General features: G+C 39.0%; 1 protein-coding gene across 4 annotated transcripts; it reads left to right on the forward strand.

The window, feature by feature from the left end:
• The first annotated feature begins 11,153 nt into the window (after positions 1 to 11,153).
• On the forward strand, positions 11,154 to 95,387 carry JPH1 (junctophilin 1). Of its 4 annotated transcripts, none has more exons than XM_055705840.1 (6): positions 11,154 to 11,634; positions 18,123 to 18,879; positions 64,957 to 65,075; positions 83,991 to 84,652; positions 92,755 to 92,850; positions 92,957 to 95,387. In XM_055705840.1, exons 1-5 carry the CDS (start codon positions 11,256 to 11,258, stop codon positions 92,833 to 92,835), a joined length of 1,998 nt encoding a protein of 665 aa, XP_055561815.1. In that variant the 5' UTR covers positions 11,154 to 11,255; the 3' UTR covers positions 92,836 to 92,850; positions 92,957 to 95,387. The 4 variants fall into 4 exon arrangements, with proteins under 4 accessions (XP_055561815.1, XP_055561813.1, XP_055561814.1 ...); XM_055705838.1 differs by having other exon boundaries at positions 93,016 to 95,387; XM_055705839.1 differs by having other exon boundaries at positions 94,702 to 95,387.
• The last annotated feature ends 48,792 nt before the right edge of the window (positions 95,388 to 144,179 follow it).

Genomic DNA, 144,179 nt, shown 5'->3' on the forward strand with positions numbered 1-144,179 from the left:
GCATATTGAATACTTCCATTTTAACAACTGCATCATACACACACACATATGCTTATTTCAATAATTGTGTTAAAAGTTATTTTAGTCTAGGCAGATTAGACACTTAGGTTACCTTTTAAAAAAATCAAACCATAAGAAGATAAACAGAAGTATTACTATATAAAATAATTCAAATTAGTATAGAGGCACAAGCCTATTTGTTCCCATAAATTAAATCTTAACTCATGTTGGTGGCAACACAGTAGCTCCAGCTCTGCACAGCACCTCCAAATGGGGACAGCAGCTGTGTCTCCCAAGAACTGTGAAAACAGTGGAAAAAATACATAATTTGTTGAAGCAACAGTGTATGTAGGATCACCTCTTCAAAACTCAGGCAAGTAGCGTATACAAACTGAAACTCAGTAGCCAGCAGAATGAGCCAGGTACTTCCAGTGACTGATTAAACTAAGCCTAGCACAAGATCTGTACACACTTTGTAATAGAAAGGAGGGGGGGAAATAACCAACAAAATTTTAGATTAAAATTACACACACACGCACACTTTTCGTACTTCAAATGTTATCATTTTGCCAATATTAATACATTTATGCAAAAAATATATCTATAAACATACCATTGACACCATATGGCACAGAAAAGATCACTTTTTTTTTTTGTCTTAGGCCTATAAAAATACATTTTCAGCACTAAAACTGCAGTCACAAAGTTACATAGTGCCCAATTAATTCACTTTCTGGATATTGAAATTTTGGGTAGGAAAATCCTGATATCATGAATTTTCAAAAACGGCTGACATTTTTAAAATATTTCATTGGGCTTAATTTTCCAAAGATGCTGATCAACCAGCTGTTAAAAATAAAATCTCCTTAAAAGTTTTATTAGTTATACAAAAACAGCAGTCTGAAACTTACATAAAACCAAAACCATATCCCTTCATACATGAAAACAAAACTGCAGCCCCCAGCTTCTAACTTTAGCATGCTGTATCACGGACCTGCAGTCCTCCAGCTCTATTACGTTTTTTGTTTTCATGGTAGAACCTCATATAGGCAAAAATACGACATAGTTATCTGTGGGTGAACAAAAAATTTTGCAATGTTGTTATATGAAACAAGTGCATTCAAAATTAATTTTAGTTCTCAAATCAATTGAAATAAACTTTGTATCTAATATACCCAAATATCATGCAGGCTAATGATATTGCTAAATTTTAAAGTTAATAAACTAAAACATGAACTAAGGTGATCTCTACCATGGACTTCATAGCACACCTGGTTTCCAGCATAGCTACAAGTGAAAGATTTAATGATAAATACATGCCTAGCTAAATATAGTTGATTATTCCATAAGTCGATTACATTTATTATGCTTTCAGGCATAATAGAACATCATATAATTGTTTTTCAAACACACTATTATTAGGAAGATATACATTCCAAGATTAGAGCAGAAATCACCAGAGAAGGAATATTTTCATATTCTGTATGAATCTTACATTAAATTTCACTGTTACATGCTGAATACACAGTATAGCTGGGTTACCAAAGCTCAGATAATGACTACTTTTTCAAAGGACCTATTGCAACCAGATCATAAACTTCTACATAAAAGCATTTTGTTCACTATGACAACTGCTGCTACTAAAGGATGATGTTTTGATAAAGAACATTACCAGACCTGTTTAACACTCCACACCTAGCATTAGGTGTTTTCTACTAAAAAAAAAATAATTGCTTTTAAACAAAACTAAGGCTCAAAACCCTCCCAATCATACAGTTGTTTTTTAAAAAAAATAATAATGCAAATATTAATTTGTCTAATGTCCATCTTGTACTTGCCAGAAGCACAGCTATATATAACATATTCACATGCAGAGCTGCAAACATAAATTCATATGATTTCACCAAAAGAAGAGCATAAAAATTGTACTGCACCTGCAGAGTACAGAGTACTGCACCATCCCAAATTCTGCTTTGGTGGTTATGTCTTCCAAAGAGCAGAATCAAATCTTTAAGCTGAAGTTCCAGTGGACAAGTAGAAAACTATTTTGCAGCAATGTAATATTACATTAAGTGTATTTGCTAAGAAAGCCAGTTTTCAAGATGGAAAAGGTGCTAATAGCATAATACACATGGTGAACAGGTTTCTTCATCATACCAAAACTTCATGGCATTATGTTACCAACACTTAAAAAAGCCAACAGAATAGAAGCAAACCTAAGAATAAATGAAATCTCATACCAGCTGGGAGTTTTAATTCTTTGGTTAGGCTGATTATGATGCACCAACCCTTGCTATATATTTTCATCTAAAATTAAATACCAAAATACGTTTAAGTGTTTAACTTGCATGTTAGCTGTGGTGAGTTTTTTTCCTTGGGACAAATACTCCTGGAAAAGCACAAGAAACATTCCAACAGGGTGCATTTATCAACTCAGGCATAACAAGCATCTGCTTGTCTTTTACTGTTTTATCAAAAATCAGTTAGAGTAAGCCGCATTATCCTCACCGAAGTTTAAGCAGATTTAGGGAGTGGCTTTCTATTAAAGGTCTTTTCTGTGCAGCCTGCTTAGCCCCTTGGTAGTGTCCTCTAAAGCTCAATTTCTGTATTGAGGACTTTGTTAAGAGAAACAAAACTCAAAAGAGACCACCTATGCATAAAAATATCCACATTAGAGTCATCGTCAAAGAGCAAAAAGCTCAGCTTTTGCACCTCTGGTAGCATTTCCTTTGTTTTTCCATTATTGTTTAAAACCGAAACAAAACCCACCAAGGTTGTACCTGTGACTCATATTTAGAAAGACAATGATTTTCAATATATTTCACAAATGGATTCACTCAGAAGAACAGATTTTTACATAAAGTTAATCAATTATCCAAGGTGTAAGAAGCACCAGCACCTGTGAAATGCAACAGCTGTTTTGTTCTGCTCCAGCACAGCCTCACCAGAGTGTATGCTAACAGCCGTGCCCATCAACATGTCTCTTAAAATTAGAAGTATCATATCTAATAATTGGAAATATTGTATCTAATTACTATTTTTACATTAGCTTATTACCTTTAAAGGAAAAAAAAAGCATTTCAATTTTTCTAAGAAAAAACAAAGAAATTCACAAGACAGACCCCACGTTAAGACAGACCCCACATTAAGACAGAACTGGGTACGAATGCAAACATATGGCCTCATCCCTATGTCTGATAAAATCTGCCAGATAAAATCAAGGCAGACCACAAGGAACTGCAAGGTCCAGGGAGTAGCTGCAGAGGTGCAATCCCTAGATCAGTTGGAATGGGTGCCTTCTCGAGGTGCACTCATGGTTGCAGAGGTGGTCCGATGTGACCCACAGAGCTGTGGTCTCCTCCACCAGAGCCGTGCTGCAGGAGGTGGAAAAAGCAGAGCTGGGACTGTTTGTTTGATGAAGAAATTATCTTTACCAAAACCTCTGTGAAGGTTTATAATCACTGGTGATGAAATTGCTAACTCATGAAGGAGGGTTTTCAATTAATAGGTGGCCTAAGGCATGGCAAAAGGCTTAGATCTCTGAGAAGATGCATGTGGCTCTCAATAGTTATTCACAAAAATAGCAGCATGGTCAGCAAGCTGAAATTTTTTTACCTACAGTATTAAAGCAACATGTATGAAAATTATTTAACTCATTATCTAATTTACATGAAAATTACCAGAAGAATTAAGATCTCAAAGGTATGACATTGCTACAATTTAAGACAAAGCAAAGCCGTAAGAAACACATCCAGGCAGGAGAGAAATGCTTTGCACATCACTAAAAACCATGAATCAGTCCCAAATCTTACCTGATGTGAGAGCTAATACAGCTAATACAAACAGCCCAAAAAATAAGCAAAGCTTCAATCAGGTCTTGGACCTCCCCAGGCACCTGGAAAATTTGTAGGACATGACAGTACAGGACTTGAGAGCTTTGGGTGCTTCTGCTAATTCTTCAAAGCACAGAACAGGGTGAAGATGAGGGACTTGAACAACTGGGAGTCCTGCTGGGAAGGTACTACAGGGTGATTACAGTACCGTGTTACAGGGGAAAAAAAAAATTATCCAGCAGATAAGTGACTATATAAAATCTGGAATATCTTTTCCTTTTAACCAACGGGGTAAACTGACTGAATATGCAAGAAGGCAGGCAACTTGGGTGAAAGATTATGTGAAAATATTATTTGTAACTCCTAGGAAAAAAAGAGAATAGAATTAAAAACAAAAGAGGTGAACTGTAAAGCTGCCAGCTTTTCTGGATGCTTTCAATTGCATTAGGGCAATTGTTTCTACAGATGCTTTGCAAACCGAGCAAATGATTCAGCTTTAAGAGCAAAATAAAAATAAATCTTTTTGCTGGATTATTTTTAAGCTGGATTGGTTTTCTGATCCAAATCACAGCTCACTGGAGAAACAGTTGTGCTGGCAGCACAGAGGGCTGCGGCATGAGAATATCTCAAGCCAGTGTCGGCCAAGACTGCCTTGTAAAAACCATGAACTTAGATTTGTTCTCTACTATGTTTTATTTTATTGTAAACTCCAAAAAAGCAATCTGTTTTCTTAAAGAAATAATGTGAAGGGCATAAACGGAGACCACCCCAATGTGAAAGGAAAATAAGATGAGTATCACGAGACAAACTTGACTAAATTGAGAGTTCTTCAATGATCTTGAAACACTAGAAGGAAGTATACGCAAGTAGAAAGTAGGTCAAATTACTAAAGGAAGAATATTAGGGAAGAGTGCAAGTATGTAGGGTCAAAATCAGAAAGGCCAAATCACGGAATGAGACCTGGTTAGGAAGGAACAGAAAAGGAAATGAGACAGCCCCATAAGAGGTGGAGGAAGGCGAAGGGCCATGCCACTGCTCAGCGGAGAGGGAAGGTTTTCAGATGCACCACCGAGATAACCCAAAATGTTAAATGCTTTCTTGTATCAGCCTTCACTAAAAGAGATACTATATATTTTGATTTCAGCAGAACTGCTGATGTTTGTTAAAGGTGATCTAGGCAAAGCTGTGGTAAGAGAGTACACATTGTTTCCAGTTCCTAAGTAATGGTTATTAATTATTAAGTCCCAAGCCTGAAGGAGTACCCAATCTAAATCCTTACCAAACCCTTTAACATTCAGTATGTTAATTAATAACTTTGATCTTGGAAGTGTTCAGTTATTGTATGTGCAAACTGTTAGAAACCAGGGAAGAGCTGCAATACAGTATTAAAATTTAAAATCAACATAACACGGGAAGTAACCTTAAGGGGGAAAAATAAGCGTGCTAGTGAAAACCTGGAGTGACTCAACTTCACAAAGTGGTACAGTACTTCAGTACAAAGTGGGAAGCTATTAGTTAAACAATATTCTGTGGAAAAGGATTAGGACAGCAGCAAATCATACACTGAAGATCAGCTGTTACACATTTTCTTGTTGGGGTGGTGCGGGGAGGAGAGGAATAATCACACCACTGATTCGTGGCACCCAGTGTAAAAGAATAGTGTCATTTGGGAGTCACATGCAATTATGCTACTTTAATATGGCACAATATTAGCGAAATGATGTGTTGTGTTTTCAAAATCAGGCTTCTAATAAATAGATAATTGGGGACAGTCTAGACAACAGCAACAGTGATAGTCATGAGGTCTAGGAGGAAATAATGAAAGATATAGCCTGCTTCAGCTAAAAAAAAGGGCTAAAGCAAGACTTGATGTTCTATCTGCAAACACAAATTTGCTGTGAAGAAGAAAGCAATAAACCATTTCCATCTTCCCCTGAGGAAGCAAGACTTGAACTGCAGCAGTTGCAGGATTTGTATCAACATTTAGGAAAACTTGCTAGTGATAAATCTGATTTTGTAGATTTCCCCACCTATATAATTTGGGTGGTAATTTAGGGCAATCATTATGATGTTACACTTCAAATCAAGCATTATAAAATCAAATATGTTTGGAGTTAATATGTTTTTTTAAGTGGATTAAGGTACTCATTTTTGTTCTGCGGACATACAAAAAAAAAGACCAACCCAAACCCAAAGCAATCCACAACAAAAACACTATATGTTGATAAGACCCAGAAACAATATTTCATATTTCTTCCATAATTTCATAGGTACTCATAATCTTAACACTATTGTATACCATCTTTATAAGATAACCTAATATCTTTATACATTTCTAAAAAGTATCATTCCAATACATTGTATCTTACTTGTATAGAGAGTTCTGTTGCTATTAAAATCACTTGAGAAGCAAAGAAGATCAATATAAATGCTGCATTTCTTTAAAACAAAACAAAACAAAATGCATTTTCGTTTAAAATCTAATTCAGTTGCTTAGAACAATGCTGAAAATAGAAGTCCAGGTATGGAATATACTCATCTTGTTTTCAAATTAGAAAAGGATCTGTATTTTTGTTCTTAAAAGCTTTATCAACATTTTTGAAAAAAAAAAAAAAACAACCAAAAAACAACAAACAAAACCCCCTGTATTCGTTGAGTAAACATAGCACCTCTGGAATTAAGTATACTATCTTACTGGCTAGGTCACAGCTTCAAGTGCAAGGTAGAACTGACACTTACCAGTACAGCTAGCAGAGTAGTTTCATAACACAATATTTCTCAAATATTATAGCAATTTTTTTGCAAAAAAAATCCTGTAGAATTAACATTTGAGTATTCACAGTAACTTACGTGAATTTACAGAATAGTAAGAAAAAGTGGTCTCTTCTTGTCCTGAAGTCAGACAACATAATTTGTGTTAAAGTTATACAGAACTATGTTTATAAACGTTAATTTAGACTCCAGACAGAAAAATTGGCACAAAAGTTGTGGCTGTTCATATGGAGCCAGGAAAGATCTACTTTCTTTCGAAATTTCTGCACTGTGGCTTTCGTACTTACCTTGACTTCTGTATTTCTGCCTCCCACACAGCAGTCCTGTGTGTGAGCTGATCCAATACAATGTGTGCGGCTCATGGAGCTCATCAGTTAAGTAAGCATCCTGCCTCCATTCTGCAAAGCACTTGAGAACATTCTTCAGAGCTCTGCTTTATTTGTGCACAGATATCTTGCAGATGTTTAATTTAAAGCTCATGTGTAGCCCCAGTGAAGTAAATGGGATTACTAAAGTACTTAAAGTAATTCCCTGCTGAATCAGGCTTTTAAGGGTAAGAATAAATGTGCCTAATTTTTATTCATGCATCAGATATCTATAGACTAATAGTTTAAACTCAGCAGTTTTGTATCTGGTTAATATTAAACCTCTGGAGTTTAATATCTTTACCTGCTGCATCTACCACCCCTGCACGAGGTACCTTTTAAAATACAACCCTGCAGCACAGGTTTTGCGTACATACCGTGTCATCAGGCACTCATATTTTCCATACATACAGTGTCATCAGACCTAGTGCTGTGGTAACTTACACAGCAACAAAGCTACTCAAGGTAAACTTTTTCTATTCAGCCAATATACAATAAAAATAGCACTATTTTGTAAATTACAGATAAACTGCACCTGGACCTTGTATTTTCTGAACCTTACATGTATCAAAGACTTCAGAAAAGAACGCTAGTAAGGCAGATTAAAAAAAAAAAAAGTGGAAGCAATTACATTTATTTTGGGCAAAACAGGTAAACTCATTCATCTACCTGTAACTGCTTACTTCCTGCATTTATGGAGTTTTAGAATAATTTTTAACTTGATACTGGGCAGAAGTGTCCAAGGAAACAAAATCTGTGGATCTATGTTAACACATACATTCTACAGACTGCATATGATGATTAGCTACACCCTCACCAGAAGCAAACACAAAGTGGCATGAACTAAATTGAGGCTTATCAATGCAAAAATCTGTCAGGAAAAAAAATGTATCTACAACCTCATCAGCAATGAGACACTTGTGACTTCTTACTTCATCAAGACCTGGCTGAGTGATGCTAAGAGTTCTCTGCAAAGCACTTCTATCCTCACATCTATCAAAATCTATCCCCTACTGAAAATATAATGAGAAGGCTGGCAGTGATGAATTCATCTTGCCATCAAGCATCTACTTCATTTAAATTGATTTTTTCATTTAAATGAATACACCGGGAAATATAAGCCGCATGCAAAATTACCATTCATATTAGTGTCATTTGCAGGGCACTAAAAAAAGACCTACTGACACGCTTGTGATAAAGGAAGAAAATTTATATGATTCCTTCCTAAAATTTTCATTGTTCACCTCTGGCCTATCCAATCTTGTTGATTCATCTGATCTGATATTAAAACCTGTAAAAATTAAATCAAGGGGGCAAAACAAAGGACTAACAGGCAGATACTTATTTCATTAATGCAATGGTACAACACTGTATAATGTACAGATGTAAGAACTGAAGGCATCCCCAATTAGTTATAGATATGGGATGTCATAGCAGGCATCAGATCAACAACTTTAGGGAGAGAGATAAATTAAGTAACAGTACTGTAACACATATACATCCGTAGTGCAGTTACACAGGTCATTACAACAGCAGATCCAGTTATTCAGTAGTACAATTATTCAGGTGGAAACACCAGCAAATCTAGTAATTCACCAATATTGAGTAAAATGCAATATCTGGGCAGGCAAGGACTTGCACAACCGTGGTTCCAGCCAGATGATCAGGCTGGAACAGCTGCTTCTTCAGGGGAGCGGCTCAGACCCACGGAGGGGCTGTGTGGAATCCCACACTCCCTCATCAGGCCCACCTCTTCCATTGCTGACTCACAGAAGCACATGCCACCCCACTTCTGCTCCCCTCTGTGCCGGTCCTGTCCCTGGCGTGCATGGGGCACAGAAGTATCGTGCAAGACAATATGAGCCTTATACCCCTGCTGTGCACGGAGCACCCCTGTAACACCATGTAAGGCAATACTAGCCCCACAACAGATAAAATCAGTGCTCAGCAGCTGCAGTTCAACCATGGCAACTCATGTGCTTCATAAATTTTCATAGAACAACATGGGATTATAAACAGGGGACCTCAATTACTAGTTTAATTTTATACCAGTATCCGCTACAGGCATGCTGACTTCAACAGGTAGTTCCCCACACCCGTATAAAGCCATTTTGCTCTTCTGAAATTCTGTTAAAACATGACAGGGCTTTATCTTGTGTCAGAGGGAAAAAAAAACAAACAAACAAACAGAAAAAAAAGTAAGACTGATAAGGTGAAAAAAGTAAACTCCTTGAAGCATGCATGCCATCACGACTATTGTTTCCAGTCTTTTTCTTGACTAGGAAATGCAAGATATGTAGGGCATGAAACCTGATAAGCTGAGGAAATAGAGGATACTGAACCTCATCTTCTTCAGCAATCCCACCTTCTCAGACTTCTCCTCCATTCTTGCTAATGGCCTTCCACAAAAGCTTACATTGCAGCGAAGGTCTCAGTCCTTAACTTCGGAACACTATACAGCCTTATCCAAAGATAATGTGACAGACCATGTCTGTGCTACAGAAAAACCATGCTTGCCTGGTTTTCTATACTCCAAAACTAAGGAACAAAATTCTCAGAGCACAAAGGGGCACTGAAACTTCCCCATCTTCTCACGGACAAGGCACATGTCTTTGATCTCATTTTTTTCCTCTTTGTATGCGTATGTCCAAACATGTGCATAGAGTCTTCTATCTGTGCATATTCAAGCAGAACTAGAAATCCCAAACTCCCTTACCGGAACAGAAACAAGGCTTTATAGCACACACTTCCTCTGATGAGACAGGAGACCACAGGGGCACGTATTAGCTATGGTGCTCAACTCTCTCCTGAAGAGAACAGAGATAATACAGCACTGCACGGTGCAAGCGTGGCATAAAAATCTACACAGAACAGTGTCCTGTGAAGCACAAAGCTTGAAAATTTATCCAAGCTAAGCGGGTATGTTTAATATGTGAAATACTTTAATTTCATTTAGGTTTAAGTCAAAACTGCTTGTAACTGGGATGAATTTGGCAAAGATCTCTGAAGCTTAACTGTTTCAGCTTCTGATGGTTTATGTCCAAATCTTTCACTTGCGATTATGTTTCTGCTTTTAGTCACTGCTGCTAACACAGCCATTGCTATTTCCCCACTTTTCCAAATCATCCGTGTCCAGATAGCACCACTCCCCATGAATAATAAGTACGATTCATGCTTTTCACAAAATCACCACTGAAGAGGAACATTTTCATTCAGATTTTCTCCCAGGGTCTATAACCGCAAAAGAACAAAACCCGAAGAAGCGGGATGACAGCAGCTTTCAATCCCTTCTCCACTATTCTCTCTGCTGGTTCTGCACTTGTGCTCCTCCTGTCGTTTGCCCTTATGTTTTTATCTGATTATCAAATATCTGGCAAAGGAGCACTTGGCAGGATTTAGAGCCATTCAGTCACCCAACGGCCATGGGGCTGAAGGCATAATGAAAGATTCCACACTCAGCTCCCAGCAGGGCTGTCCTTGAAAGGCCTTGGTACCGCTGGCGCCCCGCGCTCCTGCTGGCGTGCTTGGAACTGCCGGTTCGCCCCTTCGGGAAGGTGGGCTCCGTACCTCCTTTGGAAAAGGGGCAAAGCACAACTCGGCTGCGCTCTGCAGCAACAGCGTCAGCCTCAAACTAATCTTAAGGTTCAGAGAAAGCAAGGATAAGAACAAGAAGGCTGGGAATCGCGGGTACCGCTTGTAAGCGCTCCCTTTTTGCCTACTTGTTGCACATGCTAGCAGGTGCAGCCGCAGCCCGCCCGGCAGCACACCGGCCACGCCGGGCCGGGCCGGGCCGGTCAGGAGGCGCAGCCGGAGCACGGAGCCGCCGGCACCACCGGCACCACCGCCCCCCGAGCCCCGCACGCCCCAGCCTTGTCTCGCCCCGAGACACGCGCGTCCCCAGCACGGGGGGGCACCTTTCCCCGGGAGAGGGGGGCACACGGAGGGGCCCCCCGGCCCAGCCACGGCCGGCGGAGCAGCCGCCTCCCCCGCGGCAGCGGGCGCGGCCCCCGGCCAGCCCCAGGGGCGCGCACCTGCCCCGCGGCGGCGGCGGCGGCCGGGGGCGGCGCCGGGCGGGGGGCGGGCGGGCAGGGAGGAGCGGGGGGCGGGCGCCACTCGCCGCCGCGGGGCTGCGGCTGGGCTGGGCGCGGGCGGGCGGCCGGCGGAGCGCTCGCAGTCGCGGGGAGCGCCGGGGCGGTCGGCGGGCGGGCAGGGGAAGGCAGGGCAGGCAGGGCAGGGAAGGAGGGCAGCAGGCGGCGGCGGCGCCGCGCTCGCCCCGCTGCCCTGGATGACGGGCGGCCGGTTCGACTTCGACGATGGCGGCACCTACTGCGGTGGCTGGGAGGACGGGAAAGCCCACGGGCACGGCATCTGCACCGGCCCCAAGGGGCAGGGCGAGTACGCCGGCTCCTGGTCGCACGGCTTCGAGGTGGCGGGCGGCTACACCTGGCCCAGCGGCAACACCTACCTGGGCTACTGGGCGCAGGGCAAGCGCCACGGGCTGGGCGTGGAGACGAAGGGCAGGTGGATGTACCGCGGCGAGTGGTCCCACGGCTTCAAGGGGCGCTACGGGGTGCGGCAGAGCCTCAGCACGCCGGCCCGCTACGAGGGCACCTGGAGCAACGGGCTGCAGGACGGATACGGCGTCGAGACCTACGGGGACGGAGGTGGGCGCCGGCGGGGGGCGCCCCGCACGCGGCAGCGGTGGCGGGGCGGGGGGGGGGGGGCGCGCGCCTGCGTGGGCGCGCGCGGCGCGGGCAGGGCCCCTCCCCCCACCCCCGCGGCCAACCGCCGCCCTCACACCGGTCCCGGGCGCGGCGGCCGTTTGTCCGGCACCGCCCGGCGGCCCCTCGGCGCGGCGGGGCCTCTCCTCTGCCCGCGCCGTGGCCGCTCCCGGCGGGAAGCGCGTTCCTCAGCCGCCGGCACCGCCGCCCCGGAGGCCCCGCTGGCGGCCGGGCAGCGCCACAGGTGCCCGCGCTCGCCCCGCCCCGCTCCGTGAGGAGCCGCCTGGCCTCGGCCGAGCGGGAGCGGCTGCGGCCGGGGCGCGGGCTGTGCTGCCGGGCGCGTCGCTTTCTCCCGGCCAGCTGGTAGAAAGCCGCATTACGGCTGCCTGCAGGCGGCTTTCCTTTCTCTCCGCCGAGGCGGCTGCCGGGCTCCCCGCCCGCGGTGACGGTGGCCGGGCCCGGCAGCGCCTGCTGGGGGAGGAGAGGAGCGGAGGGGGCGCGGGCCGCCTCGCGCCCTGTGCACCGCTTTGGCGGCGAAATGGCAACAGCTTAACAGCCGCGCCCGCCCGGTGCCCGGTCACTTTGCCGTGCCAGGGGTGTATTGACACGTTTGGCACGCCCAGCTTGTAAACAGGGCGCTGGAGGTAAGAAAGCGGGTATGCAACTTGCGTGAAATCAAGGAAACCGGGGTCTGCCCTCATGTAATAACTCACGTTTTATAAAAAGAACGTAGGGTTTTAAACACAGTGCACTTAAGTACAAGCTGCGTTGTGAAATTACACAGGCCTGCCTCTTGAACCCTTCCCCGGGAAAAAGCAAATGTTCCTAGGGCTGAGCTCCCGGAAGGCACGTGGTGAGGTCTGGGCGGCCTGCCCTTCTGGTGAAGTTAGGAGCCGTCAAGAAGTCAGGGTTCAGTAAGGTCACCCAGGACTGGAGCTTATCTGAATGGTCACTTACAGTTATTGCACCGCTGTCATTTCATGCTCTGTGCGATAAATGAGCCTGATACTTTCATTCATCCTTTGCTGCTTTAATGTCATTGGCATAAGTGAAAGTGCCACCTGCAACTTCTGCAGAGTTGCTCTTCAACTTGGTTTGTTCCATTGTAACAGGAAAAGCTGCTCTTGGTTTTAGGGCTGGAGAGTTTTTGGGTTGTTACAGAAATGCTGCTCGCTTCAGCTTTGAGCAGCATGCTTAAGGTAATGTGCGAGAAACAGAATTTACCAAAATCAGAGGCAGTGTTCACATGATCTGACTAAAGGACTAACCCATATGCTGTTGCTGGTTTCCTCAAGGAATTTTGGTAAGAGAATCGTGGTCAAACTTTCAGGATCGTGCCAGAGAATAGATATTTTGTATTAAGCGTTAGAAGACACGTTTACAGTTGGAGTCCTTTTTCTCCTTTCTGAAATACAAAATGTAGCAAGTAGGGTAAGATTAATTTCCTTCAGAAAATGAAATGTACTGTGGCTTTTGTATCTTTAATCCCCTTGTTTATACATATTTGTAGCTGTCTGAAAATTGTTTCCTGGTGTGGAAACTTCTTATGCTCAGTCAGCCAAGATATGTGTTTGGAGATTTTAAAAAAGCACAACAAAGTATGAAGGAGATCAGAATTTTAGTTTCATTTTCACCACACAATAGGCTTCTCAATTTTCATGTTTGTTCTGGCTAGTAATTTAGAAGCCGAAGAATAGCTGAATTTGCGGTAGCCACCCCCCCCCCCCCCCCCCCCCCCGCCTTCTAGAAAAGTAAATTGCCATTCCAGTAAATCTTCTAGTAGTGGTTTTCTCAAACTACAGCTCCTTTTCTCTTTTCCTTTAGCCTTCTTGTGGAATTTTTAAAATCTCAATATGATATTGATAATTGGAGGTAAATTCTGTAAATTTTTAGACTGAGATTCCACAGGAAATCCTTCATCCAAAACAGCATGTGAAGTGTGCAGTTTATACCATGAGAGTTTTAGTCCTGTTAACTGAAATCTGTTACCATGGCCCCAGTCTTTTATGTGTTGCAGTTCATATGAACAGAGGGTGTGAAGTCCCATTGATTTTAATGAAAGTACTCATGAATGAAGCAAAGTAGTGCATCATAGATGTTTGCAGATGCGTTTTTGTTTTTATGCTCTGGAAACAATAGCAGTATTTGTACACCAGAAGAATTCTGAAATGTTTTTACAAGGAAACCACGTTTGTATATGTGTCTTTGACATACTGTGAAATATTTGCAGGAAAGCTCTTCCTGTATTATGACCTGAGAATACCAGCATAGGGAAATAATGGTTGAGACTATGAATTGCCAATTTGTTTTCAAACTCACTAAAATCCAGGTCTCTCTGCTGTTATTTTTTTCTTTTTTCTTTTTTTTCTTTCTTTTCCCAATGTGTTGGTTTAAATTGCATCAGAGGTATTAGGAGATATAGTTGAAGGAGGGAAAAAGAACAAGAGCATTGACAGTGTTCCTCAGTATTTCTGCACACAGCACTTTGCACGACATAAGTAATGTATGTCATGCTGTGTTTCAATGCTTAAAATTGTCACTCAGTCAAATCTCTGAGGAAAACACTGTGAATTATAAACCATGATCCTCCTTTCATTGCATGTGTTTATGCTGGGCCTTAAAGTGGCGTGTCAGATTGTTCCCTATGGTAATATGGACTTTTATGTGTCTTTTAAACTCCCTAGATTTTGTCGAATCTGTGTGAATCTGCAAGCCTATCAGAGCATTTTTTATGGAGAGACTATGGCCTGATTTGAAACTTCAGTATGTGTGAATTAGCAGTTCATGGTCCTGCCAACAATAGCAATAACAGGCATCTTGTTATAAGGTTGTGCATTGCTGTTCCACAGAGGCCAGCAGCTTATCTAACATTTGAGTCTGAAAAGCATGCGAAAATCTTGATGTAACTGAATTTGTGAAACCATGGAAGATGTAAGTAAAGGATAAGAGCAGGCTGAGTAGTTAAATAACTCCTTGGCCTCACAGTTTTTCCACACAGCGTAGTTTTAAATTTTAGCCACAAGTAGGCAACGACATTTATGACTGTAAGATATACCGAGGGTTTTTTGGGGAGGCGTGGCACAATGGCACAACTCTTAAGGAGACAGGTTATGAAATTGTACCTTACAGCAACTTTCCAAGAAAAACAAAAGGAAGAAATATACTTTCTAATAGTTCTCAGGCTCAAAATAAGAAGACCTTTCCCAGGGAACAATAAAATACTAGATGGATGGTCAGTAGAAGTCATGGCTGAATGTTTCTTCAGTTACAGAGGATACCAAGCCTAGCTTTTGGAAAATTAATACCAAACGATGTTATTGGTTTATGGTCAAATACAGTTTTAAATAGCTTGGTCATCACAATGATAAATAAAATTTTAACAGTTGAGCCTTACAGGAACTACTTTTACTGTCAACTGTAGTATAAGGTGTGCTTGTTGATCTATCATTAATATTTATATCTATGTCTAGAAATAGGAAAATATTGCATACGTTTGTATCTTGATAGATGGAAGGAGCTTTTTTATCATGTCTTATGTCATATGATGTAGTATTTAATTATATTGCAATATTAACACACCTTATCTTGCTCATTTAAAGTTTTCTAAAATTTATTTTATTGAAGAAGATGATACAGTTAGAGACTGATATCATCAGTTAAATTAGTGTAAAAATCTCTTGTATCTGTCTTCTGGACACAGCCCTCTGTATGTATTAAAATACTTTTCTTTTAAAATGTAACTTGAAAAATCAAGGAAAATGAGTCAGCTTTCTAGCACTAGTATCCCTTAATGGATTTGTAATGATAGAAGAGATAGTTATTACCTGCAAGACTGCACAAAATTCCGGCTAAATATCATTGGTAATTTTGAAGGACCAGTTCAGTATGAATATTCCATTTCCTCCTTGACTGTTTTCTCTTTAGAAGAAGCTGGTATTGATTTTATTTCCCTTTAGAAAGAAAAATTAGACAAGTAAATAGCAGCACATCAATTGTCCTTGTTTTAATGCCCTTATGGGCAACAGTGACCACTTCTACTTCTTTCTACAGAATGGTGAACAATACAAGTCCTAAATGAATTAAGTGTTTTTGAACTTCCCATGTTTATTAAAAAAACCAAAATATCAGTAAGAAAAAAGACTGACCTTTTGTATCTTTGTAAAATTCCATACTGAAATAAGTTGCTTCTACTTCGAATCTGACACTCAAACAGCAATATCAAGAGCCATGATTATGAGTTACTGCTCTAATGTAATATTGTGGTATAGTCAAAATTAGAATTAGATTTATTATTTCTAAATGAAATTAACTGGTGCAGAATGTTAGACAGATTGTTGTATATAGCAGTGAGTATACGTAGCCAGATTATTAGCTCCAGCATATCATTGTGATACTGAGGGGATCCCAGATACAACTATGGAAAAAATGTAGTCATTTATACTCATAAAATATTAATATAGTTCTGGGAAATGTCTGTTTAATAAGGAAAAAAAATAGTGTGGGTGTATTTTTGCAGTATTTACAGAATACGTCATGCAAGTGCTTTGTGCTCATGTTTCTATTTGTTCTTCTCCATATGTTGCATTTTTTAAAATAATCATGTTTCTAGATTCAGCACCCTTACAACCAGTGCAGCAGTAGGTATCCAGGATACAGAGAGTGAGAAAGAAACTAAGAAAGTTGTTTGTTTGTGTCAGCAGCCATCTGTTAAAACAAAAACCTTCCACTTGGTAGAATTTTCTACCAACACAAAATAGTTATGTTGTGGAACCTATCTAGTATTATATAATAAAGAAAGCAGACTTGGCAAATTTAATTGCATTTTAATATTGAAATATAACTTAGTAGAAGAGGTAATACAGTAAAGCAGTAATTGGTAGATAATTGACACGTACATGACCAAAATAGTATGCTTATACAAAGGAAATTGAATCTCAAAGCAAATGGAGCTTGGTGCTACATCTAAAACTGCAGGTATTTCACAAATATTTTCACAAAAATTTAGTCAATCACTGAATTTGACATTTGATATTTAGTTCCCTGAAGATCAGTTTTCAATAGATACTCCAATTGAAGCCGATTAAAATCAAAGAAAGATATTTTAAAGATTGCTTATTCATTCCCCTGTAAGAATACTCAGGCTCAAAATAGCTTTTTTTTTAAAAAAAAAAAAAAAAAAAAAAGCAGTACTAGGTGGGCGACAGACTTCATTCTGAGGAGCTTAAAGCAGTCTAATGGGAATTAGATGAAATTATCTTAGAAAGCAAATTACCTTGTATTTGCCAGTTGTGGGGTTTCTGGCACCTTCCTCTGGAACCTCTGGTACAAATGCCTTTCAGAGAACAGACACTGGAGTATATATCTTGTCAAAATGAAAATGCCTTTTGAGAATACAATGAACAAATTTTCTGCAGTAGTAATCTGATAATGCTGGGTTTTGGCTCAGATGCAGCTTTGCATGGATATCCATGACTTCTCATATCAAATACCATGTTGCTCTTCCTTATATTGCTGTTTAAAAAAACCTACAAAAGTAGTTATGATTGCAACAATGAAATGTGTTTATGATAGAATGGCGTGCAATGTTCTACTTATTACTACCATGTCTTCTGTGCTGCAGAACAAATGAAAGGCAAAAAAATTGCTAAAAGACTCATGTTTCTGGCCATTTTGTCACAACATAATGCAGAATGTAGTGCCATGTTTATATGATACTGGGGATACCAAAAAGTATTGATATCAAGAGTTCTTAAGAGAGTGAGATATGCCAAGGTTTTGTTCTTCCATTCAAGTACATGCACAAACTTTAAAATATTTAATTTTACAATAGAGGTTTATAACAGTGAATCCAAAGGCCCATCAGAGCACAAAACAATTCAGTGCATTCTCAAATATGTCCTGACAAACAGAGGTCTGTATTCACCTTTAACCCAGGACAACAGGACATCTACTACTTTGACTTGTTCTGTCTGTGAGCAGCTGGAGCAAGAGCCATGAGTGTCCTGCTTCCTTCCTTCCCTTCACCCATCTTCCCCCACAGCTGACTGCATATAATGTGGCTCTGCTTTTGCTAACCACCACCCCATCTGGCCATCTTAAAAAAAGTTGAGGGAGTCCTGCTTTAGAATTCTGGTTTTAGATTTTGTCCCTGGACAGATCCATTCAAAAAATGCTTATGGCTACTGTGTCTTAGTTGCCAAAAGAAGTTACTTCAGCTGGGAAAGTGAAGGATTTGTTAAGCGGAAAAATAATTTCTAAGAAAAACAAGTAACAAAATTAGTTTATCTACCATGCCATGTGTTGTGATTTTTCTGCATTTCTTCTTACCAAAAACAGAGCTGACAACTTGGTATTGTCTGTAGCATACTGGATGTAGAGTGCTAGGTCTTCGACTGCTTTCTAAATTTAATTTCTCCTTATTTATTTAAAAGGTACATACCAGGGGCAATGGACAGGAGGGATGCGACATGGATATGGTGTACGTCAGAGTGTACCCTATGGCATGGCAACAGTGATCCGTTCACCTCTGCGAACATCCCTAGCTTCACTTCGAAGTGAGCAGAGCAATGGCACTGTTCTGCATGACATCACTTCAGACAGCCCGGCTGGAACAAGAGGAGGTTTTGTGCTCAATTTTCACAGTGATCCAGAAGCCATGGGCATTAAGAAAAAAGGAGGCTTATTCAGAAGAGGATCCCTTCTTGGTAGTATAAAACTTAGAAAATCTGAATCTAGGTCATCGATATCTAGCAAACGGAGCTCTGTTAGGAGTGATGCTGCTATGAGCAGAATTAGTTCTAGTGATGCCAACTCTACAATTAGTTTTGGAGACGGTGACTGTGATTATTACCCAATGGAAGACCATGTTGATGCCACCACTACAGAAGCCTATATGGGTGAATGGAAGAATGACAAGCGCAGTGGTTTTGGTATTAGTGAGCGCTCAAATGGTATGAAATATGAAGGAGAATGGCTAAATAACAGGAGGCATGGATATGGATGTACCATGTTTCCAGATGGCACCAAAGAAGAGGGAAAATATAAAAATAATGTTTTGGTCCGTGGGATAAGGAAGCAACTTATACCAATACGAAACACAAAAACTAGAGAAAAGGTGGATAGAGCAATAGAGGGTGCACAAAGAGCAGCTGCCATGGCAAGAACCAAAGTGGAAATTGCAAGTTCAAGGTATGTTATCACAAAATATATTTGTTCATCACTGAATTTTCAGAAAGAAAAATGTGTTACATTATGTGAGCTCTTATTGTTGACAAAAGACTCAATAGTGCAAGGATGTAAATGTTGTCTTCAGCAAGTACTTGCTTACCTTTCTGTTTCACATGTGTAACTCCGTTGACTTTAGTGGCATTATACATAGGAAACTTAGAACTTCAGCTCATTTGAGTAAAGGTCTTTGAAAATGTTCCATAAGTTACTGTGAAGGTAAATTTCCATTCTCCTGCATTTCTGCTTTTACTGAAGAGCTGCTGTATTATGACTTTAAACCTGTTTGGAAAATAAAACTAGTGAGGAAACATTGAGAATTAAATTTTCACCTCACATCCCCCAAATAATATCTTCCCATAAACATGCCCCAGTTATGCATATTGTGTTGATGATTTTTTGGGTAGCATCTGAGACTCACTGAAGTTGCCCATTTGACATTGAGCATCTTAAAATGTATCAGTTTATCTGAGAGACTGTGGTATGAACAGTGTAAGAATAATGGTCGAGGCTCTTGTGCTTAGAGGCTGTTCAGTTGGTTGCCAGGGCACTATCTGCCGAAAGAGTTCTGTATGAGGACTCTTGCTCTGGAGCATGCTTCTCCTGCAATCTGAATTCATCTGTATCTTATGTATCTTCTTCCCACATCACAGCCAAGTGTTTGAGATGGGGGGAGTGTATGGGTATTAGTGGGGAAAAAACATTGTTTTCACTTTGAACTCCTAACCAACAACCAAGCAAAGTTGTCTGAGATGGAATTGTTGCAAATTAAATCAGTATAGACAATTTTAATAGGTTTTATTATTAAGTCTGTGAGCTCTTTAAAAAGCTATTTAATTTTCAATGCCGTCCAGTAAGTTTCTGTGGCAGTTTGTTGTTGGTTTTAATTTGTTTCCTCAGACAGGCTTTTCTTGAAACGTGCTGTGGACCAAAAAAAGAGCCCAGAAACGTGCATGAAAGAAAATCTTCATGCTATTTTAGAAAGAGGATGTCACATTACACTTAGAGCTGAACAACTGATTCCTGATTTAGTGTGGTCGCTAGTGTGTGGTCAGTGACTATCCTTTTTTCTGACAGTCAAAAAGAACACAGAAAAGACTGAAAACTTCACAAGTGGGAAGGCTTGAATGCATGAATGGCTTATAGAGAAAAGTAGTTGAGACACAAACATGAAAAATTTAGCACAGTGTTAAAGAACCTTCCTGAGCACTGGTCACCTAAGTAACTAGAGAATAGTGTATACTCGGTTACTTTAATGAATATATGTAAGGTGTTTGTTATATGACAGTATACCGTATTAGCAAAGCAGATCAGTAATAACTAACTTCAAGAATTACTGGATCCCTTTCATGTTCTTTCAGAACATATTAAGCCCTAGTTCTGAAAAACTTGAGGTGATGGGATGTGTGGACAGCAGGAGTCACCACTTTGAGTCCATATAAAGGTATTAAAAAGCTGTAGTCTGAAACCCATTAGGTTACAAGGCACAGTGTATGCACTTCCTCTTTAACATGGGCTATGTCTCTGAAGTGTTTTGTTTGCTGTTCTTTCCCTTCAATTTTAGGTGAAGGACAGAGTTCAAACTGCTTTTGCAACAGTCCAAGAAAACAATGTTTATTTCTTGAAAAGATGTTTTTGAAAGTGCAGTAACAGAAGGCATCAGTTGTAGTGCAGCTGTGACCAGTTTCATGACTACCAGTATGAACAGCAAGATTACAGATTTAGGTTTCCTCTCTTTTAGTAGCCTTTGCACATAGTGTCAAAAGCAAAGAAACCTGACACCTAGTCAGGCAACATCAGGCATAAAGATTACATTAACTTTGCTTGATAGTGCATGTTGGACTCACACAGAAAGTATGATGTGACCCTTCCCATCTCTCGAGTTTTCATAATTGCCTTTAGTATCAACCAGTGGGAGTAAGGCCATGGCATTATGTGAACTAAGAGACTGTCATACCGGCAGAGTCAGTCATGCTGACTGTCTAAAAGACAGATCATCTGGAAGACATTCTAGAAGAGCATCGAGGAAGAAACTTCCACTTTGAACAGTTGCTAAATTCTAGGATGACTGGACTGGTACGGTTTCAGGATGAAAGAACTTGCTTCTGTTGCACTGAAACTTGAGGACCAGTATTGGTTCGTGACTGCTTTTTTACCAAACTGATACATGAATAGTATATTAATCCTTCAAACAGTAGCCGTGTCTTAGATGAATGTGAGGATAGTGCTCTTGTCTGTTTCCTAATGATCATTGCTACACCAAAAAAAAAATCAGATGGAGCCCCTTTTTTCATTTCTCTAATGTGTAATACAAAAGTGGTTCTGCCCATGTGGCATAACCTCACCGCACACTGGCCTGGCAGTTTCAAACCTGGCAGATGTCACCAGCAATGTGTGCTAACTGTAGATTTCCATTCCATTAGTGAAAGAACTCTAGGTAGACTTTTTCTCGCCCCAAAACCATCAGATGTCCAGGTTTCCATTCCAAAGGGCTAGAAACCCAGACTCTGAGCCAGAAACCTTCCTTTTCAACACAGCCTTGAGTTGTATGCTGTTCTTCCTGTATTGTTTATTCCCAAAATGTTTGCTCAGCCAAATGAAACCAGAACATACTTGTCTTCATAGCTCTCTGCTGGTCATGACAGGTTTGGCTGGTGGTTTGACCTGTGACAGATGTCCACACAGTCGTCAACAAGACCAACCACTGTTTTGCTTTATATTCCTGATGTCTTTTTGTGTCTAAAAGTCCTTCTTAATAATCTGTGTAGTCTTTATTTATCTAAAATGGCAGTTTCATGTACAAAGAAAAATCTAACAGTTGGGGTAAACAGTGCTTCTCTGAACCTGAATTTGCACTGGCTTCCCTCACTCGGCCTTTGAGTTTTTGAGGCATTTGTACTGAGGTGTTCTAGATATAATAGCAACATTTCTCAAAAGCTACCAGATCACAAAATCACGTGATTTGTGGAAAGCTGCTGTATCAGGGAAATAGTTACCAGCTTCTGCTACACAGGTCTGTATCTAAAACAGATTATAAATTAGCAGTGGATAAAAATGCTTTTAAAATGATAGCTCAGCTTAACAATCTTGATTGTGTATCATAGTTTTACTAGCTATATTTAAAACAAAATATTAAGGCATAAATGTAAAAATCCCAGAATTTGAGGAATTTCAGAAGTATGTTCAGTATTTTCCCCTTTTAATATATGAAAAGGCTTTTTTTCTTTTTTAATAATTATTATAGGCAGTAATTAGTTCAAATTCATCTTTAACCCATTTGTTCTAAAAACAGTCAGGTTTACCCTATATGCCTTTTTGGGGGTCTTGGTGCCTAAAAGGAAAAGCTGCCTTCCAGAATTTTTAAATATATTATTTTCTTTGTTATTTCAAGCACATATGAAATGCTTCAAATGCTGGAAGATGTACGTTTGGAAGAGCCCTTTAGAAGATGCTAAAAAGCCCCAAATGTCCACTCAACCAAGAGTCAAATAGAAACTTGTTTTGAGGATATAAAAAAAAAAAAATCTCACTGGAGGGATTTTGAACTTCCTTTTCATTGCTGTCACGTGTCTTATTCAAAGGGGATACCCCTCTGCAGTTCAGTATGAACTGGAATTATATTAGAGCATTTCTTTCTTATTATGAAAACTACTTAATCTCTCATGAGAGGAGCTATTTAGTGTCCTGTATTATATTGACTTTGGCTTTATCAATACTGATGATGGTATAAACTGTAACATTTTTGGAATTAACTTTCTGAGTTTGAACATAAACTTACCTTCTGATTCACAGTATCACTGACTGGTTTTAAATGTATCAGTTCTGTAAGGAAACATGTAGCACTGGAAGCAGAAGGAATGATATTTGGTAACATACAACCCTTTATGTAGGGCATTCTTCCTGAAAAGTCAGTATTATGGTTTCAGAATTGAGCCAGGCTTTTGTTTTGTTTTGTTGTTCTCCCTTCAGATTTTTTTTCTAGCTAATGTTCAATGAGAAATTCTTCTTTAAGTGTTGACTCTTCAAAGAAAAAAAAATTTGCAGAGACACACCAGGACAAGATAAAAATACAGTAAGTGTAATAAATATGAATCAGAAGATAGTGTGTGGAAGAAAAGCGAGCAAGAAATCAAAAGAAAAAATGTTTCCTTATTGATCTTTTTGTTCTACTCCACTGATCTTTCAGGTCATAAAACAAGCAGGTTAAAGAATTGTATCTTTTTTTATTCTCTATTCCAGAAGCTAAATACTTTCAATTACTCTGAAGTTGTGAGTGACTTTTAAGTAAGGTGTACTGTCATAATATGCTGTGAGAACTTTTGACCACCTTAAAAGCAATGTTGTAATAGGCTTTCATTACACGAGCACCTGAGGTTTGGTGAAGGATAATGGTGCCTTTGTGTTAGGCACTGCACAAATAAACTACCCTGTCTAGAGACCTTGTGGTCTGGGAAAATTGCAGTACCCAACAAATGGAAAGAAACTGGCAAAAGACTGTGGAAGGAACTAAGATCAAGATAACAGTAAAATTAATATCTTGCAACTAATAATATAGAACAGTTTCTCCTTGTTAATTAGCTCAGATAGCAGTGACTAGCAAGCCTCTAGTCAGGAAGACCTTTTAAAGGGAGCACTGAAGGGGGATTAACCGGTATCTTTTCTGCAGCAATTTCTTTGTCAGAGTAGCTTTTTGAGACAGCTCAGTTTTATTTTTAACATGTCTTTGTACGAGTCCGCAAATGCTGTGGCTTAGTTTCAGCCTTATTTTTAAGCAGAAACTACCAAAACTCTGATTGTGATCCTGCGTCATGAGCAGCCTGCTCTGTTCTGCGTGGCTGCAAAGGATCCTTGAGTTGTGGAGGGGCCACAGGAGAAAAGTGCAGGAGAATTGACTTGGTAGTGGAAACACAGTATAACAATTCTAATTCGATTTGAGAGTGAGCCCGCTGCCACAGACTGGACTTTCTCAGATCCTTGCTCTCCCTGGCTGTCACAGTGGCCTCCTGAGGCCAGTGGCTGGCTTGTGTAATGTTTGATACTGGGGATGATTTAGAGAGCTCTGATTTACCCTAAGCCCTGGCCTGGCGCTGCCCCAGCCTGGGCCTAGACACTTAGCATTGGCTTCAAGTCACTGGGCAGCACCTGCTTCTGAATGGCACAGCTCACCCCAGCACACTAGTGTTGACGGTACAGCTGTTATGAAAAAGATAAGCACTGGTTTCTTATATAACCTTAAGTTTCAGTATCCCGTGCTGCATGTGAGAGGTTTATGCGATGTGTGGGACTGTCAGGAAGGAGCGCTAAATGGTTTAGTAGGCAGTTCCTTCACTGCGTTCATTGCCTTGTGTGACTAGTGCTCTCAGCTTGACCTGAACAAACTGTGATTTCTAGGGAGAGCTGGAATTATATGCATGTGGTAGTATAGTTTGTGTCCACACTAGATGGCAGCTGCCAATCATTCCAAACAGCACTGAATTATGTGCACCACACACAGCTTTCCATGATAGATTTAGCTGACTACCAATCTCACTTTACTCAAGAAACTAAACTGGACACCTGCAAGACTAGTGCCTCGCACGTCTTTGAGATGCTTTACTTATTATAGCTGAAATATGAACATTGTGTTTAGGAATAGGATCCAACAAATACCAAAGGTATTTATATAAGGTTGCTTGCTTCAGTACAAAGAGCCGTCTTAGATTCAAAACAAAATAAGTTTTAATCATTTTACTATATATCTTATTTGAATATAACAAATGAAATGCTGTGGTAAAACTTAAAATAAGTCTCGAGCTACTATGGATAGTAATGTTAATGTTAATTCTGCATTCTTTAGAGGAAAACCATATGTTCCTTGAATCCTGTGGGAGTTATACCACTAACTTCAGTGGGACACATTTTCACTCAGATTTCACAAACAACTCATTGGTAAAAGAATATAGTCTTGGACTGTTCCTCTGTTATTTGCTGGGGAATTAATACCACATCTCTTTGAAATATACAAGTTGTATAAACATCACTACACAGATTTGATTTCTTTTCTTAGTATTTAATGCAGTAAGATTACATGGCTGAAAATATGCAAAATTACTCCTGTACTGTCCCTCAACTGGAAATTTAAGAAAGCCTCATGTATTTAATTTTTTGATCAAATTACCTATATCCAAACACACCTACCTACAGCTGAAGTCTGAATAGGGACATAATTAAAGAAAAAAAGGCAGTTCTGGAATACAGCCAATCTTACTTTGTGCTTGTATTAGGCATAGAATTGTTACCCTAGAGTTGCTTTTCTAACTTCTTTAAAATCAGGAGATTGCTAATGTAAGATTGCAAATATTATGTTTTTCAAAACATAAACTGCACCACTGCTTTTAAATAACCATCTAAGAAAGCCTTTTTTAATATACAAGCCTTTTTGAAACGTTTCTTTATTCAGATGGGTAAGGATTTTTTGCCCAGTTTCCAGAATACTTAATTTAGGAGCTGAAAGAATTTTTACAGTGGCAGCCTAGCAGATGCATGTGAAAACACTAATGCTACTGAGATATGCTAGCAAAAGACTAATATTTTTTTTATTATTTGTTTTTTTAGCCAAAGATGAGCTGTTATGCAGATTCTTGCCTTAGTTTTTACACAGCATCTCAGTTTTTATCTGTATTACAACAATTGTTCAAAAGCTAAGCCTCAAACACCATCTCTCTGTACTGACTTTCAGGAGCATTTCTGTGATGGAAATAAATCTTCACTTAAAAACCAAAATCAGGATCATTTGTACTGGTTAGTCACATATGAACCCTAGTGTAAAGCCATTAGAATTACATTATTGATTGTTATAAAAATATGCTCAAAACCTAAAAGATATTTTATGTTTCTAATGTATTTGGTACAACCATATTCGTATGGCTAGTAGTACTAGTCAGAGTTTGAGTAATTTACTGAGTGTTCTGCTTAGAGAATAAATCAATTAATACTGAATGTTACCAGCTTCTTTCTTCAAACAAATAAGAAAATGTGTTATCATCTAACTGTAAAATTGTTGATCATTATTCTACAAAATAGGAAGCTTTTCAGTGAACAACTATAGCAGAAAAATATTAATTTCAGTGATTTTGTTAATGTTCCCTACATTGATCTAATTTTATATTTCCTAAATAGTAATTGATTATTTTTCTGAAAACCGCTGTAGTTCAATGAGCAATGGTGTTTGTTTGAATACTAATTGATCAGTGATACACGTTATGACTTCTGTTAATTTCTTTGGTGATTAATACATTTTTCTATTTTATACATCTAATAGACATTGCTGCATATTTTCATACACTGACTTGCTTTTCCTACCTCATTATGGTTTTCTTCCTTTATTACTGCTGTATTTGTACATTTTTTATGTTTTCTGCTTCTTCATTCTGCTATAGTTACCTGTTTTCATGTGGGGAGGTAGAGGCACAGCCTCTTTGTGTCTAGCTAGCGTCCAAGAGTAAATTTCTCCTTGTGAGCTTGTCTCCCCTCAAGCCCATGTAAATGTTTGACATCTGAAACAGCCTACTGATTATTATTCTTGTCCTCTTGATATGTTTTCCCAGTTCTGCTGTACAGGTGTAGTCTCCCAAGAGCTCATTCCTGAGGTCACCTCAAAGCCACTTTATTCTGCCTTGCACATCACTCTTACACTTAAGTTGAACTTCATTTGCCATTTAAGAGTGATCAGTGAGTTTCATGCAGCCTGTCTTTACAGTTGTCCCTCAGAGTTCTCTTCTGTAATACTGACATTCACAAGTTCTGCCATGTAGCTTTTCACCTTTTCTCCAACGTTTATGAACGTCATTCATTCTCAGTCCTGATCCCTGTGGATATCCAGTGGTGAACCTTCTTGACTGGGAAACAGTCATTTAATCTACTCCATTATATTCTGTTTCTGAACTAATTCTTTATTCAGTTAAGCATTTTTTCTCTTTTTTTAATCTTAATTTCCTCCACTTAGTTTCTGAAGAGTTTCTGGTGAGGAATGCTGTGCTTTGGTCCTACTATATTAAAAGCAGGGTTTGTTGGGAAAAGATGTTTTGTACTTGAAAAACAGAAATTTCCATATTAGTGTCTGGCTAACATGAAATCAGTTAAATGTGAGTTTTCAGCTCTTGTTTCAGGAGTTTAAGAAAAAAGGCATATATTTCACTTTTTACCACTCTGAATCTGGTAGGCTGCTGTTAAGGCTTGTATTATGTTAAGGCTTCTATTACTTACTGCTATAATGCAGCACCTCCACTTTGTGCTTACCTCAGTTTAATGGCATACGTAAGATGAGGGAGAGGGTTTTTTGCTGCTACTTTTACTTTCCTTTGTGGTTTTGAGGTGAGTCATTTCAAAGATCATCTTTCTCTGAGTATTTAGACCATTTCATAAATAAATGTGTTGGATTATGTCAGTCTTGCAGCTATGCAAAAGGACTTAAAATCCAAACATGGAAACTGTTTCTGGAAGTTACAGATTAGTAACAAAGGTGGGGATAGCATTTATCAGTTCTATAAATATCAACAGAATAGATAAGCTGGTGACCTTTTCCAATATTCAAAAATGTTTGATTAGTACAGATCTGTTGAAGTGAGAGTTGATATTTTCTGGTGAAGAGGCTTTCCCTTTCTTGTGGTAGCTAGATTCCTTGTGCAAAACTAGTTCATGTATGGAAGTCTAATGTTGCCTGACATTCAGAGGTTCTTAACGGTGCAGTGTACAAATAGGAAAGTTGACTCTTTTATATTCTCAGTTGATAATGAACTATCAGAAAAAAATCATACTGGATGTTTTACAATGCTAAGCAATTTTTGTTAGGGTATGCTATATCAGCGAAGGGTCCTTTTTTTTTTTTTTTTCCCTAATGCAGAGTCTATACCAGTTTCAGAAATAGGTTTTGTTTAAAAACCTGGGACAAATAAAAATTAGTGTATATTTTGTGTGCTCAAAATTTAGATCACCTGCAAAAGATCTAGCCATATTACTTGTTCATAACTAAACTTCATAAAAAATATAATTTGCTATACTACCACTGGTTATGATTCTTAAATGCAACTGAGCATTTTCATGTCCCAGTCTGTGTCTGTGATATGCACAGACTTGATGCATTTCTGATGGAAAAACTGCTTAGTGGAGCTCCTGGGATGAACCTTTGTTAGTAAAAGGATTAGAAAAATAGATAGCTTTTAGATTTGCTGGGTCTGTGGCAATGAATGCAGAGAGCAATTAGTCAAATTATGGTTCTGAATAAGTTCACCAAGGAGTGTTTGCTAAATTTGATCTCATGTTTTCTTCAAATTTTAGTTGGCCAGAATATGCTCTAAATGGCTTTTAACAGTTCACTCGTAAGTTCCGACTTTGAGATGTAATGAGTATTTGATTTGAATTCATCTGCTCCTTGCACTTATAATGATTAAAAGGCTGTAAAAGTGGTCTTGAGGTCTGTATAATAGTTAAGTTGTGAGTTAACGGCTGACAGATATTGTCCCTGCATAACATGATGAACTTTGGCCATGGACCTTAGCAGTGAGTGGACAGTATGAAAGAGCTGATGTCTCTTTCGGGAAGCTCAGAATGCAGTACAGATAGGTAAGCTATCAGAAATCTCTGACACTTTGTTGTACACCTAGATTTTTGCTATGTGCAGCAAGGATGAAGCCAGACTGGAATCCTTTCAATATAGAACACTTAGTCCTCAGAAATGTTGAATTGTGTCCTGGTGTTTGAATAGGTGTTGTACAAGTGTTGGTCTGGTGAAACCTGTGAGCTTGCTTCTTCACAGCAAAAGTCCTTCCATTTATTTGCTATTTCACAACATATTTGATCAGCTGTCTGTAATAATGCAGGCATTTTTGGTTGACGGTTCAAAGAACATCCTGACTGAGTCTTCATAAGCCAGTCTGAGAAAAGTCAGCTTAAACTGTCTTCAGAAATCTTGCTTGCTTGTTCAAGGTCCTTGACAATTTAAGGAATTCCATTCAGCTTTCAATGTATCTAACCTGATACTTAAAAAGATGCTTTTCTCTGAAAAAGGGAATGAATTTGCCTTGAGTTTGCTGGTATGTGAAAATGCATATTTGTGTGGATGTATAACATAGCACTGCTTAATTCATTCAAGAAAATAGTTCTGGTTTTGCATAGAAATTTACTTTGCAGAATTACAGTGACAGTTTCCTCTTGGATTATCTACTTTTATACATTCGCTGTTAAACTTAAAACCATTTGATATCATCTGTCTGACTCTGAAACCATTTATTGTCTTTTCCTTAGTGAAAATAACTCACATCTTCCAGAAGCTGTGATCTTTTCCTTTCTTCTTTGATACTTGTCTCATTTGCAAGTAAAAGTTTCAAGGGCGATGGAAATTGAACTTGCTTAGGTGCAAGTCAGCTGAGGAAACATGCATTTCATATGCAACTGACATTTCCATCTATTAAGAAATGAAACTTTGAAGTAGATTAAATAAGGCCTTTGAACAGTTAAATCCACTGTAGTTTGTTTCCAATTATGGTAAGTAGTGTTTTAACTCAAGTTATTTTTTTCAAGAATATTTACTGTTTAGAAAAATATTTTTGTGTGCTTTGCCTCTCCTATTCCCATCCTTTCAGTTTAAATGTTTTGTTCCTTCCAAGTTGAATATGAAGTAGAATATAAGGGGACATGAAGAGCAAGATTCTGTTAATATCCCTAGTAGTAAGCACTGTAAACCCACCTTTTCTTAGTTTTCATAGTCATGTTTTTCTGTGAAAGATTTTAAATATGACATCAAGAACTTATTATCTAATCTAATAAGCATCTAACATTAATGCAGCAACAATTTAGTAAAAAGGAGCTCAGAGGAAATACTAGAAGTCTTAAATATTAGAGCTATTATATAATTATATTAGTATCTATGGTTGCTTTACTGTCCATTCTCCAAAAAGTACTGGGGTTTTTTTCAGTAGGAGTTGTTTCAGGATTCCCATGTAGCATAAACTTCATATGCCACTCAGAAATTGCCTAGACACTTAATTTTCTGTTTGCTTGATTATCTTGAGGTGTCATCAGCTAGTTTTGCATTTTGAGATTGCTGTTTGAAGTGTTTTTGTGAATGATTTCTGTCTTTGTTTTAGCTCTTCTGTTCAATTATTTATGTATGTGTCACCCATTCACAATCATTGATAAGCTATTAAGCATAATTTCAGGTACTTTTTATTTTCTAGAAAACTAAAAATCATTGTCAATATCCCCATGTTTTGACCCTGTTATTGCTATCAGTGTAATGCATTTTCTTCTCTTGGAAAGAAATGCATTAGATGGATTAGCAAAGCACTAAAAATATCTTCGCTTAACCACCAAATTATATAACCATCCGATTTCTGTTGGCTGCTGATCTCATGCTGTGTTGCAGTTTAGAAATCTGCATTTTACAGCACATCAAGTGAAAAAAGTTTTTGGTGTAGATCAGATCTTCTTTCAGAGTTTCAAATACGTATTTTTTTAAATACTATTTTTTTCATTCAAAAGGTTAGAAGTAGGATTTACTGAAAGCTTCTGATAGCTATTGTCAATTCAAAATTTGAAAATGCTGCTGCTTTTATATGATACATTCCCTCTGGGTTTTTTTGGTCAATCTGGGGCAGTGTGTTTTCTTTGAGTTTGTTGTTTGTTTTGGCAGAATAGTAATTTAATCAGATCCACTGCTGAGCGTCATGGTATTCTGAAATAAGATGAGTCATTTTTCTAGAGAGCTCTTTACGTATGCAAGAGAAGATTTAGGCACAATGACCAGCTGTGGAGCGAAGCATCACCTTTTTTCTCCATTTTCCGTATCATTTGAAATAAAGGATTTTTTTTTTTAGAGTTAATCTATTCCAGACACCTCTGTAAGGAAGAAACAAGAGGAAGATCATTAAACTTTCTTTAGATTAATAAAATCTTTGTCATTTCAAGATTTTTCTCTACATTTATCTAAAAGAGCTAAAGTAATCTCAGTATGCTATTCTATTACTTGACTGTATAAACAGGACTAGTAGTAAGTTGATGCTATAACTGAAATTTTCTGTGCACTGGTGAATGAATAAAAAAGAGGCTCAGTTTAAATGTGTAGATAATTGACTAAATGCTTGTCAGAAATGTTTGTGATAAGGTAACTTGGTAAACTGCTGGCTCTTTTTATTTCTGTATGGCAAAAAGCTTATGTTGTATTGCAGCAGAACTGTTGCCTGTGGTCAGATTCTCTGCAATAGGGCTGCAAGATTTTGGTTTTTTGTGAATGTGACAAGACAAGTCTGCTTGTATCTTAAGGTCAACCAAGTGTCACCTTAGTCTGCAGTTGCATCCTTTCCTGCTGTTTGTTTTTCTATTGTGTAGCTGTAATGAAAAAGAAAAAAACTGAGTGCATGAAAAAAGGAAATGATGCCGTCAGAGCAGTCCCTTTGCATGTGAGGGAAAAGACTCTACATGTAATCATCTGGCTAAAGGGCATGAGAACATCCTGAAAGGTAATTGGGCACCTTTTGTTGAAATACTCTGATGTATCCCATTAACTTGGTCAGTGTTGCTCAGAACAGTGCCTACAGACAGAGACACAATACGAGGCCTTTCCCCCTTTGTTCAGTGCCAAAAAATGCAGTTATCATAGTATACAGCAGCATCTTAAAGCTGGTATTATTTATGTCCTGCTTCTGGAGGAGTATGTACACAAAGGGTTCAAACTTTCCTCAGCAATTTTTTGTGTGCTTTCTGTTCTTTACAAGTGAATGGGAGAAGCCTGTGCTTTTTCAGACCCTTCTCAGAGTCCATCTCTGCAGTCATGTGTCTTGTAGAGTACAAGTAGAGAGCTGAAGTTGCTACTGTTTGTTTCTGACTGAACAACTTGCTGTTCTGTTTACCGTCACTCCATTCTTTCTGGAATATTTGTCTCTATGTTCTGTCTCACCTTTTAAGTTGTATGGACTCAGGGGCGGGTTCACCATACGTGTTTTAAATGACTGAAATTGTGGAACTTAGTCTACTTATCATGCAAGTGTTAGTGAAATATATGTGCTAAGGAGCAATGAGCAGGTGATTTCCTATGGTGTGGGGGTATTTTTGGTTTTGCGTTGTTTTTTTTTAAGTCAAATAGTATCATCTTCAAAAGCACTTTGATGGTAAGAATAAACAAGGGGTTTTTTTTCTCTGTCTCTTTTCCTTGTGAGTTACCAGGAAAGAAATTACAGAATTCTAGTCTTCAAGTCTCTAGTTTCTTCTCAAAAGGGATTTGCCCATGGATTTTTGGTTGTATGCAATTGCCGCTAGCTGTTAGAGACAGTGGAATCAAGCCATTATGGCTGTCTCTTCTGCCTTTCTACTGCTGAAATGTGGCTTAATAATTATGCCAAAGAAAATAGTCACAGATTTTTATAATTAAAAAACCCCTTAGATAAGAGCATTATGCTGAACCTAGTGAATAAGCAGTGAGCTCAAGCATGAGCATTTTAAAGTAGAAGACCTACATTCTTCAATAGCAAGAACAAAGAAAGATTGGCATGATTCAGGTTATGGTATTTCTAACAGGAAGCAGGAGAAATTCAACAGGGGGGATTCTTGTTATGTTATATGTTATATGAGAGTATTGTTATTAATACAAGAAAATCATTTTCTTATTAAATTGATTTAAAAATTGCAATCAGAATAGAGAGAATTCTGTGGAGTTTTTATGTGAAAAGAATCAAATATTCCTGTATTATCATTTGAAATAACTTACCCTTTCTTTCATGACCCTGAAGGACACCTTGAAGTGTACTTTATTAATCCTAGAGGTCAATTATGCAAAAAATGATAATGAGACTATGGTGGTAATGTAAAGTGTTTGTTTTGCTGCTTTTTATTGTACCTTTCATTTTGAAGGAATGAGCTGACAGTACGTACTCTGATCAGCAACTCACCATTGCTGTTACTTGGCTAATTCTGAGGTGAAGAGAAAAGCTGGAAAGGAGCACACAGTTTGCTGCCTAGCAGATGAAGGGGAAAACAAATGGTGAAGAGATTTTAAAAAATTCACCTTACTACTATAATACTTCCTGTGATGTTATTTTCTTCAGGAGCAGATAAAACTTTCTAAATCACTTTCTAAAGTTTTAATTGAAGAACAGGTAAATGGCTTACAGTCCTTTTATCCTGTCACTTTGGAGGATAAAAGTGTGAGCTGTACCTGGCAGGTTTTTAATTTATTCTTTGCATAATCCATTGGTGAAATATTAAATGTTGGCCGTGGTGACATCAACAGTAAAACTCCCACACGTTCCAGGGGTAGCAGGACACCACTGATGGAACAATGTTTTTTGTGAGTTGCATGTTTTGTGGGAATCACAGGCAGTTAAAAGATCGAAGCCAAGATACTAGAAGTTCCCAGCTGGACCGTAAGGGTTAATCAAGTACAGAGGCAGCTCAGTTACCATTGAAGGAAACCTTTAGGCTCTCAGTATGCTGCCTTAGGTGTCCACTCTTCATAATTCCCAGAAAAACTAAAATTCTTTTGTGAATTGTAAATAGAACTTTCTGAGGTTGAGTTCTTTCCCTTTGCAAACAATGACGCTTCTGTAATGAACCCCTATGGCACATTCTGTTGGCTGTTACTCATGCTAAACGCTATGCTCTTCTGCATGTGGTCCTAAAAACCTGAGATTTGAGCATGTTACAGCTCAGTATGAGTAAGGATGGCAGACAGAATTCTAGAAAGATAGGTCAGCTCTGTTGTTGAGGATATCCGTATTTCTGGAAATCAGGGCAGGGGGCTGCTTTGAAAAGCTTAACTGAGGGTATATTTTTGTGTTTTACTGCTCTACTAGAGAATCTGGTTACTGGATTTACATATATGTGAGAAAAAATATTAACAGATTACATGGGTTTGCAATGAAAATAGCTGATTACACAGGTTGCTGCTTGTTGCTTCTTTTTGCAGTGCAGCTTCTTTTGTATTGTGAAGAGCCTCAGTGTACTAGTTAACCAGATAAAAGCATCTTATCAAGTATGATTTGATTTCCTCAGCTTTGCTTGTTCGGCTCATGTTTCCAGAAGGTCATCTAGATAAGTAGTGCCAAACTTCCCTGGCTTAGGTGCATGTACCACTTACCTAGTGGCGGGGAATGCTAGGTGGCTTATTGCATGTGTAATGCAACAGAGACTTCCACAGAAAAGAGGGTGCTGGAGCCATACAGACAGCTGGCTCGCGGCTGTGCTTTCTCCCAAAGGATCTTTAGGAGCGGGTGTGGAATGTGCTGTGAAATTCTGGCAGCAGCCAGCCAGCCAGCCTTGTGGTAGAGGCAGCAGCTCTGGGAAAAATGATCAGGAATGGACTGCTATGGTATACATCTGCAGCATTGAAGGCTCTACTAAAAAAAAAATGAACTGAGTGCTTTAGCTAACATGATTAATGGCATTGTGCAATACAGAGTGAGTTTTCGTAGACACTATTATCGTGGTTCAAAGGGAAGCTAAATATGTGACATTCAGTGTATCTCCTGTATTCAAGTGCTGACCTTTTGGCAGTAGCTGTGAAATAATATACAGCAGAATCTTGTTAATTCATGCTAATGACTTAAGAGAGCCATCACGGATTACTTGATTTTTACAACTTAGCAAGTAAGTGAAACATGATGACAAAACTCCAGAGATGCACATTTTAACAGTATGTTCTCTGCGTATTTGTCCTGATAGTAGCAGTTTAGATGTAAATACATTTGTAATATACAAGTTAACGGACAGTAGTATTATTAATGAAAGCAATGATGATTTCCTGAAATGGCACTTCAGTACAGCAGCAAATTATCAACAACCTTCAGGGAAGCAGGACGAATCTACTAGTTGTGTGTGAGAGACCATTGAAAAGGTTCTGAAGGTAATAGATGTTGGGTTTTGGCATTAGTAAAAACGTTCTCTTCTCATATGTGTCATACCATAGAATAAATGTATCTAGAAGTACTTGGGAGAAGAGTTACCCTGACTAGCATAGTAGCAGTATGCAGGTGTGTACGTAGGTAAAAAGTGAACGAAAAGTTTTATTTTCAGGTTGACTTCTAGAGAGCTAAACTGCTAATTTATGCTCATTCTTAAAATAGTAATTCCCAAACTACAGGCTCATTGAACATCTTGTCCTATGTTCCAGCAAATTCCTTAGTCTTCAAAATACAGAGAAAATATCTCCATTATGAAAATGTCTTGAATTTTTTTATGACCAGGTTTTTTTCAGTCTACATTGTGTTTCCACAGTAAGTATTATTAAGAATGCAGTTTCATTACGGGCAGTGTGTTCTTAAAAGAGCAAATAAGACTTTTTCAGTATGCCTTAGAAAATGACACTGAACCATTTAATATTTGTTATGCTTTTAGTGAAAGAAGGAGCTGAAGCCTCTGTGTACTGGAAACATCGTACGCACTTGTTACTGTGCATTGGTGTGTCAGGAGGGAAGTCTGACTAAATAAGGCAATGCATGAGTAGAGCTTATCAGCGTTTGACAGGAATATAGTCCACTAACAGCTGATACAGTAGCCCATCTTTTCTGTGCTATCATCGGCTCTCTACACTGCACACAGATGCATGTTTATCATCCAGTTGCTGATTGTACTTAAAACTTAGCCCTCCACCTTTTATTTTCAGTTAGTTTATGCCAGATGTCATACAAATGAGCTGAAACCCTTAGAAAGCCAAATTTATTTATATGTGTATAAAAATGTTTGTGCAGTCATCAGCTTTCAAAGTTTAGGGTTGAAGCATACTGCCCCTTCTGTTTCTTCTCCCATAAAGTAGTCTAGAGTAGGTGAATGTTATTGGATAATATAAAAAAATAGGAAACTTCGTGCATATGGGTGCCATTATGGTACTACTGTGCACTAAACAATACTTGTAAAAAGTACCCATAATTTCATGAAAGCAAGTCCTGACTGATGTTGCTTTCCTTGCTCTGAGACACAGCTCAAACGAATGGCTAAGCTCCCAGTGACCTTTCCATGAATTGTATTACACCTTGCATGTTTGTAGATGCTTTTAAAAAAATCCAGAGTAAAATAGTATTAGTTTTCCTGTTAAACTGAGTTTGCTTGTCAGGCTTTGTCCCTGTGTTGTGCAAGAGTTTGGGATTTGGAGATTTTATTAATAAAGTTATTAGGCCAATAAATAGTCTCTACGATCTGATGGTACCTGGCCTGCTACAGAATGTCCCAAAACAGTCAAACTGGTGACATGCAAATATTTTTTGATACTGGGAATGAATGTAAATGTCTGTGCACATGTGGCCTTTCTTAAGGGATTTCTGAAAAATATCAGAAATTAAATTCTTATAATTCCTTACTATGAAGACAAATCCCTCCTTTTCTTGCAAGTTCAAGTTACTAACCTGCAAGGCCAAGGATGTTGAATTATTGGCAAAAGTTCCTGTTATCCAAGATGATAAATGCCTTTCACACCGAGTGGGAATTTAAGACAATAGTGAAAAATGCCCTTCACTTCTCTATAGCATACTTTTAATTTCTTGTTCCTCCTGACTGTCTTTCTCTACTGTCTCCTCAAGTCAAGGAGGGAAGGAGGAAGGAGGGGACCAATAGATGGATGAATGATTTACCCTTTCCCTTATTTTTATTTGTTGCACTGACTTTAGTCTTTTGATATTAATCCTTTTACATCTATCCTGATCTCAGATGTGTACCCTGAATTTTTACACATGCAGCTAAAAATAGTCTTGATAAATGTACAGTTATTCTAATTTTACTGTAAATACAAAGCAGACCTTAAAAACTTCTCCGCATAAAATCATATGCGGTGTACCTCTGCCTTTTTACCATTGTACATATTTTTTACCACTCAATACCCTACTTTGGCAAGTCAATATCTTGCTTATTTGTTCTCCCATATACCATCATTACTCTCTTCCTGTTCTCACACAGCATTGTCAGTGTTCACCCCTGAATTGTCCTCCTCTGTACAGGAAGCTGGCTGAGGAATGAGGAGTGCTTGGCATCCTTCTGAGCACATTCAGAAAGTTCAAAGATTGTTATGTGGAAACCTCGCATTTTGTAAAAGTTGTTAATCATACTGTATGCAAAATTATACAGAGAAAGACTAAACCTCCTATAGCAGTTTAGGGAACAGTCTTGTGATAACTTTGGATCAGTCATAGTCCTAGGAAAGCAGAACAGATAAATCTGAAAAGAAACACAGTGAGGCTTTTGGTTTGGTTTGGTTCTTTCCTTTTTCTTCCTGTTATCTCTTCCCTAAACTTGCAATGAAGAGTCAGGTTTCTTTCCTTCAAAAATGCCTTTCCTATCAGGACAAAGGGACTTGCATCTCTGTGTGGGAAGAATGCTTACCTGTGTACAGTCTAGCAGGGTATTTGCTCGAGGTGTTAGTTTCTTGTGTACCACTTAGTGTTACAAAAGAATAAGGTACACCATTTCTGGAATGGAAGCGATGCATGTAATGCTATTGGCCTTGCAAGCACTATTTACATTTTCCAAAGTTGGTTGTTTTCGAAGTGCCTTTTCATCATACCCAATGCAGTGCTTAAAAAAAAAAAAAAATGAAACCCAGCAATTTTAGTTAAGAGATCCATCTTCTTCAATTCAGTAGCCTGGTGTAAATGCCTTAATGTGAATTCACAGCTCAGTAGTGTTGTTGTATGCGATATATGTAACAGAGATGTCTTTCTGTCCTCCAAATCCATCTCTGATAATGGTAGTGAAAGAATAAGCAGTTGATTGGGATGCTTGCCATTAGAGCACATGTGAAGCATTTGCAGTAGATGCACAGTGTAATAATGGACTGTTTGCCATGTGTATAATAGCTCTTGCACATGGCTTTATATCTTACTCCCCTCCAAAATAAGAGCACTTTTACAGTGCAAATGGGGACATTTCCAGGCTGCTTTTGACACTTTCCTGCTGTGCCCAAAATACTCTGTTAGTTTTCTAGAATATGTATGTATGCAAACCTCCAGTATTGAGCTGGAGGCAATATCCTTCACCTGCGTGATCTGCATGGAAAGTGATATGATGTGTCCATAGAGATACAGAAGCTGTATTTCCCTGAATTTGAGCGGAGTGACTATTCAGGAAAGCATGGTAAAGCCATTAAAATTTTTCATCCATTCAGGGATGCTTTATTTCAAGGAATTTTATTAATTAATTTTCTCTTTTTAATTTCTGAAAATACATTTGAAAATAATTTAATTGTTGTAACCATATTAATTATGCAGACTTGTAATTTCACATTTTCTGGGTATTTTAAAGATATTGTGCCCTTTATGAATATTTTATCATGTTTTCACACCACAAATTTACTGGCTCTGTAATCTCTACAAAATATGCTTTGTAGCACCTGAATATATAACAGCAAAAGTTTGGCAAGCTATATCATTATATTATACATTATCATGGAAATTAAACCTTAATCAATAGTACTTGAACTTTAAAAAATAACCCAATCAATACTGCCTTTTTAATTGTAAATGAGACATGATTAGCTTTTTTAGACGTTTGGTTTATCATGTCTATACTGAAGTTTAAGAGGAGGATTGTCTTGGGTTAGGGGTTGTACTTAGTTATAAATTTTTATCATGTGTCAAATTTCAATGCGTTTTGTGGCAAATATGTTTGGCATACATCAAGGATTGATAAAGACCTTAACTTTAGTGTGTTTTAGAAATGTATTCATTCTAGTTTTGTGTTGAACAGTGACTAAAAAAAGGTATGCTTCTGAGAAGTTTAGTCATCTGAGATGATCTACGTGACCCCACCCACGCTATCATATTTTCTTTTTAATAATCACTTCAGAATTAAATATAAATATTTTTACTAAAAAGCCAAACAAGTATATTTGAAAATATACAGGAATGATTAAGTCTTAAAAAAAAAAAAAAAAACAACAACCCACAAACAAAAACCCCACAAATCTCAGTCTCTCTGCTGGGAAGATTAGAATTTGGAAGTTATTGGCTGAGTATGATGCCCATAATAATGATAATCATAAATTACAGTTGTTAATTGTGGGAAGACGTTTTTATGCTGAGATGAAACACCTAACTTTGCTACAATAAGGCTATATTTTCAGCATCTTATTAAAGTTTATTCTGTACTTTTATACAGTTCATGCTTCTTATGAGTTCTAAATTCAGACTTGGGTGATTTTAATTTTACTGTTTATTAACCGTGATTTGTCTTTTGATCATATTATGTGTTAACAAACTGAAGTCCTACATGTGCAGTAGTTCATTCACAATTTGTTTCATCAGGTTGCAATGTTTACTGCTCATCCTGCAACTCCAGATGCAGAGTCTGTGATGTGCAGATGTGACTTCATAGTCTTAAAATAAACATTTTGAATGCTTTTATATTGAAATTATTTTTAAAATTATTTATATTTTGAAAACTGTAGTTCATATCCCCTTATCCTTTTGCGTAGAACAAATAAAAGAAATTTGATGGAAAAAAATCTCTTTCAATACATTTTAACACCTGCTTAGGCACATTATTGTCCCTGCTGAAACTTTTAAGCTTTTGGTAGATGCAGTTTTCAGGTTGTAAACACAAATTCTGATTCGGGGCACCAAAGCATTTCTTGTAGGTGTTAGAAGCCCTACTTTGTGTAACTGGGCCTGAGACCTGGAAGTGGAATATCCTGCTGCATATATTTCAAACTATGTCTTGTGGTATGTGAGAGGGCTATGTCCTTGAGTGTGTAGCCTGTGTAATAAAAAGGCTGAGGTCTGTTTTCTTTGTGTATATCTGTATTTTTCTGAAGATATTATTCCAGATGTATGATGACGTGTCCTCGTTTTCTCATGTAAACTGACCTAATTTGACATGTTTTGTCTGTTTCTGCTAATGCTGAAATTGCCAGAAGAAAGTCCATTACTTTTGTGATAAAAAGCTCAAACTTATATAAATAATTGGCTTCCTTGGAATAGTTTATGTTGTGGGGTGAATCTGCTGTTATTTTCTCCAAGAGCTGTGAGGGAAGAGTAAGAAGCTTAGGTAGTTCTTTTAAATGCATGTGGGAGAGGTATTCTCTATAAAGAGCCTATTTCTCCTAAAAGAAAGATAAATATTCTTCTCTGCTTTGAAAAGTATGTGAGGTTTTTAAGGGGTTTCTGTAGTGTGCTAATATGGAGGGATACTTTTTCTCACCTATACTCGAGTTACAGTATACTAAGCAAATACTTATGAACAGACCTTCCAGAGGCAGTGCAATGTCAGCAGCTGCACTTGACACATCCTGGGTAACTAGGAAGCTTAGCTGCTTCCCACCCCTCTTGCAAATTCCACCTTAGTTGCCTCATTGTATACAAACACAGTACATTACCTCCTTGCTTCCATCCCCAATATGCCACAATTAAAGATACTGATGTTTCTGCTGAGTAGAAGCATTAGGTTCATAATTCGCTCCTCTGCTCTGATTCTTTCCCTGTGTCTCTGAGGAGTTTTTTAACCACTTAAAACAAACAGCTGCAGTACCATCTAGTAATTATGCTTGTGGCTGTGCTAGTTGCTGCTGGGCTTTGCTAAGTGTGTGACAAATTATTGTAGGGGTTTTTGCTGCTCTCTCCTGGTATTTCACACAAATGCAACAATTCCCAATTATTTCCTCTTCATGTTTAATCCAGTGCTTTTTCTATAAGATAATATATATGAGGGTGACATTTCCTTTATAAAGAGCCTTACTTCCTTACCTGTCTGTTGTAGTCCCTTCCAGCCTTGGTGGATAGGAGCTGGTTGTTTTGCAAGTTCTATCCATTGTAGAGGTTTTAAATAACGAAGAGAAAAGGAGATGCTTGCTTATGCTGTCCTGAATTTTTTTCTTTTGGGAAGATTCGTTGCATTGTCATTCTATGTTTCTCTCACTATTTCTGTTAGCGTATTTGTAGACCCTGGTAAGACTGGTACTGCAATGTACACCTGTTCCTCTAAATCTTTCTCCTCTTTTTCATCTTGTCCTTTCATGAAAATGCAGGGTTAGAAGGGGTGAGGGAAAGATGATCTGCCACAGGAATTTCTCTTTTGGAGTTGTATTTCATTTGCAAGTTTTTACCTTTGTCACTGTAAGATCATGTGCCGAAGTCTTGGCGATGCAAAAGCTAGAAGTTGTTAAGAATATACTCAGGAGTGGGGGTGACCATTCAGCCTGTCTGCAGCTGGCTCCTCAGTGTCCTTGAACAAGAGGGCTTGGGAGTAGGCTGGATGGATTGTCTTGCTGACAGCAGCCCACTCCTGACTCCCAAGGGTGCTCAAACACAGCTGAGAGTGGGTAGGGGTTTACTGGGTGGAAATAATGCAGACGGGAAACATCAGACTGGGTGAGCATGTGCATCGCACCCTGACTACCTCTGCTTATCTGGAGTGGTGGAGTGAGGGGCCACAACTGCCAAGTGCCTTGGTGACATGGCTGCACTGCTGTGGTGGGTCATTTAGAAACCATTACTCTATGGCAGAGACAGTCACTTAGCAGCAGTGGGAGAGCAGGAGAAGCATTTTTCTCCACCTTTCCATTCTCTGTTGTCTCGAGTATGGAGTGATATGCAGCAGGTTGTTGCCAGGCAGGAAGGAACCTAGTCTGCATATGTAAGATGAAGCCCTGCCGTGTCCCCCGCCAGGTGCAGTGCCAGGCCTCTCCTGTGCTTGTGTTGATCTGTGTAAGAAGGAAAATGGGCTTCAAGCACAGTTAATGTGGCTGTGTGTGTTCTGGAAGATCTCAGCTGCTGTGCTGCAGCCATATCTATATCTATAGTGCTCTGGATGTCTGAGTGCCGTGACAGATAATGACTTACTTGCATGCATTTTTTGTGTGACAGCATGAGCACCGTTGATCCCTTTCCCCCAGGGTGCTTTCATGCAGCCCTGCTACTGACACTCATGAGTGCTTTATGTTGTCTCTTTTCTGTAGAGTTTTTTGTAGTGTTTTGTTTAGCTTTTGAAAGTGATTAAACCCTTTGTCCACAAAAATCCTCTTTATGTTTCAGTCATAGTACTGCTAGCTAGCTTTTTTTAATCTTTCTTAAGGCACTTTGATCAGCAGCACTAGTCTGGCGCTTCCTTCTTGTAGGAAGATTGCTTTAAGAACTCCTTTACCATTTTTTCTGTACTTGGGTGCATCATTCCTGACTCTTTTGAGCTTTTTCCAGAGTAATTAACGAGCTCTGCACAGATTTGCACTCTTTTGTAAATTAATTTTGAGTTGTACTCCCTGTGTATCATAGGTAATGTTAAAAGACTTTTTTTGCTGGTTACGGATCATTTTTAGGTATAACAGCCATGGGTAACCTTCTGTCAAAAGCTCTGCTGTTCTGCACACTTACTCTGAAATCTCTCTTATTCTGGCAATTTACTTAGTCATTCATTCTATTGCACCACCATATTTTAAGCACAGTGTTGGGAGTGTTTCTTGAGCTGCTCTTAGTTTAGTCACGTCTTAGATATAGACTGTGGTGCAGTAAAATTTTGCTTGGGAAAAAAAGCTTAAGTGATCTCATATAGTTGCTAACGCCCCTCAATGTTGCTTTGTGTAGATTCTGCATATTTCTGTTGCAGTGCTGTTTTGTTTGTTTGTTTTTCACCCAAGTTAGCTACATCGATATAAATTCAAGTCACATTCCCCTCTTTCTTCCTTTCCTTTTGGACCAACTGTTTTTGTAATCCTGGCAGCAGAGTGGCCCACCTTCAACCAAAAAGGTGGTATCTGATCTCCATAAAAGAACTCTTCAGTTCGGTGGCTTAAGTCATTTTCCTGATACATACATACTACACATTCAAACTAGGAGCAGGCATCCACAATTCAGGTTTCAGGCTTCCCAATTCAGTGTCCTAATTACCAACAGAGATACAAAGGATCTGCAAATTCTGCCTTTGGCACTGTTTTCTGAATACTGACCATAAGCCACTCATTCATATTTAAATGCATAAATTTAGAACTTAAATTCTTGAAAATTTAAGTCCAGATGAGAGAGTGTATTTTGATTATGTCTCTGAGCATTTCCTTTAAGCAAGTTTAAGCTTCCTGGTGTTTAATGTGCTGCCCAGTACCTAATCTGTATGTCAGACTCTCTCCTAGTCACTATGAGAGGATCTAAACATCTTTATAAAGTATTAGGACTATTATTCCTCATATCTAAATGCAGCATTGCCGAGCTTCATAATGCTTTGTTCCCGATCCCTGTGTCATGTAGTATGTGAGCAGTTTAAATTTCCCTATTTTACTAAGACACTTTGAGGATAAAGTGTACGTGCTGCAGAGACTGGGTAGAATTGCCCAGGTAAAATAATGAATGGGTGGATGAGCTTAACGCTTGTCTTAAAGGCTGAGTACACAAAACAGTTAATGAAGACTCCAGTGTCCTTCAGTTTGCTTCAGTGGCTGTGGAAGATAGTTCCTCACTGTGTTCTTTTCATCTTAATGTATCTAAACAGTATGGAAAATACTGAAGATGATTGAAGTAAACTTCAGCGTGATGCAAGTTACAGATGTTGAGGTGTTCTTGTGTGCATGGGGAGGAGGCAGAGAGCAGACACAGGAAAACCAAGTCAAGTATATTTTAATTATACATCCTTCCTATGACATGCAACAAATAACTCCAAAGAAGATTAGGAAAGCACACTTAAATCGCATTTTTAAATTAGCCAGAGCAGTAATAGATAATGTTGTGTTGTTACATGTGTAATCTTTATTTCTTTCAACCAAAAGATTTATTTTAAAATAAATTGATTATATCATTTAGGTTTTCTTTTAATACATGAATTACGTTGCTGAAAAAAAGCAATTTATTTTTTTAATTCATTACCACTTCATTGGGTTATTTTATTTCCCAGCAAGACAAGCTTTTTCATGATGGCTTATGCTGACAAGGAGGATTTTTAATTAAAAATCATAATCATTATTTTCTTTTACTGGTACAGAATTTCTTATCATTGACAACAGGACTAACATAATGCTGAATGTAATGCTGTAGCACTAATACAATTTTTTCACTGCATATATTGCTGAAAGAACAAAATACATAGCTGGACTTGAGAATTTTGAACTCGTACTGTTTACATGTGCAAGTAGGAGAAGATACACCCTTCCCCCTTCATTGTTAAGTGGTAAATTGTTGCTATGGTGATCGTTCTTTCCATCTCATCAGCTATAACCTGGTTTTCCACATCAAGTAAATAGCTGCAAGCAAAGCATGATCTTTATTAATTTTTATAATATCAGTTAATATTATTTTGCTATGTACTTATTGTCTTGGGACTTAATGTCAGCATCAAGATGCAGTGAATGTAAGCAAAATAGTTCTAATTTTGTATTACATAAATCTGTGCACTCATTTAAACAATCTTCATGTAGCTACAAAGAACTTTTAAGTGGATTTTTTAAAGGAAACTTATTTTTGGTGTGTACAGCTGATTTTGGTTTTTTCATTATTTGAAAGACTAAGTTCTTATAGTAAATAGTGAAAAACTTGGTAAATCTCTGAATAAAGTCTCAGTTAAGCAATTTGTTGTTAGCTGAGGTGATGAAAACAGCATAGCTGTAGTAAAATTTCACAGGACAGCTTTATTTTCTTGCAATGGAAAACAGTATGCATGGTTTAAGTGCAGAGAGATGCCTGCATTATGGTGCAAGTTAGCTGCGTGACATGTTGTAGAGTCACCAAAAGGCAAAACAGATGATTGTGGTCTGGCTGTGGTCCTATGCATATACACAACAGATTTCTGTCAAAAAAAAAAAAAGGGCAGAATGAGCGTTTGGGCTATCAAAATGTTGCCCTGAAGGCAGAGATAGCCCCTCTCCGCACCACCAAGAGATTTTTTAAGGAAATGGGCCAGACGTTTTGACAAGCCTTGGAGCCATAGGTAAGACACTACAGTATAGCATGACAAACAGTAATTTTTAAATAACATCTTTGAATTTAAATTGATGCTTTTAAAATACAGTGTCTATACTCACCTATGTATTGTTCATTACAGTCACTTTCCTTTTCATGTAAGATTGGAAGCACTTTAAAATGTAACCATATTGTGTCCTGCATTGCCGGACAGCATATGAGCAACTGTTTCTGATTTTACTCACATTTAAGTATATTTTTAAGTTTGGGGTTTTTTTGGTGGGGAACTTTTCCCCCTACATTTTATCTGCTTTACTCATGCATGTTCTAAATTGTGTGTCATGATCAATAAAGGAGAAGATCCCATCTGTCTCAAATGAAGTATTCTATTACCTGTTTTATGGTCCACAAGAGGACCTCCACAATAAAGAAGTGTTCTTAAAGACTTTACTCCAGTCTATCATTTCAAGTAAAAGCATCCTGATTATCATATATCAAAATGTAAATAGGAATCTTGGTTTCTTTGTTAGTAGTCTTTTTGGTTTCTGTATATGAAACAGTACTTTTTCATGTCTCAAAATATTGTGCTGCCATAGGCAGACTTCCCATTGGATGTTCCTGGTCTATATTTGCAGTGAGGGATGTTCTCCTAAAGAATGGCAAAGATCACCTCTCAGCAGAGCAATCTCTTAAAGGATGTGGTGAGAGTTACCATACCAACATGAGTATGTTACCTATGGAGGTAAACTCGGAATTGGACTGATATTTCAAGTAAGAAGGATATCATTGCACAATTTAAGTCTAGAGGAAAGTATCTTGAATTACTGAATTGCTTAGATTTTTTGGAATTACTTACTGCATGACTACCACAGGATTATGATTTTGGCCAAAACACAATTCACTAAGTAGCCTGACAGAAAGTACTCCATGAAAGTGAGGAATGACGTATTTCCTTCTTGCTACAGAGGATGAGAAGTTACTGAGAAAGTACATTGTAAAGTTGTCAAGAGCCAAAGCAGCCATTACAGTGTTCCTGTAGTGTCTGTTTGCTTTGCCTAACTTTATCAGGTATGGTATTTTAGTTTGTGAATCTGCTCATCTTAGTTTCATGGGCTATCTCATTGCTTAATTTCCCCTCACCAAAACTCTGTGATAGTACAAACTGAGCACCTGCAAAAGAATATACCAAATTATATGAGGCATGAAGTCCTTGCGCATATTTCACAATCACACAAATAGACCACAGAAAGACTTTGTTATCATGCACTGATCCTTTTTTTGTTGTGGGAGGGATAGAAGCAATTCCAGCATTTGGAGCAAAAACTGTTTGTGAAAGAGAAGCAGCTGCTCCATGTTTTGTTGTTGCATTTTCCTGAGTAATGTTTCCTACAAAACCAGAAATAATTCGTCACTGAACAAGAACAGAGTGACCCAAGGCTCACTAGCCCCCAGCGCCAAAAAAAAGTTGAGTAGTCTTTATACCAAGCTCTGTATTTACTCAGCCTTCTTACTTCCTTATTTCTTTCCTGAAGTCTGTAGTTGCAAATGTGTTTAGTGAACCAGTACCAGGAATCAGCTGTGAACATGAGACAAGGACTAATCTGAGTGCAGGAATGATTGGCTGAGGCTGACGGAAGAGAAGATGGTTCCTCTCAGCTGTGCTCTTCCTCAGATTTAAACACACGTGAAACTCATGAAGCCTTGCTTTACCAGGATTTTTTGTCCTACATAGTCCCTTAAAGGGATCTAATGTGTTCCTTTGTTGTGTGAGTGTAAACAGGAATTTGATGACCTGGAAAAAATGTATTCAGGCAAAATGCCAGCCAGAGAAGAATCCTCTGAACAGTAGGACCGTGCACATGGGATCTAGTATTTCTTTTGGTATTATTTCCTTTTATAGTAATTGGGGTTTTTTTAATACTTCAGTTGCTATTGTTTCTGAAACTGTGTACATATTTATATAGTATAAAAATGATGCAATAGAAGACAAGTATAAAAGCAAAACAAAACCACATTTGCCACATAAAAGGCCATAAGATAACTGTTCTTCATTCCCCTTGAATGTGTGAAACTGTGCAAAGGTCACCCAGTTTAATCTTGCTAAATTCTACCTGTTTTCTGTAGCTAGTATTCCATTTATTTTTCCATCCATTAATTCAAATAGCTAGTTCTAAATTCTCATGCATGTAGTGGTAAACAGATTTTGTGGCTATGATATGTAAAACATAATAACTCCAACCTAATTTTTAGTGGTGTTGAAACAGATTAGAGAATACATCTAAAATGATAAACAAGTTCCATGTTTGAATTTATTATTTCTGCAAAAAAGTACAAATTTTAAAAAAAAAATTACAGTTTTGAACATCTCACATGTGCATATGCTGACAAGGAGACAGTGTTGCCTCATTGCCACTCATATAAAGAAAAATAAACAAAGCAACTATTGAGGCCTGCCAGAGAGTATCTGTTGCTGTAGATTGAAACATATAGCGTCAAAATAATTTTAAGCTAGAAATTATAAATAGTGCTTTAAAAAAACCCCAACAAACCACAATTTAAAAAAAATGCCTAAACTCCTCTTTTCCTCTGGACCTGGTCAAGAATTGCAATTCTGTCTTCTACCCTAAGTGTCAAGGATTCAGTGTTTTGTCTGACTGAATGTAGTTCCATCCCTGATTTCAGAGACTATCCTTAATGCTTTTCTTGCCTTCATAACTCACAATAAAAAAGACAAAAATTGCCCATTTAAAATCATACAGGTACCAAGGAATTTCCTGTGCTCTATTGTTTATTGATTTGAAGATACATTTTTTTCTTACTTGTAATTTTTATTTTCTTTATCTTGACTCGGCTGCTGCTTCTGTCTTTCCACTGTGTAGTAGCTAGCTGCTTTCACAGCTTAATTGCTACTGAGCAAATTTTGTTTCCTTACTAACCTGTTTTGCTTCTTGTCTTTTAACATTTCTGTTCTCTGACATAAGCCTGACACTGTTAAGGGGCAACACCATTGTTCAGGGGAGTTGCTTAAACAACATGTGCTTTGTTCCTCTTAAGCGCTTTGAAAAAATGTCATCTGAAGGATAACAGAGAGAAAAACTGTCAGACCTTTCATAAATATTTTGATCTGAGATTAGTGACACTGCTGCTGTCCTACAGCTTTTCATCCCAGCAAATTGTGAGAGAAACATGATTTGATCCATCCAAAAAGCATTAAAATAAGGGAAATTTAAAAAAATAATAATTTAAAAAGAATAAATCTGATTCATAGTAAGTAAATCAACAGACAATATCAACATAGAGATTGTTCTCCTTAGCTTAATTACTTTTTAGTATGTAAAATTTTCTATATATAAAATATTCTGGATTAATTATTCAGAATTCTTTTGTGCACTTTCAGGATAACAGTCCCTTTTCCTAGTGGGGTTTGAAAGTGCTTGATGCAGAAGGCAGTTGGCTTCATGGATTTACTCCAAACTAACTGTTTATATTTTATAGGTAAAACAAATCTTTTTCTGGAATAATTTTCATGTGTAAGAAAAGAGACCACTGACAGTATAGATGGATAGCATTAGTACTGTAGTTACCATGAAGAGCATTGGATTGTAGAAGGGTTTAAAGATAATATGTTGACTTACTTGAGAAGACATTAAGAGAAAGTAGGTATAACCTGCAAGTAATTTTAGTTGTGACATTGCCAGTACTAAGAGAAAAGCAGTTGTTTGCATTGGTTATTAGTTGTTATACCCTATTAACTGACCTAAACAACAGATCTTTATTCTTTAGTTTACTTCAAGGAGAGATGGATACCAAACGTCTCTTTTTTAAAAAAAAATATTCTAAAGTTTTTGAATTCCAAACTTCACGTTGTCAAAGTTTTTGAAGCTTGTATTAGATGTAATTCATATGCTTTACTACAGAGATATTGTAGGAGGAAAAGTAATCAGCTGGAGGTGGACGACTCTTTGCTTAATTATCCCATCTCCAACAGGGCTAAATTGAGCTCTGACATAACACTGGCAAAAATCTTATTCACACAGAAGCAGCATTCAGTTGCAGCACTGCAGTACATCATGCTCCAGTCTCACCAGATGGCATTCCTTCTTCAGGTGTGTGTCACTCTAGGTGTGTATACACTTCAGGCAGGTTAGACTAGAGGGCTGTTATGTTTCTTTTTAATAGCAGCATACTTTCTGGACCTATACTGGCTTAGATTTTTCACACTTTCGTGTAGGATAGCATAGTATAAGATGTATAAAACTTCCATGTAGAAGAATAGCATAGAAGGGGCTTCCTTATTTCCCTCTCACTGTCAGTGAGAGAATGCGGTGGGTATGGAAAACACTTGTTCTCAATTCAAACATTTCCAAAACCTTCCAGAATATCCAGAATTCTGCCTCTGTCCTGATCTAGTATTTTCTGTTTCAGATGCCCCTGCCCAGAGGTTTCTAAACTGAGCAGATAAGAATCTGCATCCTTTGAATTCAGTCCATCTTGCAACTAACATACTCTTTCCTGGACAAGATAAAAAAGTTGATGATTTTGCTACAGAAACTGCATGTTCAAACATTTCATATGCCTGCCCTTATCTGTGGGAATGGACAATATGTGAGATTCATGACTAAAACTCTATCTTCTGTAGCAACTCATGGCCTCATCAAACCTTAAAGTAAGCTCCAGCATTTCTATTGTAAGCAATTAGCGTCCATGAAGTACACCACTGAGCAGACTAATGCCCAACTGCCATAGCAAAATGTCACAGAATAATAAAGAGTTAGCAACATAGCTCTTACACCCTGCTGGGATAACTGTTTCAGAATGACAGCACCACTGATGCTCCCAACATGGACATCAGTAGCCATAATTACTCCAGTATAGGTCTCAATATTGATCCCAGTTACAGATAATGAGATAGAGCCACTTAATCTGGTCCATCACTGGTTTTGAGATAGCAGCCCACGTACAAATTGTAGTACCAAGTGCACTTTATATCTGTACAATGTTCCTGGAAGAGGTTTCTCTTGTCTCTGCCCTCCTCACTGAACAAGGGGCTGTTCCCCCACGCTCAGTGTTCTACCCAACACCAGCCTGGTTGGCATCTTATAGGAGTATCTTGTAAGTAATGCTCAGGATTGGCTGAGAGCAGGCAATTCAACAGTCTTCCAGTTCAACTGTCTTCCCATCTCACTTTTTTCAGGCACTGTCTTTTAGATACTAGTTTGCACCGAGAGATGAGTCTTCTTCCTGTCATAATCTGAGGCTTTACCACTGAGGAGTCTGTATGTGGAAGAAGTGGGTCTCATGGCACATCATTAATGTGTCTGGAGATTCAAAAGATCGAGGCATATGTGGATGGTTAACATCTGGGAAGTCATGTCATGTCAGCATCTTATTGATGCAGGGTCATCTTCACATTAATGAGTGACTGCTAAATTCAATGAAAACACTGTAGTGGACACCAGCCAAAGACAGACATGACTAATTTGTAGAGAGAGGCAAGAAAAAGAGCTTAAATATCTTTACGCTGGCTCCAGTTGAGCCCCCTAAGTGGTATTAGTTGTACAGAAGGATTCTGTCAAGGAGAAGCATGCCTAAGGACAAAGACCCCAAATGACATGACCTTTCTGTGAAGAAACTATACCTCAGCTTTTCTATAGCCATAGCTTGTTCTCATAACAAAGAGCTCAATTTTTGTGAAACAAAAGGGTCCACTGTTAGCCAGGAAGTTTTTACAGGAAGAAATGGACACACTGGATATCCTGGCCATTTATGGCCTGGAGTGTGTAGCTGTGTAGATTCAGGTGTTCTGGAGGAAGTGGGACCTTTTTAGAGCTCATGGTTCTTCAGTGTGTAGATTTGGTGGCATATACTCACCAAAAAAACCTGGGACCTCTTACTCTGTCTGATGGGCGACTGACACATCTGCTCTCTAACACAGGCTGCACAATTGCCAAAAGAATTGTCCCAGCACTGCAGACAGAGTCTTATGCCAAATGTTTCTGAGATGCTGCCTTCCTTTTTCTTTGACAATATTCTTGCTTCTGAGACAACTGATAGATTTAACAAGAAAGCAGAGATCTCCTTTTAACCCACGCTAGAAAATATGACCCTTCAGACTCTTATCTTGCCCTGTTGCCTCAAGACTAATTGTTAGGACCTCAGATGGCTGAGCCCTTAAATATAATTTTTCCTGACCAACCCATTCAGGTTTGGTCTTCCATGCTAGACAGCTTTTGTTTCCTCTCCTTCTCCAAAGACTGTTTTCCCTGTGAAGCCTTTTTCAAGGAAAATTGACCTTCTTACTTCATGTAAGTTCTATAGATGAGGTTCCTGCTTTCTTGGCACTGTGTGTTTTCTCAAGGTAGATAAGAAAGGCCATTTCTTTCCCATATTAAAAAAAATCAAAAGTTGTCTCTGTGTCTCACTTGTAGGCTTGTACAACTTGCACATTTAAAGTGTAAGAATGATCCGTTGTTTGTGGCATTTCTACAGAGACAATGCATGATGTACCTGAAATTATAAAAAAAGGTGCTGCATCTTGAACTTTTCCATGATGCTGTCACTCTTTATAAAATACATGATGTGTTTAAAATAATGAACTCACTTTCATTTTTACTTAGACAACTAGGTGATGAGAGAACTATAGTGCAGTGATTCATGTTGTGACCAGTATGCTCTCTGTCCAGACATGATGGAATTAAACAGCCCTGCAGTTTCAATTCTATTCAGACCCATTAAACATGGGAAAAGGGTATCATTCTTCTCCCCAGTGATGGCTCTTTTAACAAACCTACAGAAAAGTTTAATTTATGCATATGTGAACTCTGATTAAAGTGTGTGAAAATGGTAGACCGAAGAACTCCTAAAAGCTTTCTTTATATTTCTGCCTGTTTCTGTGGAATTCCAGCTTGACTGTCAGGTAGAAATCTAGTTTCCGTCTTGGCCCTTCAAAAAGAGGTCATTTTGTATCCTATTTTCTCAGCAACAATTTGAATACTCAAAAAAGTACTTTGCTACTAGACAGGTTAGCCATTCAATAAAAAGAGTAAAATGCAAGATTTTATGGCTGGACTGACTTGCACAAGAGTTAGAAACTGTCAAAAGCACATTTCAACTTATGTTGGAGGAGCTCCACAGAATTCCTTACAAACTAACCTATTACAGTACTTTATCAAGTCTTTTCAGTGCTGTACTTTGTAGAAAAAAAAATCTTTATCTCAGCAGGCCTTTCACTGAACATCTGTCTCACAGACAGTGAAAATGTTATTTATTTAGTAGGATTGCAGGGTAAGTCTCTACTTGTTATCGAGTGACTTCTACTTTCCAATGAGAAATCATATTCCATACACATCCACTTGCTGCCAGAGCATGCTCATGCTGGAGCAGCGAGGCTGCTGTATGGAACAGACCCTCACATTTTATTAAATATTCAGCTAAGCATTATGTGAGGTTAGATTTCATGCTTAGTAGTCATACACTTCATTGATGGATTTAGCTGAAATTCTGACTATCGTTTGTTGGAGAGATTTTTATTCTTGTTACTATTTTGCTAGTTATGTAAAATGAGATAATCTTTGAATTACCTTGCACTGGTCATCTTGAGTTATCAAATTTTTCAAGGAAGCATATGTTTACTTTCCCTGCTCTTCCATCTAAGAATATCCTCCATTCCTCCTTTAAGCACCCAGAGGCTAGGCTGAGGCCTTCCCTGTTGCTGACTTTCATGTTTCTCCATGAGATTAATGAAATATGGTACACATTCAGGTGAAGGTGGATTTGTGTGGACTCTAGGAAGGATTATCTTATCTTGGTGTACAACCTGACAAAATAAGTTGTTGTTGTTAGGGCTGTTTATCCCAGAGAAGGAGAAGCTCCAGGGATACCTTATAGCAACCTTCCAGTACTTAAAAGGGGCCTACATGAAAGGTGGGGAGGGACTCTTTATCGGGGAGTATAGTGATAGGATAAGGGGTAATATTTTTTAAATAAAACATGGTAGATGTAAATTTAGATTACCTATTAGGAAGAAATTCTTTACTGTGAGGTCGGTGAGACACTGGAACGGGTTGCCCAGAGAGGCTGTGGATGCCCCATCCCTGGAGGTGTTCAAGGCCAGGCTGGATGGGGCTTTGAGCCACCTGGTCTGGTGGAAGGTGTCCCTGCCCACGGCAGGGGGGGTGGAAGTAGATGGTCTTTACAGTCCCCCAAACCATTCTATGATTCTGTGATTCCAAGATCATTCATCCAGCCCACAGGCTTGTTCCAGGACAATGCCTTTCCCAGGATTTATCAGATTTCCCTGCCATGCTGCATGCCTTTGATATGGTGAGGCTCCTTTAATGTCCTCAAGAAAAATAGCAGGCATTTTCCTGTCACCCACTGGTGTTCAGACCCATGCAGTTACCACTGGCTGCCAGCCACATGAATTTCTGTGTTAGTAGCAGTTACTTTTGTAGTGTTATTTATTGAAGACATGAAAAGTGCAGAACTTAGTCGGGTATGTATGTAGAAATGCCCAGCACTTCTGGAAAACACTTTGGTGTGTGTGCAGCACTGTCGTTTAGTGCAGGCAGAGCAGATCTGGTGCTTCTGGCAAGCTATGGTAGCACTGCTCTGCATAAGGGAGAGGATTCAGCATGTGGCCCCTCTCCAGTACTCATAAAAGCTCAGAGATCTGCAATTTAGGAAGGTAACTTAATGAGGATTCTTTACTAGGAGAATAATTTTTGAGGCTCAGGAATTGCATGCCTATCAGGGCACCAGATCTCAAGACTGGGCCTTAGTAGGAACAGCTTTTTGGTGGGAGGGGGAGCAAACAATATTGCCTAGTAGGAGATGCTTGTCTTACACCTGCTCTAGTGTCACAGTTATCAAGGTCAGTAAAATCCATCAACCTTTAGATAGATCTGGAAAGTCTGATAAATCTGTATTTGTGTGAAGAGACGATAACAAGACATTAGGATTTAATATTTTGGGACTTAATTCTTCCTTTGTGACACACTGTAGTATTTCCACTAAAATTCTGCTATTAGTGACTCAGAAAAGAAAATACTTGCTTTCTAAAAGAGGCTGGGGGAGAATATCAGGGCTCCAGACAAGGGCTGCAGTAAGGAAGAAAAAGTAGCAAATAGACCATGACTAGCTCTGTTTGGAGGGTCTCAAAACAGTAGACTTGATGCGTCTGCAGTAAGTTGTTACTCTCAGAAGTGGTTACCGCTAAATATATAAGAATACAACAATGAATCCTCAGCCTTACTGTGCAGATCTGCATGACTTCAGCTGAACAAAGCAGTCAAGGACCACTCAAAGCAGGAATAAATAGGCTGCTGTGAACTCTCTTTCAGCAGTCTATGGATGCCACAAAAGCCTTGTGGGCATCTAGGCAAGATCATCAACCTTATGGGAACCAACATAAAGCAACATTCCTGTTTTTTCAGTTTTTCCGGTAGCTCATACGACATGCAGGTTGTTTATTCAAATTGTGTGTTACTGGCAACTTTGTAGGTAGCTACGGAGGGTGAATATATACATATATGTTTATTTGGGTGGGGGTATATATATGAAAGAAAGTTATTTTAAAGCTGTTAATTGCATTCATCATAAACCCACGTTTTGTATTTCCTTCATGCTGGAGAGAACAAAACCTGTGAAATAGCTGTCACCTGCTCTGTCTGAAATGATCTGACATTATTGTCAATCTGCAGCACTCTTCAGTTAAGAGTTATTACATGTTTACAGATGGAAGGATCATCAAAGTCTTTCCTTTGTTTATATCGTTCAGTCTCTTGGTGTTTAATGTATAATATGAGCAACTTGATTCATATCTGCCAGCCTGGAGAAAAGTCAAATCACATACAGCCATCCCTCCTCTTGAGCACTTGTTTTTCACAGAGAGCTTAGGCCTTTGGCTAATTAAGCTGTTCAGATACAACGTATCACTGTTTGCTGTTATTCAAGTATTTCTGTGAATTTTTTTAACAGTTATCTTTAAACATGTCAGAATTTGTAACAACTGAAAATGGAAGAACTAATCCCAGAATGGTTTGCTAGACATTTTTCTATTAATACTATTTTTCTAGGCATCTGGCATCTGATTGGGGAACAGAAATGAACCATGCAAAGAAAGATAAGCCAAATTCAGTTTTGGCTGTCAGACTGCTAAGGACACAAAGATTAAATTTAAACACATACAGTTAATGCCTTTAAAAGGATGAAAATACTGTGGTTTTGTTTCCCCACTGGATTTTAATGCCCAAAGTTAAAAAAAAAACCAACATTGCCACAGATTATTTGAATTCATGTCAATGTTTGTTATTTAAAGAGCTTAATTACACCATATTCTTTTTTTAGTTATAAATGCATAAATTGCACTATTATAACTCATAAAGAATTATTTTCTTTGCCAGTATGTTCTAGATATTTTTTCAAGCCTTCCCAAAACTATTTTAGATTTAAACTTTATTCCATGGTCAATGTATCCTTTCTGTTTGCCTTTGTTATGAAGATTTCAATTCCATACTATTATTATTATTTTTGAGAAAATGGCAGAAATAAATGTGTGCGCTACAGCTTTTGGAAGAGAGAAAAACAAATAAGCACCAAGCCACTAAGCCTTCAGTTGTGACTTTTTTCTTATTTTCCTCTATCAAGCACAGTAATGAAGTCTTTGGATTCAGATACTAGAACTATAATAAGTTATAGACTGCCAAAGTTACTTAGGAAGAGCATAAAGAATACTCCTAGAAGTATTTATGACTGGGGAGTTTATCTTACATTTTTTAAAGCCAGCAAAACCCACAGAATTTTAAATAAATTATCACATTTTTCCTGTAATTTCCTGTAATGTATTTTTCATGCAACCAGTGTGTTGCGAGTTATATGTACTACGATGTGAAGAGAGATAAGATACTGGTTTTGTATTATGTATTTTGCTCTACAATACCTTTGGTATTCTTTGCTAAAATATCTGTAATGCTGTGGACTTTTTTGCTCTAAAATTTTACAAAAACTTACCCTTAAAAAACCACATCAGCTCTGCATAGAGGAGAGATTAAGCAATAGACGTTGTCAAGGATGATGTTTGACACAGTTTTCCTGGATAAGTTTACTGATTAATAGAGCTTCTGTAAGTTTTCTAACTAGAATTATTATAAGAAAAAATATTTTAAAATACATTGTTTCCTAAAATTGCACATTTGATTTCATATTTTCTGGTGGGTTTTTTTATTTATTTTATTTTTGCAAGTAACCAAAAGTGGTAAAAATCATTAGAACACTGAAAAATATTAAGATAATGTCTTAAATTGAAAAACCAGCCCAGTTTGATACAAAATAATTCATAGTCTCTTCGTGTCAGATGTTCTCATTTTTCATATAACTATATCCCTGGGATGATGATTTGTTGTTGCTTTCTTACATGCAGTCTAGAATAGCCACCAGACATTGGTGATGATAGCAGTTGTCATACCTACTATTTTATTTCATTTGTCCCAGGTAGAGAACAGTTAAAAAAAAAATGTGTGGCTGGGGAAAGTGCAGTGCACTAAATGTACCTTAGAAATTCTCTACGCAAATGATCACAACAGTCCATGTGTTACCATCTCCTTGAGCAGGCTCGCTTTCTGTGTGCAGAATCCTTATTACATGGGGTTCTTTTTCCTTGAAGCTCCTATTTTATGATGAAGGGAAGAGAAACATGTTTACCTCCTTTTTTTTTCTTCACTAAATTATGTTGTCAAGAGCAGCTGAAGCTCAAGTGTGCATTTATTTTTTTATGCTTCCAGCTAGATTCAGAGCTCTTTTCAGTCAACCAATATAATTGGCTTTGGTGATTGGAAACAACAAATTGTTCGCAGATATTCCTTTACCCCTTTCCGAAAAAAACTTCTGTCTGCAAGAATTAACATTATGGTGCCAGGGAACTGGAAGAAAATATTGTGCATAAGGAGACTTGGTAATAAAATAAGATAGGGTATGGTCTTTCCTATAAAGTAGCATAGACAAGTGCACATCAAGAGTTATACTTTTCTCTAGATCTACTTGGTACTTAGTGACATGAAAAGATACTATCAGTGAAACACCATTGGCAAAAAAGGGGGGAAAATGCTTATGTGCATAGTATACAGAAGTGTATTTTGCCCGAAGTGTACATTTCCCTACAGGAAAACTTGCTTTCTGCTTGAAATGATGTTGTTCATCTTGCTGAAACTGATGACTGTGCCATCTTCAAGATTTCTGCACCAGTGCTAGGGTCAAGTGCAATCAATATGAAAGCAAAACTTCATTCATTCAAGCTCCTGACAGAATGATGGATAAAATTGGATACATCACATGAAGAGCCAGCTCCATTATCCAGGGGCAGATTAGCTGACTTGCACGTAAATAATGCAAGGCTAGTGGGACACCTAAGGTTAGGAAGAGTCCCATGTAAATGCAACTTCTCTAGTGGTTCTTAACAGCAATTTAAAGCCACTTCTTAAATTCATACATCTGCATGTGAGTCTTTTTCCAAACAGGTGGGCAAGAATGAGAGCCTGAAAGACAGACTAGGAAAAATGAACTAATACATGTCAATTGTTAAAAGAGAATTAAAAGAAGTACCTTCTTTTTATGGAATCCTGTACTTCATTCACTTAACATCTTTCTGAACTGCTGAGTACACATGTGACGTAAGTTACAGAAACATGTACCTTAGCACCCCCGAGCTGCTGAGCGGTTCTGGTTTTATTGGCATGGACCAGAGAGATCTAAACGAGAATGCAAACAGGTTCTGAATCTTGGCATAAGAAGGCGACTGATTTCTCAACAAATGCATATATTTGTGTTTGCCATAAGACTATTTGTATATTCATAGGCATAGCAGAGTATGTTCATACAGACCATTACAGGAGTCTGACATCCACAGAGTTCAGAAGACCAAACTGTAAATAGTTCAAATTTCTTATTTTTAATGGAGTAAGAGAAGTGCCTCCAATGATATGATCAGAGCACTTATGTAAGATGCCTGAAATACCTAATGTAAACAGTCCCTAAATCATGTAATCTCACTTCCTGTAAACAAAAGACCATGTCATATTTTTCTCAGAAAATGGATTAAAGAGGACTTCTGGTATGCTGCCTAATAGAATGTTAAAGACTTAGAAAGATCCATCTGTAAAATATACCCAAAAGATTTCAAGGCTGACTATGCCCAAATTCAGCTTGTAATTGTTGGACCAATTTTGTCTTTATCTGAAACACTTGTCTTCCCCATTTCTTCTTCCCCATTTTCTACTGTCAGACACCCATGTGTATACCACGATAAGTGGCTTTTCGGTCTTTAAGAATGAGTAGATATGAGGCTCAAGAAGTTTTAGTTTAAAAGCTTGTCTTTTTAGAACCTCAACTGTTCTGTGGTCCTGACGTTTCTTTTTCATTCTTGACATGTAGATGGGCTGGGCATTGTTCCACTAGTGGGTTTATGGATTTTGGATTAGTAGTACAGAAAGAACAAATTCCTGTTTATACATGATTTCCATCTCTACATGTATGAAGACCACATTAACTCTTCCTTTTGCTGCAGTGTGTCAGGCTAGCCAGTGTGATCTTACACTCCTTCTGTGCTTTCCATGACAGTTTCCCAAACTGACTAGATTTTTAGTTCCCAGTGTTCTGTTTCAGTACAGTTAAATTCAATGGGGTTTGGAGTTATCATTGAACTTCAGGTTACAGTAAACTTTAGGTTGAAGTAATGTTACATTGCAGTAGGGTACAGTAAATTGTCCTCTTGGGATTTTTTGGAATCCAGAAGTTATGTAATCTACTCTACCATAGTATGTTTTAGCTTGTATTGAGACATTATAAAAGTTAAATATTAAACAGCTCTAGAGCAAAACTCAATTCCTACGGTAAAATGCACATATCAACCCTTTGCTTTGATGTCTTTTGCATTAAGCTTTCAGATGTGTCAGAGGGTGAGCTTTTAATCCATTTTGATGTGCCTTATTAAGTCCGTGTAATTTATGCTGTTGTTTAATTATGTTGCCATAGGGTACAAAATCAGAAACCTTGAAAACAATCCAAGTATGTTAAATCAAGGCAATCTAGATAAGGTATAGGACCCATAATATTTACATGTGTATGAAGTGTTTGGCAAAATACTCTTTGTTAAAGCACAATGTCCAGCACAATATACTATTAGTCTGTAAATTGTTGTGGTTGTAGACCCAGTTTATTTATGCTGTTACTTATGCCCAAGGCTGACATCTGGCTAACCAGTCATTACCCCCAGGTTATTTTTTCAAGTACTGAAATCAGGTTGGCTGTTTGCCAATTGTAAGGAATTTCCTCCATTTTTCAGTTGTTGTTAAACTGAAGGTTAGAATTTTTTCAGTTCTTCTAATATGAGTTAGGCCTGAAAAAAACTGAGAAATGGATTTAGTTGGGAAGGAGGAGTTTTCAGAAGCAAAATCCATTAGGTAAAATGATACAGATCAATGTGCCAGCAGTGTGTACATAATAAATGTGCTTATCCCTACATGAGACTTGACCAGTAGTACCAAGGTAGTCCAGTTCCTGAGTGAAGTCAGTTCATGAAGAAGGAGCCTCCTGGCTGAAACTACAATCTAGCAAAGCACAAACAAGATTGATCAACTAAAGCACTTTGGAGAGTTTTTAAGTTCCGACTTCTTGATTGAGAACATGTAGCTCATTTGTTCAATTCAGTTTGCAGTTTAGGAGCACTTTAAGTTTCTCACTGACATGAAGCTCTTTTATTGCAGTACCTGTAAGTCTTTCTCTGTAACTCTCTGTGACTCTCATTTCTAGCTGGTATTCAGTGACCTGCCCTAATTTCTGAGGTATGTTACAGCAATGAGTTGCTGAGAGTGGTGAAGCCAAGAGTTCTTGGGTAGCTCTAGTTGTACATGCATGTGTTTTTGATCCTACCATAGCAGAATATTGTTTTTCACCCAGTATTATCACTGAGAGAAACTGAGGAGGATGACTAGCATGCCAGTCTCTCACTTGCAGCGTTAAAAAATGCATAGCTGCTAGCATTCGTTACTGATCTATAATATCAGAAGAATATGGAAATAAAATGGGGATAAGGAGAAAATTAAGCTACCAAAGAATCATTCCTTAATGTTTTCCCCTTCTTCTTCAACTCCTCTTTTCCTGGAAATACTGTTGATCTCTAGAAGTTTTATCAGAGCTTGGCTTTGCAGAATTGAGCCTCCAATAGATAGAAATATAAAAATGTTAGAAAGTCTCATACTTGGAAAAAAACAACAAAATGTTTTTCTCTGTCTAGAAAAATCACTGAATTTTAGAATTAAGGGAGATGGGATTGTTTTTTAGAGAAGTCCAGTTTCAAAAAGGATTATATAAGTAGTAACCCACAATATGTAATGTTACTCAGACAAACCTGATAGCTGTCGTAAATTAAATGTATCTTTGAGAACTTCGTGGGGGTTTAGCCTGTAGTGCTTTTTTTTGTTTGGTTTTTGGTTTGGTTTGTTGTTTTTTTGTTGTTTGTTTGTTTTTTCCCGATACAGATATCTGTTAATAAGTAACTTTAAGATTATTACTTTAGGATAATTTAATAGGAACGTAATTGTGTTTCATATATTTGGCAAATAGATAATATTATGTGTATCATTTTAAGAAATAGAAAGCAAGCTCCTGGAAAGCTTATGCTGGAATCACTGTGTTTAATAAAAGCTGAAAAATGAAACAAAGTAAACATATATTGCTTACATTTTTAGTTGACTCTGAATGAGGCAGCATTACAAGTGCATTGAAGGATACCATGGAAATACAAAATAATCTGGAGGGAAATGGACAGTTCTAAAAGGGTTTTAAATTTAGATAAACATTACATAATGCATTCCAGACACATGGCATTATAAATAAACATTGTTGCTGCAGAATGCTAGATAATGTTTAAGCTCTTCAGCCCTCAGTACTCCTCCTTCAAGTCACTTTTCAGACATAAGTAGATAGAAATCTGATTGTAGTATTGCTGGAAACTGCTTGTAAGAAGCCCCTGACTGTGCTCATAATCTGATATGTTTACCTACCCAACCAAACACAGAATGGAAAAGTATCAGTAGTGATATCAGTTCTCCCACAGTCTGGAAAGCTCAGGCTTCTTTCAAAATCAGACCCTAATATGAGTCTAAATAAAATGTTGAACAACGAAGTTACAGTTAGCCGCTGGTCCTCCACATTGGTGCCTCCTCACCCACTGGCAACAGAGACTCGTAGATACAGGGACTCCGCATGCTGGCACCAGCACTCTGCGTGAGCTATAGCTGTGGCTTCCTTTTTAATGTAAGTACAGTTTGATTCCTACCACAGATGCAACTTAATTTTGTCCCTGTCTTGATTGTATTCACCATTCCATGAGTCCACCATGTGGACTCATTAGTTAACAGGTAGATTGTCCCTCTAAATAGGAATTGTTTTCTTTTAAATACTTTAATTTTGTAATGGTTTGAAAGCTTTCAAGCATGTGTAGGAGACATGACATGGAATATTAATGGTAGTATGATGCTTTCAAGTAGATAACACACATAAAAACACATGGCACTTTAAAAGTTAATAATGTGTATTAAGCGTTACAGTTGCTGAGAATTAATTTTTACAACGGACTGCCTGTTCACCTGAAAGAAAAATCATTAAAGGTCCTTTGCTGTGGGTTAGAACCTGAATGCAGCATTGCAAAGCAAGTCAGTATTTTCCCATGCTGTTTTGCAGCCAGTTGATTGCTGCTTACTTCCCTGCATAGTTTCTATTTTGCTGCTGAAACTTCAGATTGACTGTTCCTGGAGGATGTGTGGAACAGCATGCAAAGCCTGCTGCAGTCTTTTCCTTAGCTAGGGGAGAGGAAAGGAGACATTTTTTTGAGTTTTCTCTTTCAGAAGTTCTCATAAAAATCTGTTGTTGTGGCAAAAGATGTAGAGCTCTCTGGGAAAGTAAGAAATTCCCAGGTAGATGTTGTCATTGAAACGTGGGTCATTTCAACTTGGTTTATCATAGACTCACATTTGCATTAATAATTACTGATAATAAGCAAAACTTTGAGACTTTACAGTGACAAAATTACTCCAGGAATAAAAGGTAAAGGTGGCTTTCCCAAACTGTGTGAAGCATAAATAGAGCAAATGGATTTTATTCCAGTGGGGCTACCCTGTTTTGGTAGCTGTCCCTTATAAACATTGTCATTCAAAACTAACATATTTCTCCATAGTCATTGATAATAGCACTCTGATAGTGTGGAGGTCAATGCAAGGCAGAATAAAACAAGTACAAACAAAATGTAGTGTCAACCAGCAGTAACTAAGCAGGTAATTTGGAAAATATACAGACAAATTAAGTGTGGAAGTCAGAATAAAAACACCAGGAAATTAAATAGCAACAGAAAAATTATTTGAGACCCACACTTATAAGTGTTCCAAAAGTGAAAGAAATGTCTGAATATGCAGTTGGAAATTGAGACAATGAAGTACACGTTGCTGAAGTTAGCCAGGAAAGCATCCAAATGGCAAGGTGATAAATAGCAGATAATGCAAGTAATGAAGGGCCTGTGTTCACAGGCAAAGCTCTGCTGGTTTCTCCTGTTCTTTTCACATTCACTGTATGTCATCATCAATGATGCTGGCTGAAGAGACCGTCAGGGAAGTGTCTGAGCACAGCCACGTGCACACGTTTCTGTTTGACTGGTGGAAGGCCTGCTCAGGAGCATAAATGCTGTTCTTGTGCCTTACGCCGCTGTGCCTGTTTAGTTCCTCTTGCTGCATTGTCTCTCAGCGAATGTACAGCCCTGAGGCTCTGTGCAAGTGTGTCACAGAGACATGCCTTGGCAGCGTTCATCTCTGAACAGTCAGTCACTCCTGTTCTGGTCTGCTGGAGCTCCTGACTGTGAGTACAAAGGGGCAGAGTAGCAGGAAGTGCAAGTTGAAAAAAAAAAAAAAAAAGGTGTGAGATAGGGCAGCGGGGGAAAGCAGTGCTCATTTACCTTCTGTTCCATTGGCTTCTTCCTGCTGTGACTTGCTTTGCTCAGCTTCATGTGACAAAGTTTCACTAGCTTATTACTCATGTCACCATTTAATTCCTTAACTAATTGATACTATATGTTTGGCCAGAATGTGTGATTTGCTTCTTGGATATAATAACAGAGAAAATTCACAGACATCAATAAGTAACTATTATCCTGGCAGTATGTTTTCCTGATGCTGGTCATTTACTATATTAGCTTTTTAAATGTCTATTCTAGCAGTGGCAATAGCATAAGGCTATTTTTTTATGGGAATAGTCTGGTTGTTCTATCATCACAAAAGGATGATCAGTGTCTAGTTTATCTATGTGCAGACTACATTATTGTCTCACAAAACAATGTCCCAGTGCTGGGGTTGCTTCATTAAGTTTATGCTACATAGACACAATTATGCAGGAGCTAAGAATAGCTCATCTAATTGGAAATAGTGATTATAGAGAAAGAACGGGTTTGATTACTGTTACTAAGCAAGCACATACCATACAACCATTCATGAACTGCATGGAACACATGTGGGATTTTACGGTGTATTTGTTTTGATTAACAGTTTCTTTTCCCCCATCCTGAGTACAAGTCAAAGGTGTTACTGCTTATTTGCTCATTATCTTTTTTCTCAGAGACCTAGAGGGACCTGCAAGAAGGCAGCACGAGCTGATGATATTTATCCGTAAATTATGACAAGCAAAGCTTTGAAAATAACATTCAACATTTATCTCCACACACATTTTAGGGAGGATGTAACTTAAATAAATCTTCTCCAGGCACCACAGATGAAACTGTCTATGTGGGTTTTCTATGTCTGTGTTTATACTAGTACCCTACAGGATTAAACATCCTTTTAGAAATGCAAAGTCTGCCATACTGTTAATCTCTTGGTGTTCAGTCTGGTTAATGCTAACGTTTAATTCTTGCTTCATCTAAACTACATAGAATTCTTCTTTATTCCTTGAAACCTGAATTTTTACAGCAAAGTTGTTGAAAGTTTTCATTTATTTGATTGTTGTTGGTATCACCAGGCACATGGGATAAAAGTTGCTGCTGCCATTGTCCTCAACTAATTTTTCCCTTACTTAAGTATCAGTTTTCTACTAGAATGTTATGAGAAAATTCCTGATATCATAAGATTTAATATTTCTGGTTTAGAAATTTTATTAATATCTCTAGAGGCTCAATAAACTTTGCCATGTTTAGCTTCCTGTCCATTCTAATGAGCCATTTCATAGCTCTGGGCGATGTGCTAATGCTGTAAAGGCACAGAGAGATCACTGCCATCAGGAATTTTTAAATAGATGACTGTTTTAAAAATGAAGTGGGGAGGGAAGATGGGACAAACAGTGGTGCAATCCTGCAGTAACACAACTATCAGTTTGCACAGTCTGGAATCAGAGGCACTTGCACAAGCTGCTGTTGAGGCTTTTTAAGAAACAGCAAAGGAAAAAGTGGAAGCAGAGGGCAAATTGCTTTACAAACTTCCAAACTGTTGTCTTGACTTCAGAAAAGTTGCCTTTTCAGATTGTTTTAGATTGAAATTCAGTGAGTTACAGGAATTTGTAACTTGATCTGTAAAGTCCCCATTTATACAAGTGCCTTTTGAAGCATCACACACATTTTCTATCCCATTCCTTTCCAACGTGGTCTGATTGTGGAAGACATTTCTCATTTTTTTGGGCCAACATACCTCAGTTTTGCCCTCCAAAAAATTTTACATGGCACCCAACACTGAGCATTAACTTTGAAATGTTTTAAAGGTAGTAACATTCCACAGTCCCCGTGAACATTATGTATCTTGGTTTTGCAGACCCCTGTTTAGGAGACAGTGTGGTGGCCCAGTCTGACTTTCTGTACACTTTTGTATACATTCTGGTAACATGTATTAAAATAATAATCCCAGGGTTTGGTCAGATACTATTTTTTTCTGTTTACAAATTATAATTATAATCTTGGGCTGTAAATTGTATACCTACAAGTAAATGTAATACAACTATGGGCAGGACAGAGGAACTGAGGGGAATAATGCATTGATTCTGAAATACTTTGATTTGTAGTTACTCACAGCAAGTGGGCATAAGAGTGCCCCATACAGACAGTGTTTGGTAGTTGAGGAGATTAGTCCTTTGCTCTTACATTATTGATGCAACTTGTAAAATACTCCTCCACATATAAACTGTTTTCTACTCCGTACAGAACTGCACATGCAAGAGCTAAAGCTGATGCTGCAGATCAGGCTGCTCAGGCTGCTCGCCAGGAATGTGATATTGCAAGAGCAGTTGCCAGAGAACTTTCACCAAATTTCTACCAACCAGGTAATTGTGAACTGGTTTTTTTTGTGGCTAGGTTTCTTTAATTGCAGTGAAAAGGTTTTGTGTGAAGGGAAAAAGTTGATTTCATTTTGAATGTTGTCCTTTATACAGAAACAATAATCATCTGTAAGTCATGAAGAGTGTACATTGCCCAAGGAGGCTTTGTTTTCATTTTTTAATCATTTGATGACTATTGCTTTGTATAAAAACAGTTGAGTGTTGAAAAGTCAGTATCAAGCATACAACTTTGCCGCAATACCTTCTTTGGGACAGTGTCAAAGAGATTTCAGAGAACATAAGTTAACAGAAATTTGAGTTATCTCTATAATGTGTTTTTTAGGGGAAAGATCCTTAGCTTTCTTTACTGTCCAAGGGAATTTTTGACAGTCTTGGTTAGCTAAGGCCTGAATCCTAGAGAATGCTTTACCATTATGCATACATATACATAACCTGTGAGGGAATCTTCCTTTGTTATGCCTGTGGTGTTCTGTGGAATGTTAGTCCCATACTCAATATATCACATTATTAAGTCTGTGTCACCTGTATCAACATTGCAACCCATTTTCACCTGTCATGTGGTTTGGAAAGTTGTAGAAAGAAGCATAGAGGGTTTTGCTTTGTTTTTCTGGTATCTTTCCATGAAGTTAATACTTTTGTGTACTGCTCTTTAGCTTAAGATTAGATAGATAAAATGGGACCCTATTTGCCAATTTAATGTATTTTCGTAAGCTGGTCCTTTCTTTCACCTGTCAAATGAGTTGTCGTATCTTGTTACTTTTCAAGGATTTGCCTGCACTTGTATGCTAATATACGTTATCACTCTGAGATTCATTTTCACTTATTGTCATCTTCTGCACATACTTGTTTCAGACACAAACCCCTTTATTCTTAAATGTACCCATATGATGGATGCAGGCTAATATGACCCACAAAATCAAAGAACAGGAACATTCTTCAACATTTTCTAACAATCCATCTACTTCTTTCAATTTTTAGTATAAATGACCACTGTATATAACTTGTTACTAAATCATTACTGTCAGCTAGGTTAAAGAATACTTGTTTTTTCTTTATTCCAAGTATTTGGTTGTAGAGAGCAACCTGTGTGGTTAGGTTGCTCTTTTTTATTTAATTAATGCATAAGTCAAGGGCTGGTCACCTCATGCAGGTTAGAATCTCCATTCCCCTTATCAGTCTTGCAAACTTTCTTTGTACACGTCATGGTGTAAATTCATCTTTCTTGAACATAGCTGTCCAGAACTGTAGGCAAACCTCAACAGAACTATTTCCAGTAGTAAGACTTTACTAGCTTTTAAGTGGTATCAATATGTACCTTTCACTGTTTGAAATTACCCCAATACAAACTCTACTGTAGACTTGTATTAGAGGCCCAATTACTCCTATGAGATACCCAAGTCGTCTTCTTTTTTCATTACTTTATTCATCCATCTACTCCCAATTTATAGCAGCAGTTCATCAGTCATAAGATAAGAAGTCATACACTTAGCTATGCAAAGCACTACTAGTAACAGGGATCCTTTTGAAGGAAAGCTTGATAGACAATAGAAGTAAGAGGGAATTAAAGCACTTGGAATGAAAGTATTTCAAAGCTGCCAAACCCTTGAAATAAAGAAATGGCTAGAGTACTTGAGAGAAAACACAAACATCTGATGGTGTGAAATTTAACACCAAGAAATCCCCCAGATCAAGAATTTGTTAGGTTTCTTTTTTTGCTTCCTGCCACAGGATATAAAGTAGCATTGCTGACAAATTGGCGGAGATCTGGGGAGACAAGGTGTGGGATTCTTACTTTCCTTTCATTTAAAACTTTTATTCCAATTACAGAAGTAAAGAGTTTGTATCCCTTCCCCAAATGCAGCTGTATATGTTTACAATGATGTAACAAAACTTTTCTCAAAGTATATGTACTGTATTCTTTGTGTGGAAATGTCTTATCAGTTAGCTAGCTACCTATCAAAAGATAAATACTTCTTTTGGAGTCTATATTTTAAATTTCCTCTTTAATTCCAACATCGCCAAATACAGCATATTTATACACTTTTTTTAAAAAAAAATTGCTATTCCCATTGCTTAAGATGGCAAGATGTTAACTAAATTTCAGTTATCCCAAATAAGCTGCAGCAAAACACCAGATGCATACATCATTGTGATCCTTTCAAATGCTGTCATGTCAAAAATACATTCCATCCTCAGTGTTCTTGATTCCTTTTTCAGATACATTCTTTCTGAGTGGTAACACTTAACCCTGAGACACACCTGTATGCATATTTGCTTATTTAAGTATTTCCCAAGTCTCATGCTTTGAGTGACAGGACGATGTTATCATTAGTTTTTTTCATTTATGGTAATAAAATAGAGAAATATCTTTAAGTATTTACGTTCACTCACACAAACAGCAGTAAATATTTGCTTTTAAAACAGCATTTTGGTATGTTTGAATGAAAACAAGATAACCATTATTGCTTCCTAATAGCAACTTCTCAGTTTTCTTCTGTTGCTTGAGCTTTTTATTTTTACAGTATCTTTATATGTGTCTGTTAATGCTACTAAAAGGTAATGATAAGTATTGTATCTCAGTCTCTGAAACTATAGTTAAAAGAAAGCTTTCCATTGTGCAAAATTGTCTTGAAAATAAATTGTTGTGGGCAGAGTGTCATTTTCCTCTCATTGCTTGAACTGCTTAGTACAGTAGGCAAGCATGCTGCCAGCAGCAAATAAATGTAATATATCAAAGTCTTTTGAAAGTTCAAGAGACAAAAAAAAGTGAAATACAAATACCTCTCTGTAAATAAGTTAAGCATTTTTTTCCATCTTAATGAGTGATCTCTGCATTACCTGCAGCTTAAGTCCATTTAAATATTTGAACATCTTTTGATAAAGCTTTTAAATTTCACATTGTTAAAAAGCAACCTTCTGGGCCGTATAGCCTAGTATTACACACAATTTGTAATTACAGTAGATATTCATCACTCATTGTACCGTGACAGTTCTTACTTCCCAATTATTTTCTCTCACATTTCAGTTTTATGTTCATTAAGATACTCATCAGAAGCTGCTAAGAGGTTCTAGCTTTGTAATGTAGTTTAAAAGGAGATTGAAAGGAGAACAAAATGGTAGGAAGCAAAGTAGCATCCAGCAGGTAGGAATAATAATGTCAGTCTGAATCGTGAATATTGAGGTACCGTAGATATCTTGAGATTTAGCTTTCCAAGTAACTGATTACCTTAATATTTGCATAGAAAGAAAGCAATTATGGTTGAAAAGGTCACTGCCATGGTGTGAGGACTTAAAAGATTACAGTGAGCTGTTTTCCCTAAGCTTGTTCACACTAGTCTCAGGCAAGACCCTGCTTCTACTTTTGCTGTTAGCAGAGATTTGGCTAGTTGATTAATATCTATGAGGATGATGTGTCTTTGCAAAGCCCTACCCACAAGGCGATACGTTTTGTAGATTTAACAGAAATTGCAGTCTTTATAGAAGCCATAGTTTACAGGCCTTTTATCACCAAATAAAACACATTTTGAGAAATCCCAGCTGTGACCTGTTTGTTTCCTCTGGGCATCACTAAACTTGTAGATGTGTCAAAAAAGAGCATACCAGGACAGGAAACAAATGAAACCTGAGTCATATCCTCATTCAAAGGAGTCATCCAGGGACAGTTTGAGATTGTCTTTGCTTAGAGATAAACAATAACTGCTGGTTTGTGTCTCTTGTTAAAACCTAGATAATGGCAAATGACTAAATGGGAGTTCTGTATCAAAGGTGTAACAGAGAAGAACGGCTTTTGACACCCAGTAAAAAGGGGGAATATTGTTCTAGTCTTGCACAAGGTTAATGGAGGCTTTGACTTACCCATTCATTCTAGATTCCACAGGCCATCTTTAGGATGTAGTCTTGTAAACACACTATGAGGAGGTAAGCTAAAGTATGAACTTGCACAGACTGGACAGCTAAGCCATAATTGTCTGTGTGCTTATATATCCTGCAGCAAATGGATACTGCTCTTTCATTCAGTTTGAATGAATAACATTTGATTAAATGAAAGAGGGGTAAAACTGCTTTGCTGCAGGGTAAGAGCAATCTGGGCACTTTACCATGGAGCAATTAAGGTCTGGAAATTCAGATGTGAATTGTTTTATGGCAGATTATTTGTCAGGCCAGCCAGCTGCCAGATGAACGTGCATGGCTCACCAGAACAATTTATCCAGCCTTTGACCTCCTAAACAAGGCATGAGAGAAATCAAGGAGCAGTTTATCAATTAATGCTCTCTAAAGGGATGGACAGAATCACTTTAGGTGAAATATATGAGCTGAGAACAAAGATTTTCTAATGAAAAAAGTAAAAATTTGTTGGATTTTACCAGTACTTTTTCCTGTAATGTTTGGTTACTATTACAGTATCAGTATTAACATGCTGAACATCACTAGTTTCAGAAATAAATATTTTAACCTTGTAAGTCAATTTCTAATGGCCTCTAATGGCTTAAAGAGCAACTGTGCTTTACATTCTCTTTTGACCAGTGGTGCATGCCTGTACCCTAGGAATAAAACACACCCTCCTCATCTTCCTCCTCTCTGCCATCTCTACCTCCTCCAGTTCACAAAATGCAAGCTCCATATGGACAGGAAAGTGAGATTTCTGCCTGATCCTAATTAACTGGAATGTACTGGCTAAATGCGTGTGGACCAGGCCAGATATTTTTATTTAAAAAGCAAAATACAATGAGCATTTTGCCTGATTAGAGTTACCAGCCATGCCATCGGTTTGTGCCTTAAAGCATACGGAAGCTCACTAGTTATTCTTAGTCATACAAGTGCCTCTTCGTTTTCTGAAATTATTCAACATACGGCTTCATCATCCTCACACAACTGTTGTTGAGATTCTTGCTATGGCATCTTTTCTCTACAATTTATTACTTCTGTCCTCTTTCTACACAACTCTGGAGAAGCCAGAGCCTATAGAACTATCCTAAGGCATTTCTGTTGTATCTAATAATCAAAGAAAGAAGGTGTGTTAAAAGATATCAGTTTCAAGCTTTATTCTTGTTCTCCCCTTTTATAACTCTTGTCATACCAGTCTTCACAACTCTACTTCCAAATTTATCAAGTCTCACCAAGCCCTAGGTACAGAATCCCCCACCCTTCCACATCTTTCCTCTTGCCCAGTGTGAGGTCCATCCAACTTGCTGGCAGTCTGCACCCATCCTGCCCCACTGCCATACAGGCATTCTGGCTCAACCCACTCTGCAGCTTTCCTGCAGGCATCTGAGACAAGAGAGACGTGCGTGGGAGAAGGAAGAGGAATGAGAGGTTGCAAAGGAGTAGCCTTGATTCTTTAGGATGCTTTCTCAAGCTCTCCAGGATACTTTTGAGTCACATATTCAAATGATTTGCTAAGAAAAAAACGTGCATAATTAGTTTTGAGCAAACTTTAATTTTTAAAACTAATAGCAGAGAACCACTTTCCTGCAGAGAGATAAAGCTGTTACAATCACTGTAATTTTCACAGGACTGCACTAAGTACTGGGCTAGCTAATTTGCATCTAGATACAACCTGTGGTTGTAAAAGCTACAGGGTCTGACTACGAAGCTAGCTGGATAGTCAGGTGACTAGCCCGGACTAGCTTCAGTGATGTCTCAGCTATGTTGCTATCTTGTATTTTCTTGACTTCTACCCTAGTTATAACTACCTGAGCTGCCACCAAAAGAGTGTTAATTACAGCTATAATCTGAGAGAAAGAGATTAGTGCTACCTCAGAGTTTTAATTGCCTCCTTTCTCCTGTTTAAAATTATTCATTTGCTCCCAAAAAGAACCATTCTTTCCAGGACATGGAACCTGCCCACTGTCAGCCTACTCCAGTAAATTTCTATATTGGTCTGTAGCAATGTCCATCAGCCAAGGACAAGATGAAGCAGGGCCTATCACATGGGAGTATTATCACTGTGTCAACATTTCCATTATAAACCCTATTTATAACTGCGTCATAAATATTTGTTCCATGTTGAAATTCAGCTAGCAAGGTCTGTAGTGTGAGAACTTCCCTTACTGTGCGAATTTTCAGTGGCGTATGGTGATTTGTTTCGAAGGAATTTTATTATATTATTTAAGGCTTAAATTATTCTGAAAAAAAGGTTAGATTTCTCGTGTTACGTTTTTAACGTGATATGGGTTACATTAGCACATCTTTACAGCTGTGCTGGTTACAGCGCCTTGCTACTTGACCACAAGCAGTTAATGCTTGCTGTGGGCATTTTTGCTGTTGTTTTTATAGGAAATGGGGACCAAGGGATGTATTCCAGAGGAAAGGGTAGATCATTAGAGGAAAATCATCTTTGCAGCTACATTCTAAGTTTTTCAAGGCCAGAGAAATAGATGGCTAATATACATGGCATTTTATTCCAAGAAAGTCTGCAAAACTAAGACTTCCTTAGACGTAGAGAGAGTATAGAGAAAGATCTGAAAAAGGTAGATGTTATTCAGGTTATAGCCCTGAGTAATGTATTGTAATGTATTCTTGTATGGTCCAGTGTGATGCAGACATTCACACGGAGAATTTGGAGATGAAGTTTTCTACCTATTAGTCCTGTAACAGTTATTCACATAGATCGTAATCTGAACCAGGAGTCAAACCTGAAACTGAAACACAGCTGGCATGGAATTGGTAATTGACTCTTTTTGTAAGGTGAGATTAAACAAGGTGAAGTTTATGAAAAGAGAAGGCAGAGGGACCAAGAACAGAGTAATCGGAGATTACCTTGTGAAGGTATAGTTAAAAAAGTTAAGGAAAAATGAGGTAAATAAAAGGATGGATCACAGACATTAACAAAGGAGAATTGCTCTGGAAGAGGAGGATGGCCGGCTGTGTCAAAGAAGAATGAGGCTAGAGTAATGATACTGAGATATGACTAAGAAAGCAGCAAAGGCTTCTCAAAAAGTATCAGATGAAGAGCAGAAGGTATTTTGTCAGCGAAAATTGACAAACCGTGAAGAGCATGGGATAGATATGGAGAAGAGAAGCAACAAATTAATATTGCAAATTTAGAATTTAGAAATGAAAACTTAGAGCACGGAGGTGAAGGGAAGAAATGACACCGTGTGAGGTCAGAATGGTAAGTGGCATGATGGCTGGGATTTCTTTTAAAATACAAAAGATCAAGAATATGTTGGGAAGGAAGCCAGAATAAGATGGAAGACTAAGCATATCACATGCCCTAGTTTTACCAGAATTAAATTGATGTATTTCTGTAGTTCTGTTATTTGCAGTGCAAAAGTCAGTTCTGTTAGCCCACTTCAGATTCTTAAGATTCTTGAGTCCATTGCTAGATAAATTAATTTTGGTGGAAGTGCAGTACAGCTTAATGAATACTGTTTCTGAATATTGAAAAATACTGGATTAACCCTCTGCCCTCCAAGAAAATTCATAAAACCATGTATTTTAAAAGCAGTAAATTCGGGGTCTCTTCATTTTATTCCTGCTTTTGCATCTTTCAAGTTCATAATTTCAAGTGTATTTTCTATAAACACAGGGGGATAAAGGAAACTTCTAAAAAAAATGAAATCTAATGTTATTATATAATGATGAATCCCTTTGAAATATGTAGAGTTTAAGTAAAGGCTGTAATGCATATCTAAATTTGTGACTAGAATCAGTGGAGTCTAAAACTGTTTAGTTATTTCCATGTTACTTTTCCTATCTAAATCATTCAAATGTAATTCCAGTTGTCTGGCGACATGCATGTATTTCATGTCTTCCTGGTATTGAGCCTTATTGGCACATATTCCACAGGCATAAGGAGTGCTGACATCTAGGATCCAAGCCCTGGGCGTATATGCTAGGCTCTGCTTTTTTCTTTAGTGGAAGTGTGGAAGGATATTCAGAGAAAAATGGTGCAGGCACTGTTTCTTTGTCAAATAAGGATTTTAAAAGAGCCAAAGTTATAAGAGCTTCAGCAAAAATTTCACCTGGTTATTAAATTTACTGAAGAGCAATACCATTGTATCAAAAAGCATCTGACAGCTATGAATTATATTTTTCTCCTCCTAAAATCTCTGAATCATATTATTTTGTGGTTATTTCAAGTTGCTTTTAATCTGAAGCTGACTGATCCATATCAGCAGAACAACTACTATGATTTCAGTGATTTCTAATATATATGTTAACCTACATATGGACAGATGGACCAGGAGCTTGAGGGTTGGTTTGTGAAAGAACATTTGTTTAAAATTGTTCTCAATATATGATATCAAATTCTACAAAGACAATCAAATGCAAGGAAGAAAATCCTGCTACTTCCTCCATGTTTTTGGCCCAAGAGGCAATGTATCTGATACAACTTTTACAGTCTATTAATGGAGTCTCACTGGGAACTGTTAAAACTTCTGAAGTGGAATAAAAAGGCAAACCTAAGACTGCTTTGCAAAAGAAGAGTATATACTAAGAGAACAGTAAGTATTGAGCCATAAGTATTTTAACGTACAGCATGGCTGTGAAATTAGTTTCAGTTTTGATCCTGATATTCATCAAATATATTGTATTTTCCTGTTTAGCTAAAAGACAAAACACGAGGGTTACTAATCTGTAAAGTTTTCAGGAGACTCAAATGTGTTTAGATATGTTTCCTGTCTGATTGCAACAGGAATACTGGAGGTTGTTGATGGGAAAAAAAATAATAAATTAAGTGCAAAATGGCAGGGAGAGAGAAGCCTGATAAAGTTACAAGGAAATTAGTAATCAGTTCATTGGAGTCTTCGCTAATGATTGTCCAAATACCATGGGTGATACTGGTAGTCATGGTGCATAGTTGTATAATAAGGTGAACAGCATATTATTTAAATCAGCAGGTAATAGTGAAGTGGTATGTTGCAAACAGAAGCTGGAACAGAGAAAAACTGTAAGGAATGATAGGACATGGCCTCAAGTTGCACCAGGGGAGGTTTATATTGGAGATTAGGAAAGATTTGTTCACTAAAGGGGCTGTCAAGCACTGGAACAAGCTGCCCAGGGAAGTGGTTGAGTCACCATCCTTGGATGTGGCACTTAGGGACATAGTTTAGTGGTGGACTTGGCAATGCTGGGTTAGTGGTTGGGCTTGATGATCTTGAGGGTCTTTTCCAACCTAAATGATTCTATGATTCTATGAAAAACTAAGTTCTCAGTTAACATTCCACATACAGCTGAAAGTAGGTGCTACCATTTACAGCAGTGATCACTCACCAAATGCAAGCCAGTTCACAGAACTGTCAGACCTAGTATTTAAACTGAAGATAGTGACTTGCTCCTCAAAGTGCCTTAAGAAGTCCTTAAGGACTGACAGCCAGCCAGTTGGAGATGAGATGTGAGCCCGCTCCTGTTGAGGTCAGCTGCCAGTCTCCCATGGAGCAGGGTGAGAGCCATGCACTTGAAATGTGATATGTCAGGAGAAGCAGCTAATACTCTTCCAGGCTGTATATACAGAAGCACGTCATGGAGAAGAAGGGTAATGGTCCCTTCTCTGCATGATTTCAGTGACACTGAATCTGAAATATTGTGTATTACTTTGGGCATCGTCATATTAAAAAGATATGGACATACTGGGAGAAATGTAAAGAAGTGTGGATGCTACTGAGTAAAGGCAGCTACTATACGACATTAAAAGTCTCTTTATATATATAAAAAATGCATCTTTTCAGACAGTATTCAGTTTTGATGAGAACAGAGTTATAGCCTTTCACTTCTGCCCATCATTTATGATAGATATAAAGGAGCTTAAAGAACGCTACTGCTGCAGTTAACATTTGCTAAATGTTCCAGTGGATTTTTTTCTAGTTTTCAGAAAAATGTTCCCTTGATCAGATGTTCATGTACCGTTCTTGATAACAGCAGTAAAACATACACTGACACCAGGTTCAGTCTTCCTCATGCCCTGGTGCAGCTCAGCTGAAGCAATGTAGGCTCTAGATTTTCTGTGAAAAAGCTAAAAACTTACCTTCTCAGTTATCTCATATTAAGCAGTATGCAGGCTCAGAAGCATTCAGGTAGATTATTGTACGTGTGTTATTTAGCTGGGAACATTCACATGAAATACAATGTGTGTATATTATCTAGCCTGGAAAAATTAAGCCTGTCCTAAATATAGAAGCCATATGCAACACCATATAATCTTGTCAAATAATTTTTGAAGATCTGTCAGTATTCATCAACAGAGTTAGGGTAAGTAAAGCAAGCTATAATTAAGATTCCTGGTCATGAGCAATTTCTGTGTCCATAAGCTGATGTCCCATGTAAATGAGGTGTTAGAGCTGCCCAGCACTCATAGTGCTGTCAGGTAGGATAAATCCGTTATATTTGTATGATGGGTACTGAATCCAAAAGTATAAAGGCCTACGCACTGTAATATGCTATGTAGATACAATTATGAATTGTGCCCTGTTTTGCAAATGTTCACAGTTACTTCAGTTACCTACTAAAGCAATCACAGAAATGGAGCAGATTGGATTTACAGTCAGAATAAATACATTGTTCTTACTTGGTGCTGACTGCAGGCAGTTTTTGAATTCATTAGTCTATTCTTTCCTGCCTTCAGATCTTTCAGTGTGTGTATTTCTATTCTATAATGATGCATTTAGAAACCTTTGAGGAAGAAAAATCTTACTTATAGGGATTCTTTTATCCTTAATTATGTTTCAATTATTCATTGGAGGATACAGAAATGCAAAATACAACAATACTGTTTATGTCTTATATTCAGGTATGTTAATGGTGGGATGACTGAAATTAATTTCAGATTTGGAGGAACTGACAGGAAGGGAAAGAAGAGATAGTCTAGGTTTTGTACAGATAGGAATTGCATTAACATCTATGTTTTGTCATCCTACTGCTAGACTCATGAGTTTGTGGTGTTGCATATGATTTGAATTGTTTGGTGGAAGTCCATTTTGTTTGTTTTTTACCATTGCTGTTGCTAGCAACTCAAGTCAGTGTGCTGGAGCAGATGTTTTGATATTTTCAAGAAACATTGTGAGATAACAGTGCCATATACTTTTAAACAAGTACCTGTGTGAAATGCAGAGACACTGGCAGTAGTCAGTTCACAGGCCACACTAATAGTTCTCTTGTGCTGTGTAAACATTACAGCAGAGTGGACACAGAGACATAACAACTAGCCTTGGGTTTGGCAAAGTGTATGCGTGTCTCTATGTGTAGCTAGTAAATAAGTAAATTGGCACTCTTGATCTTTGTCTAGTCCATGACAGGAAGAATTTAATGGTTTTGAGAAGGCCCGATCATTTTCATTGATGTCAAAACCAGGAAAATAAAGCACTGACAGATATTTTAAACATGGTAGATAGGTATTCTAAGAATATGTATGTTTGGTTTTGGAGTTCTTCTGCACGAGACACGTAATAAGCAATTCCTACCACTGATTTCTTATTGTAGGTGCTTATCTTTACTTAGCCAGAAGGGAAGGTTGCATTTAAGGCTGCATTAAAGCCTGCTTGTATTCAGTGATGCTACCTTTTAAAGGTAGAGTATTTGTGTATTCTAACTTTTACATTGCTGAATGATGATGTGGCATTGTCAGGTTGTGGCAATAGTATAGTATCACATTATGTGCTTGCTATCTTTGTGTTATATTTTTAGGTCATGTCAGTAGTACATGGTTTGAAGGACAGCAGGCTGCCAGATCAAATCACAACAGTTCATAAAATAAATACATGTAGACATCACTCTCCATGACGTTCATGTATCTAGTAAGTAACTGTTGGCACATGCTAGTTTCAGTGTTGCCTTCAGTGCAGTAGGAGAAAGGATACTAGGAGTACTGCTTAAGGAAGCAGCAATGCTAACAACAGAGTGAGAAGCCCTAGAAGTGTAAGCTGGAGAAAATTTCAGCAAACGGAAGGTATTTTCATGGCTGGAGGAGGAGGAAATGAGGAGCTGGGACTAAGAGTGAATTAAGAAAGATTATAAAGCATTCCAAACAGTAAACACTGTATTTTAGAGTATTTTCAGATCACGCAAAACATGCGCTCTTGTGCATGGTTTCATTGTAGTTTGCTTTCCTAGGCAGCCGTGGTTCTTCCATGCTGGTGGTATTAAGTCCAGGGGAAAAAAGAAAGTATTGTAGAGCAGCCAAATGGAATTTAAAAATTAATCCAGGCAGGTTTGGGGCGGGGGTGGTGGGTGGGGTGGTGGTGGGGGGGTGGCGTTATTTGCCCCTTGCTAGGGAAGCTGCTTACTGGCATTTAAAATGTTGATCATACCGCATCAAAATGCAGGTGCTATCAGAGGCTAAAAGTTAAAGCAGGCATCCAGACTTAGATTTCTTTTACATCTCACCAGATAGTGTCAACAATCCCTTCCATTTCAGTTCTTCATTCTCTTTTGTGACATGCTTTATTTTTAAACTTTAGCACATGTGTGATTTTATTCTCTAAAGCATTCTTAAGTACAGTTAAGGAGAGCCATTATTCCAGCTGGCATAACCAACTTTAGATGCAGCCAAAACAGGGCAACAGGGCCTACATATGTCATTTTGAATTAAGGAATTATTAAATAACATATGTATGCATCACTAGGAGTAAGGCATTTCTTTCTAGGGAAATCCCACCTCCAATTTGGCAATCAAGTCAGGTGCCCTTTTACTGTCTGGGGGCCAGAAATCTTACATACCTTGCTGCACGTTGACCCAACCATGAAGCAGCTAGACTGTTCCATGTTCTAGTGCTGGGGCACTGTATCCAGCAGAAGAGTGCTGCAGATATCTGGGGTGATAAGCTCCTAAACTACCACCAGGAAGCTTTTCTTTACCAAGAGGGTGTTCAAACACTGGAACAGGCTTCCTAGGGAGGTGGTCGATGCCCCAAGCCTGTCGGTGTTTAAAAGGCATTTGGACAATGCCCTTAATAACATGGTTTAACTTTTGCTCAGCCCTGAAGTGGTCAGGCAGTTGGACTACATGATCATTATATGTCCTTTCCGACTGAAATATTCTGTTTGATTCAATTCAATTTGATTTGATTTGATTCAGTTCATATCTCAGTTAAGCAGAAGTGATATCTCAGAGCCCCGTGCCTCTTTATGCACCTTTCCTTTTATCCATCAAATTCTCTATGGCTGTAATCCTTATCCCTTAATTTCCAGCCCTATTCAGTCCCAGTTCAGTCTGCCAAGATGGCAGACAGGGCTGCCAAGCATTACTAAAACCATAACCTTATCTCTGCTCCACTGAGTTCATCAGCACATTCTGCACATGGCATTGCACAGCACTCCATCCTTTTGGCCTGAATTCAAGCCAGCAGCCTAGCAGTTAAAAGCCTTTTTTTTCCCTGTTATCAGTATAACCTTCAGACAAATAAGAATAAGACAGAGGATGTACTAATGACATTAATTATGGTTCTCACACACACATCTCCATAATGAAGTCATAATAATAAACCCTATCTTTCTAAAATTTTGTGAATATAGTTATTTGCACTTTTGTAATGACTCATCAAATCACTTCTTTTAGCAGACTGATAAATGATTATTTTTATTTTCTTCACCTACAGTTACCATCCTGAATGCTGAAGGATTAATATAAAATAGATGTCCTATCCTGAAAAATCCTAATATAAAAGCATTTCAGATGCTTGCAGGAAAAAAAAAAAACCCTGTATTAATTGATCCTCTAATAGGTCACCAGGCTTTCCAAGTTTTATTAATGTTCATCAGAGTAGCAAATAAATCTTATTATAAGAGCGTATATATTGTTGCCAACAGTGATACATTAGAAAACCATCAATCGCATCAGAAAATAACAAACCAGTTGGTTTTCACCACCTTATTTCTCAAACAGTATATAGCAACCTGTAGTACCAACAGCAATCTATATATTTTCCTTTTAAGAGGAAGGAGAATCCTCACCTCTTGTGCAGCCGCCAAGCAGTTTACAACTGGGAGTACTGATCCACCATGGGGACCAGAGACACCCAGGTGACAAGGCTGCTAGTCCTGTAGGCTGTACTTACCTATAGGGTCTTACAGGACCTTACATACTTCATTCACATATGAGTCCGGGGCTGCAGGGACAGGCATCTTCTGTCATGATATGGTCAGAGGCTCTCATCTGTATTGCACAGTGTCTTGAGCTTGGCTCAGAGAAACCTGCTCTCCCAAAACTTTTTTTCTTTTCCTAGCGAGTGGAGTTTCTAGTGGAATTTCTACAATATGCCCTCTAAGAAGGAATGCATCTTGCACTGTGAAAATGTTTCCTGTGGAAATTGTTTGTTGATATCAATGGAATTCTCTGTCTTAAACAATTTCGGTTCAGGGAAAAGCTTTTAAACCTGAGTGCCCACTGCATACTTTCTTTTTGCATGTGGATTGAATAAGATGTTACAACATGTCCAAGGTCATACAGGAGTACATGGAAATTTGCAAAACAATAGAATGCAGTGGATTAACTTAAAGAAAACAGTGCTATACAGAACTAAAATGTACTAGAATATAGTATATTTCAGTTTACATAGTACTGTTTTTAATTCAAAATTCTAATATATTTTATTTTTATAAATTACTTACTACTCTGTTACTTAATAATATTAGAAAACTACAGAAAGTTCTTGTATTACTTGAAAATGCATTGTCCTGCAGTCCTGCTACAGAACATCAGAATGTTTTATTTGGTTTATGTGTTACTACAGAATTCCTTTTGCCAGTTAAAAGAAGTATTAACTTATTAGGTTTGACAATATAGAAATCGTTATACTAAAATGAGGCAGAAGCTCATTTCGTTATGGAAATAAGATTTACGGCAGGTTACTCAGTTACACGTATTGACTATGGAATTCAGAATCACTTCTTGAAGGATCACCAGCCCTACTTTAAGGAATCTTAGAGCCTTTGGTACTTTGAGCTCATCATCATTCATTTGCACCCTTTTCCCATATCCTCATCTTTTCTCTTTTGCAAAGGGGCTGGAATACATGAAATTGGCTGGGTTGAATAGGCAGGGCTATGACCTGAAGCTCACATATATATAAATATATATATATATGCCTTTTTCCTCACTATCCTAGGTGCGTTCTGCAATCCCTATGAAGCTTTAGATTTCATCCTGAGCTGATAATGCACAAGGTCTCTGCTTATCCTTCTTGGGAAACACTGGCTGCATTTACAGTGTCCTGCAAAATGACATTTTCAGATGCTGCTTGAGCCACAATCATGAAACAGCCCTGTGCTGCCAATACATATACCTCACCAGGCCATGGGGGAAAGCATGCGGCTGTCACCTCTCTAAAAATGCTGTGGCAGAACCAGGGCACCCTTCTCTTCTCATTTACAGGGCTGGCCATGCTGTCACATCACTTACTGGAGCCCTTCCAGGAGGAAAGACATATTACACAAGAAATCCACAAGAAATTCTAGATTTAGAACAACTGTGAGTGTGTCTGCAACCAAACGAGAGCTTCCCTGACCCCACAGCCATCAATGAAGTGCTGTTCAAGCAGACCAGCAGGCAGTATGAGACTATGTGCATACATTGCACACATCCACACAGTCCTTTGGCTTTCAGAAGCTATTCCCTCCAAATACTGGCTAACACACTTCAGTGATATCATCCAGCTGCTGGCATCACAACAGCTGTGTGAGCCAAAACCACCCCATGGCTGACCTTCAGCCAGAAAAGATGCATCAGTTTTGAACCAACAGTAACAGCATGTCACTGTAAGAAAACACCCAGGTTCATCCACCAAGAAAGCTTATATTTACTTAGTTAGAAAACATTTCTTGGTTCTGCTTTCCAGACCAGGTTCGCCTTAGGAATTAAGAAATATCATGTCTAGGAATATATCTTTTGGTTGCTTGAACTGCAAACTGAAGAACAGAACTCTGTGTTTATGTCTTAGGCAGATAATCCCACCTTACATTCTTCCCACCCTCAAATCCTGTTCTCTTCCTCGTTAAGATCAGGCAGCTGAGAAGGCTTGTAGGTTTGCATGTTAGTGACTCTCTCTCTTTCCCAATTCCCTTGGCCCTGGTCCTTTAAACTCGTGCTGTAGAGTGCTCTTATACTGAAGAAAAAGGACTCTCTTGACTATGTCTGTAGTGTTAGATAATGCCTTTAATGAAGGGGACAAGGTAAGTCTTGTCAAGTATTCTTAGTCCTCAAAAGGGAGCAGGAACTCTGTTACTGCTGCTTGGAGTCAGTGCTTCAGGCAGGTGCATCATGTGATTGTACTGAATACAGCGAACAGACGTAAAAGAAGTCCTTGGACAATCTCCAAAGCTAACTTCAGCATACAGCCAAGAATTTCAGTGTTGGAAAAACCTGCCTGGCAAGATAGGAGGCAAGGGATGTATCTCTAACAGTCATATGTGATGTACTGGGGGGCAGGAAGGAGGGCTGCTGTGTTATGTTAAGGCAATTGCTGAATGTCTGGTCAGACACCCTCAGGTGCTACTTGGATGCAGATGGCTACAGCTTTCTCCAGTGTGGCTGCGTTTCACTTAGCATCAGATATTGCCAAATATCCAGTAGGAAGACATCACTGCTGGCCTATTGGCACAACTTCTTTGCGAAACTCCAGTTAAAGATGCTATTCTTGTTTTGGTTTAGGTTTTTTTTGTTTTCACTCTATCAGTCTCTTGTGGACACCTGGGCAGCTGAGACCTGGCTCCCTTCTTGTTTCAGAAATTCCAGCACAGTTTGGAGGTCTCAGGAGGAGAGAGAGTCCCTCTGGCCAGCCTTGGGAGGCTTTTAGTTGATCATAGGAAACAGTGGAGAGGGGTGACATTACTGAGACCCAGATGTGTTCTTCATGGAAGTGCCTTCAGTCTATCAAATGCTGTCAGATATTAGTAAAAGTAAATATCTTTACATATATTGGGTAGTGGAAAGCTGTCACAGGAGATGAATTTTCTAGATAGGTTAGGAACAGATCAGGTGCCATTTGAGCAGCATTTTAAGGCTGAAGAGATGGTATTCCAACTGGGATACTTTCACCACAGCAGTCATTAGGAGCAAACTAATGTGAACATAGATGTGTCCATAACAAAGAGTCATTGCAATTTGACAGCTCCATGGCTTGGGCATAAAGGTTAGGCAGAGATTTTTTAGCTATCCTTTTCTCTCTACACCCCTAATTATATCCCACGTGAAAAGAGAAAACCAAAGTTTATTCATGTTAAAACCCTCGGTATTACTTTATACATCTCAGCAAAGACGGAAGGAAATCACCTTCATGATGAATTTTGTGAATGGTGATCGTAACTGTAACTTTATATATGACAACTTTTAATTTATGTTGTACTGCCTTTCCCTATTACCAAGAGGATTATAAAAAGCTGTAAGGACCAAGCATCCAGTCCTCTCCCTCTGTGCAGGCTTAACTCCTCAAAGCTTCCTCCTCAAATGTTATTTGAGAACACATCCTGGCTTGTCTACATCTAGCCTTCTTTCTCAACAGCTCCCTGTTTCCACCCCTGGTTCTCAGAGATGCCAAAACCATTGTGATTTTCCTGCTCAAAAGACATTGCATACAGAGTAATTCTTCTTCTCAGCAATGTTTACTTACCAGATGACTCAGTGACTTCCAAAAACTTCATGCTGCTCTTCCTCTCATCTTAGTCCTGTCTAGTGATGCATACACTTCTGGCATCTGTAAAAACACTGTATCAGCCTAGCACAGCTAGAGCCTCCTTTAAACTCAAAAGCAGAAAAATGTGTGCAGACGTTCTTCTCTGGGCACAGAATTTTTAAATGACATAAAACGCAGATAAGCCTCACTTAGAGAAGGCAAAAAAGTCAAAGGAAAGTAGTGGTGCTAGCAAAGATAGAAGTGGAAAAACAGTTGCAATGTATTTGGCAGAAGCCGTTGCTGAACATGCAGCAAGGTCCTTGCAGTTCTTTGTTCACAGAGCTTCCCAGCTTCTGACATCTTAGGGGACCGGATCCTGGAATCTGGAATATGGCCTCTAGGGAGAAAAACAGCAAACACTACCCACAATACAGAGATTCACAGCAATTTTGTTTCTTCAATGGACTGTTTACTCAAGTCTTAGCATTGAACTATTAAATCAGACAACCAAAACCTGGAGCAAAGCATCTCAGCCAGCTTGTCTTTATGTAAACACGTAGAAATGCACCTTGATAAGTGAGTCCTAGTAGTGAATGTGCTCATGGGTGTTTAGCTAGGAAGTGGGGGGAGAATATTCTTCATACTGGCTGCTCTCTAAGTATTTCTCTAGTGAATGTGAGAGAATTTGTCTTCCTAACTTCTAAGCAGGAATGATGTTAATGACTAGAGTGGTTAACCTCCATCTTCATATGGTAAGTGATTAGATGAGGAAGGCAAAACCAGTGTCTGAGAGTTCAAGGCGCGCACACACACACACACACACACACATATATATATGTATGTATATAAGACAAACTAACATGCACATAAAGGGGAAAAAAAATGTTTCAAGCCCTATTTCCTGTAGGTTATAAAGACAGAAGAGACATTTCATTGTGATGGTTAATTACTTTCATGTCAAACAGATCCCATGATCATGAGGGTAGCAGTTAGATAGATTAGGGTAATTAAGCAAGACATACCTCAAAAAGTGCCTCTCAGAAAAAGAAAGCATGCTAGATATGTGTCAGTCTTCAGTCCCTCAGACTTCACTCAGAGACAATTTATATCCTGTGACCCTTTGCAAAGTGACTGAACCACATTAGTAAGTAGTCCCAACAATTACCAAAAAGTACAGTAACTTCGACTGTGGAGTAATTTAGAGTAAAACATTACAGATGTCAGTGAATTTTTGGTAACACCCACCCCTGCCAGTGTTTTAGCAAGGCAGTGCTGTCTGACATCCCAATGCCAGTTTTACTGTGAAGTCTTATTTTTGTTTTAATCGTAATATTTCTATTACACTATTTTCCAGGCCCTGATTATATCAAACAAAAGTTTCAAGAAGGAGTGGAGGTGAAAGAAAAATCTGAAGAAAAAGTTCAGGAAAACCCAGCTACCCCAAAAGAGTCACCACACTTTTATCGAAAAGGTACTACACCCCCTCGAACCCCAGAAGCAAGTCCAAGGCATAGCCCTCCTCTTTCTTCTGAACCTTCTCCTTCAAAACAACTGAAAAAGCAAAGCTCCGCTTCTGGGGCAAGACTCAATCAAGACAAAAAGCTTTTAGCCACTGAGAATATAACACCCACAATTAACAAGCCTTTATATTCAAAAGCACCAATGAAAGAGGAAGTAGCTGTGAAAAACCAGCCAAAGTTTTCAGCCCATCACAATCCCATCAGCACAGAAAATGGGGAGCTACATGGTCACTACCATGGCTATTATGTAAAAATGAATCCAACAGTGCTTCCACAGGAGCTCAGGGAAGAAGATGAGTATGTCAACCCATCACCGTCGACACTTGCACGGATACCACCCTCACAGAAGCCAAGTCCTGCTAGATCTGGGGGTAAGCCAGATGCCAAAGAAAACAAACCTGACACAAAAATTAAGAAACCAGAATTTGCTGCACCAAAGAACCCTGCTAATAACGAGTCACATTCAACATTGGAAAAAGAAGTAGAAAACAGCTCGGTGAGTAGCAAGAAAACTTTTCATTATCCCTGCCCTTTTGCCTCCAAGTGCTGAGCTATGCAACCTAAAGACAGAAAAAGCTCACTTCTGTCAAATCTTCATCTGGATACAGTCTGCTAGCTAAAACCCAATACAGCAGACTGGAGGGAGAAACAAATATTCCAGTCCTTTATATTATCCTTTATGAAAACTGGGAAGGGATAGTTGATAGCCAGATACTGATGGACTTTTGAAACATTAATCCTTATTGCATCCATAAACACAAAAATGTGTTAGTGTGCGTATTAGTGTGTGTGTATGTATATATATATATATATAAAAATATATATGTATATGAGCATTTTGTGTGTATGTAGACATATACTTGCAGATATGCATATATACAGATCTATTTCCCGCCCTGCCCCTCCCTCCATCCTCAAAACAATGTTTGTTGTACTTTAGTGGATAATTGGGCAGTACTAGTTACACTCATGCTCTTCCCCAAAGGTCTACTCTTGAATACTGTTGGAGGTAGGATGCTGGCCTGTGGTCTAACCCAGTCCAGACAATCTCCCATTTTCATTTTCTTCTCTATGTTGATTGTAGGCTCTAAAACCAGGCAATTTGCATCAAAATATAAACTGTTTTAAAATACATACCTCTAACAATACTTGTGTTTTACAGTGTGGTGAAAAATTTTACTTTCTTTTTCATCAAGAAATGGAGGAGTTTTAAAACTATACATTCAAATCAGTATGAATTGAATCTCATTATTATTTAGAAATAATAGAACTATCAATGGTTATGCAGTAAAGGAGAGATGACTACTAGCATTTCTATATCAAGTTATGAGAAAAAGCCAGGTTATTGAATTCAGAATCCCTGATGATGGCAAAACTATTTCTAGGCCAAGAGAAATTCAGGAAAATAATAGGTTTAGATCCTAAAGTTAAGCTTTAGCAAATTAAGAGGTCCAGATAATTGTCATAATGTTTCTTTTTTATAAGCATTGTTTCTTGAATCATTTTCGGTACTCCAGTAGAAAAAAAACAGTGTGTCATTATTGATGGGATAAACATAATGATCCATTTAATGAGCTCCAGACAGCCTAGCACTGATCTCAGGCAAAGCAGTTGAATAATTGACACATAACTTCATTAATAAAGAATTTAAAAATAAAAAGTTGTAAGAATTTCCAACCAATGTGCAGTGTAAAAGATCTTGTCAAACAAGTTTGACATCTTCAGGTGTGACAGAGGAATCATATCCTCAATCAAGAAGGTCACTTGATTTGCTGTGATACAATTATGTATTCTGACAAGAAAGCCAGAGTAATGCTAAGACTAAATGTCACATTTAAATATTTTTTTAAAAATTACTTTACAGTTCTGAAAAAGTAATTAGAAAAACATCGGTAATTTGGTATTACCCTGGTGAGGTCATTCTTGGATTAATTCCGCTGCTCTATTTTATTAACATTTTTATTAATGACATTGAAGAGGACATGAAAGTATTACCCGTGAAGTTTACAGAAGACACAGAGACCAGGAAAGTGATAAATAACAAAGACAGTTGTTCACCAATACAAGCCGATCCAAATCACCTGCTAAGAAAGATGCAAGTAGTTATACATGTGCAGCACAGCAAAATGTCAGATTATATATTGAAAGACAGTTAATAGAGCCTGGCCATGCAGGTTCGGAACTGGAAAAGGTTGGTGGATCAGGAACAAGAGATGCAGCTGAGCATAAGCATCTAGTCTGCTGCTGCTGTTCAGAGATGTTAATATAATCCTTAGATTTATCAACAGGAAAGATTAAGCAAGAGTACATGGGAGTCTGTTTTATCTGTTTTTGGCACTGGTGCAACCACTTCTGGAATAAAATACAGTGTCCATAAATCAGGGATTTAAAATGAGAAAAAACTTAACAGAAAGCCCCACAAAGTGCTGCAAGAATGATTAAAACATACCTTACAATGAAAGAGTCAAGGCAAAAAAAATCTGACATGTTAAATCACTTTCTGTAAATACACATCATAAAATAATTTCCCAAGCTAACAAGCAAATGTGTAAGAAGATCCAACAACTGGACAGATTTAGATAAAAGTCTATAGTTTAATTTGCTTTTAATGATGTTAACTAAATGTAACATCAGTTTTCAAATGTTGAGTTTTTGTAGCCATCATTGAATAACTGAATAATGAGCATTCTGCCAAGATGATATCCTCTGGTTCAGCAGGAAGCTTATATTCTGTTCTCTGCAGATCAAAGTAGATGTTCACAGTGGTTTTGTAATCTGCAAATCTGTATTACAGCTGCTATTAGCCCTTTAACCTTTCAAACCTCACAGATACGACTCCTATGTAGGGTAACACAAAGCTGTCAGGCTTGTGAAGGTTGAGTGAGCATGCACAGAATTTTAGCCTGAATTGAAATGTTTTGTTCAGCTCTGGTGAAATTAAGTGGCTAGAAATAGTCCTTATTTTTCCTACATTCCATCCAGACCAAATAGTGGAGCTGAGGGCATCTTCACCGTAAGAAACCAAGTAGGGCACCTAAACAGCAGTTTATTGACCTTCTAGAATAATCAGGGTAAGGACCATGAACCTATAGCCTGTTATCAGGAAAGGTGGAAAAGTGATAAGCTATTATCACTTTGTTAGTAAATTAGCTACTGTTTGTTTACTGATATTACAGGTTATGTGGGAACTGTCCCTCTGCTTCAATTGGATCACCATAATTGCATTATTCTTATTATCAGCATTTCAATAAGGAAGGAGGGTAGAGTTTAGAATCTCATTTTTAATATAACAACATTTTAAGATACACGTAGATATATGTGTTTTATTCAAAGATGTCTTCCAAATGTGTCTATAAATTTGCCCTTATAGAATAAATTTCCTACATGCTTATTTCTTTAAAATGCTGAAATGAGTGAAAATCCTAAAACAATTAAAGCAGGAAGAAGCCTACTGGCCTAGCAGACTGAGGGAGATAGTACACAATGACTGTTAACATTGCCCGGAGGCTTTTCTTTTTCATTGTTAGTATGACCTTTCAACTTCAGAAAAACAGTAGTCTGTTCTGCAGTGTTCCTGGACTGAGCTGGGCTGGAGTTACGCAGTGCATAGTTACTGAGTGTACTTCTCTTCATCCCAAACACTTCTGAATGTTGAGAGACTTCCGAATTCTAGGGCTGCATTGGAGAATTATTTTGCTTTAGTCAGTAACTGCAATTGCTTCACAGTCATCCTGACAAACGATTTTGTGGTTTGAAAGTAAAACTGCCTTAGATCCTCCATAAAAGTTTAAAAATATATTTTTTAAGGAATATAAAGAGAAAACAACTCTCATTTTCATGAAAAGAGAAATAAGAAAACATGGATTTAGAATGCAAAAATGAATCTATTACATTTATTGAGCACTTTCACTAGATTATCTGAAAGTGCTGTATAAAATTGTGCTGTGCTTTTTTCAAGTTTCCATTTATAATGCATTAAGAACATAGATACAGAATGTAAGATTTGCAATTCTTCCTTCCATGTGTCTAAATCAAAGCCATTTCTCACATCTGAATGAAACGTAAAATTTAATTTGCACTTTAAACAACTTTATTTACAGAAAATTCTGCAGCATCTGTTTTAGTAATCAAATTCACGTTTCTTATTTTCTGTGAATCTATTATATTCTTAAGAATGTCATTGACTATCACCTGTGTAATAAGTTAGTTATAGGAACAGTAACGATTCTCAAGGTGGCCCCATTTCTGGCATGATACTTGAAAAATATCAGCGCATACTTCTTATGCCACACTTCTCATGTAACTATTGCCTGATGTTCAAAAATCAAAGTTTAAAATCATTTCAGAGCTCATAAGAAAGTCATAGTTTTATCAAGGTGAAAACATGCATAAAGCACAATGACAGCCCCTGTTCATCAGCTGCTCCAAAACAGCTGTTTGCAGGCATTTACCCTAATGAATGAGAAGTAAATCATCCTTTTTTCACTGATAATTTGGCACCTTGAAATTACCTTATTTTTACCACAGTGCGAAGTGTGCACAGACACTTGGCCACAAATGAGGACTAACTGTTGGTTCTAACTGCTCTTGCAGCCTGTAGCCCCAGTATCAGCTTGCACACTGCTATTCCACCTTGAATATGAGCTGATTTGAGATTGTTTTGGATTTGGGTAAAAAGTAGGACGGAGTTGCAAAAAATACCGTTGTGGTGTACATTCACAAATACACATTTTGTTTGCCTGGTATGTATCCATGTGTTGCCCGAGGTCAGGTACAAGCCCAGGCACAAGCGCTCTACTATATTGTCATTTTTTTCATTTTGTAGGTGAAGATTTTTAAGGCACACAGAGTGTTTATCCTGCTTTTTACCTGTAGTTAAAATCATGACATTTTGCTGAACGTTGCCCAGTGTGCTTCTACTCTGATCTCTTTGTCCACTTAACATCCAGTTAGTAAAGGATATAACTACCATAATGTTAGAAAAATAAATCAGTATTTGCCTGATCCTAAAAAAACCCTCTGAGCAAGAACTTTATGCTAAATTTAACAGGCATTCCTAATGCAGTGGGATTACAAGACTAGTCTTAGTATTTCCTGGCACTACATTTTAGGAAAATAGCCTTCTTCCTTACCAGATGAAAAATAATCATACGGTTATATTTTTAACTGTGTAAGTGTCTGACTTACTAGAAGCTGAAAGGGCAGTTTTTAAGCAGGACTGGAGTTTTTCTACCACAGCTTCTTTAGTGCACCTGTTCTAGTCACTCTTGGACTGTTCAGACTAATTTTGTCTTTTGCTATTTTAAGCCCTTGCAGGACACTAAAGTCTTAATTATGGTAGTTGTCTTAAAGCATTAAATGCTCATTTCATAGGTGTCTACAAATACAGGTAGTAGTTTATTCATAGTAACCATAAGCTCCACAAATATTGTTGGATCATTTTTAGTATATTAGGAAATTCTTCTTTGAGCTGAAAGTTGTAATTACCAGAAGAGAAAACAAAATGCACATAGCAGGCCAAAGGAGATGAGATTTACTTCTTTGTATAAGGCATAGACTCATTATCATAAACAGATAACACATTTTTCTTTGATCTTCATATAAAACCAACAACCCAGTTCTTAAGACGTCACTTTCTTCTGTCTTTGTAGATGAGATTTCTTGATGCACACCATAGCCCCTAGTTTTTTTTAGCCTAATCATGTTACTGTGGTGACATTGTTGTACCTAACCTGACTGCATGAATAGAGAAGTCCCTTCCCCCTCCATGAAGCTTAATTCCGTAAAACCATGCACTAATGATACCGAGTTGCCGTTTGAACTGCAGTCTCAACTTGCCATTCAGCCAAAAGCTCTCTTGCAGCTATCAGGATGCTGTTTCAGGATATATTTTAGGTAATGAATAGTTCCTGGCTCCTGTGAGGTCCCCATAGGTCCAAATTTTTCCTCAATAGTAGTAAATCAACTTGATTTCCATGGATTTTATTTACAAATACACAAAGCATTAGATGGCCAAATCCCAGTGAGTTTTAATGGTGTTAGGCAATGATCTCCTTCACAGTTCCTTGCAGCTCCTGGTGCACTATAACTGTAAAATCTCTGGGTGGCATCCCAAACTATAAGGGAACTATTGATCTGATTTTGATAATACAGGGAGTCCCTGTTAGAATTATAGAATCATAGAATGGGTTTGAAGGGATATTTAAAGATCATCTAGTCCACCCCCCTGCCATGGGCAGGGACATCTTTCACTAGATCAGGTTGCTCAAAGCCCCGTCCAACCTGACTTTGAACATTTCCAACGATGGGACATCCACACCTTCTCTGGGAAACCTGTTTCAGTGTCTCAGCACCGAAGAGAAAGATGTTGAATCCAAATCTTAGTGTAATCACAGTTCCTGTAGAGAGGTAATGTAACATAATCATGTATGTACTATTCTTGTCTGTCATGAGATTCATTAAATGGAAGGTTCATTCTAAGGGTGTTGACACTGACATTCCAAGACGGCAAAACTGAGAGATTCTCAAAGTAGATGTTGTGTCATGTCACGTAAAACATGTTCTATTGTTCAGAGTCTTCCAGTATAGCTTTCATGCATAAATCTCACAATTGCCAAATGCATTTGGTGGGAATCCTGATGGAAATTTTGATTTCCCTCACAGTAGAATAGTGTAGAAGTACCCAAGCTAGCACAGTTGTGACTGTGCCAGAAAGAGGAAGAGGAAATGAACCTTGAGTTATGCACTATACAGCAATGCTGCTTACAGTGCTGTGATCAGAAATGTCACCATATCTGGAGCCATGCTTTCCTTTTATGCCTCTTGTCTGTCACCAAGTGTCTCATATTCTTTGGCGCATTGTGAGTCATTTCAGTAAGAAGGAAGGAACAGGGTTCCACTTCTGTGATCCAATGGTTAAAACATACCACTGGTGAGTGGGAACTTGTTATTCAAAATCTTTTTTACTAAGGTGACCTTAAACCTAGTCTTCAATTTTCTAATGAATATTTTAGACATTCTGCCATGAAGCAAAATGTGAGTCTTGCTGACAATATCATTACCCCATGGCAACCTTTAACTAGCCTCCTAATAGTTTCAATCGTAGTTTGAACTTGAACATCTAGTTCCTCAGCATGTGAACAGATACCTCTGAAGAGGTGCAAAGGGAACTTTATGGCCTTTATGGATAGAGGTGCCGATTGCGTTTAGACTCCCCAGAGATTTAAGGAGTACTTGACATAACATATTTTGTGACTTATTTAAGAACTTGGCATTTCACATCTCGCCTGCCATCTTAACTACTATGTAAAGATGTGTTGTGGCAGAAAGTGTTTAATGAGACTGTTTCAGGATGAGAGCATGTGATATAATAATCACACAGGTACTATTGAATATCTTCCCAGTGACACTGCTGCAGCAAATTAATAATAGTAAGTTCTTACACCTTACCATTCCAGAAATTACATAGCTAATGTTAGCATTTTCATTAAGCATAATGAACTTCTGTAAGGCATGCCTCATGTGGAAAATGAAAAACTTTATATGTCATTTATAATGAAATATGTAAGTTCTTATGCAAGCCAGTGGTCCAGAGGACAGTTTTCTGCAGAGACTTTTTGGTGGGCTTTTTTGTGACTTACAGAAGTATTGTCTGAGTGAAGAGTTTTTCTGTTTCTACTTACAGTAAATGTGCAGTCTTAAAATCTAGGTGTATACAAATCTCTGTGAAATTATGTTGTAGTAAACCAAATACATTTAGAGAACAGAAGAACTGAGAATATCCAGCTGTTCAGGACGTTATTTCAAGTTGCTTTTTAGAAAGCATCCATGTTTAAAGAACTATCCAAAATTGCTGAAAATAATTAAAAACTTTGTTCTCTGGCTTCACAGAATACACTAAAATTGTGTAATGGTTAAGTTTCCTAACCAAGTTTAGGTCTAGCTAAAAAAGTAAAAAGTATTTAGACTTTTCGTTTCTTCAGTATATAGGTCTGTAAGATAAAGGGTCAGAATAAATAAAAAAAAAAGTTTAATTTTGCAAGTAAAATTATTTTAAAATCTGTAATAGAGGCATTTATAGGTATGTTAGTGCAACAGTAAGTAACTTTTTATTTCCTTTGATTATCAGAAAAAGGGTATTTTTTTGTAAAAAGCTTTGTCATGTCTGTTTTGAAATGGGTTGGAATTAGGGAAGGAATCTGCTGTAAGGATGAAGAGCAGTGGTCCAGCTTTCCTGAAGTAGTTCAAGTTCTTTGTTTTGCTTTATCTTAAGGTGATATTGTTTTTGTGTTGATGGGTTTGTTTTCATTTGTTTATGCAGTCATATTTGTGAGATGGTTTAATCTCAGTGTAATTAAGAACAGTGTAATAATATACACTCACCTGTATTTATCTAGCTTATTTTCACACAGATAATATTTAGTTCACCTGAATACCAAGGGTAATGGCTATGTTTCAGGAGCAGAGTCTGTATGTTTAATATTTAGGTAATCCTTCAGAGCAAAGTCAAAACCGGTAAAAATTCCAGACTCAGGACATGTTCGTTGCTGTACACTGTGGAAGTTTGCATTAATTCTGATATCTTCATTTTATTTTCAGGGCCCTAACTCAGTCATGATCGCCCTCGTAATGCTGTTGAATATTGGTTTAGCCATTCTTTTTGTCCATTTTCTAACTTGATTGGAATTAGGAAAGGTAAGAAAGGTCTTGTTTTCATATAAAATCACCATATCCACCCCACCTCAAATGATAAAGATTTAATTTCTTTGCATACTTTTAATGTTCCCTACTTCAATTTTAGCTATGCCTGAATGTGATTCAACATAGTTATTTAATAATGTAACTGTTTTGACCCTTCAGTGAAGTCATGACAACTAGTGGTGTTAGCCCACAGTTCTCTGCAGTTGTGTCATCAGCCTTTTAAATGGCACCTGTCAGACACAGGGAAGGAGGCTTGGAATTAGGATGGGACGCAAGAGAGATGAAACTTGGAAAATTCAGCCAGGGCCCCAGATCAGTTTCTCTGCTGATGGCTCGTGGCTTTGGGGTCCTCTGAAAGCTGAAGCAAGCAGCCATGTTGGAAAACAAACAAAATAATCTGCTGAAGCAGCCCTGCCAGTGAAGTGAGTTGGCTTCTCCATCTGTTCCAGCAGAGTGTGACTAAACTGGAAATGTACGGAGCTGCACTTTTTGTTGATGGAAGCTAACAGCTGCCTTACTATTTTACCGTCTGATGTTTTTAGTGGGGAGATGGGAAAACGACTGCCAGAGGAATGTGGTCAGAGGATTCTGTTGCTGTGGAAGTGATTCCAGCGTTCACTCCTATCTCGTTAGAAGAAATAGTTAGCAGCATCAGTCACCAGTCTTATTCCATTACCTGCTGCTTTTAACATCTCCTGCAGTGCTCTGGGAGATTGAATTTCATTTGCCTGTGCATGATTCTGTTCATTCGTTGTTTATGAAATTTGATGTATAGCCATAACATAGTGTCTAGTCCAACCTGGAGAAAGCTACCAGTTCTGCCAAGCAGCAGAAGCAAAAAATGAAATCTCTTTTTCTAATCCAGAGATAAAAATCTTAAATCAATTTTTCTAAACCTGAAGAGCCCTTTTGCTCTAAGGTTTAGTAAGAAATATACCCTGACTGCAAAATTTAAAGACGTTAGTATCTTCCTAAAAGTGTTCAAATGCTTACGCCAATAGCAAGCAAAATTTTTCATAATAAAAGAATAAGAATCTTAAGTTGATATCAGCGTATTCTAAGCAGGATCTGAAATATCAGAATAAGCCAAGAAAGGCAAGATACAGGTTTTGCATGTTGACTTTTTTTTTTTTTTTTAATTTGGTGCTGTGGTAATTGGTGATTTGAATTATTATGTTTCAACACTGAGGTATTTTGCCAGCAGTTAAAATAAAGTTTTGTCTGAGTGCACATTGATGCCAATGACAGTTAAGCTAGCTAATGCTCATAATAAATTATTGTAATTTTAAAATACTAGCTTTGTGTTGAATACATTCAGGTAAAGCGTTTAGAAACGTTAAGTGATTGTTTATCAATTTGATGCCTTCAGTGTCTTTAAAGTCCATTTATAATTTTACCTCAGCATTAAAAAAGCCTCAACATTTTTCATTTGGAAAGTTTGTCTTAAGTAGTTCCACAGCCCTTTGTTCAAATGATGTGATCATGTTTCTTTTTATGTGCCATTATACTGGAATTACTGTACCCTATATTAATCAAAAGCATGCTTGTTTACTGAAAATATGTGGTGTGGTCATTTGGCAAGTAAATATTTTAATTTAAAGCTACAAAAAGCAAAGGGCTTGTATTATGGTTTATTTTATCTTTATTAGAAAATCTTTCATACAATATAGTTTTTGAACCTGTTTGTAAACTTTCTAAGTGTTTGCATGGTTTAATGGGCAACATTCTTGCAAAGTACATTAGCTATTTTTTGATGCAGCATATTAAAGTAACGTAAGTATGGACTGAATATTGTGCAGCGAAGTAACTCCGAGCAGGGCAGTAACACCATGGTGTTTTTTACAGAAGTATGTTGAGAATCCTGTGTTTTGACCAGTGTGGATAAAGAAGAAAGCAGAAAGAGAGCAAATGAAAATAAAAATGTATATTTATTTTTTAAAAAAAGTTAAAATTGTGTTTTAAATTTAGGAAAGTAATTTCTAAATAAGAACAAAATTCTAAAAGTTATTGTGTAAGCCTTGACATAATGGACAAAATGTTCCATCCAACAGTGAAATCACCCCCTGTCTCCTTACATGGAGAGGTAATTTTGTAACTGAAGTATTTAATTCCTCTTAAATGTTTATTTAAAATACTTTATGCTCTGGAAATAATGGGTAACAAAGCTTATGAAAATGTTTATAAATTTAAGTAAGCATGTTAGTGCCATTTATAAATATGTACAATTTATAAGCTTTTTTAAAACAAAGCTCAGACAAATTGTTGGTATTTTTCTAAAATGTGCACAGCTGTATTTTACATGAAAAGCTATTTATAATTGGTTGTTATACTGTACACTACATTTTGGACAGCACAATGAAGCCTGCCAATGTACTTAATAATGTCATTTTGTCTATTTGAAGTTTCTTGCTGTCAAAGAATGAACTCTTTATCTATGAGTTTCTCTATTTATAATTCTTGACCCAAAATGTACAATGTACAGTTTTCACAACTGTATTTGCTCTAATAAAAATAAGTTGGTTATTAATGGAGTTTCAGGCTAGTTTTTTCTGTTTATGAATTACTTTGTTCACTCTCTGGAAACAATTTTTCTAAGAAATTCAATAAACGAGAAGTGAAGCAGGAAAATGGGTGAAGTCCTGCCCCTTTGAAACCATTGGAAGTTACTGTTTTCAACAAAATAATTCTGGGAAACAATTAAAAGTAAAAAAAAAAAAAAGTCAAGTTTCCTTACATGCCTTCTTTTATCTTCTGATACAGAATGTTTGTATCTTTATAAATTTAGTATCTTAAATTATATTTGCAGTACAGGGATAGTTCAATCACTCTTGTTTTAATCAGTGAATGACTGGTCCATCAACAGCTGTTCTTGTAAGTGAATCAACAACTTTTTTAGACTTCCCTCCTTCTCAAGGTCTCCATGGGTTCAAAATTAACATAAAGTTTGTGAGCCAATATTCTACACAGAGAAAATTCAGCATTACAACTGTGTTAAAGCCACCCCATTTGCTGAACTAATAAATCAGCTAAGAATTTTATTTTCTGTGATTCCAGTTTGGCTTATTAGCCAACTGTACTGAAATCCTAATGTTTAGTTGAAAAGGAGAGCAAATTTTCTTAGTAGTTCCTTTTTAACGGAAATATATCTTTAGGAATTAATTGTTACTCTCTTATTCTTTAAAATAATTCTACCAACATGAAGCTTAACTTTAAGAATTCCTATTTTCTGTGCAATAACCCACTCCCTAAAGAAAAATTTTGGCTCTTCGAGTAGAGAAAAATACATTCTCAAGAAAAATAAATAGCTGTAATGCAAGAAAATTTTAAAGTCAGTTTCACTGAGACAGCTCTTTGTCATTTTGTGATCGACATTGTATAACATGTTCAATAATAAAAGTAAAGTTGACATTAAATATTTTTTAAGTCCGATGAATGTGATAATAGTCTCAGGCATATATAAATCATAACAGCAACAAGCAAAGGATCTGCCCAGAAATGGAAGGGAAAAATGTTCTTAATCAGCTGAGAAATATGACAGCTTCCCCTGCCATGAGGGTTTGTAATTTTAAAAAAATCAACATGTGCATAGAAATACAATTTTTCTATGGTGTCTGAAAGCAGAGGGACATTCTTCCTCTGAGATGTTTTTACCAGTGGTTTATATCTGTTGTAAACTTGCTAATGGGGTTACATGGGAATGCATCTGCTATGCCTAAGGGGAAGAAAAAAACTAGAGACAGACAGTGCAACTTAGTGCTCCAAGATTTGCTCTACTGTAGCACGGAAAACTTTACCCCACTTCAATGCAAGGAAATTTTTCCCAGGCAAAGTAGCTTCTCCTGCCACAGTTGTGTGATTTCCCACAGAAGCTGTGAGCTCTCATCTTTGAATTTGAGGTCTGGTTTCTTGGGCAACTTCATTTACCTGATTAAACAATATATATAGTAGATGCAGAAGAACAGCGAGTAATGTTGCAGTGCCAAAGGCTGATGAGAACAAATCATCTTTCATCATTGCTTTTTAGCATAACCAGTCCTTTCCTCACTTAGTATGTATAGTCCTTACGTTTCCTTCCATCAGAAAAGCAATAAGGAATGCAGAGTTTTTATTTACTTTCTAAAAGGAGGGATTCGCTTTCAAAGCAGAAATTTCGTCACATATGACTACAACTTGCCTTTCAAATACAGATGTTAAAAAAATCATTAATACAACTGCTGACTTTAGAAGGAGTAAATGCCTCTTTATGAGTGATTAAAAGTTGTGAAGTAGTTATTTACATAACTTCTAATGATGTCATTACATATCTATTAAAAGCTCTGTTCAGGTACAATATTAAAAGATTCTGACAATAATGGGGATGCAATGATAAAAGTCTGCAGAAATTCACTACATATTGAGCTACAGTAACATTCCTAGTTAGTTGTTATTAATGAAACATGGTTGTGAGTTATATCTAAATGGTTTTACTCATAGTTCGTTTGAACCACTTAGGGCAGACAGTTCTACATACCATTCTTCTATGGAAATGTGATTCAGTAAACAAAGCAAATGAAGAGAAGGGAAATTAAATAAGCCTTTCAAATGAAGTAGTCTTCTCATTCTCGCGTTTAATATTCTCAGCAACAGGAAAAAATAGAAATTATGTTAAGTCTGAGCAAGAAGCTGTGTATACCAACATGCTGTAGCTGAGGCATCTACAGTATCCATCTCTTTTATTATTTTTTTTTCCTACTGGATGCAGAAACTGCAAAATAAGAGACATTGCACCTCCTACCAATGTGGGAGGTAAATATAATTTCCATACATAACATCTTTAAGAAAAAATGTCTATAACGTTACTGGTTTTTAGACTAGGTGGAAAAAATTAAAACTACATCTATCTGAAGTTTATGTTGTGACCATCACTGTAACAGCTGAACAAATCCCTCACCCCCGTAAAACCAACAGCAAAAATGAAGCTGGTAACAGAATTTGTGAATCTTTCACGTTTCTTCCTTTTGTTTGTTAGACACTAAAAAAAAAAAAAAAAAAAAAGGCAGGGAACTGACAGCTTTTCTTAACCTGATAATCTACATTTCATCATGTAAATATGTGTTTGTTTCAGCTAAAATTTTTCACAATCACTTTGGACTGCTTACCTAGGAGAGTTTAGGTGCATACTGGGGGAATACTGAGTGCCATTTCTCCAAGAAGGAAGGTTTTGATTTTTTTTCAATGATGGAAAAGAACAGGATTTTCCTTATCATCACCCTTGAAAAGGTTTTGGTTTTATTTTTTCAGTGCTTCCACAATTTTATAGATTATCTTTTATCCTTCACTGCCCATCCCACCACACGCCCCCCCCCCCCCCCCCAACTCTTCTAAGCAAATTCAACTTGCTCTCCTTTTCCCCACACATAGCCATTTGCCCCCACACTTCAGTAACTCACACTTTATCTATTGGGCACGCTTGTTTAAGCAGCAGCTACTTTAGCTCTCTATGGCTATGGAACCCATCTCTCTTGCAGTTTGTCCTACACTGAATTGCATGACTCATCACAATTTTCATTTTGTCCATTTTTTTGCATACTATTGATGCTGGTTTATGCAACTGTATTCTAGTTTCAAATCTATACTCACCGTCTCCACTGTAAGGACAGTGATTTAAACACAGTATGTGAAGAGAAGAAAATTACTGAAAACACTATACACAGAGATTTCTAATGGCTCTTAGTAATTCATAGAAACCAACGTAATGCTGTCACCATTGAGAAAAAAATATGGTATCAACTGGGTTATGAACTCCACTACAGATATCCCCAGTAAGACTGTGAAAAAGACTGGCCATACACGTGAAACTAATTCTCAACTCAGAAGACCAAGGAGTCCTACTGAGGGTTGTGATTTACTGGGACAGTGTGGTATGATGATTTCTGGACTTGATATACAAACATGTGGATTGTTAGACAGAATAAAATATATTGTCTGTTGGAAATGTCATTTTGCTCACTTGCCTGAGCTTTCATGTCTTCCTCCATGTCTTACAGTGATTAATCAGATGGCTCTGTGGAAATTGGGGCACATACATTTAGACAAGGACTACTTTTTAATTTCACAACTGCTTTCAGTGTTAATTAACTAAAGAGCAATAAATGACAGAGAGGTGAAGTATAGGCTTTAAGCCATAGGTTTTGAGCTCTGGGGGGTTTTATGCTGATTTATCCAAATTGGAAGAAAACAGAGTATAGTCAAAGAATAGAATTCCAGTTATCATTCATTGTAACAATGTGTATGTCGTACGTTGTATGACAGTGCCTGAATTCCTTTGGGATCAATACATGAATGTGAGAAAGGAGATGGCTCTTTCTCAAGTTTCCAAATTGTTGTTCACTGAATAGCAGCTTGGCAGAGACACTTTATGAGACCACAAAAGACAGATCTTGACCAACAGGTTTGAGAATGACTGCCTATATTTAAAGTTCTTAAGCTATACTTAATGAGCTAAGTTTAAAAATTTTCCAGCTCCTGAACACCTCACAGTTACTATTCAAAGACATTTGCGGGAGGGGAGGGGGAGAAGCAGGAGGAAATCAGAAACTAAGCTGAAAACTGCAGGCTATGAAAATGTTGAATCTGGCCTACAAATATGCGAAAGGTTGACAGCATTCTAGATCTGGATTTCAGATCAGCCATTGGAGCTACAGGCTTTAATTTGGGGATTTCAGTCAGAATCCAAATCTGGGTCTGATTCCAAAGGCACACAACTGGAATGCTTGGACTGGGAGTGCTTTCAAGGAAGGGGCAGGGGGGAAGTTAGTTAAAATCAGGCTGCAGTAACTCTGGCTTAATTAAACCATTATGTTCTGTACTTCTGGAACAGTGTCATTAACTGTATTTAACATTGCAATTTTACTATATTCAGGACATGTTCCACAGAATACCTCTGAATGTATCATAATTTAAGATAATAGTGCTTAATTACTTACCCATTTTTAGCTGCAAAGTACTTTTATCATGTATTACCACCCAGTTTTCAAAAATATTGTAAAACCATCTTCCATTTTAATTATAACAGTGCTAGATTTTGTTTAGGCCACTGATGAGAAAGTCATGAAAGGATGGGATCGGCTACCATGGAAACGATGAAGGCAGAAGAGCACCAGCAGCATTTCACAGGGGCTGGGACTAAAAAAGACATTTTGCAAAGAGGAGGTAATTGAAAGACATTTACATCACAGCGGATGGCTTCCATGCATTCCTGCCATACCAAGGCAACACATTCCTGGCGTAGATTGCAACAAGCCTCCACAGGCACCCATGATACATACAGCTGAACACACATTGTCAGAAGGATTGGAAACAGGTATTTAGGAACAGGGCGGGATAGACATGTTGAAATCGAAAACAGAAGAGAGTAGAAAGTATGCGGAAAGGTAAGAAAGTGAGTGGAAAGGAGAAACCATGGGGGACCTATATATGTTAGAGAGAAAAGGGCTGTTTATGGAGAGGAAAATTATGAAGAAAATGGATGATATCAGACACAGAAGAAAGTGAAATTTGTTAGACAGGAATATGAAGAAGGTAGAAGACTGTAGAAGAAGTAACCATCCTAAGTACACCAACAGCTACTCTAGAAAGCTGATTTCCGAGCCCACAGGGATTAAGACAAAAACAGATGGACTTAAATTGCATGAAAATTGAGATCCATAGGCATAAAGAAAATTATTTAATCGTAAGAATAATGTCTTTGGATTAGATTACTACAGAAATGGTAGGATTTCATATTTTTACTCTGGACAGTATTACAGATGGAAAGATTGCTGGGTGTTCCTTAGTGCCTATTTTCTGTGATTCTATGCTAATTGATTCCATAAAGGAACCTGGGCATTAGACAGAGGTGTGACGGGAAGGAGCTGGGGGACTGGGAATGAGCCCTTCTTTACAGGAACACATATATTACATGGGGAATAGAAACTTAAAGGAGAGTGTACTGCAGAAATAAGGTAGGAGGATGTTAGGAGAAGACAGATGGTAGGAAGAAGAAAACGTGAGCAGCAGGGAGTCAAGAAAAATGTGAGGATTTTAGCAGAAGGCACACATGAGTGGAAGGGATAATTGGCCAAAACCCACAAATGCTAAACTGAGGAAGATGTGTAAGTGCAGGAGGGAGTACAAGCAAGAAGTGGGCTGGGAAGCCTCAGGCAGTCCTGCAGGAACACCGTGCTGAAGCGCAGCAAAGATAGCTTAGGAGCCCAAAGAAGACCCAAGAAGCAACAACAAGGCAGCAACAGGTCTTCAACGGCAGCACAGGTGTCCCATCTCCTTCAGCTGAAGATACTCAATGGACTTTCACACAATGTTTATATTGTGGCAATAATTGAAGTTATTAGGAGGCATCCTTTTATTAAATGTTCAGGAAAACATCTGTGTCCAAAACCTGCAGAAAACAACAGCTTGCTGTTGCAGCAGGCTGGCCTGAATTCCACTGGAAGAAGTCAATAATGCAGACATGGTAGAAGTACATTTTATTGACTGTGTAAAATTGCTCTAAGAAAAATACTTTATATGATAGGATTTCCCTGCTAGTAATAAAGATGTGATAAAACAAGAAAAAAATTGAACTACTGTATAATCATACAAGCTCCTTATTTGAAAGAATATTAATGCAGATTTGCAGGTTTACTCCTCTGTGAGCATCTTCTAAGACTGGGACCTGTCTAAGACTAAAGATCAACGAAAACTGCTGGTATTTACACCGATTTGCTGCTGTACCAGATGTTGCATATGCTCTATAGACTGTATTGTTGTGAGTCACGCAAGAAATTACATAACAGTTGGAATTACATTCAGTCAGCTGCTTGCTACAGAAATATTGCTAGCAGATTCTTCACTCTCTTTTGTCTCCACAGTCTTTATCACCCTTGTTAACTGTTATTTTCATGCAACTTCCTCAGGGGGAGATGACTTAACCAGAGAGTAAGCTGTAGTGCTCCATTGACACCAGCGGCCATATGTGCTGGTAATCCGGTACTGCCATCCCCTCATCCTTGACAAAGCTGTCTACTGCACAGGGGTTTCATTGCATCCAGACTATTACTCCGTACTACATACTAGTGCAAACGTTAACATGAACAGAGTGAATGGCTACAGAACCTGATCGGTAAAAAGCACGATCATAAATACAGCCCTCCTTCCAAGCAAATGTCAGTCCTCCAAAGCATCAGCACTTCCTCTCTGACCATGCAGAGAGGAAAGATGAGCTTTTCCCTAAAGGTGAACAAATACAGGATCGAGGACAGCTTTTAGCCAGCAACTCCTTCCAGATTTCACTCAATGTGGATTTACCTGAGTGCTAATTAGTTTCTGCCAGGTCCCCAAAAGGCTATGTAGGCACACACACACCTTTGAGGATTTAGGGCTTCAGCCAAGACCCACTTCTTCATGGAAGGTGAAAGGGGAGGTGGTGTGGTTTGGTGGCTTTTTTTTACACACACACACACACACATGCAAAATGTTATCCAGTGTCCTTTCTTCTCAGACAGCAAGAAACAGCAGTTTTACTGTTTCCTGCCAGTAACTGGCCATTTCTCTCAGTCAAGCAGCCTGAAGGCACCAAAGACATTTCAGAGTCTCAGTGTGGACATGTGAGCTTCATCCTTTACCCAGGAGACTGCGCACTTCCATAGTCCACTGCTGCCAGGTATGTAAAAATACTGGATGCATAGAGCTTATAGCTAGCTGTAAGTCTATTTATTATTAATGCTTCTGGCCACTTTTACAAACTTTTTTTTTTTTCTTTTAAGCATCAGAGGTTTTTTTAGTAATTGTTTAATTTGGAAGTCTGTAGTGATTGACACAAAAAATACAAAGTGTGGCTTCAGCTGCCAGAGATACAGACTGCTAAGTGTTCGGATATGTAAGATGCTATCTTATAAACAAAAAAAAAAAGGGAGAACATTTTCCATTCACCTTATGACTACTAGCTAATTGGCTGACATTTCAAGACCCTGCGTTCACCTGTCTCACATTCTTTACACTAAAACGAGAGCTAATCAAAACACTGAAGAACAAGTATTTTCAGTCATAGGAAGAAACATAATTTGAATTCGTTTTGGATGGAAATGACAAGCGGTTTTAGGCTATATTTATGAGTCAGAGAACCTCAAGGACTATTGGTATACAGTCGTATTATGTCCAGTGAAGCCAAACCTGCATCTCGAAGGCTGGCTGGACAGGCTGCTGAGGACATCCTCTGTGCAGTGACAAGGTTTCTTTCAGTTCAATATTCGGATGATGCTACAGCTGCCAGCCAACTGTAAGTACAAGTTATAGGGTAAAGGACTTGTGATGTGACCTACAGCTGGAAAGCAGGAGGTGGTGAAGCAGTGCCCCAGGCTCAGTCACTGGCAGGCAGAGGCCTCCTGACACCTCCGTTCCCCCCACCAAGGCTGGGTCTGGAGCACCGATTCCTGGCAGGGGCGGTGGTGAATAACGGCACATGCAGCAGCTCTGGGCATGTGCCCGACTCCCACAGCTGTGCTGGCCCCTGAAAGCTAGGTGCTTACGGCATGCCACGAACATTTTGCTTATTACAGCAGAAACCAGTTGTTGCATCTAGGCACCTGTGGAGCATTTTCAGTATTCCAAATATGCATCTATGGAAGCTCTGTTGAAATACCGTGAAATACTGATGTCAGAGTAAAATAAACAGAAAGAGTAGCAGAAAAAGTTGCCATCTGCAAGACAAAACCAGAAACAAGAGGCGCTTCCATCCTTACAGTTTGTGCACGTGACTCGGGAACAAGGCCAGCAGCCAAAAGCCTCTCGATTGCACCTATCGAGTGTCCCTGTGTTGGGAGGGAATGTCCTGAGGAGCTGGCTGGCCACTGACATTTGGAAAATGAATGAATTGTGCTTGCCAGGTGCTTGAGAACAACATTTGGCATGAAATAGCTGGCATGACATGAGTTTGCAGGCTGTGTTATTATTTCCTATTCTTCTAGACCTCCTCATTGTATCAGGGGACTAAACACAAGCCTGTTCCAGAACACAGCAAATAGTCCAAGGGGGATAGTTACAGATGTATTAACGGTGCATTAATTTGATTAACATATTTAACTAGAGTAGAATTGCCTATGGGGTATTATCTCGAATAGCAGTACTGGAGACCTGAAATGCATCTGGAGTACATCTGTGGAGACACTAGGAAAAGCTGAGAAAAGGTAAGAAAATGTGAAAAGTGGCATTCTGTTGTCTATAGCGGCTGTATGATTGCACCCTCCTGCATTTCACTTACTGCCCAGTGCCTAACAAAGTGCATTAATCACTTTTCTTAACAGGAATCCTTGAACCTGTTTGATATAACTCTGTTACTTCCAGAATTTATGAAACAGATGAATGAATTTTGCAAACCTGAGCTACCACTGCTGTTTAGAGACCTGCTTTAACTAGGAACGGGATAAGGCCTTCTCCCCTCCACCCTTAACAGTTCCTTTTTGGTTTTTTACAGTGCCACTCCAATATTTCTAACCTTAATACTCACCATGGCAGAAGTAATCGAAGTCAAGCATAAAATCAGATCTAATACAGCAGTCTGGCACACATCACTCCAGAACGACCTTTCAATCTTTAGCAATCTGCATCCCTTAAAGAAGACACTGGGTCTTTCCTGAAGAAGAGGCTTTGTTCCTGGAAGCCACAGGTGCTGTTTGTGGCACATCTACGTCAGAGAGCCCTTTTTTACCTACCTTTGTTGCATTACTCAAATCATATAAGATAGAAAGTTAATACTCTAATTCAGTGGTAACGGTGGTCAACCAATACCTATTATAAACTGTAGAAAACGCAATTGCAGTAAAAACAACTACTCTATAGCTGGATAGGAGCTCTTGCAAGCTAATTTGCTTTCTACACAGAAAAATTACTTGGTTTTGAAAGAATGTTGACTAGTGACTTGGGATGAATGACATGAGTAAAAAAGCCAGACCAGAAACGGAAGCTACCTGTTTCCTCCTTATTGTTGAGGTCTACCTGTCTCACCAGAGTTTCATGAGTTTTTCCATATTCTTCAGAGAATCACACAATTTGGCCTTTTGGTCTTTAACATAAAGGTGAATCAACAATGCAAAATGTAACATTTTATTACCGAATATGCAAGAGGTTCCACTCTACACTGATTTTCCTTTTAACTACTAAGAGACAAATGTCATTCAGGACATGGGTGCAAAATGTGCTGTGCTGACACAGCTCCAAAGAGAAGCAGCAGTTGATAGTAAACATTCGCACCATTCAACCTGGGAGACTTCAAAGGGCTAAATTTTGATCCTGCCTATTAGTGCTTTGAAAGTTACAAATGGTAGTCTTAACCTTAGCCTTTCCTTCATCTCCCTCTGGCTCACCAATAAATCTCTGATATTTACTGAAATGTACAGCTTGTTTAAGGACACGGAGATGCTAGACGTTGTTTCTCCTTGACTTCACAGACACTATTCTTGTCAGGATCATATGACTTCAAAATGAATACCCATCCACTTGAAAAGTTCATGTAGACCAACACATTAATTGACTTACTTTCTCCCATGGACAAATTTACAGTTTTCACCAGGAAGAGTAGGAAATTGATGCTTTTGTACCCAGGTAAACAAAATCAGAGTACGATGAGGACATAAATAATTACTTGAAATCTAACAAAAAGATAGGTGATCATTTATTACATTAATCCAATTCCATTAAAGATGTAATTAACATCTACTTATTCATAGCATTACCATAACAAATGAATATGCAAACATTCATCCAAATGCAGGAATACTCTCTTTTGGGGAGGAAGGGGTGTATATGGGACATTTTCAGCTTGTTTGCTTAAATTAGATCTCAATCAAGATTAAACAATGAAATTAAATTAAATCTCTCCAATTTTGCTATTTCACTACCTTTGGAAAACTAATCCTTAATAAATTTGCTCCTAAGTATTCAGCAGAATTCAAGTAGGGCTTTGCAGAATCCACAACTCTGGGCAGATGCCATGTTAAATGTTAGGATGCTCATCCTTGAAGTAGAAACTAAAGCCTTTCTGCTAACAAATTTGGGATAGCATTTGCAAAGGGACATATAATTCACTGAAATAAGAGGGATGTGAGCTTTTGCATGTTCGTGTCCTTTAAAAATATGTAATACCGCTGAGATTTCAGTTCTTGAGTAGGCACTTTGTAGATTTTACACCTTTTCATAGTAACAGGATAGATGCTAATGTCAGTGTAGTCACACACAAAACTTCAAAGCAGTATCCTGATTTTCTAACACTACACTGGCTACTGCTTCTGCCTGGGATCCTTTATCATCCTGCATTATAACAAAGCACCTATGGAAATGGTCCTACCCAATGGCACTCCATGTACCACTTCCACTCAAAACTTGCAACATACCTTTTAAAGAAAGAGCAATCCGACAAAATGAGTGTGTTCACCAATTAAACCTTATATGAAATAGCTACAAAAGCAAGCAGGGAATGTTATTGCAGGGCCCCGTATCAGAGGTAGCAAACAAAACCCTGAAGCAAGAAAGTAAAAATTTCTTCCTAATCTTGTGATCAGTTATTTATGTTTAATGGCAGGAGAGTTATGATCCCTCTTACCAGCTGAGTAAGCCTGTGAATATTCTCACTGATCACAACCTTGCTGTAGTGGGAGTTTGGGTGACCCCAAGTCCCATGTGTCCCCTACCTACCTATCTGTGTGCCAGAGAGCTCAGGCTAATCCTCCCAGCAAGAGTCAGTCCTCTTTCCCCACAGCCCATGATGTGGTGAGCACTCCAGCCATTTGCCCATCCAAATCTAATGACTGGCTTCACACACCTACTCAAAGGAGTGGAGTTGCCTAATGTCTCAGAATTTATGTGTCAGAAATGACACTGATTCATGAGCAGAATATAAAGTCAATAGATCTCAGTCCTCAAATCACTATCTTGCAATGGCCACTTCCCCTTCACCTGCACAACACTACCAATGGACAAAAATGCTCAAGAGTAGCAACTAATCAAAGAAACTAGGATAACAAACCCAAATATCAAACCAGAATATAGCTACAGGTGTGCTTATGAGGTTTAAATGCATTGATGGATGTGGGTCTAATTTATAAGCCATCGTATAGACTTTGATGCTCTCTAACATCTAATTGTGTTTAAAACTATCAGTACCTTAGGCATCAGATGTGTCTGCTTGCTTTTCTATTAAGTGAAAGAGTAGAGGAATAATTGACTTTAAATAACTGTGTACATTTCTGTCTTACTCTTTGGCTTGTTGTGTGTGTCGAATTGTCTTATTGCTTAAGTTTGATATTCATATGATGTTCCATACCTCCAAGTCTTCCCATCCATCCTCAGCTCCCTTGCTTGTACAGTATCCCTGTTTTTCCTTCTTATTATCACTGCTGATCGGGTTGTATTAAACACCGGTATGTTCAAGACTATTCTCTATCCCTTTGCTGTTGTGATACAGCATTCTCATTTGTGACCTGAGTTACATTTCCCAGGGATCTGACTTATTCTAATGTCACACTCTGCACTAGCTTTCCTTTCTCAGCAGAAACACGCCCTTCACACATGCTGCTCACTACACAGCTTGCCTAGCTCCCTGTGCCTCCAAAGCCTCCTCCAGTTACATCACGTTAAATGCATCCTCTGACTCCTGTCTTTCCCCTGTTTAGCTGTGAATTGACATAATTCTGTGCCAATTAAACCATTTTAGGTCAATTAAACCATTCTGAGCCACAGGATATCACGTGTCACAGATATCTTCAAACCTCTGCGAGACCAGAGTCCAGTTACACGTCCTGATCTTGCTCTTTGGCTGGTCTTCCAAGAAGAGGTGTTCATCAAAAGTCTGTGAAAGAAATAAGTACAATAATGCTCTCTCTCAATTATCTTTACATCTGTATATAGGCAGCACTAATACATATGAATAATTACAAACCGTAAGGAAAGAATATGTGACAAAGTTCACAAAAAACCTCATTTTTTTTGTGAAGGAAAGGATGAGAAGCTGAGATTTGGCCAAGGTGGATGCCCTGTTGCAAATCATCAGCCAGGTCCACGTGCTGCTCAGGAACTGGTTTGTGGAAGTCAAGCCTTGGGCCTGCCTAGTCCCCCCCTCCTGCCAGAAACAAAAATAGTTTTATGGTGGCAGCTGGAGGGGGAGGTGTCATTGCACATTACAATGAGGTGAAAGAGCAACCAGGGGGTTTCTTGTGTGACACAGGGAACGGTGCTCGTCCTCGGGGCTCCAGAAAGTTGGGACTTGCATGCCTGCGTTTTGGAAGCGCAAGCCACACAAGTCAGCAGGCACATGAGCACAGGCTGGTGAGACCTAGGCAGGGCCTGCAGTAACCTGCGGCTGAGGCGCGATGCTGCTGCAACACCTCAAAGCGCTGGGTTCTGCCTGGCTTCCCCCCACAGCCAGCAGCACTCTCTCTCTGCTTGCAGCTTTGATACCCGGCACTTTAAATCACTTTGTGGGCCCTGGCACCTTTCCTGCAGCTGACCTCGGACGCGCTGCCAGCACCCAGGGCACACTAATGGGACAAGCCCACCTGTGCAATGGAACTGGTGGACGGGTTCACAGCCTCCATGAGGGAGGGGGCCACGATGGGCAGCTCCGGCGAGCCACGTCACAGCCTAGCTGAGATTAACAGGTGTGACAGCAACCAAAATTGCACAACACGCCTGCTGAAAAGGTCTTGTACAACGCAGCTACGCATCTCTGTCTCCATCCTACGAGGGGCTGTCCGTACTGTCCATGGGAGTGGGGGGAGACGCCATCCCACACACACTGTGCTTCAGCCTTGAAATGCAGACTTCACACTGAGACTCCCTCCAGCTAAGACAAGCTAAAGCTGTTAAAAACCAACCTCAGACACCTGACTTTAGTCAGATGTAGGATATGCTGGCCAATGCCCTCACGGCAGGAGGGTGCTGGGCATGTCTGCTCCATGTTTACTCTCACAGATAGCTGCGCTCTTCACGTGCTCGTGTTGCTGAGACCTACAAATTTATTTCACACAGCTAGCACTCATCTGTTTTCCATAGTATTTTGAAACTGTCTGGCATTGAAATTCTTACTATTTATAGTTTTATGTGCAACTTAATATTTATTCCAACCTCCAATAGGGATGCTCATTGTAAATGTCAGCGGATTATTTACTATGGCAAATTAATTAGTGACATAATGATTCTCTTTTTAGGGAGGAGAGACTGCTAATACTTGCTGGATTACTCGAACATTATGATCCTTTGAAGTTCTTCAACATTTTTGGATATTTAGTCCAGGATCATGCAACTTTAAAGCGACCAGTGCAAATAATATCCCAGAGCTCAGGCATAAAGAGAATTATGTTAATTCAGGTATTAACAGTACTTTGGCTCAACTGAATGTGTCAGTTGTGCTAAATTACAATGAAATTCCAGCTAAAGCATATAAGATGGGAACATTTCATGAATTTATCTTGATGAATGTTATTACAATGACTATCTGCTATATTAGTACTGATCAGAAAACTAAAGTATCACTAGCTGTTACTAACCAGCTAAACAACAATACATTTTTCCCCTTGTGCCCTAAAATAAATTTTAAAAAGAGAAAGATGAATACTAAAAAGATAGAAATTCACATTGTTTTGTACTTTAACTCCCTTTGATGTTTTCTGATTGTAGTCACTTCCATTTTATTTGCACAAGATGAATGCATATGCAAACAAATGATTGTATAGCAAATGTGTCACTTGATATAAAAAGGTCCAGTTCCCTGTGAAATATGACAGACTACACACTCACACCTAGCACCACAATTAAAAAAATAATAATTAAAAACTGGCAACAAAATCCAGCTGCTTGCTAAAGTATCAAAGTGCAGACACAGCATGGGTTGTCAGGTGCAAAGTGCTGGGGTTTTTATATATGACAATGGGGAGGCTGTACTGACAAATTTATCCTTACTGGAGGCCCAGCTTAGCAGCCAGATATGCAGAGCGGTAGCAGAGGCAACTTCTCTGGGATGGGACTAGATTTGACTGACTTCATAATTTTATTTTGTACAACATATACTTCACTTGTAAAGCTCACAAGTAAATAATATTTACTTCTTTGTTGTCAGCATTTAGCATCTATTTGGAGATGCATTTTTTTCTTTCCAGTGTAATTTTATTTTATTCCTTCCCAAATGAGAAACGAAAGAAAAAAAAGAGGAAAAAAAAAGTTTTTGTTAGCAGATGTCAGTCCACCCTGCCTTTAGAAACCTCTCAAGAGCAAGAAGGATGGGAAGCTGTCAGGAAATGGCTCCAAAAACTGCACTACTGCAAAGCGAGGCCAGGCTGGAGAAAATACATCTGAAGGACCTCTCCCCAGTGGGGATGGTTGGGGCAGGTCTAATGGTCAGCCCAGCAAAGCACGCAAGCAGGAAATCAGGGAAACAGATGGAGCTGTGAGACAGTGAGAGGGGAGTGTACAAAGCTGGTGAGCTAAGCAAACGGGCACCATTGTTTCCAAACCCAAGAAGCTCTTCTACCGGAAAGACGACAGATTGCAATTAGCATCTGAGCTCTTTGGTGTCCCGAAATTTCTGCACTCAGGGGTCCCATTGAGTTGAGGCACAACTTCCCATCTTAGAAATAATGGAGTAAGTAGGAGACTTTTGCTGTAAGATTTATCTGTCTGGAAAGATGTACGTAGCATATCCAAAACACCCTGCCTGTCCCCAGCAGGTGGCCTGTCCACAGTTTCCCTGATGCACTCATGAGGTGCTATGCAGTGAGCATCCAGCTCAGAAACACACTCTTGTTCCATTTGAGGACCTGTTTGAATTGAATTCCGTTCTTGTGCAGGCATGGTGGGAACATGAAAAGTATCTTCCAACTGAGTCCCTACATGATGACAGCATATCCATACCAGAGTTGTATTTTCACTGCCTCTGTGTTCTGACCGTTGTTTCTGCTTGTTCAGAGTCATCGTTGCTCAGAGTTACATTAGCATCAATACAGATATAGTAGAAAGGAAAAAAATAATTGGCATTGTCTGATTACATTCTGGTTTACATATATTCAGCAAAATATTTATCTAGTAATGAGAATAATTAGTGAATTTAAATCACTATTACAATTATCATTATTTTATTGATACTGCTTGTTAACTTCAAGCCATCCTGAGAGTCCAGCATAGCGCAGCACTGTTCAGGAAAACAAATTACAGACAGCTCTGTTAAGCCAATTTTTCATCTCAAGGCTATTAAGGACTTCAGAGAAGTTGCATCTCCATTACTGAGATGAGAAATTGGATCATCAGCTGATCTGGCTGATGTGATTGGACACGGTCTCTTCTTTTCATAACAAGTCTCCATCTAGCTGCGAAAAGAGAATCCTAAGGGATCTGAAAAGGCTTACTTGCAAATTAACAATAAAAGCTTTTGAGCCCATAAGATACTGTAAGTACTTGGACTAAGTTTATCATGCAAAAAAACAAGGACCAAGTTTATCATTCTAAGACCAAATTATATATTCTACATTATGGATTTTTAAATGCAGGTCTGAGTAGTCCTGCCCATGACTACAAAAGTGTTTAAAGTACAAGCAATTTTCTGGTGTCTCTGTGTTACATGTTTCCAACATATCAGCACAATTTAAAATTAAATATGCATAAACCATGTCACATATGTATTCAGCAGGAAAGAAGAAGGTTATCTCAGCTCATACTGCTAGCAGAAGAGAGAAAGGATATCAGCCCATTTTAAAAAGAATATTTATCAAGTTCTCCCATGAAAGCAAAATTTGCAAAGAATCACTCTGTAACAGCCATGTAAATTTTCAGTTCCTTCAAGACTTAATAAACTTTCCTGTTGACTGTATTGACAATAATCTGCAACCTAAGACCAGAAGAATATAAAAATGCATATAATTTTTACAGTGGCCATTTCATCAAACATACAATTACATTCAAGTTAATACCTATTTGACTTCCTCCTAAAAGAGAGTCAGATAATCAATCTGAACATGATTTAGCAGGTTCTTCAATGTCAGCTCAAAAATTACAATCTCTCTATACATTAATTATTTAAGAAGGTGTGTATGGACTTGCAGTAAATAAAAGTACTACTATACGAATAAAATAGCAAATTTTAATTCTAACTACAGAAATAATCCGGTACTAGATAAACTCTTCCTGATTATATGGGTCACTCATGGCAGATGGTATTGTCACAAAGAATTATGAGTTTTGGAGTTTGAACTCTCCTGCAAATCAGTCTAGGATGGAAGATAATTGGACTTCCAGCCAGCACAGGCGCCTTTACCCTCAGCTCCCACTTACAGACATGGAGATTTCTGCCAGGAACCCAGGATGGGTTCAGCCGAAAGTTACTGTCGTTTATCTCATCAAAGTGATGCCATCAGGGTGCCTCACAGAAATCCAGTTTGCAAACGACCTACAGGGGTAAGCTCAAGAGGTTCATGGCCCTTTCTCACAGCTACCGCGCACCAGCAGCACCTATGCTGCTCTCAGGGTGTCTGCTCAGCCTGGTCCCAAACCTCTCTAGGGAGGCAAATTCCCCTACCTCATTAAGCAGTGTGCTCAGAAATTCCTGTGTGGAAAAAAACCTGTTTGTAATGTCTAAATGCATGAATATTCATGTTTCAGATGAGATTACTTCAAATTCACTGGAGTGAACACTCAAGCAGAGTAAGTTTCAGAAAATCCATGATCAGTCCAAGATGAAAGATGGTTTAGATACATTCTCCTAAGCAGGTCTGTGCTAAAGACAGGTAAAAAAAAAGGCCTATCTGAGGAAAACGGTTTTCCAGCAGGTTGCATGGTACAGTGAACAGGAGGTTCTCGTTGAAGAGTCACATGTTATCTCTTCTGTACCTTGTGACAGAGGCCCTGATAAAGAAATTTGACAAAACATTGATCCAGATTTATTCTGGACTTGCCCTTTGAGAAATTTGCTTTCCCCTAAGGGGTTCAACTTCATAACATTTTCTTTCTATATAACGCAAAAAGTGAGCTGCTTAATAAAGTATTTCAGATCTTATTTTAAATTTCATGTCTTATTTTAAATGAAAATACTGCATAGGAAGAAAGAACAGATGCTGAAGATAAATCTCAATCACACCTAGCTGAAGTCTGACAGTTGTCATCGATATAAATCTCATGACGCTTCTCCCAACATGGAAGGTAAACACGTTAGCCGAAATTTTTCTGTATGTAACATTAGTGATATTCCTGCAGCAGTTTCAACTTAATGTGATATTTGGTACTTTCTGACAGAGACTGTTACGTAGGATGCTGCGAGCTTTCAATCTGTTGATGCATTTCTTTCCAGAAGTGGGTGTGTTTAAGTGATAAAATAGACAAATAAAGGCAGAAGTCTGAATAAATCTCATAACTAGGCAGTGCTGCACGCCCAGTGTAAAGTCTTTTTGTACACCCAAATCATAAGCATGGTCTTCCTACAAAGCATGGCACATTGTTACTGTTTACAACTGACCTAGACAAGAACGTGTGGTTCTTGTTCAGCAGCACAGCTAGGGGCACAAGCAGCTGATCACCGAACCAAGAGGAATCAAAATCCTGGCACTGCCAGGCTGGTGCTTTCACGTTCAAAATAGCACCAGGGGAATGAAGTCAACATCAGCATTGCTAACTGGCATCAGCAAACTAGCCACTTTGGCAGATTTATGCCAAGTAATTACACTGAACCTTTTTCTAGGCCTGTCTTTGGTAGTACAGTTTATATAGTAAGATACAGCGCGTCCTCAAAACTATATATTTTTAGTATTCTTCACAAATAAAAAATAGAAATTTGCCTCTGTTTATACCTTCTACCAAAACCACATCTACTAGGCAGGCATCCTAGCAAAAGCACAGATGCACCCCGAGCACATGAGTGTTAACGCAGCCATTTTACCACAGACCTTTCCATAGCCTCTTTGAAAGTTGCACTGCTGATCAAAATTAACAATCTGAGTGGGTCAGCATATAAGCATATTCTCACTTTATAGTACTGTGATCAGACTTGCAGGTCACTTCAGTGCTCTGGGATGTGATCATGGTCTGATATGTGGGGTGTGGCAGGAACATATAATGGGATTTTCAAAACTCTCTTAAAACAACCCAAAGATAATGCCCGCCAAGCAAAACAAGAATAGAGGGAGTGCGTTGTTTGGCAAAGTAAATCAATGTCAGATTGTTTTCTGGGTGCACATTGCCAGGTTTCTACGAAAGTGTGTTTATCACTGACTTTCTGGAAACTAATAGGAACAATTCAGCAGAAACGGGAGCTTTTTCTCAAGCTACTTCCAAAAGCCGCAATCTCCCAGTGATAGCATTATGCGGTCATCTTTGAACACCAAAAGCTAGAGAAGAACAGGACCAGCTTTAGTTTAGGCTCAGGGAAAAGTAGGAGAATTGAGGTGGGGAAGCAGTTCCTCCCCTCTAGAGGCCCAGTCACCTGTCTGCAGCACCATGGCCAAGCAGCCACAGCCAAGTGAGGGGTCAGTGGTCTTGCCATGGTCACTTGAGTAATTCAGAACACCTTTCTCAGGATGGGGTGAAACACTCTCTGGTTGTGTCTCTCCCATAAGTTTGTGGTTAAAAATAGTTGATGCCTCTGGAAGTGTCCATCCACAGCAAAATGTAAACTATGGGTTTATCCTGACTGCAGATGCTGAAAAAAGCCCAGTATTTAGGATACAAATCCTCATCCTTGATTACTATTGTAGGCAAAATTTTCTGGAGTTAAATATGAACTTTTAGGAGAAGCTTGTAGGAGAATGGCTAGGCAATGTGCTGGGGTCATGGCCACTAATGGAGCACACAACATCATGTCTTTGGGAGCTTGGTACCCTTTGTCTTGCCTGGACGTGGCTGGAGAAGTCCAGACATCAAACTCCATGTTAACTCCACAGGCACAGCCCTGAGCATAAGGCTCTCCAATCTTCTTTTTACACTACCTATACATCAGCCATCCAGCTGTCAGCTTGCATTTTCCTATTGCAAGTCTTGAGATGTTTCATATTCACAGCTATTTCATTCATATCTGCTAGGACTAGACACTAGACAGTGAGATTCCAAATCCTGAAGCTGCTCAATTGCATTAAAAAACGTTCTTTGTCTCTTGTGGTTACAAAGACAAGACAGAAAACATGGCATTTTCAAGCTCAAAATCCAGCAAGCAAAAAAGTCCAGGATTTTAGTGTATTTTGAAACATCATTATTTTAACGCTCTGATTCATGCATTTTGAATGTCTAGGGATGGCATTTCTATAATGTAAATACAGACTTTTAGCTCACAGGCTGTACCTCTGAAAGGAAACAAATTTAATCAGCTAAAAAGAACACTTAAGATTTTTCTTAAAAAAAAAAAATATGTGGAAACAGTGCCTCAGTTCATACTTTGCTGTCAGCTCAGTGCAACTTTCACGTAAACGAGTACACCCTGAATTCAGCTTTCACCTCTTAATGCATTATGTTCTTCTCTCACAACTTCATACCCATAATTAAAATGCCAAATACTGTATTTATTTCTTAATCCCACTCTCTTATTGTTCTAAAGGCTGAAGTAGAACTCTCACAGATATCAGCAAGACCAGCAAAAATCAAAGTGATTTCACGATGGGGCTCAAATGTTTATATGTGTCCGTTTCTGTTTTCTTTTAAAGAGGACTGTAGTCTTTCTTGAGAAAGATTATGATTCACATCAAATTCTAAAAGCCCTTACCTCTTTATTCCAAAAAGAGACCTTTTTTCCTGTATTTCAATTTCCCAAAACATTGAAATAAATTGATATTTAATCTGGAGATTTCAGAGTCAATATGTGAACAAAATCCGATTTCTAATCACATTTCAAAGGACGAACACAATACTGCTTTACTTTGGTCTTCTCATTTCAGAAACCTGTGGATTGGAAGAAAATTTCTCATTTTGTTTAAGACTCTGCTCTGGGGTTATGCTGCTTGAACTATCGAAAGCACTAGGGACAAGGAAAACATGGGAGTGATGGAGCTTTGCAGTAACTTGCGGAAGATCAGAGAGTCGGTAGCAGACCCGAGAGCAGACATCACACTTCCAGTCTGCCCCTCAGTACTTTCCCAGCCCTTCATTTCCTGGTTTTCTCTGCAAGGTTTGGCAGCCTTGTTTTTTAGGACAGCACACAGGAACCCAGAAGGCATCACTCTTGTAACAACCCGTTGCTGGGATTCAACTGTTGCCTGCTAGCTCTGCTGGGGACTCACCTGGCCTGTTCAGCAGCAACCTGCCTATCAGCCACAGAGAAAACCAAGCAAAGAAGAAAAATAACTGCAAGGAGGAAAGGGAGATCGGAGGGAAAGGCTTAAATATTTTTTGTCTGGTGTAAGGCAGCTATTCTTTTGAAACTGTTCTTTATAACCTTTGAAAAATATAAAGTGACACGTAAGATGCAAACGATTTCTAAAGCTACATTGTGAGAAAGTACAATTAATTTACGCCGTGTCAATTGGAATTGGAGTCTAGTCCTTCACTTGAGCTGTGAAAGCTAGAAAACCCAACCCCTAATTACTACATGCTGTGTCTGCTGCAAGAAATACCGTGTATTTTTTAAAAAATAATTGATAGTTTTGTCATTCGTGTAATTTAAGACTTCATCCAGTCGATGAACCAATTGTTCAATTAAGTTGTCTCTTGACTTCCCAACCTTGTCAGCTGAGCAAAAACATGCTTAGCTTCTTCCCCATTCACAATGGGGGCTTACACTTACCTTTGTTTCAGTATCAGTACATTTCTAATGCCTGGAGATACATGTTGTAGGAAGGCGGCTACGCTTTGCAGTTCACTTACTCCAGCAGATTTTGATTCCATCATATGAATCAGAGAACCGGAAATCATTGATGAACTGAGTGTATTAAATTAGCATTCTAACAAGCACGTTTCTGTGCGAAAAAATAAGCCAGTGCTCTCTACTTAAGCTTAAGCTATAGGAGAAAATATCCTCCTGAGAATTTAACACTGTAAATTCGAGAAAAACAAACTAGATTTAGCCAGAGTTACACTGAGTCTTTAGAACAAAAAAAAAATTGTCTTTTCAGTCATTCCTGAACATTACCGCTATTTTCTAAAGTAAACTCTATAATTTAGCTGTTATTAGATGACATGGCTCATGTACCACTGATCACAGCAGTCCAACTGTAAGCCAGACCTGTGCACCACACACCACAAGCACAGAGTAGGGGAGAAAAGCTGAGACCTGGTAACAAGAGGCCAGAGCTGGGTTTGGGCACTGCTGTGTGCATCAGTCCTACCCCTGCCCTCCAACCCTGGCAGGACCAGCGCCCAGCACATGTGTCCACCAAGCTGTTGGCTTGACCTCCTTGCCAGAGCTGGATGACCAGTGGGGATCCCTGTGACACCACAGAATTTCATGCTCCTCGTTCACATGGGCTGACACCTGGATGAGCAGGTGTGCAGAGGACACCTCAGGGGTGTCCTTCTCTCCTTCACTCCACACACAACCTCTGCTGATTCTCTCATGGCAGAGGTGAGAATGAGCCAACTGTTTTGCATTTGTGGTGGGACATTTCCGTAAGTAGAACTAATTGCTGAGGACAAGAAGGAAGTGCTCAGCTTATAATGTGTTGACTAATACCAGCCAGGATCTGGCTTGGAACATCTTTTATAGCATTTTTTTATTAGTCAGGAAAGAAGGAGCTTTTTGTACACATCACCTCATAGCACCAGGAGAACCGACGTTATTTAAACCAGCACTGGTGAGCTGCTAGGAGCTGGAAATGCCAATAGCAGGAGGAGCACTTCTTTTAGCGGTACAGCTCAAAAAAAGCCCTGCTTGCGCTTACTGCCAGGGTGACAGAGATTGTTTTGTGGAATTTCTTTTCTGTCCTGTGTTGAAGGAACAGGAGGGACAGTGACCTGGCACTAAAATGTAGTCTCTATCATGTCGGAAGGCAACAGCATTGACAGTTTGCAAACAAATGAAATGTGGAGGGAGATCTTTAATAATTTCACAATGGTAACAGAAGCCAGTGTCTTTTATAGAACAAACAAAAGCACTGCCCAGCTTCTGTCCTCCCTCTGCATGCATGGACCATGCTTCATGCAAATGAGGACTAAAGGGAGAACAAAGAATTCATTCAAATTCAGGTTTTGTGCATCAAAGTGACTCTATTCTAAGTTTTTCCCAAATATCAAAAGACAGCCATATGGCACAAAAACAACCTAAAAATGGTACAGAAAAATGAGAATCATATTCACTGCAGTAGAATAATGGTAACAGTTCAGAAACTAACAGATGTCTATGGCTCAGTATTTCAAAATTTGTTATTCTGTCACAGTGACATTTACAGTATGGTGACAATAATTCTATAATTTGATCAACTTGAATTACTTTTATTTTTAACATTTGCAATGTGTACGGTTTACCAAAACACTTTTGATAAATAACTGGTAAGTACTCCTTTACCAAAATACTGAATTATATATCTTTAAAAAAAATCGCAAAAAATCAGTATATGTGACTGAAAAATAAGTGGCAAAAATCTTCTTGCAAGGAAATACAGGAAACTAGTGATTCATCACAGAGGTGATGGGTCTGCCATGACAGTAGTATCATAGCAGGATTGCCAGATCATCACTTTATCTGAAGCTCTAAGTTTTAGGTTCTCTCTCTTTTTTTTTTCTTTTTGCCTAAGATACTAACTTTTCCACTGACAATTTCAGGTACACATTTCTGAAAAGCACTGCTTCTCTCTGCATTCATTTACCAAAGAAAGATTTCAAAGACGCTTATATAAAATAGGTGTCACTATTCCTGTTTTAAACACTGAACCAATCAGTTACATACCTTTCTCTAGCCCAAATCCTTTAATCAACAACCTTTTTACCAGCCATTTATAAAGTCATGCTTTCAAACAATATAGTCACTAATTTAGTAAACTAATTTAAAACAAAGCCAAGCATTAGCTAGCCCTGCCCAGTAACTGTAGATGATTAATTATCTAAGATGTCTAAAGAAGTAATCTTCTTCCACGTGCAAATCATTCAACAGTTTATTCCATTTATCTCCTAGACTAGTTATTCCCTGACCACATATTACTATTACATTATTCTATCATTTCAGGCTTTCCAAATCAATTCAGCTTCTCCTGCAGCAATGAAGGCCCGTGGGGTTGCTTGCTTCAAGCAAAACAACAGAGACTTCTGAACACCAAAGGTAGTCAGGAAAGCAACAAAGGACATAAATCATCAGTATTCACTGAACTTATTGTTGCATCCATACAGATCTATTTCCAAAAACATCGAGTGCCTCCCTCTTCCACTGATTTTACCAACATTTGCAAGAAAACTTTTTTAAAAACTACACTATATTTTGAAGGAATTAAGGATATGAAAATATGAAGGTTTAATTTATTGGAGAGTTAATATATTATTTCATATAAAATTTTCCTAACAGCCACCATTTTGGCTGCAGATTTAATTTATATCAGCTTCTTATTTGCATTTAATTAAATACATTTGGATGACTAAATTTAAACTCCTCCATTTAAGAAGCATTTCAGCATGGCCCAAACTTGCAGACTGCTTCATTCACAGGTGCTTGCATTCTTGAACAGAAATAGCAGTAGCAAGTGCAAAGTGGCAGCAACACAAGTCCCCTTGCGGAACGAGGAAGCAGCACGAGGACACCGGGTGTCAGCTCTACCACTCCTCTGATGCCCCTTCTCACAGGCTTCTCCCAGTTGTCGCCAAGCCCTGAGCAGTGCCAGCCACCCCAGCTGCCATTTTCCACCTGGCCACCAGGTCTGGCCTGGCAGTAACCTGCCATACCCACTCACCTTTCCTCACCCTGCCGCTCTGCTTCACAACGGGCAAAGCGTTTGAACCATGTTTCCCCTTTTTGTTCAAGGACTCGATGTCCATCACGCTGAGACTTTAATTGGAGGTGGGTTTCCTATTATGGCTTCATAAAAGTTTTCTCTCTGTATCCGCATGTTTAATGCCAATTTGTTATAGAAACACAGCAGAAATATTTCAGTACCCTACAGTTTCCCCACTCTGCTGAAAACCCATGCTGTGTACCGTGGTTTTATTAACTGTTCTTATTCATAATTGTTCCTGCAAAGCCTCATTAAAAGGAGATGAAAACATTCTCTGCAGCTTCCTCCCCTCCCTCCTCAACCTCATACATCCGCCTTTTCTCTACACTGTGCCAGCAGGCTCACGAAGAGCCGGCTTTGCATCGCCATCAAAGCGCCTCGCGGCAGAAGGGTGCCTGAGGTCACCCCAGCCCTCGAGGAATGCCGCCAGCTTCTGGGCTGCTCACAGCAGGAACAGCATCACCCACAGTGACGTGTTATTATTATTATCATCCTCTTACCATCATCATTTGCAGTTTCAACTGTGAGTCTGGCCAGGGCTCCGGGCATGTAAAACCAGGCTAGATTATCTCTCGTGCCCAAGCCGGGCTGATCCTGCTTCTCACCACCCCCACATGACCGCCAATTACATGGTTCCTTGTGGTGCCAGAGCAAGGATCTCTCTTCCTTAGGACAGCATAATCACATCTGACATTTGACAACTGGAGAAGGAGGAGTGGGCTGGGGAGAAAGCAAAGGAAAAGCTCCATCTTCTCTTCCCAGCTGTGAATTTCAGAGTGGCCTTCAAAGCAAAGCAGGACAAAGGGCCCAAAAACTGTGGGCAGCATCTGATGAAGAGATTGTTAATTCAGAAGATGGTAATACATTTGGTAATGGTTTATTTTTGACATTAAAAGTTTCTTTTTGAGAAACAATATAAAGAAGGGGGGGAAGCATCAGAAGGGACATCAAGGGCCAGTCACATGAAAAGATAGGGAAATAAGGGAGATGCTGATAAAGACATAACCACCTTAAAAAATACAACACATGCACCAAAAGGTCAGTTTCCCCTCCTTCAGCCCCCTCTAGCAAGCAGTGTCCCTGAAAGTCCCCTGTACATCCTAATACAAAAGCTTTTATGTCTGCATATTTATCATTAGCTGCCTTAAATTCAAAAAGAAAAGAAAAAAAGCAAAGGTTACTTTCAACCCTGATCTACGCCTTTGAAATACACAGGGGCACTATCACAGAATTTTTCCACACTCATTAACGCCAGCACACATTTTCTCTTCCAGAGAGGGATTATTAACAGCTCCTCCTGACCCAGGCTGCTTTCCACAGGCTCCCTTGAAACAACAGGAGGCAAAAAGCCCCTGGGTGCTGCCGTCCCCTTGCAAAGCCTATCAGTTTGCATTAGTCACAACAAACCTCCTCCCATCACCCAGCTTTTGCAGGGTCCTTTCCTTGGGAACAGTTGCTGGGCTGAGGCTGCTCTGCTCTTATCTCTCTAGGTTGCCAACAAAAGAAATTACAGGTGACTGACAGGCAGGACCACACTCAGTAGAGTTTGGGGGTTTTCTTGTAAAAGACTTTGTTTGTCCCCTGGAACAGCAGCCATCAAGCTTTAGTCCACAAATCCCAGACACATGGAGGGACAGTTTCTAAATCTGAAAGGCAAGCATAAAAGCTTGATTAAGAGAAGTGGAGATTTTTTTTACTAATTTTATGACCTTGAAAGCTATTTTTTAGGAGACTGTAGGGAGTACAGCTTAAAACTTCATGCCTCATACTTTAAAACTGACATTTTAAGAAATGCTGGGTTTTTTGGTTTTTGTTTTTGTGTTTGTTTTGGGGTTTTTTTTTTGCCAAAGAGCAGAAGGGAAGAAAGTAGCGAGGACAAGCTCTGTATATATTTTCTAATAGGTGCCTTTTCCAAAAGTAAATTTCCCAGCTTTCATGTTTAAAAGCACTCAGCTGGACCATTTTAAAAGCTTCCCAGAGCACAGAGCTTCTAAAGCTGGTTCCCGAGCTCATTGCCTTTTCCCACCTTGCTCAGGCCTGTGCTTCTTGTTTAGTTTTCATTTCAAAGCCTGCTGTTTCCAAGAGCACAAACTTTTCACTGGGGTGGATGTGGTCACACTGAGAAGGCTGGTCATGCTTTAGCAGGTGTTAACGCCTGTTACTGTAACTTCTGACTTAGACCAGACATTAACAATTGGTTTTAATTGCATTTAAATTTTAGAAAAGGAAAACTGTGCTATATTTTAAAGCAGGATTGATCTTAGTACTTGTCCTAACCAGTGAAATTAAAATACATTCCTAACAGTGGTTTCAAAGCAAGTGCAGAATGACAACAAATACAAAATGTAAGGTTTGTTTCCAGCGGGATTTTTTTGGTTTTCAACCAAGTAATGAGACCTAGAAAGATAACATATCCTTTTCCAAGCCAGTAGCTGTGTCTCAATCTATTCTGTGAGAGGATCACCTTGTCGACTCCAAAGTGTATATATTTGTGTATATGTGTCAAAGGAAATATCTTAAAATCCATACATACAGTATTCTGAGATTAATTCAAAGCACTTAAATTTTGACAGGTTTACATCCTGCCATGGATTTGGAGAAGGCATGGACAATTAAGGTAACAACAGCCAGTAAAACACAAGCAACAGCAGCAGAGAGCCCACAAAGAACACTGGGCAAGGAGGAGGGGAAAAAGAGAGGGGTAGAACCCCCCAATTATATAGTGATTTCTGTTGTATAGAATCATAGAATGGTTTGGATTGGAAAAAACCTTAAAGACCATCTAGTTCCAACCCCCCTGCCGTGGGCAGGGACACCTTCCACCAGACCAGGTGGCTCAAAGCCCCATCCAGCCTGGCCTTGAACACTTCCAGGGACGGGGCATCCACAGCCTCTCTGGGCAACCCGTTCCAGTGTCTCACCGACCTCACAGTAAAGAATTTCTTCCTAATATCTAATCTAGTTCTACCTCTCTCAACTTAAACCAGTTACCCCTCGTCCTATCACTATGCTCCCTGATAAAGTTCCTCCCCATCTTTTCTGTAGGCCCCCTTTAAGTACTGGAGGGCTGCTATAAAATTCCCTGGAATATGTATTTATAAAGTATGTATTTATATATACTTTAAAAAGTATATATTTAATAATGTAATTAACTTCACATAGCTATCCACATCAGGAAAAGACACCGAGCAAATTGCAGAGAAAAGGGAGGAGGAAGAACATTAAAAAAGGTCTGCAGGCCTAGGCTCCATTTCAAGACATCTGCAGCTCCAAGCAAGTGAGGCTGATGTACATACAGTGCATGACGGCAAAATCTGAGAAGCACAGCCTTGGCTGCATCAAAACACTGCTGGCATCTATGCTTAATGCTCATTCTTGTACCTACCTGAGTGGTTATTTAGACTTGCAGCAGCAATGCTTAAGCTGTTTTGATTTGCAAGATGCTAATATGTACCCAGTGATTTGGTTATGGTTCCCAGTCTCACAGATCTAAACCTACCACAGTAGCCCCACTTCTGACTGTTGCCTCTGTCTGACCTTTTGAAGGAGGACCAGCCATGGACCACAGGCTGAGGCTGCCTGCTGTAGTGTAAGCCTCTAGACACAGAGAAGAGTAGGATGAGACATCCATTAAGGAATAGCAAAACCACATTAATTCACACATAATGATGCTATATCGCTCATCACTACCATGCAAATGCTTAGGCATATTTTCTGCATTGATTTTAGTGGAAGAAGGAGGCAACTTCTATAGCACTAACATTTCTAGATAACTGTCATTTTTAGCAAGTAATCTTATATATTACCAAAACTGCTTGTCCAAACAAAGGGACTGCCAGGACAGGAACGTTGTCTCTCCAGGCCACAGCCCCTCACACAATTGGTGAACCATTACTGTCCATCTGATTCATGGCACAGAAGGATCATATAAGCTGAGATTAATATGACCCATTTTGCTCTATTTCTTACTTCTGTGATCTTACATTACCCTGCTATATTACCTCTATTTACATTTTAATGATGATAAATAAAATCAATCAGGGCACTACACTGACACCTCCTGTGGAAACACAAGCTGTTTTTATGTGAGTGGATGCTTGAGCTGCTAGCTTAAATGTCATCCAAACCCTCCATTTTTCACTCACTGGATAGGGAGAGTAATAATACGATGTAAGGAAAATCACTGATATGCTGAGACCACAGCGTGTGAAGCTGTCCACTGCCAACTCCAAGCTTTCTCATCCTCCTCCGCCTGAAGCAACCCATTTTCTCATCGTCCGGACAGGGTGGAAACTCCCCTCCCTCCCAGCGTACAGCTCCTTGCACAGCCCAGTCCTGCCCCAGACCTACAGCTCCTGGTCAGTAACAGAAACAACACACTTGCCTTCGCAGAACATCAAGAAATATGGTCCTACTTACTTTGTATAAAAATAACTTTTTCTTAATAACTCTAAGCAAACAAGCAGCTGCCTGCAGAGGGATAACCAGAAACCCTTGACACTCTCATCCAACACCTCTCTCTCGCATGCAGGAGCCTTGGCACTCTCAAGACACTCATCAATACCCAGCCCAGCTCTTGAAAGTCCTTACCCAAACCTCCACATGCTCTGGGGAGTTGTAGTATCATAATACTGACAGTGTGAAAAACTGCAAGCTTGCCAATTTGAAAGCTCATCTTACCGATACTTTATCTCCTCTGTAAAGCTAAAGGGGATGAATTTGCAGCACACCTTATGAATGCTGTCTTCAACCATACCATCGAGCTGCAAAGTCATTACCAGCAGCTCTGTTCCAAGAAAGCTGGACAAACTACCAAAACCAGGCTTTCTTTCCATGCCTTGCCCAAGTCTATGAATGTGAAAGCCTAAGACCTCACCACATCATATTGCTCAGGTCTTCTGCGTGAAACTTCTTCTCCGTGTAGCTCTGTAGCAATGCTGCAAATGATCTGCTGCTGGTCTTATAAGTAAGTACGAAAATAATTGACTGCTTCCCCTGCAAGCCATTTATCTAAAGGCCAGGTCTTTCAGGTGGTTCTCAGGTTCATTTTTAACTCCTGAAAAAGGACACATTAAGACGACAGGTACCTTAACAGCTTGGTAAACAAGAGTGGCAAATTTTCATTCAGCTAAGCAGGACAAACCGCAACAAAGAGGGATTCAGAGGATAGTCTCTTGAGCACTTTCATCAACTTTTCCTTCAGTGGTGGTGCCTGACTCTGAGACCCCCTGCACCAGAACCTGTGCACCAGGTGCCAGAGAAGCCAGCCTGCAGATCAACATGAAGCCTGGACAGCTCCCAGGTTTGGGGGATCCTCTATTCCAGCTCCTCCGTGCATCCTCTGAAAGGGGCTCTGGCAGTCTGCTGGCAGTCACTCCCGCACCGCTTCCGTTTCATTCACTCATTGCAGTTCATCCTGTCCTAGCTGGGTGGTAATAGTCATGGTAATAACCGGATTTCAAAAAGATGTACATGCAAAATAATGGAAGATTGTGAAGGCTGTTTTCCATTGATTCTGCCATCAGCTGGCCACATCAAATTTACTTTAGGGAGAAGGAGACCCAGGTAATCCAGTCTGCTATGCAATGACCACTTGTGTGTAGCTTCTCACATAAATCTTCTGTGACTCTCTGTGAGCCAGGTGAGTCTGTGGATGTGTCCGTGTGGAATGTGTGAACAGGTGGAGATGTTGGCACTGGGGCAAGAGATGGCATGCTCAGCCAGAGAGCCCATCTTGGTAAGACCGTCATTCATTTTAGAAATGAAAATTAATATTACACACAATTGAAGGACAACTGCAGGGGATAACACCACAAAGAGTAATATCAAGTAGCCAAAAAACTTGTTTAAGCATGCCAACCTCTCTAGCTAAGCTAAGCCCATTTTGTCAGGGCTGGACAGTTTATTTTGCTATCCCATTGCAGTTCCCACATGACAAGCCCTGTCCTTGAGATATCCTACCCCTGAATCAATAACCACTGGCACCAGCTTGCTCTGGCTTCTCCAAAGCTGCTTTGCAGGAATCCATGCCTGCTGCAGTAGCACATATTGCTGTCTTCATTACTTTCCCCCACCACATAAATCTGTATTGCTTTAATTACCTTCACCTGTGACCTGATACTAAGGCACACACAGGGGGCCACCAGATTCCTTGCACTCAGCAGCACCAGAGGGAGCAAGACTTTCTTCCTCCCAAGGTATCAAGTCTTTTACAAACCGCACAGTGAGCTTGCTTTCCAGGGAGGCTTTTAAAAGCTCTCCTTTCTTTGTTATGTGTCAAAAACCCTTTTTCCTTTCTCTTTTCCTGTCAAAGAGAAATACGGTGTCTCCCTCGAGTCGCTTTTTGTTATTACACTGACCACCTCTAGTTTCTACTGTTGATATTTCTCAAACAAATAGCATGCCAAGGCTTTCCTAATTCACTTGTCACTGAGTTTAAGCCCTTTCTCTTCTGTGTATTTTGGGAATAGTTTTCAAGCAAATCTCTAGCACAAAGTGATTCTATGATGCAATGCATATCAAATCTATGATTTGATAAATATAATTTTTAAACATTCTTATTTTCCCCCAGGACCAAGACAGCAATTTATGAGGTTATTTTTAGCCTTTATTAAGCTAAATCTTTATTTCCTTGGATGTTTCTCTTCATCTTCAGATAAGCAGTTTTTATCCTTATTGAAACAACTCACTTTCAGATTTTTTCCACTGAATAAAGTTTTTATTTGTATATTTATAGTTTTGTATTTATGCAAATATATTTATGTTCATATTCATACATTCATTCATACACAGCTTAATCTTTTTCATATATGCTTAAATTCTTTGTTAACTACAGATCAAAAGGGAGGAGCTTTCTATGCCTTGTCTGAATTATGAAGACTAAGAACAATCTCTTCCTTAGTTATTGTATTATTCCACATATTTCCAAGAATTTGGGGATATTTCAAAGCTTTTGTTACCTGATTTTGTTGTTGTTGTTGTTTTGGTGTGTTTTAAAACATTCTTAATTAATGGTATTTTAGGAACTACAAGACTAACTCTGAAATAGTGAAAAGCATTGATAATTTAACTGCCAACTTAAATTACTTCTAATACTATAATCAAATTAACATCTGTTAATCAAAAATACTCTTTCTAAAGTTAAAAAATATAGTGGCAATATCTTCTATTATTCTTGCAAATATATTGCTTTTTTCATACAGCTAGAATTCATCTATAAAGATATTGCTGGAAAAATATTAATATTTCCTCTGTCTTTTCTGTTGGATTTACTGCAGTTGGACATACACCTAGGTAGTAGTGTTTTAAGTTATTTGCAGGCCAGTTACTTTGTAGACTTGCATTCTCAGAGTCTTAGCTCAAATTCTGTTTTACCATTGTATTTATTTCTTTGGTTGAGCTGTTTCTCAGGTTTAATTATCCTATTAATACAGGATTACGGAATTAAAGATTAAAGACACTAGATAAGTTTAAAACAAAACAAAAAACCAAGAAAGAAGAAAAAATACATTCAAAAATAAAAAAAGCCCATTTATTTCTCTAGAATTGGAGACAATCGCTGATTCCATATGGTATCAAAAGTTTGAAGACTCTTCAATACCGGCTAAAAGTACACCGTGGAAAGTCTCATTTGTAAGATACTGATGCTAGGACAGATGGAAATTGCAGTCCCAGTGCTAGCCTTCCCTCCATGGTGTCTGGGAAAGGTTTACCTTTCACCCCTGAGGCTTGATTCAATTTCATGCCAAATTTAAGGTAAGATGTGGTATTCAGATGAGGAAAAGACTTCTGTTCCAAAAAACCCAGATCAGGAAAATTCCCCCTAGACTTGCAATGGGCACAGAGGCCCTGTGCTCTCCATCAGCCTTTCAGGGATCTGCCAGGGCAGTGAGGGCTGAAGCCTGAGCATCATACCATGAGCATACCGCAGGACGTGCTGCCCACCCACGTAACCTCTCCCTCCAACCCCAGGAAGAGCCCACAGCTGAGGCACAGGGGGAAGGTCTGTGACAGCAGGACTGCTTATTTTGACCTACTATCCCAGGCACAGAGAATCTCTGTGCTTTGCCCACCCGGATGCCAAGGGGTTCCTTGAGCCAACCAAGTGCCCTCATGTGTCATTCACTTCTACAGGGTCAGTTCTCCCTGATCTGATCAAGCTTTCATGCTTTGGTTGTGAGTCTTTTTGGACTGACATTTCAAAATCTACAACTGCATTTTCCTGCTGCATAAACAAAACTGGCAAAAGTGTCTAGATATGATGGTTAACTGCAATTAAAGGCATTTTTCCTTTTCCTGTTCTCTAGGCATAAGACTAGAGGGGATCTCTTCAGTCCCAGGATATCACAGGCAACCACATCACACAGTCCCTTTCATCAGCTGAGAGAATTCCATGCTAACAGATGCATTTCTGTCCCTAAACTCTGGAAAACTATTCCAGAGCCCCACTTCTCCAACACATAGGAGTCATCTAGTTTCAAGCCTACAGTTTTGGCACACTTTTTAAAATTTGTGATTGATAAAAAAAAAAAGCTACCTTTAAATCTTTGAATAATTCCAAAACAACCAAAAAAAAACCCCACAAACAAAAAAAACCAACTCCTTGAAACAGTAGCTGGTGCAAAGGCATCCACTAAATCTGAGCCCTGAATCACTAAATAGGCCCGAGTATTTAAATATGGCACTATGGGAATGGTTTGTGGGTAGGAAGACAGACCTGTCATTAAGCAACTTTACTGAACTGTACTGCTTGGTAACAATGGTGTGTCATTCATGAGTTAAGGATGACAAAAAGAATGCTAGAAAAAATTGGCCCTATATAATGCTGCATTATTGGCAGGTAGGGAAGTTCAGTCACTTAAATTTGCTTGGCTGTGAAGTTTTCCAGTTAGTTACTTTATAACAACAAATGTGGAGATACGAAAGGCCTGAAAAATGTTTTTACATCAAATGTTTCATACATGAGTTGTTGGAGTTCCATAATGCTTCAGCACTAAGTACTGTTTGCCGTGGAGGACAGCAACACAGAGAAACATTGGTGAGTCTGACACCAGTGCAATGCTTTTCCTTCGGTACTCAGCATGAGGCAAAGGTCATTGCTCATGGCGTCCCAGAGAAGAAGAAAATCTGGACAACCTGGGAACTGAGGAAGTGCTGATGTACCTGCTCCCCTAGATGGCTTGGAGGCATGAAGTGTCTGGTCTGGGTACTCAGAGTACCCATCAGCCTGTCCCAGTACCTGAATGTGGGATACTGAGAGCATACACATAACTACTTGAATTCAGTTTTGGCACCAAACCTTAACAATGCAAAATCAATGGCCCAACAAAGAGAGAGCAAGGGGACAGGGGGAAAAAAATAATACATTCCCTACCTCATAAGCATTACTATGTTGCACTGATTATTACAAAGAGCTTTGAAAAGGCATGTGGGTGACCAAGGTAGGTGAACAGTAGCCAGGCTGGGAGTTAATACAGTGGCCACCAGTGGTCCCCTGGGAGAAGAAAGGGGAAGCAAGAAGCATGGCAGAGCAGCGTGCTACTTCTGGCCCAGAAGCAAAGGCAACAGGTCCAGCTTCCTTCAGAGAGCCTGTGTGGAAAGATGTACATTTAAGTGAAAGGAAGTATAATTATAAGCTTCCCTTTGACTCTGATTCAGGTGGGTTTGAGCCACTCCCAGCACCTTCAGAAATTCCCAGGGAAAGAAGATTTTCAAGTGCAAAGCCATGCTGTGCCTGTTGCAATACTGTGGCTAGAAAATTACAATGGAGCCGAGCAGTGATTCAGTCTTGCTGGACAGATTATGAACTTCCACAAAAGAGGTGAAACAGAGAAGCAGATGCGTCACCTGGGAAGTGTGCTCAGAGATGACTACAGGAAACAATGTCATCCTCCCAGTAACAGCAACAGTCTCTTACTTCCAATGACATGAATGAGCATGTGCAGCCCAGGTGGTGCAATGCGGAGGGCTGCAACTCCCGAGAACAAGTGAGAAAGGGAAGAGACATTTATCAGAAAGAAGGAAACCACAGCCTAGCAGATCCGAGGCTTGCTCTCGATAGAAGAGCCACCCAACTCACCAGCTAATGAAAACAGCTTTTCCCACTTCCTGGGAAGGTGCAGTTAGTTGAGATTCTTAACAGAGCAAAATAAAGCCACGCAGCCACAAAATATTGCAAACAGAAATGTCTCTTCTGAGTCAGGGCTTACTGCTTTTTTACATTCTTACTAACTTATAATTCATCAGCCAAAAAACAAAATAAATAGATGGGGTCAAAGCAAATTGTTCCTTTCCCAATATAGGATCTTTGGCTCATGATAGAATAGCTCATCTGCATGCATGATTACTGCTAACAGCAAAGTAAATGAGCAGATATGTTGTACCAGAGACAAGCTGCAACAGTAGGATTGTTACTAGGAGCAAGAACATTCATTCTTCTTTACTCTGGTACTGAGAAATGCAGATGATTGCCAGCAGAAAAAAAAAAATGGCAGGAGAAGAATGGAAGAAAAGCGTTATTATAGGCTTTTTGGGTCCTGCCCATTTTTCTAAGCTTGCCTGCAGTGAAAAGCTTTTTTTTTAAAGTTTCATAACACAAAATACAGCAAAGTGTGCCTGTTTTGCACTCTGTTTACATGGCACCACCCTCACCTCCAATAATCTTATAGCATGTTATGGTAAACCAGGGCCTCAGCCACTCAGGCATTTGAAAAACATGTTATATTCAGGTTATCACAGAGCACGTTTTACTATAGAGCTTTACAATGACTTGAAGGTCTTAGGAAAAAACAAAACAACATAAACCAGCTGACCTATTTCTGGAGCAGCACATTCTTTGCTCCACCTTTCACCTGAACATCCTGTGCCCCTTCTAGAAGCTCCTTAATTAACCCTTATTTTATCTTACAGCCATCAAATGTAAATTAATAGTCACGCAGGGTCATCTTTCCAAGGTTACACTCCATGGTATCCACCTGCTCCTGCCTGTTAGAATTATAACTGGAGAGTGCTGAGTTGCTCCATAATCTACGTCATTTGACGATACAGCTTTTCATCTATACAAAGTGCAATCTTAATTTGGACTTTATGAGGTGAGCAATGGATTGCCAGGAAAGAAAACCCCCCTCTTTACAAAACTCTCGGGGGGGGAAGAATATCCATTGTTTGAGGGTTTATAGCCTTGCTTAACTTTTTTTTTAAACACATGGTGAGTTTATTTTAAAACAGCTTTCATTAATGAGGAACAGAATTCCCTTAACTGACCTTAGACATATGCAGCGTCCCAGATGGGAGGTAAGGGTACTTTAGGCTAAATAAGCAAGTGATGTATAGGATATAAAACTAGGAGAATACTCCTCCTGTTCTCAGGCACCACAGCTGCAAGTGGTAGCATATAGTGAGTGACCAGCACACAGCATCACAGGTCTGTGAAAGAAGTTTTATTCCCCCCTCAGTCCCCACAAATGGCCAACACAGCCATTCAGATGTAAAGCATTTTAAAATAGGTTAGTATTAGGCTGTTGATTCTCTTGGAATAGATATGCCTTCTGTTTGCTTGGAAAAACTGAGGGCTAAATTTACTATCTGAAAATAGTGAAATCTGAGGCATGTTTTTATTGGTGACTTCTTAGCTAGGAACTGAAACAGACCGAGTGTTATTACACAGCAGTAGATGGAGTAAACTGTATGTACACAGTCACCCCTCCAGTAATCACGGTTAACAACTGAGGCAAATAAATACTTTAGAGCTAATAATTTTAGCAAATATGATATTTCCTAGTACAAATTTTTACCCTTTTATCCCAGAGAAAAATATAATAATTGAAATGAAATTGCTATATATCCTCTCCTTCACTCTATTCAAGTTTTTGAACTTTTTTTACTATAATATATAAAAGAAGAGACCAGGAAAACAAAGAGCAGTGAACAAGCCTTAGAAGAAATCCTGTCATTTCAAAAAACTTGTAATTGGATTTATTATTTTGCATTTCACTTCCAGATCAACCTCATTAGAAAAAAGCACACAACCTTGTAAACACTGTCTTGCAGTATTTTCATAAGATGTATCTCCCTAAATATAACCGTTTTATAAGCTGAAACACTAAAACAGAGTTCTTAAAAGACTTCAAGATTTATCTAGCAAATCTGTGCCAATGGACTCCATAGATGAATCTTCCACAGTCTTTGATCTAGCAATTCATAATGCCAACCATCTTGTACAAATACATTTTAATATCTAAATTAATCAGAATAATTATTCATTCTAAACTGTTAAATTGTCCATGTACCTGTCAGTTCATGTAAGTTCGTAATAATATCCAAAATTAAAAGTATTTCCATTACTTCTCCCAGGTGGCATTCTTCATGAAACTAAAGTTGCTTAAATTTTTACTATCAAAATAAAAATACAAGAAAGATACATTGAGGAGACTGAGACTACTTGTAAGAAGTACCTCAATTCATAACTCAGGCCAACCAAACCTCGAAAAACTCCAAAACAGAGTAATTTCTGCACCGTAATAACTTCCCTCTTCTTTCCAACATACAACCACATAATGTATGTTGGTACATCACACATATATATGCATGTACCCCTTCAGTTACATTGACAGCCCTGTGTCTGGCTCAAGGAAAAGCAAGCAACATTGAAACAGGTATTTGTTTCTGATATTCCCTAACAGCTCATGGCTGGAAGCAAAAGCTATGACTTTAGTAGTTAGACTAGTATACTTGTTGGTCAGAAATGGGGAATTCAGCAAATCCATTGAGCCAAAAGACATCTGAATGTATGGCCTTTCTACCTTTCCATTGTTGTCACAAGCCTGCTTATTTGGCTGAATTCAGCTACTGGTATATCATTTATATAATCAACTACCAGTAAATACTTTGTAAATCAAATTGTTAAAAAGGATAGTATGCACACATGCTCACAGCCAGGTGTGTACACAAAAATAAAGAATAACACATTTGTGCCTTGGGTTACACCAGCGCCACATGTAACAGGAACTGGAGAAGATAAACTTCCTTGATCAGGGTATAACAAGAGTTATTTTGGGAAAGGCAGGATGTGAGGAGGAGCCCGGCCTTGGACATGATGAAGAGATCCTTTCTGCCTGTTTTCTTAGTGAAGAGGAGACAAGTTGGCTACGTTAAAAACTACATCCTGTTGAAGCCTTTAAGATGGCTAATAACTCCTGCCTCACCCTTTAGCAAGATACTACTGGTAACACTCCTGTGAGGCTGGGTGTGCTGTGTATTTCCACCATTGCCTTTTGCTGGGCAGAATCACATCGAGTATGCCCCATGGCCTGGGCATTAGGCTGTCAACAGAAGTTCTCAGCTGATTTAAGTGGATGTAGCTCCAACAACTCAATGGAGTTGTGTCCAGTTACATCACTTGTTGATGAAACCGGGCACTGCATTTGAGATTTCAGCATGTGAATGTCACTCCTGTCCCCATTCTTGTCATGAAACTCCAGTGGAACATAGTGCTGGGAACAGCACCCTTCTTGGGCCTCTCTAAGACATCCCATCTGGGTGGTGTTTCAGTGGCAAAACCAGACATGAACTGGCAGGGCAGTTACTGCAGTAGAACTGTAATAAAAGCACATCCGATATTTCATGACTAAAACTGTATTCTGCGCAAGTTAGTCCACTTTTTAATCATTGCCCACTCTTTGCCCATCTCTGTCAAACACCGCTATTGAGGAAGAAGGGGTAGGATTTTTTGGCCCTGCTACTCTGACTAGAAGATTAGAATCCTTATTTCTGTTAGAAGCTTCTTTCTGTTCTACATATGCATTTATTGCAATGACAGCATTGCTCTTTAGTTTTAAGTGGTTCCTTTCCTCCCTGGCCTTTGTACCTTTGAGGCATTCCTAGAAAGTAATTCATTTCGCTGGGCAAAGTAACATATTCTTAGTATATTCTAAAACAACATTGATGTCATAGTAGTATTTTTTTTCTGCCAGTAGGATAATGCGAGTTCATAATACTTGCTTATGCATGACCAGGACAACACCCAGTCTGCAGGGGAGATCTCACCGGGGCCTTGCAGAGGGGTAGATACAGTTTCTCTCTATAGAGCTAATCCCTATGGAAATCTCTGCTGGATGTGAAACGTTTGATGTATTTCAGTATCCTAAGTGATTTTTTTCTCCATTACTAACAAATGTTTCTGACATTTCTTTCTCTAATTTTTGACAGATAAACTGTCATATTGCAAGAAACTGCTGTCATTCTTCCCTAAAAACATGAGCTTGCACTTTGTTCTGTTAAATCTAATCCTATTTCTCTTACTTATGTATTTATCACAGTTATCCCTTTTTTCCTCATCGGAATGCTCTCCATCCTAAAACCATGTTGTCAGCAAATTCCATTAGCAAACAAGTACTCTCTGTGAGAAGGTCATTAACAAACACATAGAACAGGACTGGAGCCAGAGCTACAGTCATGACCTCTTCCCAGTCTGACAGTGACCCTTCCAACACAACCCACAGTTGTTTCCCTGTAGCTGGTCCTTCAGCCCTTTTCTCCAACTGAAACTTCTCCTGTGGTCCCATATCAAAAGGTGTCAGTGCAGGCAACAGTGGCTAGGTATTGCCCTGTCTAGCGTAGGTTGTCAAAGGCAGATACCTAGCTAAATTTGTTCATGTCTCACACTGAGTTTCATCCCTTTATTTAAATACAACCTTAAAAGTGTCTTTAAATCCCTGAAGTCAAAGTAGCATACCATAGTAATCTAGGTGATAGTAAGAGTGAGGTTCAGGAAAGAAAGTAGAGCTCCTGCTGGAGTGGGGCTGCAGCCCCTTTACAAACCCAGTTCAAAGAGACCTCCAATCTCTTCTCAGATTAAGAGCTTCAGCTGTTTTCCAGTCACTTGGTAGAAAAACTGCCTGGACAGATTCATCAAACCAATCTCATGGCTGCAACTACCATCTCTACCACACTGTGACTAGAAAAGTCACTTCTGCCTTTACTGAGGGCAGGGAGCTCATCGGGGCTCCTTCTGTCCTTTCTCCCTACCCTTCAGAAGGGCTAACATGATAGTGTCCTCCCAAAGCTTTTTCTCAAGACAGTTGTTGGTGTAATGAAATTTCAAGTCTCCTCCATGCTGAAGTCTTCGAGTTCCTTTCCCCAGTTGGTATCAAGGCTTGTTGGTTTAACAACAGAGCTTTTCTGTCATGCCCTCACTGCTCACCAAAAGCAGACACAGAAATGGCATTCCCTTTCGTCAGATCAAAGTCATATTGGTGAATAACTGTTATTCAGCAATAACCACACTGTGTCATTGCTCGTAACATGTTTCTCCAGTCCATAGCTCAGAAGTTGAAGCTTTCAACCATGATTCCCAGAAGACTGTTTCTGCTATCATACACAGCTCCTTGTATACTCTAAGGTCAGAGTAGCAGCTCTGTAGTTACCTAGACAAATTTTTCTGTGCCTCAACTGCTCTCAGATCTATAACAACTACTTCCCATATGCCTTCTCTAGACCTTCATATTCCCCCTCACTTAGATTGGTATATTATTCCCAAAATTAAAGCACCAAGCTTTACCAAGTTTCATTTCAGGTATGTGGGATGGTTGCCAGAGTACATAAGCTACAAGCGCTGCCTGAAGAGCTGAATACCTTCTTGTCGCAGCACTATCCAAACTGGCCGGCTGCAACAAGCTTTCACCATCCCATACCAGGTTAACTTCAATAAGTAGTTCCCACGCCTTGCCCTAGCACAGCCACCAACCCCCCACAAGGTTTCAACAGCTCACCTACTGTCCGTGCTGTTTCTTCATACTCTTCAGGCCAGTCCACCCTGCTTCTTGCCTCTGCTGTGTCCAGATTCTATCATTCTTCAGACTCCTCTTCCAGCCAGCCTCTCCTCATCCAGCCCCCCTCCTTCTCTCTGCTTCTCCTGGGGCCCCTCCTTGTTTCTCCTACATCCAAGGCACACTCTTTCTCCTCCCTCTGCTTCTTCCAGCTCTCCATCCAGTGCCCTCTCTCCATCTGATACCACCTCTTCTATCCCCTTAGAGCTATTTAACTACTTAGCAGGCACCAGCCACAGCTGCACATTATCCATGTCCGCCAACCCACCGCCCCTGAAGCCAGCCCTCAGCTGTGTATTATCAATGTTAATTAACCTGCATTAATTCCTCTATAATTCCTCTACACCTCCTCTGGTATAGCATAAAATAAAACTGAGGGGTTGTTGCTGTTGTCACCATTACTACTTCCAACAGCAGTAAACCAAAGTAAGTTTAAGAGCAAACAATCTACACAGTGTTGCTCCTGCTTACCTCCACGCCCAGTTTTCATCTTGTAAACCCTATCACTAAGACAGCTTTCTTTAATGTGCCTTTGGTTCCTGGTTAGCAATGACTCTTTCATTTTTCATTCTGCTTTTATACATCTTTTTGTAATGGGTTTGTATGTGCCATGTTTCTCTTTTTTTTTCCTACCTTAAAAGCCACTTGTCTTTGAAGGGATTCATCAGCGAAATTACCTCATTGCTATCTTCTCTGTGAATGGTTTTCACAAGTCCTGTTATGAACTGATTGAGGATAAAAGTGAGGGTTTTTTCAGAAAAGACACATGAGAACACATTTCCCAACATGTCTCGCACAAGTAATTTTTATTGCTAGATGCATCGCTACAATTTGCAACAGCATCAGACCTAGATTAGGACCCAGCTGTGCATGGTGCTGAATAAATGCAAAAAGATGATCCTTGAAACAAGGATTTTAAAGATGAGAAACATCAAATATGTACAGAAAGAAGGAGAATGCAAGGTGCTGTAAACTGCCTTCATTAACAGCATCTTAGATTAACAATAATGGAACCTTTTTAAAAGCTAAGCTAGTTTTCACCATTCATGTCATTTGCTTCCTTTTTATGTTTCACTCAACTTGAATGGTGACAGTTTTATTTGTACTTCAGGCAGTTCTGTTGTCAGGCAGCAAACCTACATTGCAGTTCTTGTGTTGTAAATTCTTAGAGGGAATACTTTCAAACAAATTACTTAAACAGAATTTGAAAGAAAATCTTGAAAACCCTTTATCTTGAGGATTTTGCAGACTAAATATCTAAACTTTGGCTCAAAACTGACATGATGCAACTTCCCTTGGATGTTTAACAGATCTATTATGCATTCTGCCTTTGTACAAAATACAAGCATGTGACTAAATTAACTCTTACTTTTTATTCATATTCCACCCTACACGTAACTGTCAATTATGAAAGTAAAAACTGTGAAAGGTCTGAACAGCTAGAATTGATTTTCTTCTCAAAACTGGAAGATGTAATGCACAGAAAGTAGCACAAGCTGTTAACCCCCACATTTTTCTGCTGTGCTGCTGCTCCACACTGAATACAACAGCCACAAAATAAGCCCCTTTGTTTTCCAAAGTTCAGTGCAATCACATGTTGGCTTCAGTGATAAATTTGATTTTTATGCCACTCCAAGCATTAACATCCCCAGAACATCTTTGAAGAGAGCAAGCATTCCCATCAAATTGTAAGTAATCTTATTCATGATCCAAAACATAACATGGAGCTGAAATATCTCTGGACTGCTGAACTAATGACTCCTTGAAATAGCTCAGGATTCAGAAATTTATCTGTAATAACCCAGAATTTCTGCTCTCAAAAAGAAGAAAAAGGACTAGGTATTATTTAACAATGACAGAATAGCTCAGAAAAGACCTACAAAGTCTTACTGCGTCTGCAGCAGCATTAGTGTCTACCCTAGAATTTGGAAATAAAGTAGTTTTCATGCAGAAAATACCTTAAAAAGAGATTTTCACCATCAACCCCAGAATAGACATTTGATTCCTATGAAAAGCTGGGGAAGTATAATCAAGAGTAGCTTTTCTAGGCATAGGTGGAGGATGCCACACATCAGATGTTTATGCTGTTAACCTGCAATGTGAAACTAGAAAGAGGAGGGAGAGAGGAACTGTGGCACAGTATTGTCAGCTCTCGTCTCTGCAGCCCTTCCCTCCTATGCTCCCTCAGAGCTGCAGGCCATGTCTACATTAAGAAGTCACATCAGCTTTACTGAAACTGATATACTTAAGCCAACAACTTGCATGTGTGCAAGCATGTTTCAAATTAATTACTGACATGACCTGAAGTGATCTAAGTCAGCCTTAAAACCCACAAAAAAATCTTCCAATTTTAATTGGCACCAGATTACAGCATTATTTAAACAAGAAAAATATTGCAAGACCTCAGTCTTACTATCTCTGAGACCCAGGGCAGGTAAACTTAGCTCTGGTTGGGCTGTTTTCTCTCTTCTGGCATTGCAAATACAAAGGCAAAAAGCATAGGTGGGAGGGTTCAGAGGAGCTGGATGAACTTGGCCAGCGGACCTGGTATGGCAGAGGTTTATTTATAGCACAGTAGTAGTGCAGATGCATTCTCTGAAATACAAATCCATCTTGCATGAAGCAGGCACGTTTCCAAAGGTGTTTGGAAGGAAGGCAGGACAAGAAATACAGACATGCTACAGTTGGACTGTAGCTGCTGTTCAGCTGGTTTTCCTTTTATGTAACATATTTCCTAGCTTCATATTAAATTTTTTTCTTAATAACTAGCTTCCTACTTATTTGAGCTTGCAGAAGGGAGGGGCCTGGGGAAACAAGGGGTTTCCTAGTGACTAAAAGTTGGCACAGAAGAAATCAACCATGCTCCTTAGCTGGCAAAAATTACAGCATAAACTGGCATGGTGATACTGGCATGAAAGCTGCTTTCCTTAATTAATGCAGCAAGATAGATAAAATTTAGATTGCGGTGGATTGCCTTCAGCCAAGCAGGCTCTGGGGGTACTAGCAGCAGCTGCCACCCCTGAGCTGGGATCAGCCTCTGCATTGCTGGTGGCTGGGGGCTGCATCCCCAGCTGCACCTCTACCTGCTTTGCTGTTTACCTCTGTTCTTCCCAGGCCTTTTGTCCACATGTTCAGACATTTCTATATGTAATGGCACTGACTATGTTAGAGGTTGGATCAGGAGAAATGGTGTGAATGCCTTGCAAAACTGCAGGCAGGCTGTAGGCTGGTGCCAGCCAAGGAGAGAGGATGGTGAGGGTACAAATTCCCAATGATTAGCTGTGTCATTTGGCCAGACAGGGAACTGGCTGCTGGTCCCACAGACAAAAGTTCATGTCCTAATTTGCCACCTGCCTTTTGTCCTTCATCTATGCTATTTACACACTTGGAGCGGTGGACACTGTTAGCCTGCACCCCCAGCTCCCTGATACCATCCTGCAAACAAAGCTCTCAGAAAGACATACACGTTCTTGCCAAAAGCCTTTAAGCAGAGAATGGTGTAGGTCAACCCTGGAGATTTGTACAGATCAGCAGGTGCCTGAAGAGAGCACAGCCCTAGCTGCAATCAATGGTGACGAGGGTAACATGCGCTTCCCTGCTGCTGGGTCCTGCCAGCCACAGACAAGAGGTGACAAGTAACTCACCTAAAATCCATGCAACACCTCCTTCCCTCACCTTTCAGGAAGCAGACAGTGGTCTCACAGGACACCATCTAACTAAATAATCTGCCAGTTATTTCTTAGGCACCCTTCAGATGCAAAATAATGAATGTAAAAGATCAATGGGTGAATTATTGATCCTGTCAAAACTCTTTATAGCTAATTATAGCACTGAATGCTAACTGAAGTGGCTGTTGGCTACTACCACTCACAATAAGGTCACCAGCATGTTTACAAAAAAATCCCAAACAACTCTAAACCTTGCCAAGGCAATGTGCAGCACTTGGATTGTTTGGGGTGAGGCAGTATTTTAAATACAATCTCATTTGTCCCTGTCATCCAAAGTTGGGCACATTTCTAGCAGCAGGAAGCGTCACCGGCATTTGTGTGCACCTCCATCTTAGCACAAATTCACTGCAAGGCCTAATGTGTGTTAGTCACAGTACGCATCCCCACCTTGGAAAATAAAAAAGCTTTTAAATTATTTCAGACACTCTGCTTTCCCAGTGTCATTTCTGTTGTATTCATGAAGGCTTTCACAGAAGTAATTGAGCAACCTGGGTTTGCTGCAGCAAGGGAAAGTAATAGCACAAACAGCATTTCACCTAGAACTGAATCTGTCTGGACCCCATCATAATTTTTTATTAAAACAACAGGACTTTTTAAAGGTGATTGGTTCATATAAGTCAAAGTTAAAACTTCACTGCTCATCCCTCTTGTATTAACAAATATGAGATGCTTTTAATTTTGTTAGTCTCTTTCCTGAGGTCTCCTGGGCAGGAACAGTTTTCTCTTTCACATTTTTAGAGGAAACGTTTGTTCTAATTTCAATTCCAAATGATGTTAATGCTCCCCAAAGTTTTCCACAAAATGCAAGGCATTTCCCTTTTCCACAGTCACTAGGATAGCTGATAGTGGATACTTCATGTATGGGAGAGGGAAGTTCAACACCCAGATCTAACTAGAGTACTCCCAGGACATGAATCGAGGTTATTCCTCATAGCCAATTGAGCCCACTCTGTCTCTCGGAGTATCACAAAGCAAAAAGCTCTACTGGGAGAATTTGTTTCGAATCAGTATGCTTTTACCAATCCTTTCTGCTTCTGTGAACTGTCATTTTCTAACAACAAACACTCATCCAAAAATCCCAACCAGCTGCACTGTCATCCCAATTTATCAATCCCTGGCACGCTGAGACTTCACAGCAGAGCTCACCTCGTGGTACACAGGACACTTACATTGAGGAGGCTGCTGTACTGCTGTGTAGTGTCAGGGGGTATTGTGCTGTCTGCAGCCTACAGGTAGTGTAAGAGAAAAGTTTGATGGTGCTTTGATGGAAAGGAGGGATGTGAGTAGAAAACTGAGAATCTGTCAACAGACTATGTAAAGAGAAAAGCTGAGAAGGCAAGATTTGGATGCTTTTGCAGCCATCCAACCTGAGCTAACCTTTTCACAACGATGCATACTTTCATGCAGGGATTCATTTCCCCTGACTTTGCAGTGGACATCTAAAGATGTCTCCACTGTCAGGGGAAAGAAGTAGGTACCCCCCAGGCACAAGTGACCTTATACTACATTGACTTCCAAAACACTTCAGAAGTAGCAGTCCCACGTAGCTACTTACTTCTCTCCATTGATTATTATAGGATGGGTTGACAGATCACTCAGATGGAGACATTGCAGATGTCTGTAGTTTGACAAGAGGAATCTCGTTCTGCTTGTGGCTGAATCACACACCATGTACCCATGAATGAGTCTTTGAAATACAGGACAATCCAGAAAGCTCTATTTCAGACATGGTTCATGGATGAGTGTGATTTTTGCTTCCTACACTATCTCTCCACTGAATCGGTCAGCAGTCTGAAAGAAGACATTTTTTGTCTTCTTTTGAAGAATCAGACCCTTGATATGAAAAGGGAACATTCTGGCAGGACACAGAGTGCCTAATATTCATGAACTACTTTTCTTTTTCCTTTTTATTTAAATAGAGATTTCCTTGTAACTTGCTCAGATGGCATACTCAGTGCCTCAGGCAAGCCTGTGCAGCTGGCTCTACAGCTTGCAAAAGACTTGGCTGCATTACAAGTGTCATATTTTCTCACAGATAAATTGTTCTTGAATAACATTGCCTAAGTAATGGGATTTCCATCAGTATTACTTTGCATACCTCCTTCCCCTTTTTCGCCCCACTTTTATTGTACAGATGCTTAACTGTGACCACTGCAAAGAAGCTCTATTTACGCTTTATTTCTCCCAAGTCCCTCTTGCCATCAACAAGGGAATGGATGGCATATGGGATCATGTTCCATATTCCACCCTCATGTCTTTTTTTAGCACCTGCTTTAAAAAAATCCAGGGCCACGGTGCAATGGACAAGGTTTAGTGAGTATCCACAGCAGTTGTTATACAGTAGGCTAGTGACTGAAAAGAACTGTCCTCAGCCAGCATTCCCACTTCCAGGATCCATTCTTGCAAGTCCCAGGACTTGTGAGGACTCACTGGAGGCAAGGGGGTGGTGTTTGTGCATGCGTGAGTGAGAAAGGTGTCGGTTTGCAAATTCCCAGGAAGGAATTGACTTCAACATACCAACAGAAATACAGCTATTTTTGTTTATCTAAATAATCTCTCTTAGTTCACATTAAATATTTAATACGCATCCTTTCCTTTGCAGTGCTGAAAAGGGACAGTGTGACACTAATATATAGCCATTATTATCCTGAAGGAATTCTATCCTCCTAATTAAAATCTCTTACTTGGCCCAAATAGTCCCCCTGATGACACAAATTACTCATGGCATGAATGGCAGGACATCAGACTGTGTAACCTCCTGAAGACCATGGGAACAGCACAAAGCGGACATGCAAGGTTATTATTACATTTACGGACAGTCCACCCCACTCCCTGTTCCTAAACCTGCCTAAACAAAAGATTTCAAACTTGCATGATGAAAACAACACTTAAAATCCACTGCACCCTTGTCTGCAAGTAGGCAGCCCCTCTCTGTTCTCCGTAGCCACTCCTCATCCCGTGTGCCCCGCAGCCTGAGCTACCCTGCTCAGAGCTGCATCAGCAGAAGTTGCAGCTACTATTAAACCAGTAGCATGGCGGTCTTCCTCACCAGCCGTCAAAGCTGGACACTGAGAAACCTGAGGGATCCAGACACTGTATTTGATCTCTTTTTTAGGATAAATTTTGAATAAAAGGCAGACGTCTGCTGTTGGATGGGGGTAGAAGGGTTTGCTGTCCTACCCACACTTTCAACAAAAATTAATCTATGCTCTACCAGGAGAAGCGACAGGGAGAGCAACATGAGCTCAGGCTAATACTTATAGTATTTGCAGTACTGTGTCATCCAGCTGAAGACAGTAAGATGACACCGGATAAAATGCCAACAGCTTGTTCAAATTTTTCTGTGTTTCTGCTCCCAGCATTGTTACCACTGATGGGGGCTAAAGCGAAGGCAACAACCAGAGGAAATTTTAGCTAATGTTCAGTAACGTGGCTGCAGCCCAACTCACCATCCAGAATGTAATTCCACTCCTCTGAAGACTCAGCAGGGCTCATTGCAGCAGATAAACAAGTCACTCTGTTACCCTGAGGCATGACAAATACCACTGCAAAGCTGCCTGGATAGAGAAGGGATTGAGCTCAAGATCCAAGTGCACACTCCTACCTGGGAAGGTTGAAGAAAAAAAAAAATCTTAGCTTTCTGCTAGGTGCTGTCTTTTCACAAGCAGAGCACATATCCCATTTCTGATGCTGGGGCACCAAGGCAGGACTTGAAACAGAATGCAGCTTTCTCTCTTCTTGCCTAGGCAGAAAATGTTGAGGGTGCAGGCAGGGCCGTTCAGGTTCACTCCGCTGCAGTGCCATGGACATTAGACAAATCACTTTGGGTATGCCTGTATTAAAAGGGTAAAGATGTGGAAACCCTCTCCACTTTTCTGGGGTCCCTTTAGGCCTAGAAAGAGAAGTAATAGAGAAGCAAAGCACATACTGGCTGCCCTGCTAGAGTGCAGGAGCAGGACACCCTTCTGACACAAGAGCTCTGCACAGTTCTGCATCAACACTTTTGTATTTTTCCAGCCCCAGGCAGTCATACCCCTGCAACACCATTCAAATTTGCCTATTTGAACAAAAGAAGGAAAAAGAAAAAAAGAAAGAAAAACCCAAACAACTCAAACCAGTCAAACAAACAAACCTTTTGATGTGCTGAGGTAGGAAGCAACATGAAAGCCCCAAAGAAATATCTTGTATGTCATGATAACCAGTGAACTCTGCCTGAGCCTGTGACATATGCCTTCCATTAATACTCTTGGAAAATCAATGAAACTTGTGCTCCTAAGGAACTTAAGTATTCTTTTTTTTCCACAAACTGGAGACACAGGACTCCCAAAAGGTATCAGCAGCATCCCTGCACAGAAGAAATTTAATTTGTCAGACAACAACATTGTGAAATATTTCACAGCTGAAATTATATTGACTTGACAGAAATGCAAGCCAGTTAACACCTCTTATTAGAATTTTACTTAAGAATAATGTTTGGGCAAGATGTTCTTAGTCAAAAAAAGCATGTTTAACTTCTAACATTTCCTGAACCAACATAAATTTTACTGACTGCCTTTTTGCCCTAACATGTTCCCTGCCTCTTGAGAAAACGCAAAACCACGAGTGAAGATTTAAGCCTCTCTCTGACCACCACAGTTCAAGGCATCGACCAACTATACCATGCACCAAAACACAACACATATGGACTACCTGCAGTCATACGCTCAGCAGACAATGCTCCTCTTGGACTATTTATAATTCCATCTCGTGGGGAGATAAAACATCATAGAGATTAATGTGTGATCAGATTCTGCCACAGAAATCCGTAGTCATGCCTCTAGTTTGTTCCTAAGGCCCTACCTGATTTGGATTGAACAACAACAAATGTGCAGAAAGCTGCATATTACTTG

The sequence above is a fragment of the Falco cherrug genome, chromosome 3, assembly GCF_023634085.1.
Source record: "Falco cherrug isolate bFalChe1 chromosome 3, bFalChe1.pri, whole genome shotgun sequence".
NCBI lineage: Eukaryota > Metazoa > Chordata > Aves > Falconiformes > Falconidae > Falco > Falco cherrug.

What these genes read in the sequence shown, in the direction of transcription:
- JPH1 (XM_055705837.1), top strand. Translation starts at nt 11,256, where the DNA reads ATGACGGGCGGCCGGTTCGACTTCGACGATGGCGGCACCTACTGCGGT. An exon ending in CGAGACCTACGGGGACGGAG is followed by an intron (nt 11,635 to 18,122) that starts GTGGGCGCCGGC and finishes TTTATTTAAAAG; the next exon opens with GTACATACCAGGGGCAATGG. An exon ending in GTGGAAATTGCAAGTTCAAG is followed by an intron (nt 18,880 to 64,956) that starts GTATGTTATCAC and finishes TACTCCGTACAG; the next exon opens with AACTGCACATGCAAGAGCTA.